The sequence below is a fragment of the Carcharhinus amblyrhynchos genome, unplaced genomic scaffold (assembly GCF_965287045.1).
Source record: "Carcharhinus amblyrhynchos unplaced genomic scaffold, sCarAmb.v2.hapA chromosome_322, whole genome shotgun sequence".
Classification (NCBI taxonomy): Eukaryota; Metazoa; Chordata; class Chondrichthyes; order Carcharhiniformes; family Carcharhinidae; genus Carcharhinus; species Carcharhinus amblyrhynchos.
The window spans coordinates 79,019-184,383 of record NW_027650062.1 but is presented as its reverse complement, the minus strand read 5'-3'; the positions used below and the strand labels follow the sequence as shown (position 1 = coordinate 184,383).

At 49.7% G+C, this 105,365-nt stretch overlaps 1 protein-coding gene and 1 pseudogene across 3 annotated transcripts; one reads left to right on the top strand and one right to left on the bottom strand.

The window, feature by feature from the left end:
* Nucleotides 1-2,497: 2,497 nt before the first annotated feature.
* Nucleotides 2,498-2,870, top strand: LOC145339091 (large ribosomal subunit protein eL36 pseudogene; annotated as a pseudogene).
* An 8,687-nt stretch (nucleotides 2,871-11,557) lies between these two features.
* adar (adenosine deaminase RNA specific) lies at nucleotides 11,558-81,201 on the bottom strand. Of its 3 annotated transcripts, none has more exons than XM_080183521.1 (15): nucleotides 81,023-81,201; nucleotides 42,262-43,869; nucleotides 37,686-37,866; nucleotides 34,120-34,286; nucleotides 31,339-31,474; nucleotides 28,477-28,691; nucleotides 26,859-27,012; nucleotides 25,462-25,633; nucleotides 22,345-22,438; nucleotides 19,333-19,452; nucleotides 17,962-18,095; nucleotides 16,086-16,268; nucleotides 13,417-13,529; nucleotides 12,801-12,928; nucleotides 11,558-11,802 (listed from the first exon to the last, which is right to left on the bottom strand). In XM_080183521.1, exons 2-15 carry the CDS (start codon nucleotides 43,764-43,766, stop codon nucleotides 11,562-11,564), a joined length of 3,543 nt encoding a protein of 1,180 aa, XP_080039647.1. In that variant the 5' UTR covers nucleotides 43,767-43,869; nucleotides 81,023-81,201; the 3' UTR covers nucleotides 11,558-11,561. The 3 variants fall into 3 exon arrangements, with proteins under 3 accessions (XP_080039647.1, XP_080039649.1, XP_080039648.1); XM_080183523.1 differs by lacking the exon at nucleotides 81,023-81,201 and adding an exon at nucleotides 56,068-56,108; XM_080183522.1 differs by lacking the exon at nucleotides 81,023-81,201 and adding an exon at nucleotides 50,556-51,275.
* Nucleotides 81,202-105,365: the final 24,164 nt, after the last annotated feature.

The window sequence follows — 105,365 nt, the reverse complement described above, 5'->3', positions numbered from 1 at the left end:
ATTGAGCCAACAATTCATAGAATCCCTACAGTCCATTCAGCCCATCTAACATCCCAACCTAACCCCATTCCCTTATCCCCACTTATTTGCCCTTCTTGTACCCCTGACACTAAGGGCCAATCCACCCTAACCTACACATCTTTGGACTGTGGGAGAAAACCGGAGCACCCGGAGGAAACCCACGCAGACATGAGGAGAATGTGCAAACTCCCAATAGTGACCTAAGCCAGGAATTGAATGCGGGGCCCTAGCGCTGTGAGGCAGTAGTGCTAACCCACTGTGCCATGCAGAGAGCACATGTGGGGCTGGGAGGTGGATGGGGTTCTGGGGAACTGGAGAGATGTTTGCCCCAGCTGTCTGCTGCCTGCCACATATTAACCAGAGTGGCAGGCCTAGATACTTCACAGCGCTGGTTCATGTGTCTTTTTTGTGTGTTAAATAAAGTATTGTTTGTAAAACGGAACAAGATTGGTTTAAACATTTCTTTCACTCGTTAACCACAGTCTGCAATCATAGAACACACAATGTCCCTGTCCTGGGAGTGTTTGATGGGGGGACAGTGTAGAGGGAGCTTTACTCTGTATCTAACCCCGTGCTGTACCTGTCCTGGGAGTGTTTGATGGGGGACAGTGTAGAGGGAGCTTTACTCTGTATCTAACCCCGTGCTGTACCTGTCCTGGGAGTGTTTGATGGGGGGGACAGTGTAGAGGGAGCTCTACTCTGTATCTAACCCCTGCTGTACCTGTCCTGGGAGTGTTTGATGGGGGGACAGTGTAGAGGGAGCTCTACTCTGTATCTAACCCCTGCTGTACCTGTCCTGGGAGTGTTTGATGGGGGGACAGTGTGTAGAGGGAGCTTTACTTCTGTATCTAACCCTGTGCTGTACCTGTCCTGGGAGTGTTTGATGGGGACAGTGTCGAGGGCGCTTTACTCTGTATCTAACCCCGTGCTGTACCTGCCCTGGGAGTGTTTGATGGGGGGACAGTGTAGAGGGAGCTTTACTCTGTATCTAACCCCGTGCTGTACCTGTCCTGGGAGTGTTTGACGGGGGGGACAGTGTAGAGGGAGCTTTACTCTGTATCTAACCCCGTGCTGTACCTGTCCTGGGAGTGTTTGACGGGGGGGACAGTGTAGAGGGAGCTTTACTCTGTATCTAACCCCGTGCTGTACCTGTCCTGGGAGTGTTTGACGGGGGGGACAGTGTCGAGGGAGCTTTACTCTGTATCTAACCCCGTGCTGTACCTGTCCTGGGAGTGTTTGATGGGGGGGGGACAGTGCAGAGGGAGCTTTACTCTGTATCTAACCCCGTGCTGTACCTGTCCTGGGAGTGTTTGATGGGGGACAGTGTAGAGGGAGCTTTACTCTGTATCTAACCCCGTGCTGTACCTGTCCTGGGAGTGTTTGATGGGGGACAGTGTAGAGGGAGCTTTACTCTGTATCTAACCCCGTGCTGTACCTGTCCTGGGAGTGTTTGATGGGGGACAGTGTAGAGGGAGCTTTACTCTGTATCTAACCCTGTGCTGTACCTGTCCTGGGAGTGTTTGATGGGGGGGACAGTGTAGAGGGAGCTTTACTCTGTATCTAACCCCGTACTGTACCTGTCCTGGGAGTGTTTGATGGGGGACAGTGTAGAGGGAGCTTTACTCTGTATCTAACCCCGTGCTGTACCTGTCCTGGGAGTGTTTGATGGGGGACAGTGTAGAGGGAGCTTTACTCTGTATCTAACCCCGTGCTGAATGTGAACACTGGGTACCAGTCAGTGAGGAGTTGAATTCCCCAGTATAAATGCCTCGTTCTTCAATGGCTGCACATAAAATCTCAAGTGAATAATACTTGTTTAAGATACATGAAGTGGAGCAAAGCTTCCGAAACCAATTTGGAAGGGTACATCACACAGCTATCCAAAATCTGTATCACAGTCCTGGGACAAGGAAGCTCCAATCAATGGACCGGGTTGAACAAATCCATCAACTGATTTCCCCCCGTGTCCACAGTACCCCGGGACTGCAGACCCCCCCCCCCCCCCCCCCCCATATCCACAGTACCCCGGGACTGCAGACCCCCCCCCCCCCCCCCCATATCCACAGCACCCCGGGACTGCAGACCCCCCCCCCCCCATATCCACAGTACCCCGGGACTGCAGACCCCCCCCCCCGTGTCCACAGTACCCCGGGACTGCAGACCCCCCCCCCCCCCCCCCCGTGTCCACAGCACCCCGGGACTGCAGACCAAAGCTTACCCACTGAAGATCTGTCAGAAACATATAAAATTCCAGCAGGGTTAGTTTGACAGGGTAGATTGAGACACAATGTTCCCGATGGTGGGGAGGGGTGCCCAGGACTAGGGGTTCACAGTTAGAAGTCTCACAACAGCAGGTTAAAGTCCAACAGGTTTATTTGGAAGCACGAGATTTTGGAGAGCTCCTCAGGTGAGCGGAGAGTTGGATTCACAAACACAGCACACATAATCTTTCTGTGCCGTGTTCGTATAACCTCAGTTATGGTGGCCTGCGATGGCTATGTCCACCTATTACTTTGGAATGTTTAATCATCAGTCCTCATGCAGAAGTGGTGATCAGGTCTTCCACGGCGGTTGGCCTTCAGAAAGGTTACCCATTCACCAAGAATGAAACTGGCCCAAGGCAGCGCTGTTGAAGGGGGCGTCTAACCCAAGTTTGTCAGAGATCTGATCCATCAGATCTGTGGTTTTGCTCCCGCTGACAGGCATGCAATGGAATTATTCTAGGTTTCTAGAGACAAGCGTGCACTCAAGTTTATCAAAGAGAGACTCAAATCCGTGCCAAGAGGAAGAGTGAAGAACTCAGCAGTGTGCTGGCAGCAATGGGAAAGGTGGCTGCAAAGAAAAATTAATCTGCGCAAAGTTCCTTCAGTCACAGTTCCTAGTATTAAAATTCAAAACTTTAAAAAAAAAGCTCATCTCTCACAATCACCTTGCGAAAAAGTTTGATTTTTACCTTGGGAGAACGGGATGAGCGACTTGTTCAGTGGTGGCACGGTGGGTTAGCACTGCTGCTTCACAACTCCAGGGACCCGGGTTCGATTCCCGGCTTGGGTCACTGTCTGCACGTTCTCCTCGTGTCTGCGTGGGTTTCCTCTGGGTGCTCCGGTTTCCTCCCACAGTCCAAAGATGCGCAGGTTAGGGTGCATTGGCCAAGCTTAAATTGCCCCTTAGTGTCCTGAGATGTGTAGGTTAGAGGGATTAGTGGATAAAATATGTCGGGATATGGGGGTAGGGCCTGGGTGGGATTGCGGTCAGTACAGACTTGATGGGCCAAATGGCCTCTTCCTGTACTGTAAGGTGTCTATGATTCTATGAGTGAAAAATCCCCCCCAATTCTGCCTGTTACTTGTCTGAAACTGACTGATAGAAAATATCTCTGCTGGAAAGAGGCAAGTTCCTCGTTCATAAACGCAAATTGGTGTGGCTGTGAGAATTTGATTTAATTTATTACTGTTACATGTATTAGTATACACAGTGAAAAGTATTGCTTCTTGTGCGCTGTACAGGCAAACTCTCCGCTCACCTGAGGAGCGCTCCGAAAGCTCGTGATTCCAAATAAACCTGTTGGACTTTAACCTGGTATTGTGAGACTTCTTACTGTGTGTGCCCACCCCAGTTCAACACCGGCACCTCCACATTAGGGGTTATAGTTGGAGGACAAAGGCTAAACCTTTTAGGACTGAGGTGAGGAGAAATTTCTTCACCCAGAGAGTGGTGAATGTGTGGAATTCACTCCCACAGAAAGGCCAAAACTTCCACTTTGGAATTATCTATGGCACAGCGGGTTAGTGCTGCTGCCTCACAGCGCCAGGGACCCGGTGTTCGATTGCCGGCTCGGGTCACTGTCTGTGCGGAGTCTGCACATTCTCCCCCTGTGTCTGCGTGGGTTTCCTCCGGGTGCTCCGGTTTCCTCCCACAGTCTGAAAGATGTGCAGGTTAGGGTGGATTGGCTGTGCTAAATTCTCCCTCAATGTACCCGAACAGGCGCCAGAGAATGGCGACTTGGGGACTGTAACAGTAACTTGATTGCGGTGTTAATGTAAGCCGACTTGTGACACTAATAAACAAACTTAAAACTTTGGTACAAGTCTTGGGGCTAAAGGGATATGGCAGGGGTGGGGAAGGAAGGGGGAATCAGGGTATCGAATTGGATGATCAGCCATGATCACAATGAATGGTGGAGCAGGCTTGAAGGGCCAAATGGCCTCCTCCTGCTCCCCACACCCACCCCAAGCCACAATAGTGAAAAGAAAGGTTCTGCACCAGCTCTCTGAAAAGACAAACATTCAATTTATTCTAGAGGATTAAATGGGTGAAAACAAAGACACTTACTAGCTGTTACAAAAAAATATAACCCTGTAAAAACGGAGCATATACACACGCACACAGAAAAAGGTAAGACATTCTCCCACCCCGTCCCTAATAAAACCCCCCAAAGCGTACTAACAAGCAGTGGGAACATGCAACGTGCTGCCCTCAAAACAACCTCCAGCCTCACACACATACAACCCAGTGAGACACAGGCCATTCAGCCCATCGAGTCCAATCCACACCATTCAGTCATGGTGGATAAGATTCTCAACCTCATTCTCCCCGTAACCCTCGATCCCCGTATTGATCAAGGACCCATCTTAAAAGACACTCAGCCACGTCCACCGTGGCACCCGGATTCACCACCCTCCGGCTGAAGAAATTCCTACGTGTCTCGGTTTTAAAGGAGCATCATCTTCACTCTTGGGGTTGTGCCCTCCGGGTTCTAGTCTCTCCCAGTAAGTGGAAACATCCTCTCCACGTTCACTCTATCCAGGTCACTCAGTACTCTTGTCAGTTTCAATTCAATCCCATATCACCCCCCACCACCTCCCCCCCCCCATCCTTCTGAACTCCCAGTATCAGGGAGTTGTGTTTTAAATTGCCTCTTCTAAATGCTTCCTTCCTGAGGAGGGGGCGGGGGGGGGGGGGGAGAGAGGATGAGGTGGGTGTGGGGGGTGGGTAGAGAGGAGGTGGGTGCGGGGGGTGGGTAGAGAGGAGGTGGGTGCGGGGGGTGGGTGCGGGGCATGGGTAGAGAGGAGGTGGGTGCAGGGGGTGGGTAGAGAGGAGGTGGGTGCGGGGCGTGGGTAGAGAGGAGGTGGGTGCGGGGGGTGGGTAGAGAGGAGGTGGGTGCGGGGGGTGGGTAGAGAGGAGGTGGGTGCGGGGGGTGGGTAGAGAGGAGGTGGGTGCGGGGGGTGGGTAGAGAGGAGGTGGGTGCGGGGGGTGGGTAGAGAGGAGGTGGGTGCTGGGGGTGGGTAGAGAGGAGGTGGGTGCGGGGGGTGGGTAGAGAGGAGGTGGGTGTGGGAGATGGGTAGAGAGGAGGTGGGTGTGGGGGGTGGGAGAGAGGAGGTGGGTGTGGGTAGAGAGGAGGTGGGTGCGGGGGGTGGGAGAGAGGAGGTGGGTGTGGGGGGTGGGTAGAGAGGAGGTGGGTGCGGGGGGTGGGTAGAGAGGAGGTGGGTGCGGGGGGTGGGTAGAGAGGAGGTGGGTGCGGGGGGTGGGTAGAGAGGAGGTGGGTGCGGGGGGTGGGTAGAGAGGAGGTGGGTGCGGGGGGTGGGTAGAGAGGAGGTGGGTGCTGGGGGTGGGTAGAGAGGAGGTGGGTGCGGGGGGTGGGTAGAGAGGAGGTGGGTGCGGGGGGTGGGTAGAGAGGAGGTGGGTGCGGGGGGTGGGTAGAGAGGAGGTGGGTGCGGGGGGTGGGTAGAGAGGAGGTGGGTGCTGGGGGTGGGTAGAGAGGAGGTGGGTGCGGGGGGTGGGTAGAGAGGAGGTGGGTGCGGGGGGTGGGAGAGAGGAGGTGGGTGTGGGTAGAGAGGAGGTGGGTGCGGGGGGTGGGAGAGAGGAGGTGGGTGTGGGGGGTGGGTAGAGAGGAGGTGGGTGCGGGGGGTGGGTAGAGAGGAGGTGGGTGTGGGGGGTGGGAGAGAGGAGGTGGGTGTGGGTAGAGAGGAGGTGGGTGCGGGGGGTGGGAGAGAGGAGGTGGGTGTGGGGGGTGGGTAGAGAGGAGGTGGGTGCGGGGGGTGGGTAGAGAGGAGGTGGGTGCGGGGGGTGGGTAGAGAGGAGGTGGGTGCGGGGGGTGGGTAGAGAGGAGGTGGGTGCGGGGGGTGGGTAGAGAGGAGGTGGGTGCGGGGGGTGGGTAGAGGAGGTGGGTGCGGGGGGTGGGTAGAGAGGAGGTGGGTGCGGGGGGTGGGTAGAGAGGAGGTGGGTGTGGGAGATGGGTAGAGAGGAGGTGGGTGTGGGGGGTGGGAGAGAGGAGGTGGGTGTGGGTAGAGAGGAGGTGGGTGCGGGGGGTGGGAGAGAGGAGGTGGGTGTGGGGGGTGGGTAGAGAGGAGGTGGGTGCGGGGGGTGGGTAGAGAGGAGGTGGGTGCGGGGGGTGGGTAGAGGAGGTGGGTGCAGGGGGTGGGGGAAGAGAGGAGGTGGGTGCGGGGGGTGGGTAGAGAGGAGGTGGGTGCGGGGGGGGAAGAGAGAGGAAGGGGGGGCAGGGAGAGAGAGGAAGGGGGGAGGCTGTGCCCCCCCCAACGTCTCTCCTCAGGAAGAATTGAGGGGGGGGGGGGGCACAGCACAGATTTATCCCCAAGATTGAGAGAGTGACGCAACATCTTCCACCCTCTCCTCTCCCAGGAACGCTGTGGATCTGAGCCTCAGAACCCGCGGCCCAGCCGCCTTGTGCTGTCCCGGGGGGCGGTGGTGGTGGTGGTGCTGATTTCCCTTCGCACACAGGGACCACCACCCCACCCCCCGCCACACACATAGTGGGACGGGCAAAGCGTGCCAGTATGTAGGAGTGAACCCCACCACTGCCTTTATAAGGGGGGGGGGGAAGAGGAATCAAAACTGACTGGGGGACACAGTTCCAAAAGGGCTCAGGTGGAGGTTCACTAGCCAGTAGGCTGGGGAGACTCGAAGACAGAGAGAGAAAATAATCGCTAGCAACTCTCTCCACACCCCAGTTTCTGTTGGCTCTGCATCCCCTCCCCTCTGTCGACTAAAGGTTTTCATTCAGAAATCCACTAACGTTTGGACCATTAACAACTGTGAACGGGATGATACAGGAGGCCACTGGATTGGTCCTTGGGAAACACGCGCTCAAAGAGGGCGGGAGGTTTACATCCGTGGAATGGAACAGATTCAACATCTGCCTGGGGACTTCCGGAGGAGGGGGGTAGGGTCCCCCAGCAACAAGGGGTTTACCCATTCCGATCATCGTCACGGATGGTTGAAGCAAGATTCACCCAATCCCCCCCCACTTCACCTCACCAATGATCTCTGAAACAACTTGGCCAGACACTCTGAAGAGTGCCACTCCAGCCTTTGCGAAGTGCTGGTCTCTCATCGGGAACTGGGGTGGGGGAGCACGAGCCGGGTCTGAATCAAAGAAACCTTACAGTCAGAAGGAGGCCCATCGAGTCTGCATCCCACCCCCAGGCTCTAATCCCTACGGTGTAGGTTACCCCGCTAACCTACACAGCCCGGGACACTGAGAGGCAATTTCAGCACGGCCAATCCACCCTAACCAGCACTGAGAGGGGGAACCGGAACACCTGGAGGAAACCCATGCAGGCACAGGGAGAACGTGCAGACTCCACACAGACGGTGACCCAAGGTGGGAATCGAACCCAGGTCCCTGGCACTGTGAGGCAGCAGTGCTAACACACTGTGCCGCCCAGGCAGGGTCCTATCCCTAAATCCTACCCCATCTCAGAGGACACACCAACGCTGTTCCCTCCTCAGGTGCACACCTGTTTCCAGAGAGTGATATGGCTGGACTGACACTGCACAAGGGTTTGGGGTGGGGTGGTGAGAAGGGGGATAAGATGGGAATGTTAAACCCAGCCAGAGACAAATGCCAACCTGTGGACGACTGCTGGCTTTAGATACAACTGACCATTGCCCACTCAACGTGAGACCCAATTGGCACCACTGCCTCACAGAGGCAAGAGTGGCCCCAATCACACACCGGTGCGGACTAAACGGAGGGGGGGGGGTTTAAAAAAAAAGACAATTTACTTCGCCGCCCAGACGACAAACAGTGTTGGATATCTGAACAAGGTTTCCTTGCTGTCTGATATCTCCAACACTAACACCTGTGATTGGGGAGGGGCGCGGGGAAACTGGCTGTCTAAGACTCACACCGATCTGCAAACCCAGACTGGTAATAACAGCAACAACAAAACACACACCTGGGAGAACGCGAGCTTCAATCCTGCTTCTGTCTGCAGAACATTTAACGGGAACTAAAACCGGATACACCAACGGGGCAGGCTTTCCAAAACTGTGATATGCCAGAGAGCGATTAAACTAAAAAACAAGTAGTTTGGCAAGTGACTTCACCATTGCTGAGGGAAAGCGCAGCGCTCGATAAGTGCTCCCTCCTCTGTCAAGTAACGCTGACTGCTCTCCCCTTCTCTTACAAATAGAAACTTGCACATGGATGAGGGGTGGGTGCACACTTAGGGGTTTTCAACTTGATTGGTCACCAACTGCAAGGTTCTCTGTGATGGCTGCAAATACAACCAGAAACCTTTGGTTCTTCATTCTACAACCACACTGTCAGCCCCGTGATCCACTCACCCAGAGACAAAAAAAATGAAATTACCCATTGTCTGTACATAACTCACTATCACAAACTGAATCCTCTGCTGCTCGCTCCATCAAACAACCACCAGTACTGTACCCCAGTGTTATACAGCGACAGACCCGTCCCCACCAGTACTGTACCCCAGTGTTATACAGCGACAGACCCGTCCCCACCAGTGCTGTACCCCAGTGTTATACAGCGACAGACCCGTCCCCACCAGTACTGTACCCCAGTGTTATACAGCGACAGACCCGTCCCCACCAGTGCTGTACCCCAGTGTTATACAGCGACAGACCCGTCCCCACCAGTACTGTACCCCAGTGTTATACAGCGACAGACCCGTCCCCACCAGTGCTGTACCCCAGTGTTATACAGCGACAGACCCGTCCCCACCAGTACTGTACCCCAGTGTTATACAGCGACAGACCCGTCCCCACCAGTGCTGTACCCCAGTGTTATACAGCGACAGACCCGTCCCCACCAGTACTGTACCCCAGTGTTATACAGCGACAGACCCGTCCCCACCAATACTGTACCCCAGTGTTATACAGCGACAGACCCGTCCCCACCAGTACTGTACCCCAGTGTTATACAGCGACAGACCCGTCCCCACCAGTACTGTACCCCAGTGTTAAACAGCTGGGTGATATAACTGCATATGCTGATTTCAGTGCTGGATTCAAGGCAGGTCCCCAGAGGTGAGGAATGCAAGAGTGCTCTGATCCACTGTGCGGAGTCCATTTCTCCACCCTCCCTGTGCCAACCTCCTTCCCCGTGGCCTCTGGGCTAACCGCGAACCCTCAGGTGCCCAAAAGGCTTGGGGGATGGGAGGCAGGTAGCTGCAATGGCCTCGAGTCAGGCTAAGATCTTGGCACAAATGCTGGAAAGAAGTACACACCAGTGTCTGTCTGCTTAAGGTGGATGACAAGGTTTAACAGCTCTGCATCACTGTTAGAGCTTGGGGGGTGGGGTTGGGGGGGTGAGGGGGAGTTCCTCTTCAAAGTTCCACACAGTTTCTTGGTCAGTCTTTTAATAGTGAATCTTTAAAAAAAAAGAAAATGATAAAACATGCGACACCAACAGTACCACAGTGATTTCACTCGGGCACACGTTAAGTAAGGGAGGCCTTTTTGAACCCATCTGACACGTGGCTCCGTACATAGCTGGAGTTCCTGTCACTAGCCCCAGCCCTGCACTTTACCTCACACCGCACCCCCACCCCCCCCCCCCACCCCCGAACTACTGCCCAACCTGACCCCTGGCGGACATCACGCACGGTCAGGATATCAAAGTATGTTGGGCGTCTGCGACTAACTGGAAGCTGGTCCAAATGATGAGACTCTACCTTCTAACACAGCACCAACAAGTCAGTTGGCTTTCGACCATGTTGCCATCCTGTTTTGACAGCCACTTCTCCCAAATCTAAAATCTCACCTCCCTCCCTCATACTCAAGTCTCAACAGGGGGTAACGGTGAAGAGGAGGAGGAGGAGGGGGGAGGTGGGAGCGAGGGTGTGTCAGGCAGGCAAGGAGAGGCAAGTGAGGCAATTTCAAACCTGAATCTCTTGCGTGCACACACACCCTTGTGCCACTGACTGGGGGAACCACGGTCACACGTCGATTCCTCTGAGCTAATCCCTCGGGCTCTCGATGAACACTGGGCCAAGGGACTGGAAACCGATCCCAGAGTGTTTCTGACCACACGGAGCCAAGACTCAGGTAGAACCTTCAGAACACGTGGATCACTCTCCGAAACGGGTGACCAGAGGACAGCGAGGTTTCTCCCCCGGTGTTATCTATATCTTTTCTCAATTTAAAATATTTGCAACAGTTGTGTCAGAACTCAGAAACCGGACAGTACAGGAGGAAGCCATTCGGCCCACCCAGTCTGCACCGACAACAGGCCCTATCTCCGTAACCCTGGGTATTTACCCTGCTAATCCCCCTAACCTATACATCTTTGGACACTAAGGGACAATTTAGTATGGCCGATCCCCCGAACCTGCACATCTTGGGACACTAATGAGCAATTTAGCATGGTCAATGGTGTGCGCATTAACACCGTAATGAAGTTACTGTGAAAATCCCCCCCGCCCCACACTCCAATGCCTGATAGGGTCCAATGAGGGGCAATTTAGCATGACCAATGCACCTACCCCGTACATCTCTGGGACTGTGGGAGGAAACCGGAGCACCCGGAGGAAACCCACGCAGACACGGTGGGGTGGGGGAACTAATTGAACCCGGGTCCCTGGCGCTGTGAGGCAGCAGTACTAACCCACTGCGCCATGCTGCCGCAAGCAGGAGGAATGTAACCAGAGCACCTTTGAAGCTATGAAGCAGGCAAGCAGGGGCTTGGGGAGGGTGGGGATGGGGATAGGCAGTGAAGCCCTAAGCGCTATCGGCACATATAATCACCCCGCGTTGTGCCCTTGCATTTTCTCTCTCTCTCTCCTTCCTCACTCTGGTCCTCTCTCACAATCATGCAGCTGGTCCAATACAGGACAAGAATTACAGTGTCTCTCTCTCTCTCTGTGTGTCTGAGCCTCCCCACTTTGACCCGCTCCTTCCCACAAACACCCGACCCCCGACGGCGTGGAAGCCTGTGTGTGTGTGAAAGAGGTCACCACCCCGCCCCCCCCACCCCGCCGTCCCTCCTGGTCCTCAATCCCTCCCGACTCTTGGCTAGAATGGTTCTCCTCTTCAAATCAGGCCCTACATCACGAACTGTTTTGTTTTTTTTTGAAAGCTACATTCGATTATAAACATATGAGAGATTTATAAAGGAATGTCAGGAATTGTGTAGTCATTTAAAAAAAAGTTGTCTGGGGATTTTTTTTTAAATTCTCTACAACCTCTGTACAGGATTATCCCCTCCCCCCCTCACCAAAACCACCCCCCCTCCCCCAAACCCATTTCCACCTCCCCCCCCCCACCCCTCCACACTACGCGTCACTGTTCATGAAACTCTTCTCCTCCAGGGGTTTCTGGATCCAGTTGCCATAGTTCATCTGCTCCAGGGCTTTGAAGAACAGGGTGCGGGCGTTCTGGAAGTCCGCAGCTGCGGCCTTGGCGTCGGAGTAGGAGGCCAGGGCCAGCAGGTCCTGCCGGTCGTTCTTGATGCAGAGCCGCCGAAAGAGGTTGTACAGGTTGATCTTGGAGACCCGGGAGACGTCCAGCTGAGGCCTGAAGGGGGTGGGGGGGGAGAGAGAGTTGAGAGGGGGTTGAGGGGAGGGGGCAGAAGCACGAACAAAAATCAAGAGCTCTGATTTCTGTCAGTTTTTCAAAATTGTCTGCTTGCTTATTTATCAGTGTCACAAGTAAGGCTTACATTAACACTGCAATGAAGTTACTGTGAAATCCCCCCGTCGCCACACTCCTGTTCAGGTTACACTGAGGGAGAATTTAGCACGGCCAATCCACCCTCACCAGCACGTCTTTCAGACGGTGGGAGGAAACCGGAGCACCCGGAGGAAACCCACGCAGACACGGGGAGAATGTGCAGTCTCCACACAGACAGTGACCCGAGGCCGGGAATCGAACCCGGGTCTCCGGCGCTGTGAGGAAGCAGCACTAACCACTGTGTCACTGTGCCGCCCTTCGTGTGTGAAGGTCAGACACCCAGCCGCGCCTTCCTCCAGAATTCCCTTTGATCGCCATTTGCAGTTTCAGTAATACTGGGTCAGTTTTGGCCTCCCCTCAGTGGGCAGTATCCGTTCACCTTCGAGTCAGGAGCTTTGAGATTTCAGAGCCACACAAGGAACTGTGTGCCGAGGGAGCGCCGCACTGCGGGAGGGTCGGTGCCGAGGGAGCGCCGCACTGCGGGAGGGTCGGTGCCGAGGGAGCGCCGCACTGCGGGAGGGTCGGTGCCGAGGGAGCGCCGCACTGCGGGAGGGTCGGTGCCGAGGGAGCGCCGCACTGTGGGAGGGTCGGTGCCGAGGGAGCGCCGCACTGCGGGAGGGTCGGTGCCGAGGGAGCGCCGCACTGCGGGAGGGTCGGTGCCGAGGGAGCGCCGCACTGCGGGAGGGTCGGTGCCGAGGGAGCGCCGCACTGCGGGAGGGTCGGTGCCGAGGGAGCGCCGCACTGCGGGAGGGTCGGTGCCGAGGGAGCGCCGCACTGCGGGAGGGGTGCACTGTGGGAGGGTCAGAACACACAAAACGGACCAGCTGATTTGTCTCTCTTACCCATCGAGTTTTCCTTTCGTTCCATCAAGAACCTCGATCTCTGTTCCATCCGCCAGGGACCAGTTTACACTGGACTCCTTTGTTTTCCCAGTCTGCCGCGTTGAGTCGTAGACACTGACTCTGCCAATCTGCAAGCAGGGAGCAATCATTAATCCTTAACTCAGCAGGGGACAGAGGGGGAAAAGAGGGCGGGCGAGCCGGAAATGGGGATGACTAATTGGTCAAACAGGACGCGGGGGAGCGTCACGCACCGTCCCCAACAGGGACGCGGGGGAGCGTCACACACCGTCCCCGACAGGGACGCGGGGGAGCGTCACACACCGTCCCCGATAGGGACGCGGGGGAGCGTCACACACCGTCCCCGACAGGGACGCGGGGGAGCGTCACACACCGTCCCCGACAGGGACGCGGGGGAGCGTCACACACCGTCCCCGACAGGGATGCGGGGGAGCGTCACACACCAAAATTGGGCACCATCGGAGGTGGACATGCATTGGCCTGTACAATATTCATTCAGCTGAATGTTCTCAGCCTGTTCTGACTGCCGCACCTACGGACAAGTGTCTGTCGTACAGTGGCTGGAAGGGGCTGTGTCCAAGCTTGTTGATGTGCTTACCTGGGGGTGATTCAGTGTGTAAGGATAAGGCAGGCCTGCTTGAAACTCCTCACCATCCCTGGACATGCGGCAGCAGACAGCTCGGGCCAGATGTCCGTGGCTGTACAGGTAACCTGCGGGTTTGAGGGAAGAGACAGTTTTTATTCCTTTCCTACAGGCTGTGGCAGAGCCAGAGAATAACTTCTCTCTCCACCCTCACGAGCAAAAGCACGGTTATCACCTACTTCCTCAGAAATAAGACCGACCTCGCAAAAAGTTGATCTTTCTCTACACCCTAGCTATGACTGTAACACTACATTCTGCACCCATTCTTTTCCTTCTCTATGAACGGTGAGCTTTGTCTGCATAGTTCACAAGGGCTTCACTGTATCCCAATACATGTGACAATAATAAATCAATCTAATTCCAATGCAGGCAGCAGCGCCAGGCTCCGGGAGGCCCCAGGGCAGCAGCGCCAGGCTCCGGGAGGCCCCAGGGCAGCAGCGCCAGGCTCCGGGAGGCCCCAGGGCAGCAGCGCCAGGCTCCGGGAGGCCCCAGGGCAGCAGCGCCAGGCTCCGGGAGGCCCCAGGGCAGCAGCGCCAGGCTCCGGGAGGCTCCAATCGCTCAGATGTTTGTCTGAGACCCGGGGTCCCTCCCTCTCAGCTGGATGTAAAAGACCCCATGGTACTATTGTGAAAAAGAGCAGGAGCGTTATCCCCAGCACACTGGTCGATCTTTGATCATTATCACAGAACGGTGTTGGGGCTTGCTGTGCACAAATTGGCTGCCGCATTTCCTGCGTCACAACAGTGACGAGAACCTTCAAGTGGCTCTTTGGGGCTTTCTGAGTCACACAAGGACTGCAAACTCTCAGTTCCTCAGCTGCCTTTGACCCCGGTTGACAACACGATCCTCCTTCCAACATCTTGCCCTCCTTCATAGTTCCCACTCTTAATTCCTAGGAAATGGGTGTTGCTGGCTGGGCCAGCATTTATTGCCCGTCCCCAGTTGCCCTTGGAGGAGCAGTTAGGAGTCAACCACATTGCTGTGGCTCTGGAGTCACGTGTAGGCCAGACCGGGGTAAGGAGGCAGATTTCCTTCCCTAAAGGGAACCAGATGGGTTTTTCTGACAATTGACAATGGATCATCAGTAGATCCTTAATTCCAGATATTTTTTATTGAATTCACAGAATCAGAGTGCAGAAAGAGGCGATTTGGCTCATCGAGTCTGCACCCACGACAATCCCACCCACTAATCCCTCGAACCTACACATCTCAGGACACTAAAGGGCAATTTAGCATGGCCAATCAACCTAACCCGCACATCTCTGGGCCGTGGGAGGAAAACCACGCAGACACCAGGAGAACATGCAAACTCCACATAGATAGTGACCCAAGCCGGGAATCGAACCCAGGTCCCCAGAACATCAGCTGAGTTTCTGGATTAATAGTCTGGCAATAATACCATTAGGCCATCACCTCCACCCTGAACATTTACACAGAATATCTCTGGCAGGGGCTTTCTTACCCTGCACCATTACAATTCCTGTGCAATTCCAAATTTATCTCGATAAACAGTGACTAGACTTTCGAAGTGATGAATTGGATATTACAGATACCTCTCACACTCCTCATTGCCAACTCCTGACCCAAATCCCTGTGATCTCAGAGGTTTACTGCACTGAATCAGGTCCTTCGGCCCAACTTGTCCATGCCACCCATTTTATTTTAACCCTTCAGCTAGTCCCAATTGCCCGCATTTGGCCCACATCCCTCTATACCCATCTTACCCATGTAACTGTCCAAATGCTTTTTGAAAGATAAAATTGTACCTGCCTCTACTACTACCTCTGGCAGCTCGTTCCAGACACTCACCACCCTCTCTGTGAAAAAATTGCCCCTCTGGACCCTTTTGTATCTCTCCCCTCTCACCTTAAACCCATGCCCTCTAGTTTTAGACTCCCCTACCTTTGGGAAAAGATATTGACTATCTAGCTGATCTGTGCCCCTCATTATTTGATAGACCTCTATAAGATCACCCCTCAGCCTCCCAAGCTCCAGAGAAAAAAGTCCCAGTCTATCCAGCCTCTCCTTATAACTCAAACCATTAAGTCCCAGTAGCATCCTAGTAAATCTTTTCTGCACTCTTTCTAGTTTAACAATATCCTTTCTATAACAGGATAACCAGGACTGTACACAGTATTCCAAGTGTGGCCTTACCAATGTCTTGTACAACTTCAACAAGACATCCCAACTCCTGTATTCAATGTTCTGACCGATGAAACCAAGCATGCCGAATGCCTTCTTCACCACTCTGTCCACCTGTGACTCCACTTTCAAGGAGCTATGAATCTGTACCCCTAGATCTCTTTGTTCTGTAACTCTCCCCAATGCCCTATCATTAACTGAGTAAGTCCTGCCCTGGTTCAATTGATCAAAATGCATCACCTCGCATTTATCTAAATTAAACTCCATCTGCCATTCGTCAGCCCACTGGCCCAGTTGATCAAGATCCTGTTGCAGTTGGAGATAACTTTCTTCATTGTCCACACTACCACTAATCTTGGTGTCATCTGCAAACTTACCAACCATACCTCCTATATTCTCATCCAAATCATTAATATAAATGACAAATAAGAGTGTTTTAACCCTTGGCTGGAAGAGGCCAAGGAGGGAGGCTGGCAGCTTACCCAAAGTGACAGAGCTCAGATAGACGGGGTGGATGAAGTGGGACAGCAGAGCTCCCTGAAGTCCCAACACGTTCCAACGCAGGATCTTGTCACTACAGGACATGGTGCGGAGTCGCTCCCCATGTTGAATCCCATCCCACGTTGGGACAATGTCACTCGACTCCACTGGGATGGTGCCTTCACCTGCAGGTCAGACATTGACCAATTATTTGTCACGCTCTTAAAAAGAAATGCGTTTTACTCATGTTTCTCTGCAGTTTTTTTCCCTAAGTTCATTTATTCGTGTCACAAGTCAGCTTACATTAACACTGCAATGAAGTTACTGTCAAAAATCCCCTAGTTGCCACACCTGTTTGGGTACACTGAGGGAGAATTTAGCACAGCCAATGCACCCTAACCACGTCTTTCGGACTGTGGGAAAGCAGAAAGGTAAAGCACGTGGGAGGAAACCAGAGCATCTGGAGGAAACCCACACAGACATGGGGAGAATATGCAAAAAAAGGGTAAAAGTGCAAAATCTAATATCTAGGCTGCCTTTATAACACATGAGATGCCAGCATTGGGACTGGGGTGAGCACAGTAAGCAGTGTGACAACACCAGTTTAATGTCCAACAGGTTTATTTGGTAGCACAAGCTTTTGGAGCTCCTTCCTCAGGCTCACCTGAGGAAGTGACACTCCGAAAGCTCGCAAATAAACCTACTGGACATGAACCTTGTGTTGTGAGACTTCTTACTGTTTGTAACACATGGTCAGAGCTCTGACGAAGGGTCACCTATCCTTCAAGCATTGACTCTATTCTCTCTCCACAGATGCGGTCAAGACCTGCTGAGAATTTCCAGCATTTTTGTTTTTGTTTCCGATTCCAGCACCGACAGTATTTTGCGTTCATACTACAGTTTGCAGCATTGTCTAAGTGCGGAAGGTGGCTCTCTGATCTAAAGCACACTTCCTGAGATTTTCACTCCCCTTGAAGGCACAAACACCACCAACACTTTCTGACCACTGGTGTTCTGGCTGAAGTTACATCAGTTGATTAAAGTTTGTAAGTTTGTTCAGGAAACTCTCCGTGAACCAAGTTCAGTTTGAGTAAACTTGCTGTTCAGGGACTGAGAGGTGCCACTGCCACGGAAACCCTGTGTATCAGTTTAGCCGCTGAGCATCAGTAACAAATGCAATAGTGTCATGGATCAGATAGAGTAGTTCAACACTGCAGCATCAAACACTCCCAGGACAGGGGCAGCACGGGGTTAGATATAGAGTAAAGTTCCCTCTACACTGTCCCCCATCAAACACTCCCAGGACAGGTACAGCACAGGGTTTGATACACAATAAAGCTCCCTCTACACTGTCCCCCCATCAAACACTCCCAGGACAGGTACAGCACGGGGTTAGATACAGAGTAAAGCTCCCTCTACACTGTCCCCCCATCAAACACTCCCAGGACAGGTACAGCACGGGGTTAGATACAGAGTAAAGCTCCCTCTACACTGTCCCCCCATCAAACACTCCCAGGACAGGTACAGCACGGGGTTAGATACAGAGTAAAGCTCCCTCTACACTGTCCCCCATCAAACACTCCCAGGACAGGTACAGCACGGGGTTAGATACAGAGTAAAGCTCCCCTTTTCTCCGAGATAATAATGTCACACACTGAAACCTTGCTTGATCCGCAGCAGACATTTCCCCGTCTTGAGGGGAATATTTTATCTCCCAGTTTGGTCTGGGTTAAAAGTGAGATTACAGAGTTTAATGTATCCTGATTCCCATAGTTGACAGGTGAGGCACTGAGCTGCTTGTGACGCCAGTAGATTGAGTCACATTCGGAACAAGCCTGCAGTGCTCACTCTCTCTCTCCTCACAGGTTGCGGACTCACCGTTCTCGACCTTGGTGCGTAGCTTGCCCTGTTTCATGTTCTCGAACAGTGGGTGGTGCGACTCATCTCCCTCTTTTGTGGGGGGTTCACTGCACGACTTGTCAAACAGGGCTCCGTCACCACAGGGGGCAGTGCTGGGGAAGGGAGGCACAGCAAAGCAGAAAGGTAAAGCACGATAGTTAAGTTTATATTTTTATTTTTTAGTCATAAGTAAGGCTTACATTAACACTGCAATGAAGTTACTGTGAGATTCCACGAGTCGCCACACTCCAGTGCCTATTCGCACATTTAGCCCGGCCAGTGCACCTAACCAACACGTCTTTGAACACTAAGGGGCATTTAGCACGGCCAACCCACCTAATCTGCCGATCTCCAGACACCAAGGGGCAATTTAGCATGGCCAATCCATCCTATCCTACATATCCTTCCTCAGATAAGGAGACCAAAACTGCACACAATACTTCAGGTGTGGCTTCACCAACGCCCTGTACAGCTGCAGCAAAACATCCCTAACCCTACACTCAAATCTTCTCTCTCTGGAGGCCAAAATACCATTTGCCTTCTTTACTGCCTGCTGTACCTGCAAAGCAAGTCTTACAGGACTCCAGGCACCTACATATCTTTGGACAAGGGGCAATTTAGCATGGCCAATCCACCCTAACCTATATATCTTTGGACAAGGGGCAATTTAGCATGGCCAATCCCTCTAACCTGCACATCTTTGGACACTAAGGGGCAATTTAGCATGGCCAATCCACCATAACCTGCACATCTTTGGACACTAAGGGGCAATTTAGCATGGCCAATCCACCTAACCCACACATTAGGACTGTGGGAGGAAACCCACGCAGACACAAGGGGAATGTGCAAACTCCGCACAGACAGTGACCCAAGCCGCAAATTGAACCTAGGTCCCTGGTGCTTTGAGGCACAGCGCTAACCACTGTGCCAGCGTGCTGCTCCTCCACACAAGCAGGCTGCTGTGTTTTCCACAGTATGAAGTCTCACAGCACCAGGTTGAAGTCCAACAGGTTTATTTGGCAGCACAAGCTTTTGGAGTCTTGGGCTCCTTGTTCAGGTGAGACTCAGCCTGAGATGCCGAAAGCCTGTGCTGCCAAATAAACTGTTGGACTTGAGAGACTTCTTACTGTGCTTATCGCAGTCCAACACCAGCATCTCCACATCATGCTTTCGCCACATTGCAGCAGGGGGTGTAAATCGCTTTGGGACGTGCTGAGGTAACAGAAGACAAATCTATCTGACTCATTCTAACTTGGAGCCTCCATCTAGGCAAGTCCATGACCACAATGAAGACTCCTGGGTGACCACCCACAGAGTGGTCGGTGGGTGGCTGGCAGGTTTTATACTAACCTGATGTAGAGGTGAAACGTTATTCCTGGTTTGATCTGTAACCTGTTGTCCTGAGCGGGAGTAAAAAGGCTGTCGGCCGGAGATGCAGAGTCGTATTTCAACAGTTCGCTGTACAGGAACCTGCAGAGGAAGCAGCAATCTGATTAGAAAGTAAAGGTGTAGAGGTATGAAATATCACAACACTGGGAAGGTATGATAGATTCCCTCCTCGTAACCCGAACCGGATTGTTCTCATCACAGATGCGGTTCTGAAAGGATTTTCCTGCTCATCATCTTACAAATCACAGAATCCCCACAGTGCAGAAGATCATTCGGCCCATCGAGTCTGCACCAATCCCACCCAGGCCCTACTCCCGTAACCCCACATGTTTACCCTGCTAATCCCAACACTAAGCGACAATTTAGCATGGCCAATCCCCCTAACCTGCACATCTTTGGACATTAAGGGGCAGTTGAGCATGGCCAATCCACCCTAACCCACATATGTTTGTACACCAAGAGGCAATCCCCCTAACCTGCTCATCTTTGGACTGTGGGAGGAAACCGAAGCCCCTGGGGGAAACCCACGCAGACATGGGGAGAACGTGCAGACTCCACACAGACAGTGACCCGAGACCGGAATCGAACCCGGGTCATTGGCGCTGCGAGGCAGCAGCGCTAACCACTGTGCCAACGTTCCACCCCCTTGCCGCTGGGAGAAAAGGTACTGAAAGGACAGGCGTGGGTGCCGGGATTTGCAGAAAAATGATGCATTAAAGCAAAGAGAAGCAAGCAGGTGAGATAAAACACTGAGTTGGATGACCATTCCTGTACAGGCTGCGGCACTCACAGGGGATTACACAAACAATGGTGAAGTGAGCTGTTAAGATAGTCAGTAGGCTCATCTTCATTGGAGGGTTTACTCTGTCTCATGCATTTTCTTCACTAATTCTGCACACCAGTGGCGGACAACCTGTCTCTGCTACAACCCACCTTATTAAATCCTGCTACTGAAAGGTCCCTGTTAAAGCTGTCATAAGTAGCCCAGTGTGATGTTGCTCCTATCCACGATGCAGCAACTGGTTTGTTAACGTTGAACCGTCTGTTCCACAGGGATGCTTGCCTGTTCCCTGACACCAACCTCCCTCCTTCCCTCTCTCTCCCCACCCCCCCCAAGGATTGTAAACCCAGTGCAGAGAACAGTAACCTGTGAACGTTGCTCTCTTAAGTCCCTGAATTCAATTCAGTTATTTGGAGGTGGCAGGGGGACACTACACACACGACGAGACAAGCCCACACTTAAGAGAGCTCGTGAAGGAGCCTCAAGGTTAACTGTGCCACAGATGCGGGGCGGGGGGGGGATTTAAACACTGCAGGGTCCTGCTGGCAGAATCAAAGAATCAGGATCTGCAGGGATTAGGACAGCGCAGACGTTGCTGTGATGAGGCCAGCTTTAATTACACACTGCGGAGGGGGGGAAAAAAAAAATCGAGAAACAGAATCGCCCTCAGTCCCCGAGCCAGCCAAACGCGACACAGCTAACGGGTGGCAGTGCGCATTTCGCTAAGAAGCCCAGGGTCAGCCAGGAATCTCTCGGCTACATCCTGCGTGTCTGGTCGAAATATTTGTGGCACTGTTACTTGTCGACATTATTTTCCAGCCTGTGCTCAAACCCACATGGGCAGGTGATGGCCTGGTGGTCTTATCACTGGAGTATTCATCCAGAAACTCAGCTAATGTTCTGGAGGACCTGGGTTCGAATCCCACCACGGCAGATGGTGGAATTTGAATTCAATTAAAAAAATCTGGGATTGAAGATTTACTGATGACCCATTGTCGGAAAAATCCATCTGGTTCCCTTTAGAATCCCTAAAATGCAAAAGGAACCATTTGTCCCATCGAGTCTGCACCAACCACAATCCCACCCAGACCCTATCTTGTGAACCACCCCCCCCAAACTCCCTCTGACACTAAAGAGGAATTTAGCATGGCCAATCCACCTAACCTGCACATCTTTGGAGTGTGGGGGGAAATCAGAGCACCCGGAGGAAACCCATGCAGGGAGAATGTGCAAACTCCACATAGGTTCCCCTCCTCGACACGAGGCTGGAACTGAACCCTGGCCCCTGGCGCTGTGAGGCAGCAGTGCTAACCACTGTGCCACCCACAAATGATAAAGAGACTGTCCTTTAAAACAGATGAGGAGGAATTTCTTCAGCCAGAGAGTGGGGAATCTGTGGAACTCCTGGGTTTCCTGAAGACGTGCTGGTTAGGGGTCACTGGCCATGCTAAATTCTCCCTCAGTGTACCCGATTTTTAAGGAGCGTCCTAACAAATACATCAATAGGATGGGAATAGAGGGATACGGTTCCCAGAAGGCTGGGGGTTTTAGTTCAGACGGGGCAGCATGGTCGGTGCAGGCTTGGAAGGGCTGAAAGGCCTGTTCCTGTGCTGTAATTTTCTTGGTTCTTTGTTCATTCTCCCCACCCCACCTGAACACCAGTGTTCCTTCTTTTGCTTGGTTGCCATCTCAGCACAGTTCTGCACACGAGGATGGCCTCAACCGGGACCTTGGGTTCACGATCCACTATCTGTGACCCCCACAACTTGCCTGGGCTTGCAAAATCTCACTAACTGTCCTGGCTGGAGACAATACACATCTCTTTAACTTATGCTTAACCCTCTCTCTGCTCACTTTGTCTGTACCTCGAAGGCTTGATTACCTATAAAGTCTTGCATTCCAGCAATTATCTTGTAAATTGAGTCTGAATCTACATCTGCCCTGTTTGTGAACACAACTCCTCACTCACCTGAAGGAGAAGCGACACTCCGAAAGCTCGTGCTACCAAATAAACCTGTTGGACTCTAACCTGGTCTTGTGAGGCTACTTACTATCTCAGCATAGACCAGGAATCAGGACTGGGATCTTCCTCTTGTAATGTGGCGCCACATAAACGGGGAAGCCCGTTAACCCAGCCGCGTTAAACCTCTCGGTCCTTACCCCGCTCCCCCCATCCCCGAGGAAGTCTTTACCTTATGAAACCCCTCCGTGAGATGATTTCAGCATGACAGTCGTTAACCGTTTCCCCCTTCAGACTTAGCTCTTCCCCCTTAACACATCGGTTACCTGCAAGGAAGAGACAGAGAGCGCATCAGCACCGTTTACCAGCAGACAAACAGTGAAGCCCAACATTTCTAACAGTCAAACTGATACCCATGGAATCGTGAGTGCACGTCCGTGGAATCCCCGCAGTGTAGGAGGAAGCCATTCAGCCCATCAATTCTGCACCCATCCTCCCAAAGAGTACTCTACCTAGACCCATTCCCCCACACTACCCATTTGGGTAACAAGGGCTATCACTCTCAGTTTTAAAATTGATTAAAATACTATTTGCAGAAGAGAATTAAAAACTTGTACCACATTTGGGCTGGAGTTAACAGGGGACTGGGCAGTGATCAGGAGCAGGAACCCTGGCTGGTGTCCCCCCTCTCTCTCTAACCCAGGGATCACTGGACAGTGATCAGGAGCAGGAACCCTGGCTGATTTCCCCTCTCTCTCTCTAACCCAGGGATCACTGGACAGTGATCAGGAGCAGGAACCCTGGCTGATTTCCTCTCCCTCTCTCTCTAACCCAGGGATCACTGGACAGTGATCAGGAGCAGGAACCCTGGCTGATTTCCCCTCTCTCTGTCTCTAACCCAGGGATCACTGGACAGTGATCAGGAGCAGGAACCCTGGCTGATTTCTCCTCCCTCTCTCTAACCCAGGGATCACTGGACAGTGATCAGGAGCAGGAACCCTGGCTGATTTCCCCACTCTCTCTCTAACCCAGGGATCACTGGACAGTGATCAGGAGCAGGAACCCTGGCTGATTTCTCCTCCCTCTCTCTAACCCAGGGATCACTGGACAGTGATCAGGAGCAGGAACCCTGGCTGATTTCCCCACTCTCTCTCTAACCCAGGGATCACTGGACAGTGATCAGGAGCAGGAACCCTGGCTGATTTCCCCTCTCTCTGTCTCTAACCCAGGGATCACTGGACAGTGATCAGGAGCAGGAACCCTGGCTGATTTCTCCTCCCTCTTTCTAACCCAGGGATCACTGGACAGTGATCAGGAGCAGGAGCCCTGGCTGATTTCCCCTCTCTCTCTAACCCAGGGGTCACTGGACAGTGATCAGGAGCAGGAACCCTGGCTGATTTCTCCTCCCTCTCTCTAACCCAGGGATCACTGGACAGTGATCAGGAGCAGGAACCCTGGCTGATTTCCCCTCTCTCTCTAACCCAGGGATCACTGGACAGTGATCAGGAGCAGGAACCCTGGCTGATTTCCCCTCTCTCTCTAACCCAGGGATCACTGGACAGTGATCAGGAGCAGGAACCCTGGCTGATTTCCCCTCTCTCTCTCTCTAACCCAGGGATCACTGGACAGTGATCAGGAGCAGGAACCCTGGCTGATTTCCCCTCTCTCTCTCTCTAACCCAGGGATCACTGGACAGTGATCAGGAGCAGGAACCCTGGCTGATTTCTCCTCCCTCTCTCTAACCCAGGGATCACTGGACAGTGATCAGGAGCAGGAACCCTGGCTGATTTCTCCTCCCTCTCTCTAACCCAGGGATCACTGGACAGTGATCAGGAGCAGGAACCCTGGCTGATTTCCCCTCTCTCTGTCTCTAACCCATGGGTTTCTGGATAGTGATCAGTGCCTTGCTGGGATCAGTTTAGTTGGTACAAACTGGAGGGGCGATCTTAGTCACCTGATGGAACACACTCGCTTGGTTTTCACCCACTGTCGAAGACCGCCCCAGCCCAATCAAGCTGGGAGCGCTGCTTCACAGTCTATTTATTCAACCCAATAAGTGGAGACCAATTGAAGAGAGCTGGGCTTGGTAAGTCTCCTCAAGAGACTGTTTCAGCACAAACTCATTGCAAATCAAAGTGCAGCTCAGAGAGCGATTAGAGGAAATAAGAGCAAAAACTAAAAGCCTCAAGGAATAGCCTTGGGATTTGCAATTGAATAAATCCTAACTTCTCATGCACAGATGGCAATCTAATACTGAGCAGGCCTGAGCGGGTCTGCTGAATGAACTGCCCTGGCTGGCGATGCCAGAGCTTAAGATTAACAGTAAAACAAATCCATTTTACATCAAAGATCTATTTACATTGGACAGAAATAAAAAGCTGAAATTAAAAATTGAGCGTTTCTGTACAAGAAGTGTGCTTAAAGGGCGTGAGAGTATTTACATTTCCTTTCAGTTTTGCTAACACTGCTCCTCCGACAGCACGTGGGCGCTAAAACTCTGCTTCTTCCTTCTCCCTTCCTGTCCAGGGTCAGGCTGGAAGATGCCAGGAGGAAGATGAGGAGTTCGAATCACAGAATCCCGACAGTGCAGGAGGAGGCCATTCCGCCCATCGAGCCTGCACTGACCACAAACCCACCCAAACTTTATCCCCGTTACGCCCTTTGATTACTCTGCCAGTCTCCCTAACATTAAGGGGCAGTTTAGCATGGCCAATCCCTCTAATCAGCATATCTTTGGTCAATAAGGGTGAACTTAGCATGGCCAATCCAGTTAACCCGCACACCTTTGGACACTAAGGGGCAATTTAGCACGGCCAATCCAGTTAACCCGCACATCTTTGGACACTAAGGGGCAATTTAGCATGGCCAATCCAGTTAACCCGCACATCTTTGGACACTAAGGGGCAATTTAGCACGGCCAATCCATCTAACCTACACATCTTTGGACACTAAGGGGCAATTTAGCACGGCCAATCCAGTTAACCTGCACATCTTTGGACACTAAGGGGCAACTTAGCATGGCCAATCCAGTTAACCTGCACATCTTTGGATACTAAGGGGCAATTTAGCACGGCCAATCCACCTAACCTACACACCTTTGGTCAATAAGGGTGAACTTAGCATGGCCAATCCATCTAACTGCACATCTTTGGATACTAAGGGGCAATTTAGCATGGCCAATCCACCTAACCTGTACATCTTTGGACTGTGGATGGAAACTGGAGGAAACCCACGCAGACACGGGGAGAACACGCACACTCCACACAGACAGTGACCCGAGCTGGGAATGGAAGCCGGACGCTCTGAGGCAGCAGTGCTAAGCACTGTGCCTTCCACCCTGTATGTGTACCTGTGCCTAGGCTGACTGTGGTTCCCAGGTCATCATCTCCTTTCTTCATGATGATGGCGGCCAGAATCTTGCGGCCTAGCAGGCTGTGCTGGATCCGGGCAGTCAAGTTGTTGAAGCACTGGTGGCTGAGCATGGCAATCTGATCGTGCATTGTACCCCCAGACACTGGTAACTGCAGGGAGAGAGAGAGAGGGTATTACTCATGTGAGGAGGAGTACACTCTGCCTCCAGCAAATCCTTCACAGGTGGTTTAACCTTCAGTTATATCATCAGCCAGCACCCTCGTTCTTTTATTGCTCACCCCGTTGCAAGCTGGAGCGGTTTCCACCGCTGGATCCACACTGCTCTCGGTTGCCGCGGCAACAAGTGCCTACTCCGCTCTGCAAAAACAACACGCTCGGCAGCCAAGTGTCATTTTGCAGCTCGCACACAATCCGAAGCCTTCCACCCACCGTAGCTCTCCCCCACCCCAGCTGAACAGTGCTGACTCAGGCCCGAGAGCCGCCTTCATCTAAAGCTCACTCTCAAACGGGACGTCTCCCGAGATGGGAGCTGCAAACGCCACCTCCGTCAACAGCCGCAGCCCCTAGCAGAGGTACGCACTCCCACGGCGATGGGGTGTTGACGCTACGGCGATAAAAGAATAGGCTGTGTGTCTCTCCCACTCCGGGGGCGGGGTGATGTGTGCAGCTTTGGGAGGGGAACCTGGAGCTGGTGCTTGGGAGGTGCAGAGGGTGCCCGCTCTCAACTTTACCCAGGTGTTACATTCATCATGTCTGAAGCTGTTGTGAATACCGTGGGATAACAAGTGTCCACACGCACACGCTCTGACACGCACCCCGACCCACACAGCCAACACACACGCACCCGGCCCGGCAATATGCACCCCCCCCCCCCCAACCAACAACAACACACGCACCCCTGCTGCCCCCCCAGACAACGCACACACCTCCACCCCCCCCCCCCCCCCCCCCCCCAGACAACACACATGCAGACAGGCGCACATGCACCCGGCCCGACAACATGCACACACCCCCGCCTTCCCCAGACAACACACACACACACACACCCCTGCCGCCCCCTCCCAGACAGCGCACACGTACCCTCGCCTCCACCCCCCTGCCCCGACAACACACGCACCCCCACCCCTCCTGACAACACACACCCCTCCAATCTCCACACGCAGGCGCACACACACGCAGGCACGCACACACACACACACACACACACTACTGTGTTTCCTGATTCTGGTCAGGAGTGGGTACACTATTTGAGTTTCCCCCTCTCTGACCCTGCGGTTAAATATATCGAATCACCAGCTGCAGCTACACTGGCTGCCGCCACTCATGAGACTTTGCCCGAGAAGCCGTGTATGTTTTTTTGTTTGAGACACCCACCTCCGAGGGAAACTCTCCAGTCCGTGCCGCCTTCTCGCCCTCACCAATCAGGACACGGAGAGCAGCGTCTGCTGCCTCCTGCTTCGCCTGCTTCTTGCTGCTTGAACTCACTGGAGGGAACCACCGGCCTCCCACCTTCGCCTGGTAGGTAAACCTGTGGCAAGAGGCAAAATAAGCCCATATTTCGCCTGTCACCATGGCGTAACAACAAACAATGTGACACAACATAAAAGTTTACTTATTATAGAGTCTTAGGAGGTTTAAGCATGGAAACAGGCCCAACTTGTCCATGCTGCCTTTTTTTTAAACCCCTAAGCTAGTCCCAATTGCCCGCGTTTGGCCCATATCCCTCTATACCCATCTTACCCATGTAACTGTCTAAATGCTTTTTAAAAGACAAAATCGTACCCACCTCTACTACTATTCTGGTACCTCATTCCAGACACTCACCACCCTCTGTGTGAAAAAATTGCCCCTCTGGATACTTTTGTATCTCTGCCCTCTCACCTTAAACCTCTGCCCTCTAGTTTTAGACTCCCCTAACTTTGGGAAAAGATATTGACTATCTAGCTGATCTGTGCCCCTCATTATTTTATAGACCTCTATAAGATGACACCTCAGCCTCCTACGCTCCAGAGAAAAAAGTCCCAGTCTATCTAGCCTCTCCTTATAACTCAATCCATCAAGTCCTGGTAGCATCCTAGTAAATCTCTTCTGCACTCTTTCTCGTTTAATAATGTGCTTTCTATAATAGGGTGACTAGAATTGTACACAGTATTCCAAGTGTGGCCTCATCAATGTCTTGTACAACAATGTCTGAGTGTCACAAGTCGGCTTACATTAACACTGCAATGAAGTTACTGTGAAAATCCCCCAGTCACCACACTCTGGTGCCTGTTCAGACACACTGAGGGAGAATTTAGCCAATGCATCCTAACCAGCACGTCTTTTGGACTGTGGGAGGAAACTGGAGCACCCGGAGGAAACCCACGCAGATGGAGAAAATGCGGACTCCACACAGACAGTGACCCAAGCTGGAAATCAACCCCAGTTCCCCGGTGCTGTGAGGCAGCAGCGCTAACCACTGTGCACCGCACCGTTCCCCAAGGTTCTCAGCTTCCAGCTGATGAAAACTCGAAAGGGTGGAAGTGTTCCATCTAGCCTGCCATGGAAAGCGTAGCAAGCGGAGTGGGGGGGAATCTCAATGGCGCGAATGGCCTCCTGTCCCATCGAGACTGCCCCAACAACAATCCCACCCAGGCCCTATCCCCGTAATCCCACATACTTACTCCGCTAATGCACCTAACCCCCACATCTTTGGGCAGTAAGGGGCAATTTAACATGGCCAATTCGCCTAAGCTGCACATCTTTGGACACAAAGGGGCAATTTAGCATGGCCAATCCACCTAAGCTTCACATCTTTGGAGGAAACCGGAGCATCCGGAAGAATCCCGTGCAGATACCTCCCTTCAAAATTCCCACTGACCACCACTCACAGCTTTCGTAACACCCAGTCAGCAAAAGCTGGGAATCAAACCTGGATCCCTGGCGCTGTGAGACAGCAGTGCTAACCACCATGACGTCCTGGACCCGGAAAGAAAGGAGGGAAAACACCAACCTGGGATCGTGTGGCGGCCCCGATTGGTCTATCATCTTCAGCTCCGCTGCGAATCCCTTTGAGCGCGCGTATTCCAAGAGGCCTCCAATGGGATTCTTGTTCAGGTAGGCGATGAGCTCTCCCAAGCCTGCTGCCTGGGCAGCTTCCAGGTCCACCGCCGACAGGGACGGAATGGAGGTTTGTGCCACAGAATTCTCCATGTTGACATCCGAGGGCTGGCGGGAGAGAGGGAGGGAGGGAGGGAGAGGAAAAGGAGAGATTTAGTTACCAGTGGGACCAAAGGTACAAGGAGGCGGAGGGCAGGAGGAGTCTAAACGATAAATGTGAATACGGGACAGCATTTCTGATGGCCTGTGCTATGCGAATTGTGAAGGATACGGATTTTAGCTGTTTTCTTTTTGAGACGGGAAGGCAATCTTAAAAAAAATGCCATTGAATAGATTGGTGGGGCCTCGTTTTAACTAGGTTATCAGCCTAATTACGCCCGCACTGCAGCTCAAACATGCAACCCCTCGGAGAGGCGGAAGTGCTATTGATTCAGACAAACTGACCCATTTGTGCCTGTATTATCACACAGAAAGAAGAAAGCATTCCCTGACCACACACAGGGCTCTATGGCGGAACGTGCCTGCTGCCTCCCCAACAAAGGATTAGCGCAGAGGGCCCATGGTCAGGGATTCTCACTGGCACAACACAGAAGCAGGAGGCCATTCGGTCCTGCTCCACCATTCATCTTGTGAATGGACCTACCTCGCATTAAGTTGATCTTTCTCTACACCCTCGCTGTGACTGTAACACTACATTCTGCACTCTCTCCTTCTCTATGAACAGTATGCTTTGTCTGTACAGCGTGCAAGAAACAATACTTTTCACTGTATCCCGATACGTGTGACAATAATAAATCAAATCAAAAGATACCTGTCACAGTAACGGAGACCATATTTTATTAATCGAATTTAAATTCCCACCAGCTCCTCGAGGGGGAATTTCAATCCGTGTCTCTCCTGCCACCAATGCGCTAACAATATCACTAGAATCTCCCCATGTTGCAAATTTCCAATCATCGAAATGTAGACAGTCGAAGTAGGAGGCCCTTCGAGCCTGCTCCGCCATTCATTTTGATCATGGCTGGTCATCAAATTCAATATCCTGATTCTCCCCACTCCCCCACCATATCTCTCGACCCCTTTAGCCCCAAGAGCGAAATCTAATTCCTTCTTGAAATCACACAACGTTTTGGCCTCAATTGCTTTCTGTGAGAGCGAATCCCACACATTCACCACCCTCTGGGTGAAGGACTCTCTCCTCACCTCAACTCAAAAAGGTTTACCCCTTATCCTCAAACTGTGACCCCCGAGTTCTGGACAGGTGACAGCTGCCACCCTTGTGAAACGCTAGGGATGGTCACAGAGGTTGGGGGGGTGGGGGGGTGGGGGGGGGGGGGGGTGGTGGTGGTGGTGGTGGTGCTGTGTGTGTGTGAAATGGGGCATTGAAGATTATTATTTTATTATCATTATTTTAAAATGCTGCCCCATTTGTTACGATCTGGAACACGCTGCCAATGCACCTTAACCAGCACGTCTTTCGGACTGTGGGAGGAAACCGGAACACCCGAAGGAAACCCACACAGACACAGGGAGAACATGCAGACTGTGCACAAACAGTGACCCAAGTCGGGTCACTGGCACTGTGAGGCAGCAGTGCTAACCACTGTGTCGTCCCACCATTTGGCCCATCAAGTCTGCACCAAGCGCAATCCTACCCAGGCCTCACCCCATAACCCCTTGCATCTACCCCATCGCTACCCTTGACAGTAAGGGGCAATTTTAGCATGGCCAACCCACCTAACCTGCACATCTTTGGACTGTGGGAGGAAACGGGGGCACCTGGAGGAAACCCACACAGACACAGGAAGGATGTGCAGGCTCCACACAGACAGTGACCCAAGGCCGGGAATCGAGAATGCAGCTGTATAGGGCATTGGTGAGGCCGCAGCTGGAGTACTGTGTGCAGTTTTGGGCGCCGCACCTGCGCAAGGATATTTTGGCCTTGGAGGGAGTGCAGAGGAGGTTTACTAGGCTGATACTGGAGTTGAGGGGGTTGAGCTATGAGGAGAGGCTGAATAAACTAGGCTTGTACTCGTTAGAGTTTAGAAGAATGAGGGGAGATCTCATTGAGACGTATAAGATGATGAATGGGATGGATAGGATAGAGGTGGAAAGACTCTTCCCGCTCAAAAAAGACAGTAGGACTAGGGGGCACAGCCTCAAGATAAAGGGGGGGCAGTTCAGAACGGAGTTGAGGAGGAACTTCTTCACTCAAAGGGTGGTGAATCTCTGGAATTCTCTGCCCGTTGAAGTGGTGGAGGCTGCCTCGCTAAATATTTTTAAGAAGCGGGTTGATGGGTTTTTGATAAGAGAGGGGATTAAGGGTTATGGGGAGAGGGCGGGAAAGTGGAACTGAGCCACGACAGATCAGCCATGATCTTATTGAATGGCGGGGCAGGCTCGAAGGGCCAGATGGCCTACTCCTGCTCCTATTTCTTATGTTCTTATGTTCTTATGAACCCAGGTACCTGGGGCTGTGAAGCAGCAGTGCTAAACACTGTGCTACTGTGCCAAGGCAAAGCACGGTAAGGGAAAGGGACCAGGATTCACCACGCTGGCACAAGGCAAGGAATCACATCCCTCAAGTCTGGTGCCTTAGAGCTCTCGGCCTCCCTGACAACATGGAACCGGGCAACTTTACACCCATCAACGCCACATCCCGCTGCCTTTCCGACTCTCCGCCTTGCAAACCCCATCATAACCATCGGGTTGAGAGCAGTCGACAGCGCTGCCGCTGTGTGGGTCCGCAGCTTACCTTGGAGGAAAAGGGAGGAGAATTTCCCAGGAGGATGACCACAGCTGCCTGGGCCGCCAGCATCTTGGCCAGCTTCTTGCTGTTTGCCGTGGCGGTCGGGAAGGTATCGTTGCCCAGTTTAACCATGATGGTGAATCTGCAGGGAGGAATTTCAGGGAAAAAAGAAAACACACACACGTGAAACCACAAAACCTGGGTGTGGAGCACAGCATGTTGAGGCTGACCATAAATAAGCCCGAGGCTTATGTTTAAATGCATCACTAAATATCTCCACGGCATCCTTAATCGGAGGGGAGCCAAATATTCCACCTTGGTTCGGTACAAGAAATGAACCTTGGCAGATCATTGCAGTTCAGCCCTGTAACATTTTATATTGAATAGCATCATAGAATCCCCACAGTGCAGGAGGCCATTTGGCCCATTCAGTCTGCACCAACCACAATCCCACCCAGACCCTATTCCCATAACCCCACGTATTTACCCGAGTTCATCCCCCGACACTAAGGGGCAATTTTGCCAAATTTGGCCAATCCACCTAACTTGCACATCTTTGGACACTAAGGGTACAATTTAGCATGGCCAATCCACCTAACCTGCACATCTTTGGACACTAAGGGGCAATTTAGTATAGCCAATCCACCTAATCTGCATAGCTTTCGGACTGAGGGGGGAAACTGGAGCACCCGGAGGAAAACCACGCAGACACAGGGGAGAACGTGCAGACTCCACAGACAGTTACCCCTGGCTGGAATTGAACTGGAGTCCCTGAGAGACAACAGTGCTAACCCACTGTGCCACCGCTATGGAAAATAATGCAGCAGGTCAGAGAGGGTTTACTGGGCCAATAGCTGGAATGGGAGGATTATCTGAGGAGGACAGATTGGACAAGCTAAGCTTGAATGTTCAAAGATGTGTGGGCTGGGGGGGATTGGCCACGCTAAATTGAACCTCGTGTTGGGGGATTAGCAGGGTAAATATGTGGGTTATGGGGATGGGGACTGGGTGGGATGTGGTTGGCGCAGACTCGATGGGCCGACTGGCCTCCTTCTGTATGGTGGGGTCCATTTCTAGGATCCGCTGGAGTGTAGAAGCGTATGAAGCGACTCGTTTGATCCTGAGGGCTATTGATAGGGTGGCTGTGGAGTGGTGTTCCTACAACACTCAATATTAACAACATAAAGAGCACACAAGTTGGGAGCAGGTGTAAGCCCCTCGAAACTGCTCCACCCCTCAAAAGGATTCTGACTGATCAGACTGCAGCCTCAACCTCACATCCTGATAAACTTTAAAAGCGGGGTGAAAGCTTATTTATTAGTCACAAGTAAGGCTTGCATTAACACTGCAATGAAGTTACTGTGAAAATCCCCTAGTTGCCACACTCCGGCACCTGTTCGGGTACACTGAGGGAGAACTTAGTACGGTCCATCCCCTCCGAACCAGCACGTCTTTCGGACTGTGGGAGGAAACCCACACGAACATGGGGAGGATGTGCAGACTCTACACAGACAGTGGCCCGAGGCTGGGAATCAAACCCGGGTCCCTGGCACCGTGAGGCAGCAGCGGTAACCCACTGTGCCAGCCGTGCCGCAACAAGAAGCAATAATAATCCTGGAGTACCCCAGGGGTCGGTGCTGGGACCTCAGCTATTCACCATTTATATAGATGATCTGGAGGAGGGAACCGAGTGTATGGTGTCGAAATCTGCTGATGACACCAAGATTGGTGGAACGGCAAATTGTGCGGAGGGTGTGGAGAGTCTGCAGAAGGATCTAGATAGGCTGGGCGAATGGGCCAGGAACTGGCAAATGGAATTTAATTTTGGCAAGTGTGAAGTTGTCCACTTTGGTAGGAATAATGGTAGGAAGGACTATTACTTACATGGCGAAAAACTGCAGCAGGCGACGGTGCAGAGGGACCTCGGGGTCCTTGTGCATGAGTCGCAAAAACCCAGCCTGCAGGTGCAGCAGGTGGTCAGGAGGGCGAACGGGACGCTGGCCTTCATAGCGAGGGGGATTGAATATAAAAGTAGGGAGGTCTTGCTGCAACTGTACAGGGCACTGGTGAGGCCCCAGCTGGAGTACTGTGTGCAGTTTTGGTCGCCGCACCTGCGCAAAGATATTTTGGCCTTGGAGGGAGTGCAGAGGAGGTTTACTAGGCTGATACCAGAATTGAGGGGGTTGAACTATGAGGAGAGGCTGAATAAACTGGGCTTGTACTCATTAGAGTTTAGAAGAATGAGGGGAGATCTCATTGAGACGTATAAGATGATGAATGGGATGGATAGGATAGAGGTGGAGAGGCTCTTCCTGCTCAGAAAGGACAGTAGGACTAGGGGGCACAGCCTCAAGATAAAGGGGGGGCAGTTTAGAACAGAGTTGAGGAGGAACTTCTTCACTCAAAGGGTGGTGAATCTCTGGAATTCTCTGCCCGTTGAAGGGGTGGAGGCTGCCTCGCTAAATATATTTAAGACGCGGGTTGATAGGTTTTTGATAGGCAAGGGGATTAAGGGTTATGGGGAGAGGGCGGGGATGTGGAACTGAGACACGACAGATCAGCCATGATCTTATTGAATGGCGGGGCAGGCTCGAGGGGCTGGATGGCCTCCTCCTGCTCCTATTTCTTATTTCTTATGTAATTGAGGATCTAACAGTGCCTTAAAAATATTCAAAGGCTCCCTGCTTCCACCGCATTTTGAGGATGAGTGTTCTGGACCCACTGAGAGAAAAAAAAAACCCAGAATGTTTTCCTGCGTTCAGAGATTCTGCGTCGGAATCCACCTACCTGGGGTCATGGGGAGGCCCACTCTGAGACACCAGTTGAAATTCACAGGCGTTGCCCGATTTCTGGGCGTACTCCATTAACATGCAGACTGGGTTTTTCCCTGCAGGCTGTGTGGGTTGAGACACAGAACCTGTTTCAGCCTTCACTTCACTTGGCAGACCTGCACACTGGCGTGGGGGTGGAGGAGGGGGGAAGAGACGACATTTTAACATGTTTTGGAAAAGCACAGATGACCGCACATTAACACCTCGCGCAGCAGAGTTACAGTCTGTCCGGTCAAGATGGTCCGTGCCAATCTCTGTGATCACACACAAGCTTCCACTCGCCCCGTCACCCTGCCTTTCCGTGGACTAATCAAACACTGAAGAAACCAACATTCCCATTTCTCAGGCGGGTGTGCGCGAGGTTCGGAGAACAAAGTCCCCTTCATGGAATCATGGTATCCCAACAGTGCAAAAGAAAGCCATTCAGCCCATCACGCCTGCAACAATCCCACCCAGGCCCTCTCCCCATAACCCCACATATTTACGCTGATAATATCAGGGGGATTAAGGGGCAATTTAGCATGGCCAATCCACCTAACCTACACATCTTTGGACACTAAGGGGCAATTTAGAATGGCCAATCCACCTAACCTGTACATCTTTGGACACTAAGGGGCAATTTAGCATGGCCAATCCACCCTAACCTGCACATCTTTGGACACTAAGGGGCAATTTAGCATGGCCAATCCACCTAACCTGCACATCTTTGGACACCAAGGAACAATTTAGCATGGCCAATCCACCCTAACCTACACATCCTTGGACACTAAGGAACAATTTAGCGTGGCGAATGCCCCTAACCTACACATCTTTGGAAACTAAGGAACAACTTAGCCTGGCCAATCCATCTAACCCACATATCTTTGGACACTAAGAAGCAATTTAGCATGACTAGTCCACGTCTTTGGACTGTGGGAGGAAACTGGAACACCCGGAGGAAACATGGAGAGAACGTGCAAACTCCACATGGACAGTGACCCGAGGCCAGAATTGAACCTGGGTCCCTGGTGCCGTGAGGCAGCAGTGCTAACCCACTGTGCCACCGCGTCCTCAGTAGATTCAGTGCCCTTGCGTTGGCTTGCTTGGCGATGGGGCATTCATTGATGGGTAAAAGCACAACCCCTTGAAATGCAAACTGTGCGACAGAAAATGAGGGGATGGGGGTGGTGTGTCTATCCAAGTAACCCCCCCCCCCCCTGCTGAGGAACATTTAGGATTTCCTAAGGATAGAACAGGATAGAGAAAGAGCCCGCTTTAGTGCAATGCCCATGCACTATTTACACTTGAGCAGCACAGGTTTATGGATGAGAACTGTAAAACAATGAAAGGGCTGTGTAATGTCCCTGTTGATGGATTACTCCAGTTTAACACACTGACGAGGATCAGGGGACACGGGGTTAAGCTGCAAGAGTAGGAACCAGGACTGATGTCGGCTCATTAATCATTTCCCAGAGAGTTGTGAGTATACGGCTGGCTAGTGGAGTGGCTGCTGCCCCTCTGTTTACTTGAAGAGGGGAGTCCGTCCAGCTCTTAACTTCTGTGACCGTGACAACTATCTTTTGATATCTGTGACTCTATATGAGTTCTGGTCACCCTATTACAGAAAGGATATTATTAAACTAGAAAGAGTGCAGGAGGTGCTCCAGGGACTTGATGGATTGAGTTATAAGGAGAGGCTGGATAGACTGGGACTTTTCCCTCTGGAGCGTAGGAGGCTGAGGGGTGATCTTATTGAGGTCTATAAAATAATGGAGGGGCACAGATCAGCGAGATAGTCAATATCTTTTCCCAAAGATAGGGGAGTCTAAAACTAGAGGGCAAAGGTTTAAGGTGCGAGGGGAGATTGACAAAAGGATCCAGAGGGGCATTTTATTCACATAGAAGGTGATGAGTGTCTGGAACGAGCTGCCAGAGGTAGTAGAAGAGGTGGGTACAATTTTGTCTTTTAAAAAGCATTTAGATAGTTACATGGGTAAGATGGGTATAGAAGGATATGGACCAAATGCGGGCAATTGGGATTAGCTTAGGGGTTTTAAACAAAAAAAAGGGCAGTATGGACAAGTTGGGCCAAAGAGCCTGTTTCCATGCTGTAAGCCTCTGTGACTCTATAACACTCAATCTATGCAGTCTACTGGGCTGGGTTCCATTGTCTGACCGAGTTGGAGAGCAGTATTCAGTGTACAATTTCCCCTCAATGCAAGAACCACCCCCCTCCGAAAGAACGGCAGGAAGGAGTATTTAGCTAATGACAATTGAACCTGGGTCCCTGGCGCTGCAGGCTACAATTGATGGGCCAGCTAGTCAGTTCCTGCCCATCACTTCCATACATTTCACAAGCATTCAAAACCTTATTGTCCTACGTGGAATAATGTAGAGATGCCAGCGTTGGACTGGGGTAGGCACGGTAAGAAGTCTCACAACACCAGATTCAAGTCCAACAGGTTTATTTGGAACCAAGAGCTTTGGGAACACTGCTGCTTCATCAGGTGAGTTCTTACCATGTAGAATAAGACAGACGTGACTAAGGTATTCTTTTTCCTGGGACACCGTTTTCCGATGTCAATGCACCACTAGCACTGAATTTAAAAATGGTGGTTAGCACTGCTGCCTCACAGCTCCAAGGACCTGGGTTCAATTCCTGAGTGTCTGTGTAGAGTTTGCACTTTCTCCCCATGTCTGCTTGGGTTTCTTTCGGGTGCTCCGGTTTCCTCCCACAGTCCAAAGCTTGTGCTGCCAAATAAACCTGTTGGACTTTAACCTGGTGTCGTGAGACTTCATACTGTGGAAAACACAGCAGCCTGCTTGTGCGGAGGAGCAGCACGCTGGCACAGTGGTTAGCGCTGTGCCTCAAAGCGCCAGGGACCTCGGTTCAATTTCCAGCTTGGGTTATTGTCTGTGCAGAGTTTGCACATTCTCCTTGTGTCTGCATGGGTTTCCTCCCACAGTCCTAACATGTGGGTTAAGTGGATTGGCCATGCTAAATTGTCCCTTAGTGTCCAAAGATGTGCAGGTTAGGGTGAATTGGCCATGCTAAATTGCCCCTTAGTGTCCAAAGATGTGCAGGTTAGGGTGGATTGGCCATGCTAAATTGTCCCTTAGTGTCCAAAGATGTGCAGGTTAGGGTGGATTGGCCATGCTAAATGTATGAGGGTACAAGAGAGCATGAACACAGGCAAGATGCTCTTTTGGAGAATCACTGCAAACTCAATGGGCTGGGATTGTTATTTAGGGGCCAAATGGCCTCCCTCTGCACTGTATGGATTGTAAAGCACTCAATGGCTTTGTGTGTGTGTGTTTGCAGTGGGTGGGGAGGAGGAGGAGGAGGGAGGGAGGGAGGGAGGGAGGGAGGGAGGGAGGAGAAGAGGGAGAGAGAAAGAAAATCACCCTTGGGGAATGGGAGAAAGATGGCTAAGATTTAACACAAAACATTGTCCCACTGGTTCCCAGACACGAAAGCACTGCGACATCATCAGCAGTCTGTCAAAGCCTTTCAGGAGGGAGCAGCCTGGGCTGAGTCCATACCTCCATGCTAACCGGTGGCTCGGGATGGGGCGAGGAAGGGGGAATCTCCACGTCTTCGCCCAGAATCTCTTTCAACAGAACCTTCAGGGCGTTGGTGGCCGCGTCCTTCTTGGCCGTTTTCTTACTGTTGGCTTCAGCCGGAGGGAATCTCCGGCCGCCTATCGCGGCCTGCATCCTGAACCTGACGTCACGAGGAGAGAGAGAGAGAGAGACAGTGAGGCGTGGGTCAGTGAAAGAAAACTCACTTTTACACAGCACTTTCCCCCAACTTTACAAGTCACCCCGAAAAGCCCCAAGGCCAATTACGCACTTGAGAAGCATCCTTCCTCGCTGTCGTAACGCAGAACGAGGTGCGTCAGGCAGTCTTGCAGGGCGTACACACGACCGTTCCCTAAGAGGACTCGCAGATAGCCAGAGGGTGCACTCTCCCCTAAGTGCTGCCAGATGCAGAGACAGAAGCTCTTGGGCTAGTGAAATACTGTGTTATTTTTGGGGAACTCCAGGGCATACTGCAACTCTGAAATAAGCCTATGGTGAAGCTTGAGTACTTTTTTACAGTTTGGCAGGGTTATTTTTTACCAGAATGGGGGTAGAAAGTGGCTTATTTACTGAATCATATTTCAATCTGTGGTCTGATGCCTTCCTTTCATGAACACAGGTTCTGAACTAGAAGAATGAGGGGAGGATCTTATAGAAACATAAGATAGAAGCAGGGAAGTTGTTTCCACTGGCGGATGAGACTCGAACTAGGGGGCATGGCCTCAAAGGGGGAGCAGATTTAGGACTGAGTTGAGGAGGAACTTCTTCACACAAAGGGTTGTGAATCTGTGGAATTCCCTGCCCGGTTGAGGCTCCCTCATTGAATGTTTTTAAGGCAAGGATAGTTAGATTCTTGAACAGTAAAGGGTTATGGTGAGCGGGCGGGTAAGTGGAGCTAAGTCCACAAAAACATCAGCCGTGATCTTACTGAACGGCGAAGCAGGCTCGAGGGGCTGAATGGCCTACTCCTGCCCCTAGTTCTTATGAACCTGGATTCATGAACCGGCTCCGACAGAAACATACGTAGATTATAGAAGGTGTAGGCTAAAAGCAAAACACTGCAAATGATGGAATCAAACAAAAACAGAAAATGCTGGAAAATCTCAACAGGTCTGACAGCATCTGTGGAGACAGAGTAGAGCCAACGTTTCGAGGCTAGATGACCCTTCGTCAGAGCTGACAAAAGGTCTGACAAAGTGTCATCCAGACTTGGACATCTATCGTCAGATAAGGAGACCAAAACTGCACACAATACTCCAGGTGTGGCCTCACCAACGCTCTGTACAATTGCAGCAAAACATCCCTCTACCTATGCGCGAATCCTCTCTCTATGAACGCCAACATACCATTTGCCTTCTTTACTGTCTCCTGTACCTGTGCACTTTTCAGTGACTGATGCAGGAGGATACCAAGATTCTCGCTGAGTATCCACCTCTCTCACTTTACAACCATTCAAACAGTAATCTGTCTTCCGAACTGGATAACTTTCGGGCAAGGCAAGTCATAGAATACCTACGGTGCAGTAGGAGGCCATTTGGCCCATTGAGCTCGCATAGATAACAATCCCACCCAGGCCCTATCCCTATGACCACACATATTTACCCTGCTAACCCCCCTAACACTAATGGCCAATCAACCTAACCTGCAAGTCTTTGGAGTGTGGGAGGAAACCCACACCGACACGGAGGGGATGTGCAAACTGCACACAGACAGCTGCCCGAGGATTCAAAGCAAGGCTCACCTAGGTCACAAGCAGGGTGCCGGCTAATTGAGTACTGTGTGCAGTTGTGGTTGCCACATTACCAGAAGGATGTGGAAGCTTTGGAGAGAGCGCAAAGAAGGCTCACCAGGGCGTTGCCTGGTCTCGAGAGATTGTTTTCACCAGAAAGACAGAGGCTGAGGGGAGACCTCGGCTACAAAATGATGAGAGGCATCGACAGGGTGGATAGTCTGAGGCTTCCCCCCCTAGGGCAGAAGCGTCAATTACACAGGGGGAGGGCACAGGGTCAAAGTGAGGGGGGGTGGGGGGTGGTGGTGCAGTTTAAGGGAGATGTGCGGGGTAAGTTTTTCACGCAGGGTGTGCCTGGACCACGCTCGCCAGAGGAACTGATGGAAGCAGGCACATTCGCAACATTTAAGAGGCATCCAGATGGGTTCATGAATAGGGAGGGAATAGAGGGATACGAACTGAGCAATGGCAGAGGGTTTTCTTTTAAGTTTTAGTTAAGGCATCATGATCGGCAAGGGTTGGTGGGCCGAAGGGCCTGTTCTTGTGCTGAACTTTTCTTCTGATGCTTCATAATTAGAAAAGAGGTGGATCTCCCGATTGATGAATAGGATTCAATTCTGAGTCCTATTCGCCCTCTGGTGATCCCTACCTCACCGTGGAGGGACAGATGTGGGAAGGGCGATGCAAGTATCTGGAGGCTGGCAGGGTGTTTGGCACAATGGGACTGTGACAGAAGGCGAAAGGAGAGGAACAGTCTGCAGCAGGCAAGATACCTGGGCATTCTGAATCCCCCTTGGCATCATACAAAAGCAGCTGATGTTTCTTAGCATATGCTGAGTTGTACAATGTGACCGTACCAGAAGCAAGGTCAATCAATTAGGAACTTGTGACGGGAAATGTGCACGCACGCAGAATCAGCTAGTAGCTCCATCCTGAGGGGGTGACCTTATAGAGGTGTATAAAATCATTAGGGGGTGTAGATCAGGTGAATCGCCAGGGTCTTTGCCCCCCCCCCAGGGTCCGGGGGGTGGGGGGGGGGAGTCCAAAACTAGAGGGCAGAGGTTTAAGGCGAGAGGGAAAAGATTTAAATGAGACCTGAAGGGACAACTTTTTCATACAGACGATGATGTGTTTCTATGGCATGAGCTGCCAGAGGAGGTGGTAGAGGCAGGTACAAGTTAAAGTTAAGTTTATTTATTTGTAAGGCTTACATTAACACTGCAATGAAGTTACTGTGACATTCCCCTAGTCGCCACACTCCGGTGCCTGTTCGGGTCAATACACCCTAACCAGCACATCTTTCAGATCGTGGGAGGAAACCCACGCAGACACAGCGAGAACGTGCAGACTCCACACAGGCAGTGGCCCGAGCCAAAAATTGAATCCGGGTCCCTGGTGCTGTGAGGCAGCAGTGCTAATCACTGTGTTAGCGTACTGCCCCTGAGGCAATATTTAAAAGACATTTGGACAGGTTCATGGATGGGAAAGGTTTAGAGAGATACAGGACCAAACTTAGAGTCTGTATTTGTTGGAGTTTAGAAGGATGGGGGGGGGGGGATCTTATTGAAACTTACAGGATACTGCGAGGCCCTGGATAGAGTGGACGTGGAGAGGATGTTTCCACTAGTAGGAAAAACTAGAACCAGAGAGGGCACAACCTCAGGCTAAAGGGACGATCCTTTAAAACAGAGATGAGGAGGAATTTCTTCAGCCAGAGAGTGGGGAATCTGTGGAACTCTTTGCCGCAGAGGAGGCCGGGTCACTGAGTGTCTTTAAGACAGAGATAGATAGGTTCCTGATTAATAAGGGGATCGGGGGTTATGGGGAAAAGGCAGGAGAATGGGGGATGAGAAAAATATCAGCCATGATTGAATGGGGGAGCAGACTCGATGGGCCGAGTGGCCTCATTCTGCTCCTATGTCCTAGGATCATAGAGGCCCTTCGGCCCATCGAGTCTGCACCAACCACAATCCCACCCAGGCCTTACCCCCATATCCCTATGTATTTTACCCACTAATCCCTCGAACCTATGCATCTCAGGGCACTAAGGGGCAATTTTAACACAGCCAATCAAACCTAACCTGCACATCTTTGGATTGTGGGAGGAAACCGGAGCACCCGGAGGAAACCCATGCAGACACGAGGAGAACGTGCAAACTCCACATAGACAGTGACCCGAGCAGGGAATCTAACCCAGATCCCTGGCGCCGTGAAGCAGCAGTGCTAACCACTGTGCTACCGTGCCGCCTATTTTATAATCTAAATGGAACTAGTTCAGTTTAGGAAGCAGGCTCGATGGGCCAACCAGTCTCCTCCCGCTTCCTACGTCCTATGATTCTATCTGCATGGAGGAGTTGGGCTGAAGGGCCTGTTTCTGTGCTGTATATTTCTATGAGGGGCGACCAAAAAGAGGTGTATAAAATTATGAAGGGTGTAAATAGGGTGAACAATGGGAAATTTTTTCCCAGGTCGGAGGTGACAAACACAAGGGTCACAGGTTCAAGGTGAGGGGGGCGAGATTTAACACAGATGTCAGAGGGATGTACTTTATACAGAGGGTGGTGGGGCCTGGAATGGACTGCCAAGCAAGGTGGTAGAGGCGGACACTCTGGGATCGTTTAAGACTTATCTGGATAACCACATGAAAAGACTGGGAATGGAGGGATACTAACAAATGGTCTAGTTGGGCGCATGAGCGGCGCAGGCTTGGAGGGCCGAAGGGCCTGTTCCTGTGCTGTATTGTTCTTTGTTCTAACTGAGTCAGCCCGCCAGCAGAGATTTTAAAAAAAGATAGGAGAGTTCTCTTACCTGGGGTCGTGGGACGGGCCAGTCTGGGCCAGGAGAATGAATTCACACTGCAGCGCCGAACCCTGAGAGTATTCCATGAGGCCACTGACGGGGTTCTTTGTTAAGCAGGCCCGCAGCCTGTCTGTTGGTGAAAGGGCGGGGTGTTGGTCGGCGCTGGGCTTGCCAGGTAACACACCCTGCGGTAAGCCGACCGTCTCGCCAGCCTCACTCACGCGGTTGATGATGTTCAGGTCATCGGGGATGTCATCGGAGGCCCACTGGCCGTTCCCCGTGGTGCTGTCGTAGTAGCTCGCCTCGGCGTGGTTGGCCCTGTTGCCCTCCTCCTTGACGTTGAGCAGCAGCGGGACGGAAGCGGACAGGGGCCGCACGTCATTCGCCTCTCCTGGGAGGCCAACCGCTTGGCCATTCCCAATGCCTCCCTCTTCCTTGACCGCCACCCCTTGGCGAGAAACGTTGCCCTGCTCCTCCGACACGGCCATGGGCATTGCCTCCACTGCCCCGATTCTGGGCTCGCCCAACTCATGCACCTTCCTCTTCCTCAGCAGCACTTCCTTCTTGCGGTCGGAGAGGCTCCAGGTGGGCGGGAAGGCCGACTCTTTGTACAGGTCACCTTGGTTCTCAAACAGGTGCAGGGTGGGGTTGACTTGCCGGGCCGATTTCAGGCCGATGTTTTTGGCAATCTCCAGGGCGGTGGCCTTCTCCTTCTCCAGCAGGAAGGACAGGATCTTGTCCTTCTGGCTCTCGCCGTCCCCGACACCCGACTGGTCCGCCATGCTGCCTTCTGAGCTATCGTCGTCTTCAGATACCGGCTCCTCGACCTCGGGGGGCTGGGGCGGAGCTGTGCCCTCGGGCAACGGTTGTGGGCTTTCGGGGTTTGCGGCGTCCTGCCTGGCTCCGGTTGGGCCCACGAGGCACCAGAGAGGGGGCAAAGTGTCTTCCTTTCTCACCCGGTTTGCTCTCAGCAGACCATACAGGATCTGGTTGACTACTTTCTTCTGAACGCACAGCTGCTTGGCAAGCTTGCGCGCCGGGACCAGCTCCCCTGGTCTGAGCCTCCCCAAGATGGACACAACCTCCTGCTGGTTGTTGCCACCCAGCGAGATGTTCTGAAACCTGGAGAAGAGCTGATCGAGCTCCTTGTCAGCCCTGACGTTCTTGCTCCCTCTCTGGGCAGGGGCAACCGGGGGCCGAGGGGATCTAACCGGCTGCTGGCACAGGTGGCCGCTCCAGTTCTTGGCCGCGGGACGGTAATCTCGCTGCTTCTGGTGGTGCGACGCCTGGTTCCTGTAGTGAGACTGAAACACAAATGCAGGGGCCTGTGAGATCTGCCCGGTCAGAAAGCGAATCTGCTGGCTTCGAAAGTGATCTACTCCCGCTCCTTGATTCAGGGGGTGGAAAGTCGGAGTACTGTAGCCGTACAGATCGTGGTGGAGCTGGTTATTCTGGTGAAAGCTTTTGGATTTACCTCTGTGTGTTCTTCTATCACCGCCTCCACCTCTGCTCATAGCTCTGTGATAAGAGCAGTAGGGTTTGCCTCTGTCAGCACACAAACGGGCATGCAGGTGGGACTGGAACCGTGCTCCAATCGATCAGATCATCCGAGTAGACCTGATTAAGACAAACAACAGAAAGTTACGGACGTGCAATAGGTTCCGACAGCAGGAAACAAACCTAAGGGTTCCCAGTCCAGATGAGTGTCCGGCAACTCCTGCTGGGGAGTAAGTGCCAGGTCTTTGGAGTGGCCAAAGAATGGGCTCTTCACAGGCTGGGATGGTCAGGCAGAAGAAAGGTGGCACAGTGGGTTAGCACTGCCACCTCACAGCGCCAGGGACCAGGGTTCGATTTCCAGCTTGGGGCACTGTCTGTGCCGAGTCTGCACGTTCTCCCCGTGTCTGCGTGGGTTTCCTCCAAATGGCCATCTCCTCCAAACGGCCATGGACACACTCCCCTTCCGATTTATTCCTTTACAGTGACACAGTGGGTTAGCACTGCTGCCTCACAGCGCCAGGGACCCGGGTTCGATTCCCGGCTCGGGTCACTATCTGTGCGGAGGCTGCACGTTCCCCCGTGTCTGCGTGGGTTTCCTCTGGGTGCTCTGGTTTCCTCCCAGAGTCCGAAAGATGTGCTGGTTAGGGTGCATTGCCTGTGCTAAATTCTCCCTCAGTGTACCTGAACTGGAGTGTGGCGACTGGGGGATTTTCACAGTGACTTCATTGCAGTGTTAATGTAAGGCTTACTTGTGACACGAATAAGTAAACTTTCGACTTTTTAAAAGAGCCGCCTGGGTTAATTGGCAGAGGGCTGCTGAATCCAGTGAGACAGCACCATAGCAACGCTCAGAACCTTTGAGTGGAAGGAAATTGTTTACAAAGAAAGCCTCCTCAGCAGCAATTTTAGTTTCAGCATGCAGTCCATGAGGTGATGTGCAATTGCACCTGATCGCAGTGTGAGGGGATCCGCCCACACCTCTCAGTGCCATCCAAATCTAGAGTGCTACTGGACCCCAGGAATTCGTCATCTTAACTTAGAATCCCCACAGCACAGGAGGCCATTCGGCCCACGGAGTCTGCGCTGACCACAATCCCACCCAGGCCCCATCCCCATAACGCCATGCATTTACCCAGCATGTCCCTCTAACCTACACATCTTTGGACACTAAGGGGCAATTTAGCATGGCCAATCCACCCTAAACTGCACATCTTTCAGACCGTGGGAGGAAACCAGGGCACCCGGAGGAAACCCACGCAGTCACGGGGGAGAACGTGCCGACTCCACACAGACAGTGACCAGAGGTGGGAGGTGGTGGTGGTGGTGCACACAATGACATGGACTGCCTAGGCCAAGGGGCTGGCTTTCTAAGTAAGTCCATATCTGCAGCTTCTGGCCGCAATAAGCTGTTGAATGTCTCCCTGACATGTCCTCCAAACCTCTGCCTTGTGCAAATGAATTGGTGCAACCTGCTGGCACGCTGTGGCATCCTCACAGCCATACTGTGTGTGCACACAGAATTTTACAACCTTTTGGTCCAATAGGCTTACATATACAAACATATCAACACATAAACTCGAATACAGGAGCAGGGATGGATTTCTGAGGCTGTATAAGGCTCTGGTCAGACTCTATTTGGAGAATTGTGAGCAGTTTTGGGCCCTGTATCTAAGGAAGGATGTGCCGGCTTTGGAAAGGGTCCAGAGGAGGTTCACAATAATGATCCCTGGAACGAAGAGCTTGTCATATGAGGAACGGTTGAGGACTCTGGGTCTGTACTCGTTGGAGTTTAGAAGGATGGGGGGGGGGATCTTATTGAAACTTACAGGATACTGCGAGGCCCTGGATAGAGTGGACGTGGAGAGGATGTTTCCACTAGTAGGAAAAACTAGAACCAGAGGCACAACCTCAGGCTAAAGGGACGACCCTTTAAAACACAGAAGAGGAGGAATTTCTTCAGCCAGAGAGCGGGGAATCTGTGGAACTCTTTGTCACAGAGGGCTGTGAAGGCCAGGTCATTGAGTGTCTTTAAGACAGAGATAGATAGGTTCTTGATTAATAAGGGGATTAGGGGTTATGGGGAAAAGGCAGGAGAATGGGGGAAAAATATCAGCCATGATTGAATGATGGAACAGACTCGATGGGCCCAGTGGCCTAATTCTGCTCCTTTGTCTTATGGTCTATACCCTCTGAATACTTTCACCCTCATGACCATAGAAAGCATTCTTTCTGGTTGTATCACAGCTTGGTATGGGCTCCTGCTCTGCCCAATACTGCAAGGGTTGTGTATGTAGCCCAATCCATCACACAAACCAGCCTCCCATCCACTGACTCTGTCTACACTTCCCGCTGCCTCGGGGAAAAGCAGCCGGCATAATCAAGGACCCCGTGCAGCCCGGACATTCTCTCTTCCACTTTCGTCGGGAAAAGGATACAAAAGTCTGAGGTCACGTACCAAACAGCTTCTTCCCTGCTGCTGTCAGACTTTTGAATGGACCTACCTCGCATTAAGTTGATCCTTCTCTACACCCTAGCTGTGACTGCAACACTACATTCTGCACTCTCTCTTTCCTTCTCTATGAACGGTATGCTTTGTCTGTATAGCACACAAGAAACAATACTTTTCACTGTATCAAAATACATGACAATAATAAAGCTACGTACTCTATGAACAGTATGTTTTGTCTGATGCACAAGAAACAGTACTTTTCACTGTATGGTAATACATGTGTCAATAACAAAAGTCTTTAAGACAGAGATAGATAGGTTCTTGATTAATAAGGGGATCAGGGGTTATGGGGAAAAGGCAGGAGAATGGGGGATGAGAAAAATATCAGCCATGATTGAATGGCAGAGCAGGCTCGATGGGCTGAGTGGCCTTATACCCTCTGAATACTTTCACCCTGATGCGGATACTGGAGCGGCCCCTGAAGTACATCCGTGCCGATCAATGTGGGAGCAAGTTCCACATTCTAACCACTCTCAGCCCAAGAGGCAGTGAAAGGAGAGAGTCAGGCAGGGCCAGGAGACTGCAGAGAACAAGAACCTCCCCCCGCAAGTCGCCTGTTGCTCGACTGTATTTTAATTAAGAAAATGTATTGAAACCTACAAGCCTCAATTATTCGTCTCCGTATCCCTCTCGAGATCAAAACAATTAAAATTCTGGAAACTGCGCCACGGACAGCAGCACAAGGCGGCCCAGCCTCCGCTGACAGTGCCAGGATCCATATCCCCCCCCCCCCAGGTCAGGTAACCCAGGAGCAGTGGTGATGGAGGGGAAGGAAGGAGGGTCTAGTTTCACCTGGGCAGGCACTTGTACCTCAGTCCCACCAGTCTGTGCACAGCACAAGTACTGACGCTGCTGGATTCCTACAGGACGTCACGGGAATTAAGAACTAGGAAAGGAAATTCGTCCTGTAATTAAACATTTTTTTTAAAATGTAAAAATGGTTTTGTTAAATGCTACCCTATATTTCCTGGGTCAGACGCTTCTGAACCAGCCAGCGGGCAATGAGTTATTCCATTAAGCATTTCTAAATTTATCCACAGGATCGGTGGGGAGGGGGTAGTGTGTGTGTGTGTCACTGGCAAGTCCGGCGTTCACTGTTAAATGCCCTCAAGAAGGTAGAGAACCACCCTCTAAATAATCAAATGGGGGGCGGCACAGTGGGTTAGCGTTGCTGCATCAGAGCGCCAGAGATCCGGGTTTGATTCTCGGCTTGGGTCACTGTCTGTGTGGAGGCGGCATGTTCTCCCCGTGTCTGCGTGGGTTTCCTCCCACAGTCCGAAAGACGTGCTGGCCGCACTAAATTCTCCCTCAGTGTAACCCGACCAGGCACCGGAGTGTGGCAACTAGGGGAACGTCACAGTAACTTCATTGCAGTGTTGATGTAAGCTGACTTGTGACACTAATAAATAAACTTTACTTGAATGGGCTGCTCAGTCCTTCCAGGGGGCAGCTAAGAATCCCTGCAGGTCTGAACATAGAACAGTACAGCACAGTCCAGACCCTTCGGCCCTGGATGTTGTGCCGAGATCAAGCTATCCCATTCCTATCATTCTGGTGTGCTCCATGTGCCTATCCAATAACCACTTGAAAGTTCCTAAATGTTTGACTCCACTATCACAGCAGGCAGTGTATTCCACACCCCAACTACCCTCTGAGCAAAGAATCTACCTCGGACATCCCTCCTATATCTCCCACCTTATAGTTATGCCCCCTAGTAACAGCTACATCCACCCAAGGAAATAATCTCTGCACGTCCACTCTATCTATCCCCCTCATCATCATATAAACTTCTATTCAGTCGCTTCTCATCCTCCTCTGCTCTAAAGAGAAAAGCTCCAGCTCCCTCAACCTTTCCTCATAAGACCTACCCTCCAAACCAGGCAGCATCCTGGTAAGTCTCCTCTGCATTCTCTCCAACGCTTCCACATCCTTCTTATAGTGAGGTGACCAGAACTGAACACAATATTCCGAATGTGGTCTCACCAAGGTCCTGTATAGGATCCACATATCAGCAAGGCCAGGTAAGGATGGCAGATTTCCTTTTCAGGAGGCTGATGGCAAGGGGGTTGGGGGGGGGTGTATGTAAATTCAGTAATTAAATCAACGTCATTATCTTTTTCAACCCTCCCCCCTCGACACATTTTACTTCCCAGATGTAACAAACTCCCTGGATCATGAGTTTAGGTCTTTGGATTATTAATGTAGTTACGTAACCACTACGCCACTGATCCCGTGCAGTGTAGAATCACAAAATTAAATGGAGAAAGGCTACAGAATGCTACAGCACAAAGGGATGGGGGGGGGGGGAGGTCCTTGTGCATAAATCACAAGCTAGCGTGCAGGTAATGGGGAAGGATGTTGGCCTTTATTTCAAAGGGAATGGAGTATAAACGGGGAGGTGGTGGCCCAGTGGTATTATCGCTCGACTATTAATCCAGGAACTCAGTTAATGTTCTGGGGGACCCAGGTTCGAATCCCGCCCCGGCAGGTGGTGGAATTTGAATTCAATAAAAAATATCTGGAATTAAGAATCTACTGATGACCCATTGTCGGAAAAACCCACCCTTCCTTAGGGAAGGAAATCTGCCGCCCTTACCCTGGTCTGGCCTATACGTGACTCCAGAGCCACAGCAAAGTGGTTGACACACAGAAGGAAAGGAGCTGGTGCAGAATGTATTGTTACAGTCATTTGATTTGATTTATTATTGTCACATAGAGTCACAGACGTTTACAGCATGCAAACAGGCCCTTCGGCCCAACTTGTCCATGCCATCCAGTTTTTATCATTAAGCCAGTCACAATTGACTGCATTTGGCCCATTTCCCACATGTATACAAACACAGTGAAAAGTATTGTCCCTTGCGCGCTAAACAGACAAAGAATACCATTCATAGAGAAGGAAAGGAGAGGGTGCAGAATGTAGTGTTACAGTCATAGCGAGGATATAGAGAAAGATCAACTTAACGCGAGACAGGTCCATTCAAATAACTCCTTGAAAGTGGAGTCACAGGTGGACAGACTGGTGAAGAAGGTATTCGGCATGCTTGGTTTCATTAGTCAGAACACTGAATATAGGAGTTGGGACGTCTTGTTGAAGTTGTGCAAGACATTGGTAAGGCCACACTTGGAATACTGTGTACAGTTCTGGTCACCCTATTATAGAAAGGATATTATTAAACTGGAAAGAGCGCAGCAAAGATTTACTAGGATGCTACCGGGACTTGATGGTTCGAGTTATAAAGAGAGGCTGGATAAATTGGGGCTTTTTTCTCTGGAGCGTAGGAGGCTGAGGGGTGATCTTATAGAGGTCTATAAAATAATGAGGGGCACAGATCAGCTAGATAGTCAATATCTTTTCCCAAAGGTAGGCGTCTAAAACTAGAGGGCATAGGTTGAGGTGAGAGGGGAGAGATACAAAAGGGTCCAGAGGGGCAAATTTTTCATCCAGAGGGGAGTGAGTGTCTGGAACAAGTTGCCAGAGGTAGTAGTAGAGGCGGGTACAATTCTGTCTTTTAAGAAGCATTCAGATAATTACAAGGGTATGACGGGTAGAGGGAAATGGGCCAAACGTGGGCAATAGGGATTAGCTTAGGGGTTGAAAAAAAGAAAAGGTGGCATGGACAAGTTGGTCCGAAGGGCCTGTTTCCATGCTGTAAAGCTCTATGACTCTAAAAGTCCGACAGCAGCAGGGAAGAGGCTGTTGAGTGCTGGTTGTTGTGTGACCTCAGGCTACTTTCCTAGCTCAGCTCCAAATTCCTTTTGTTTTCTTGCACACCAATAAATCCCATGGGGAAATCAAGAACAAGCTCTCTTTTCTTTCAAGGTTTGCGAGAAAGTGAAACTGGAGGTTGAGAAGAACAGGGATGATGTGTTTAAGAGGGAGGGAGAAAGGAACAGAAAGCTTTGCAGGCTGGCCGAATGAGGTGAAGTGGCTGCTTTAACACCGGCTGCACCAGGTGTGCTGCAAGTTCTGTGCAAGTCTTGAAGGCCAACAGACCTAGTTAAAATAGACACTCGGGCCTCCCGTTCCGGCATATTTATTTTTCTATCACTGGCTGCGGTGTGCCAGGAGCCCACACAACCGTATACATATATATAAAAAAAAGCTTGTGTTATTGGTACCAACAACACACACACACACAGACACACACACACACACACACACCAGCGAGCAAGCGCAGTGAATTAGATTATCAGATACTTAGCAAAAACAAACCCTGGGACAAACTGCTCCACAGAAACTGAATGAAACACTTAAAAGTCACGGCACAAATTAACAAGCTTCATTATAAAATACCTGTGGTTAGAACACGACTCTGGAACAGCACAACCTTTAACATAGAGGAGGAAAGCCCTCACGGTGCAGGAGGAGAGTCTGTGGTTTGGAGTAGCAGCTTCAGCCTCTAGTCGTTCCCCTACCCCCTGCTGTTGCCCCCGTTTACTGGAAATGCACTGATTTGAAGCTTCCTGGGTCAGTGGAAGTTAGGCAGATTCCCTACCCGAAAATCTTTGGGGCGCGTGCGAATTGGGGGGGGGGTCTAAAAACTGAGCCAATCGCTTCCGCACAGAAATAAAAAACCCAGGATTGAGTGATCCCCAAGAAAAGGGCTCTCGCTGCTGGAACCCCCCACTCACTCTACACAAGAACAGGTCACTTACAGGCAAATGCCCTGAAGAGTTACTTATCAGTTTACAGATGAATCACAAAGGATTAAATGGGTGGGTTTGAGCTACGAGAGTCCTACTTGATCTTAAGCAGAGTTTAGCTGCACTTGCTTGGTCCCTGACACTGCCTTCAACACTGCCTTTTAACAAGGCCCCAGTTTCAGTTTTGATTCTGCTCCGTACTGCTTGGTAATGGGGAGTGACTTGTTATTCTGAATGGTTACAGGGCCTGATACACACACAGGGAGCTCCACCTCTTTCAAGCTCACCAAGTTACTTTGATCAGGAGTTTCACTTTCGCTTCCTCAAAAAAAAGGAACAAGTCTCTGCACCACCTGCCCTCAGCAGTTAGTCACTTCCACACAACTTGCAGCACCTACCCCCGGGTCCTTCACTGTGTTAGCAGCGGCGAAGGGCAGTGCCAGTTGCTCAGTTTGCTGGGTTCCCTTGAAGTGTGCAAAGCACCCAGACGCACAGGCAGACATTGCGAGAGAGACAATGACAGACATAAAGAGAGAGAAAGAGACACTCTTCCCCCTACTCGCAGGCACTCCCACACACACACACACTCACACTCGCAGGCACTCCCACACACACACACACTCACACTCGCAGGCACTCCCACACACACACACACTCACACTCGCAGGCACTCCCACACACACACACACACACACTCGCAGGCACTCCCACACACACACACACACACACTCGCAGGCACTCCCACACACACACACACACACTCACAGGCACTCCCACACACACACACTCGCAGGCACTCCCACACACACACTCACACTCGCAGGCACTCCCACACACACACTCACACTCGCAGGCACTCCCACACACACACTCACAGGCACTCCCACACACACACTCACACTCGCAGGCACTCCCACACACACACTCACACTCGCAGGCACTCCCACACACACACTCACAGGCACTCCCACACACACACTCACACTCGCAGGCACTCCCACACACACACTCACACTCGCAGGCACTCCCACACACACACTCACACTCGCAGGCACTCCCACACACACACTCGCAGGCACTCCCACACACACACTCACACTCGCAGGCACTCCCACACACACACACTCGCAGGCACTCCCACACACACACACTCGCAGGCACTCCCACACACACTCACACTCGCAGGCACTCCCACACACACTCACACTCGCAGGCACTCCCACACACACACACTCGCAGGCACTCCCACACACACACACTCGCAGGCACTCCCACACACACACACTCGCAGGCACTCCCACACACACACACTCGCAGGCACTCCCACACACACACACACTCGCAGGCACTCCCACACACACACACACTCGCAGGCACTCCCACACACACACACTCGCAGGCACTCCCACACACACACACTCGCAGGCACTCCCACACACACACACTCGCAGGCACTCCCACACACACACACTCGCAGGCACTCCCACACACACACACTCATACTCGCAGGCACTCCCACACACACACACTCGCAGGCACTCCCACACACACACACTCGCAGGCACTCCCACACACACACACTCGCAGGCACTCCCACACACACACACTCGCAGGCACTCCCACACACACACACTCGCAGGCACTCCCACACACACACACTCGCAGGCACTCCCACACACACACACTCATACTCGCAGGCACTCCCACACACACACACTCATACTTGCAGGCACTCCCACACACACACACACACACACTCGCAGGCACTCCCACACACACACACTCATACTCGCAGGCACTCCCACACACACACACTCATACTCGCAGGCACTCCCACACACACACACTCATACTCGCAGGCACTCCCACACACACACACTCATACTCGCAGGCACTCCCACACACACACACTCACAGGCACTCCCACACACACACACTCACAGGCACTCCCACACACACACACTCTCACTCGCAGGCACTCCCACACACGCACACTCACACTCGCAGGCACTCCCACACACACACACTCACACTCGCAGGCACTCCCACACACACACTCACAGGCACTCCCACACACACACTCACAGGCACTCCCACACACACACACACTCGCAGGCACTCCCACACACACACTCACACTCGCAGGCACTCCCACACACACACAACTTTTCAAACTAAAGTTTATTTATTAGAGTCATTAGTAAGGCTTACATAAACACTGCAATGAAGTTACTATGAAAATCCCCTCGTCGCCACACTCCGGTGCTTGTTTAGGTACACTGAAGGAGAATTTAGCGTTGCCAACGCACCCTAACCAGCATGTCTTTTGGACTGTGGGAGGAAACCAGAGCACCCTGCGGAAACCCATGCAGATACTGGGAGAACATGCCAACTCCACACAGACAGTGACCCAAGCTGGGAATCGAAACCGGGTCCCTGGCGCTGTGAGGTAGCAGTGCTAACCCACTGTGCTGCTCTTAAATGCAGCAAGGCCCCAGTGAGACTGAGGTGAGGAGAAATTTCTTTATCAGACAGTGGTGAGTGTGTGGAATTCACTCCCACAGAAAGTAGCTGAGGCCAAAACGTTGTGTGATTTCAGGAAGAAAATTAGATGTCGCTCTTGGGGTTAAAGAGTAATGGGGGTGGGGGTGGGGAAGGACAGGATATTAAATGCGATGATCAAAATAAGAACATAAGAAATAGGAGCAGGAGTAAGCCATCTAGCCCTTCGAGCCTGCCCCGCCATGGCTGATCTGAAGTGGATCAGTTCCACTTTCCCGCTTTCTCTCCCTAACCCTTAATTCCCCTGTCTATCAGAAACCTATCTACCTGTGACTTAAATATATTTAGCGAGGTAGCCTCCACCACTTCAATGGGCAGAGAATTCCAGAAATTCACCACCCTTTGAGTGAAGAAGTTCCTCCTCAACTCCATTCTAAACTGCACCCCCCCCCTCTTACTTTGAGGCTGTGCCCTCTAGTTCTGCTACCCTTTCTAAGCAGGAAGTATCTCTCTACCTCTACCCTATCTAGCCCTTTCATTATCTTATATGTCTCTATAAGATCCCCCCTCAGCCTTCTAAACTCCCAACGAGTACAGACCCAGTCTATTCAATCTCTCCTTATAAGCTAACCCCCTCATCTCCGGTATCAGCCTGGTGAACCTTTTCTGCACTCCCTCCAAGGTCAATATATCCTTTCGCAAATGCGGTGACCAAAACTGCACACAGTACTCCGAAATGAACTGCAGCGCAGGCTCGAAGGGCTGAATGGCCTACTCCTGCTTCTAGTTTCTATGTTACCAGGCTTGTTTGGTGCTTTGGCACGATATCCACTCAGCCAGGCACAGTGGGATAGATGTCCAAAGATGTGCTGGTTAGGGTGCATTGGCCGTGCTAAATTCTCCCTCGCTGTGCCCGGACAGCGTGGCGACTAGGGGATTTTCACAGTAACTTCATTGCAGTGTGAGTGTAAGCCTGACTTTGTGACCAATAAATGAAACGTACATGTAAATTTCTCAACTGATTTTTGCACATTAAACTGTTCAGTAAAAGCTTCCAATGAAAATGGCCAGCAACTGCTAAACCTTGGCATGCAGGGTAAGGAAGGGATAAGGGTTACATATTCCTCTCCCCCCACCTCTCCAGCTCCCGAATCCACAGCATTGCGACGATGTGCCTTTACCGCGTACATCAGCAGAAATTAGAGACTCAAATCTAAAACTATGCTGCTGTATAGGACACGGTGGCCTTGGGGGCACGGAGAAAAAGAGAGAAAGTGTGTGAATCAAATCAATGATTCCGCATCAAATTGTACATACGAGCAGAGCTCTTTAACAATAAAACAACCTGATTAAAATGGTCCCATTGAAAGCTCACTGTCAAATGAAAGGCGCCTGAAGTCAACCTGGAACATGGCGATAAAAAGAGAAACAGAATTGTCAAAGCTTTTCATCCTGCACGCATCAGGATAAAGCCAAGAATTCCAAAGTTCAAATGATCATAATTTATACTATGGAGGAAAATGTGCAGGTTAGGGCGGTATTGGCTATGCTAAATTGCCCTAGTATCCAAAGATGTGCATGTTTGGGTGGATTGGCCATGGTAAATTGCCCCTTAGTATCCAAAGATGTGCAGGTTAGGTGGATTGGCCTTGCTAAATTGTCCCTTAGTGTCAGGGAGACTAGCTAGGATAAATACATGGGGTTATGGGGATCGTGCCTTGGATGGGATTGGTTTGTTGCAGAATCATTGGGCCAAATAGTCTCCTTCCGTACTGTAGGATTTTATGAAATCATAGCACCCTTGCAGTGCAGAAGGAGGCCATTCAGCCCATCGTGTCCCCGCACTGGCAACAATCTCAGCCACATCCTATCCCTTTAACCCCACGTATTTACGGGGCTAAACCCCTGACAGGGAGGGGCAATTTAGCACGGCCAATCCACCTAACCCGCACATCTTTCGGACTGTGGGAGGAACTGGAGCACCCGGAAGAGACGGACGCAGACACGGGGAAAATGTGCAGACTCCATAGAGACAGTGATCCGAGCCGGGAATCGAACCCAGGTCCCTGGCGCTGTGAGGCAGCAGTGCTAACCCACTGTGTGACTCCTAGCATGTTTAAGCCTACGAGCATTTTTGACCAGGGAGCACATAGGTCCCTAGTGCTTTCTCCATGACAACGTCTTGCCGACCAGTCAGATCGTTTTGCTCCTGTGATGTAAACTGTTGTGATCATTTGAAGTTAGGGTGGCACAGTGGGTTAGCACTGCTGCCTCACAGCACCAGGGACCCAGGTTCGATTCCCAGCCCGGGTCACTGTCTACGTGGAGTCTGCATAGGTTTCCTCCGGGTGCTCCGGTTTCGTCCCACAGTCTGAAAGATGTGCAGGTTAGGTGGATTGGCTGTGCTAAATTGCCCCTTAGTGTCCAAAGACATGCTGGTTAGGTGGATTGGCTATGCTAAACTCTCCCTCAGTGTACCCAAACAGGCACCAGAGTGTGGCGACTTGGAGATTTTCACAATAACTTCATTGCTGTGTTAATGTAAAACTACTTGTGAGTAATAAATAAATAAAATTTTGTATTCTTGCATTTGCCCTGATGGACGCAAGGCAAAAAGCTTCAGCAGCATGCGTCTTTTTAGCAATATTCAAGTTCCGTACCACAATTAGTTGGACGTCAAAGCTTCACCAGATATCTCCTGGTTTAGAATACAGCAAAACCAGGGGGGGGGGGGGGGGGGGGGGGGGGGGGGAAGAAGAAGAAGAAGAAGAAGAAGAAGAAGAAGAGATAAACTATTCTGTCCATTTCCTGATAGACAAGAGAATTCCTCAGTTCAGCTGTTTTGTTTTGCCAGTTTTATTTCCGACTTCTCAAGCTGAGCTATATTTAGATCCTGGGTTTTCCCTTTGCACACAGCACCCCCCACCTTCCGCACCCCCTTTCAGAGCAAGCCACCCAATTCACCACCCTGTGTACAGATGCACACCCTGCTAAACGTTTCACCAAGTGTCTTTACACTTGACTAAGAGCGCAGATCAAATCGGAAGCCCGGTCGCACAGAAACGGTGCCTTTTGAGAGCAGCGGCTGGTGTGTGAAAGATGTTCCGAGGATGCGCTGAAATGACAGCCGGCGTGACAGAGTGATAAAGACAAGTTGCAGGCCATTTCCCGTTTGGATTGGGAGGAAAAGAAAAAGAGAGACTTGCAAGCATCCTGGTTTCCCTATTCAAAGCTCCAAATAACTTTCCCAAACTTGCTGCAGTTTACGTGGTGCAAAACAGATGGTTGCTTATTTTAGAAGCCGTTAAGGCATTTTGCCCCCTGCCAGACCGTACTGACTTCCGAACATGCTGGAACAGAAGGGAAGAAGCAAAGGCCCCTTGCCTAGGTTCCAGCCTTGGGTCACTGTCTGTATGGAGACTGCATGTTCTCCCCGTGTCTGAGTGGGCTTCTTCTGGTTTCACAGAAGCCCTACAGAAGGAGGCCATTTGGCCCATTGAATCTGTACCGACCACAATCCCACCCAGGCCCTATTCCCATAACCTCTCATATTTACCCTAGCTAATCCCCTAATACTAGAGTCAACTAACCAGCACGTCTTTCAGACTGTGGGTGGAAACCGGAGCACCTGGAGGAAACCCATGCAGACATGGGGAAAACGTGCAGACTTTGCACAGTCAGTGACCCAATCCCGCAATCTCTACTGCCTCGAAGGACAAGTGCAACACCACTGCCTGCAAGCTCCCCTCTGAGCTACATGCCATCCTGACATACCGCTATTCCTTCAGAGTTAAAATCCTGGAACTCCCTCCCATACAGCATTCTGGGTGTTCCTACACTGCACGGACTGCAGCAGCTCACCTCCATCTTCTCAAAGGGGGGGGATTAACGATGGGTAATAAATGCTGGCCCAGCCAGCAACATCCCGTAAAAGAATAATAAATAAACCTCCATGCTCGGCCTTGGCGAAGGCAAGCCACTTAGAGTTTGGTGAAGTTACTGCCTGTTAAATACCAAACAATTAAATCATAGAATCCCTTACAGTGCAGAAGGCAGCCATTCGGCCCATTGAGTCTGCACCAGTCACAATCGAACCCAAGCCTTATCTCCATAACCCCACATATTTCCCCTGCAATTCCTCTAACCTACGCATCCTGGGACACCAACAGGCAATTTAGCACAGCCAATCCACCTAACCCTTTGGAATAGGGGAGGAAACCCACGCAGACATGGGGAGAACGTGCAAACTGCATACAGACAGTGATCCGAGCTGGGAATCGAGCCCAGGTCCCTGGAGCTGTGAAGCAGCAATGCTAACCCACTGTGCCGCCCTCTGATTGATTACTGTACGGGTGGTCTACCTGGGTTCCTCAGTTGAAGGAAGAGCTCAGCGACCAGAATTTTAAAATCCAGCCTCACAACTTATTAAGCACAAGACTGTAAGACATAGAAGCAGAACTGGGCCATTTGGCCCATTGAGTCTGTTCCGCCATTCGATAATGACTGATAAGTTTCTCAATCCCATTCTCCTGCCTTTCTCCCCGTAAATCTGATCCGCTGACCAATCAAGAAGCTATCTCCATTAAAAAAAACTTTTATTTATGTTTATTTATTAGTCACAAGTAGGCTTACATTAACACTGCTATGAAGTTATTGTTAAAATCCCCTGAGTTGCCACACTCTGGCACCTGGTTGGATACACTGAGGGAGAATTTAGCACGGCCAATGCACCCCAACCAGCACGTCTTTCAGGCTGTGGGAGGAAACTGGAGCACCCGGAGGAAACCCGTGCAGACACAGGGAGAACATGCAGACTCCGCACAGACAGTGACCCAAGCTGGGAATTGAACCCGAATCCCTGGTGCCGTAAAACAGCAGTGCTAACCACTGTGCCAACTGTGCTTGTGGAAGGTGGGCAGCTAGATAGATAGTCAATATCTTTTCCCAAAGGTCGGGGAGTCTAAAACTAGAGGGCATAGGTTAAGGTGAGAGGGGAGAGATACAAAAGGGTCCAAAGGGGCAGTTGTTTCACACAGAGGGTGATGAGTGTCTGGAACGAGCTGCCAGAGGCAGTTATCGAGGCGGGTACAATTTTGTTTTTTAAAAAGCATTTAGATAGTTACATGGCTAAGATGGGTAAAGAGGGATATGGGCCAAATGTGGGCAACTGGGATTATCTTAGAGGTTTAAAAAAAAGGGTGGCGTGGACAAGTTGGGCCCAAGGGCCTGTTTCCATGCTGTAAGCCTCTATGACTTTATCTATGACTATGTGCAGTGTGGTGGTCAGCATGGCCGAGGTGGTGTAGGGGGGCTTCAGGAGACAGATCAGGAAGATCCCGATGCTGACAACCCATCCCACTCTCTTTGGTGTGGAACACTCCCATTTTCAGATTTTTAGGGGGAGTGATCTTCACAAAAAAATTCTAAGGTTTGAAGTAATGATGGTCAGGGAATCAAACTGGAGGGGCTGTTATTACTCAGATATATGCAATTGAGGGAGTTAACCTAACATTACTGTTCACCTTACTCTCTGAATGCAGACTTGTGGTGACTCAGTCGCTGTCAAAGTGCCTTCATTGGTGTTTTACTATCTTGGTCTACAGCTGATTGCCCTCTAGTTTTACATCTGGATTCATAAGTTTAAGGTGAGAAGGGAGAGATATAAAAGGCTCCAGAAGGGCAATTTTTTCAGGGAGGCTGGTGAGTGTCTGGAACGAGCTGCCAGTGGTAGTAGTAGAGGCGGGTACAATTTTGTCTTTTAAAAAAGTGTTTAGACAGTTACACGGATAAAATCTATTTATTAGTGTCACAAGTTGGTTTACATTAACACTGCAATGAAGTTACTGTGAAAATCCCCCTAGTCACCACACTCCAGCGCCTGTGTGGGGTACACTGAGGGAGAATTTAGCACGGCCAATGCACACTACGAGAGGACACAGGTTTAAGGTGCTGGGGAGCAGGTACAGGGGAGATGTCAGGGGTAAGTTTTTCACTCAGAGGGTGGTGGGTGAGTGGAATCGGCTGTCATCAGTGGTGGAGGAGGCGAACTCGTTGGGGTCTTTTAAGAGACTTCTGGATGATTACATGAGATTTAATGGGATTGAGGGTTATAGATAGACCTGGTGGGTAGGGATATGATTGGTGCAACTTGTGGGCCGAAGGGCCTGTTTGTGCTGTGGTGTTCTATGTTCTCACCTGTACATCTTTGGACTGCGGGAGGAAAACCCACACAGACATGGAGGTGCAGACTCCACACAGATAGTGACCCAAGATGCGAACTGAACCCGGGTCCTTGACGCTGTGAGGCTAATCACCTGTGCCACCGTGCCGCTCACTTGGTAAGATGGATATAGAGGGATATGGGCCAAACGCAGGCAATTGGGGCATGCTTGATGATTAAAAACCAGACTGGCACAGACAAGTTGGGTCGAAGGACTTGTTTCCATGCTGTAAACCTGTGACTCTCTACAAGCTACCTCATCCTATGTTATTATTAATTGTAACTGAAGTTTATGCGTTCGTCTGTCCTCATCCCACCTCAAGTGGCAGAACTGTCTGGTTTGCGGTTGGAGCTGGTTGTGCAGTACCGAGAGGCTGGGTTTTAAAGGAGCAAACGACCCTGCCCTTGCCGCGGGAGCTTGACAGGGATGAGACACATTTACAGTCTGCTGAATTTGCCGGGGAGGTGGGGGCAGGATATGGAATCCATTGCCAGCCAGAGCTGTCGTCAGCTTGTGTTTTGATATTACCCAGCAGTGCTGCGGTTCAGCGAGCCAGTTTCACTGGAATTTCTAACTCTAGATAAGCGGCGAGGTTCACTGGCAGTAAGTGAGCAATGACCTTGGCATTTATGCACGGTGTGACGATGCCTGTGAACCCAGATCACACAGCCATCTGCGGACTGGTGACTAGTTGAGATAATCCAGTAAATCTGACATCCTGTGTGTCTGACGAAGAGCAACACAGACTCGAAACATTAACCCTGTTTCTCTCTCCACAGATGCTGCCTTATCTGCTGGGTATTTCTAGCATTTTATGTTTTTAAAATGGGGCGGCACACGGTGGTTAGCACTGCTGCCTCACAGCACCAGGGATCGGGGTTCGATTCCCGGCTTGGGTCACTGTCTGTGCGGAGTCTGCACGTTCTCCCCACGTCTGCGTGGGTTTCCTCCCACAGTCCAAAGATGTGCAGGTTAGGTGGATTGGCCATGCTAAATTGCCCCTTAGTGTCAGGGGGATGAGCTACGGTAAATGCATAGGGTTGTGGGGGATAGGGCCTGGGTGGGATTGTGTTTGGTGCAGACTTGATGGACCTCCTTCTGCACTGTAGGTATTCAATGATTTTATGAAGCTGGGTACTCCATGGAGTTCAGAAGGATGGGGGGTGGTGCTGGTGTGTAGGAGGGAGATCTTATGGAAACATCTTCCCCACGTCCACTCGATCCAGGCCTTTTGGTTTTCTCTAAGTTTGGATAAGTCGGAGAGACCTAAGATCTGAAGGTACAGCTTCAGACTAAAAGGGACGACTGTTTAGAACAGAGCTAAAGAGGAATTTCTTCAGCCAAGAACGTGGTGAATCTGCGGAACTCATTGGCACAGAGGAGGCCAGGTCATTGAGTGCTGGTTAGGGTGCACTAACCATGCTAACTTCTCCCTCAGGGTAATGCAAACGGGCACCAGAGTGTGGCGACTCAGGGATTTTCACAGGAACTTAATTGCAGCGTTAAGGTAAGCCTTACTTGTAATCCCACCCCCCTCACCTTGGGCGTGGAGACCAGTTCTGGCTTGTGCTAATGTGACAACTCCACTGGAGATGGGGGAAGATTCCAGGAGATGGAAAATGTCACACAGGAGCAGGTAAATTGTCTTATTTTTGTGTAAGCCAGATCTCGCTGGTAAAAACAGGCCTGGGAGGATAACAAACGGTTGTGAATTGGTTCTTATATCCTTGTCCGTGATCTTCCCGGATCGCCACGCTGATCGGTCAGCTCGGTAAAATTGCGCCCTAGGTGTGGATTGGCCCACCGTCAAATTAAATCTCTTGCATTTGATAGGCAGGCCTTACTTCCTGAAGTTCAAATGCAGAAAAGAAATAAAAGAGTATCTATCAAAAACAGGAACAATTTCAAACCAAGGTACAGGGCACCACGGATCATCCACTGAATTATTTGGTGTCTCGACTTAGCTGGATTCTCCCTCTCTGGCTGCAGTCCATGGATCTAATCTGACCTTGCTCCAGGCTTGATCTGGCGCTGCTGGCTTGGACTGGGGTAAACACAGTAAGAGGTTTCACACCAGGTTAAAGTCCAACAGATTTATTTGGTAACAAACGCCTCTAGCTTTCGGGGCTTTGCCCCTTCGCAAAGGGGTGGCGAAGGAGCAGCACTCCGAAAGCTTGTGGCGTTTGCTACCAAATAAACCTGTTGGACTTTAACCTGGCGTTGTGAGACTTCTTACTGTGCTGGCTCCAGGCTGCCAGACTCTCCACGATCACCCAAGTTTTCACTCACTTTCCATCGTTTCTGTCTCTCGTTGCCAGACAGCCACACGCCGCAACCTCCCAGCCAATTCCATTCTCACCAAATCCAATCAACCTCCTGCAACAATCCCAATGCTGTTTGCGTCAAGATCTGGCCCGGTTGTTCTCTGGCACAAGGACAAAGACCTGCAACCCCCCCACTCCACTCCCCAGACCACGCAAGCAGACTTCGTCTGCTCAGAAGAACGGTGGCTGACATTGAGCTCTGATAAAAATACAATATGCAACAAAGCCTCTGTTCTTCTTAATGGAGGTACTGGATTTAAAAAAAAATTGACCTGAGTTTCGCACGTCATCCGAAAGACAGCAGCTCCAACAGGGCACTACTCCCTAACTACTGCACTGGAGCATCAGTCTAAACTGCTGCTCTTACATCCTAAAGTGGGATTTGTACCCACATCTTTATTTATTTGTGTCACAAGTCAGCTAACATTAACACTGCAATGAAGTTACTGTGAAAATCCCCTAGTCGCCACACTCTGGCGCCTGTTCGGGTTACACTGAGGGAGAATTTAGCACGGCCGATCCACCCTAACTAACGAGCACGTTTTCCAGACTGTGGGAGGAAACCCACGCAGGCATGGGTGAGAATGTGCAGACTCCACACAGACAGTGACCCAAGCCAGGAATCGAACCCAGGTCCCTGTAGCTGTGAGGCAGCGGTGCTAACCCCCTGTGCCACCGTGCTGCCCCACGGTCTCGTGCGTCGCACAGAGGCTCACTCTGTCCAGGGGTCTGACACGTTTGGTGGGGAGGGGAGATGTCGTTAACCTCCTATATGCAGGCCGCAGACCGGAATGGATAAGTACAACACCCACTGTCCTTTGTCGATGAGTCTCCAGTAGTTCTTCTTCTTTCCGTCACACTACAGGTAATTCCACACTAGATAATTGATCCTTTAAGTTGTAAAGAAGCAGGATAGCAATCCAAACAGGTCTCTGCCATCTGGCACCACAATGACTTAACAAAAATAAACTTCATCAATTTAGTCCACAGCAACTGTGCTCAAAGCCTTTCTCGCTCACCTGGATAGCCCGTTGCTCAGACTATTTATTTGGGGTCCTCAGACAAGATTTGGTAACTGATACGGCCACTGCTTAAATTATTAAACGGCAAGGTATCAGGCTGAGGAAGCTGCATGCACGCGCATCAGTTCACATCGACCCACAGATGGAATGTGGGCACCATGTGGACAAATTAAGTTTATTTATTCATGTGATAAAGTCAGCTTACGTTAACGCTGCAATGAAGTTATTGTGAAAGTCCCCCTAGTTGCCCCACTTTGGTGCCTGTTTGGGTTACACCGAGGGAGAACTTAACATGGCGGATCCACCCTAACCAGCACGTCTTTCACACTGTGGGAGGATACTGGAGCACCCAGAGGAAACCCACGCGGACACCTGGGGGGGGGGAGAGGAATGTGCAGACTCCACATAGACTTTGGTTCCTGGCTTGGAGCCAAACATGGTTAGAACTGCTTTGAGGCAGCAGTGTTAATCACTGTGCCATCATGTTAACTCCTTGTCAGTGATGCCCACATCCCATGAAAGAACAAAAAAAAATGCAGCCATATGGGTACAGATAGCCATGGGACAAGAGATAAAGGGGTGAGTGTAGAGGGTGATCTGGCTGATTGTGAGACATGGAGAGGGGAGATCTTCAAGAAACATAAGATTATGAAGGAAATAGATAAGGTAGAAGCAGGGAAGTTGTTTCCACAGGCGGGTGAAACTAGAACTAGGGGGCATAGCCTCAAAATAAGGGGGAGCAGAGTTGAGGAGGAACTTCTTCACACAAAGGGTTGTGATCTGTGAAATTCCCTGCCCAATGAAGCAGTTGAGGTTACCACACTGAATGTTTTTAAGGCAAGGACAGATGGATTTTTGAACAGTAAAGGAATTAAGGGAAGCGGGCGGGTAAGTGGAGCTGAATCCACGAAAAGAACAGCCATGATCTTACTGAATGGCGGAGCAGGCTCGAGGGGCCAGATGGCCAACTCCTGCTCACAGTTCTTATGTTCTCAGAGAGAATGTGCAAACTGCACACAGACAGTGACCCAAGCTGGGAATCGAACCCGGGTCCCTGGTGCTGTGAGGCAGCAGTGCTAACCTCAGTGCCAACCCATGATTGTGACATATATTGGGATACAATGAAAAGTACTGTTTCGAGGGCATCTTCTCACAGAGGTCATATGCTGGCGTCCCAGCTAGCCAATGCACCGACGTATCTGACTCGACGCTGGGAATGGTACTCTAACACTCTGAAGGCAACATCAGAATGAGTTGCGCCGGACATTACAGCACGCAGAGGAGTGGAACTATCTCCCAAGGTGATGGATTGTATGCGGCAGACAGAATGAACCGTCACCCCAAATCGGCCCCTAAGGCACAGGTCTCCACACTGCAGCACCACTCTCACGACTGCCCAACACTTACATACATTCCACCCCCCCCGCCCCCCACACAGTGACTGAAAAACAAACCCCTCAAGGAGAAGTGACAAGCACCTCCGCACATTTGCTTTGAAAAGGAAGCAGTGTAGCAACCAGCCTGACTCAGACCCAACATAATTAGATTTCACCGAATCCAAATTATACTTTTGAGTGTCAGTATCTGTGCATCATTAGTACCACTTGCTGCATTGCCAAAAACCGTTTGGTAGCAGGCAAAGCTGTTCTGTTACAGAGGCTAGGAGGGCATCGTAAAAAAAAAATCAGAGCTCCAAAATTGCCCAGTTTACGAAGTCAATTAGCCCTATCGGTTACCGCCATTTAGAGGTTTACAGCAGGGAAACAGGCCCTTCGGCCCAACTTGTCCATGCCGCCCTTGTTTTTTAAACCCCAAAGCTAATCCCAATTGTCCAGGTTTGGCTCATATTCCTATATACCCATTTTACCCATGTAACTATCTAAATGCTTTTTAAAAGGCAAAATTGCACCCGCCTCTACTACTGCCTCTGGCAGCTTGTTTCAGACACTCACCATCCTCTGTGTGAAAAAACTGCCCCTCTGAACCCTTTTGTATCTCTCCCCTTAAACCTATGCCCTCTAGTTTTAGACTCCCCTACCTTTGGGCAAAGATATTGAACCTCTAGCTGATCTGTGCCCCTCATTATTTTACAAGCCTCTATAAGGTCACCCCTTGGCCTCCAACGCTCCAGAGAAAAAAAGTCTACCCAGCCTCTCTTTATAACTCAATCCATCAAGTCCCGGTAGCATCCTAGTAAATATGTTCTGCACTCTTCCTAGTTTAATAATATCCTTTCTATAATAGGGTGACCAGAATTGATAATGTCATGCCTGTTATCTTCCTCTAACCTTCTGTAAAAACAAATGGTGGTAACGGAAGTGTCTTAAGCACTGAGTTATGAAAAAAAAAATCACCAATGCCTCAGTGCACTAGCAGAAATTAACAGCAAATTCCTTTATTCAACTGCCATGGAATCAGAGAGCGCAGAAGAGGCCCTTCAGCCCATCAGGTCTGCACCAACATGTGAGAAACACCTGACCTGCCCACTGAATCCCACTTGCCAGCACTTGGCCCGTAGCCCTAAATGTTACGATGTGCCAAGTGCCCATCCAGGTACATTTTAAAGGACGTGAGGCATCCCGCCTCCATCACCTTCCCAGGCAGCACTTTCCAGACCCTCACCACCCTCTGGGTAAAAAAGCTTTTCCTTACATCGTGCCCCCCCTCCCCCAAACCTCCTGCCCCTCACCTTGAGCCTCTGTCACCTCATGACTGACCCTTCAACTCAAGAGGAACAGCTGCTCCTTATCCACTCTAGGGGATTTTCTCAGTAACTTCATTGCGGTGTTAATCTAAGTCTTACTTGTGACGCGAATATATAAACTCGAAAAAAGTCTTTAAAACTCTGCCCAGGTCCCTCATAATCTTGAGCACCTCAATCAGGTTGCCCCTTCAGTCTTTTCTGCTCCAGAGAAAACAAAGATGCAGAGATGTGGGCGTTAGACTGGGATAAACACAGTAAGAAGTCTCACAACACCAGGTTAAAGTCCAACAGGTTTGTTTGGTAGTAAAGGCCACCAGCCCTCGGAGCGCTGCCCCCCCATCAGGCGAGTGGGGAGCTCCGATCACAAACAGGGCATATAAAGGCACACACAGTAAACTGAGTGTGTGCCTTCATATGCCCTGCCTGCGATCAGAACTCCCCACCCACCCAACAGAGGAGCAGCGCCCTGAAAGCCAGTGGCGTCCACCACCAAACAAACCCACTGGACCTTAACCCAGCCTCGAGAGAATAGGCCTGGCAGGTGAGCAGGCCTGGCGAGAGTAGAAAACAATCCAAGCCTATCTAAACTCTCTCCATAAATGTTCTACCCAGACAGCATCCTGGTGAATCTTCCCTGCACTCCCTCAAGTGCAATCACAGCCTTCCTATAACATGGCGACCAGAACTGCACACAGTACTCCAGCTATGCATTTTTGAACGCAATGCACACGGCAAGGGATCTATGCTGCCCTCCCCTCACAGACAGTTCTTGATAAGGGGAAAGGACAGGTGGAGGAGGGTGAGAAAAATATCAGCCATGATTGAATGACAGAGCAGACCCAATGGGCCGAGTGGCCTAATTCTGCTCTTATGACTGCCCGATAAAGGGTTACTGAGGCCACGGCTGTTATTCTGACCAGCCATCTATTCACATGGATCCAATCGCACCTGGTAGGCACAAGAGACATCCTGACCCAACATTTCCAAAAACAATTAATTTGCTTTCCCTTCCATCACCTGCCTAATTTTACATTCCTCCTCTTCTGAAAATACATAATAACAGCGTACGGCTTTAGTCATCATCACCTCTCTAACACCCCACATCATGTGGAAATCTAGACAGTCAACGTCAACAGACTGACAGCGGAGAAAGCCAATTTGAACAGGGCCCTCGGCAGTTCTCTGCACGCTTGGTACTTTTCCAGTAAGCTCGCCTAGTGAGAGGGCAACGCTGAGAGGACAGAGAAAATCATGGGCAAAAACAAACCTGGATTTGATTTGGTATTGTCACGTGTATTGGAACACGGTGAAAAGTACTGTTTCTTGCTTGCTGTACCAAGCATACCGTTCACAGGGGAGAAGGACAGAAGGGCGCAGATGTTACAGTCATAGCTAGGGTGTAGAGAAAGATCGACTTAATATAAGGTAGGTCCATTCAAGAGTCTGATAAGTTTATTGATTAGTGTCACAAGTAGGCTTATATAAGCACTGTAATGAAGTTACTGTGAAAATTCCCCCTAGTCACCACACTCCAGCACCAGCTCGGACACAGAGAATTTAGCACAGCCAACACACCCGAACCATCACGTCTTTCGGGCTGTGGGAGGAAACTGGAGCGCCCACGCACAAGCACAGGGGAGAAGGTGCAGACTCTGCACAGAATAGTGACCCAGGCCGGGAATCGAACCCAGGTCCCGGGCACCGTGAGTGAGCTGTGCTAACCCACTGTGCGCCCTATGGCAGCAGGGAGGAAATTGTTCTCGAGTCATCACAAATCCGGATAGACGTACTTTACCAAGCAGGTCACTGAACTGGGAGCAGCAAGTTGGGTTATATTTTACCCTCTCCAGGCTACCTTTTGCCAAGACCACAATTCAGCCACAACGTGGGGCACCTGTGTCTGTCCGCCTCAGCTCCAGCCAAGAGAATATCGTCAAGCCTTGAGCACGCAGGAGGATGGGAACCTACAGTCTTCCACCTTTCTTGGTAATTATTAGGATATCTTTATACAATTAATGGCATCTTTCTCCTCCCATTGCCCTCACGAAGAAAGCAATTTTCAATCTGTGCATAACTCAACTTTGAGAAAATCCAACAAAGAATGACATTTACAAAACTTCATTGATGCTGTACATCAAGCATTGAGGGGGAGGCAATGGCCTACTGGTATTATCGCTAGACTATTCATCCAGAAACTCAGCTAATGTTCTGGAGAAAAAAGCAAATTACTGTGGACGCCGGAATCGGAAACCAAAAGTGAAAATGCTGGAAAATCTCAGCAGGTCTGGCAGCATCTGTAAGGAGAGAAAACAGCTGACGTTGAGCCCAGATGACCCCTGGTTAAAGTTTTAACAAACCTTCACTTTATCTCACCCTGTGCTGTTCCTGTCCTGGGAGTGTTTGATGGGGGGACAGTGTAGAGGGAGCTTTACTCTGTATCTAACCCTGTGCTGTTCCTGTCCTGGGAGTGTTTGATGGGGGACAGTGTAGAGGAAGCTTTACTCTGTATCTAACCCTGTGCTGTACCTGTCCTGGGAGTGTTTGATGGGGGGACAGTGTAGAGGGAGCTTTACTCTGTATCTAACACCGTGCTGTACCTGTCCTGGGTGTGTTTGATGGGGGGAAAGTGTAGAGGAAACTTTACTCTGTATCTAACCCTGTGCTGCACGTGAAAAGATCCACAAACAGAAAGAGGGCAAGTGTATCATTTTCTTGGCAGTGATGTTTGAAGGAGGAATGTTGATAAGGATAATGAGAAACCCTCTTGTCTGTTGGCAGGGGCAGGACAGTCAATGCCCATCTTGGATTCCCTCTGAATATGGTGAATTGGAAAGCATGTCCCACTGTTCACTTGCAAGCCCCAGCTCAACTAAATGGCCTTCTCTTCCACTTCTGATGCTTGTTGATGTCAATATTGCAATAGCAAAGTCAGAGTCTGCAACTGGGACATTGTGCAGAGGCACAGTGTATTCAAACCAAATATTTCACTCAGGGCTAAGGTTGCAACTTTCCCAGTTAGGTACAGCACGGATTAGATACAAAAGCACAGCTTCCATGCAGATGGCTTCATAATCGGACTGAACACTGTGCAATCATCAGCCAATATCCCACGTCCAAGATTAAAGTTTATTTATTAGTGTCGGAAGTAGGCTTACATTAACACCGGAATTAAGAATCCACTGACAAACATGGAACCATTGTCGATTGTTGGAAAAACCCATTTGTTTCACTAACTTTTGTTCACTTAGTGTGAAAATCCCCTAGTCGCCTGGTACACTGATGGAGAATTTAGCACAGCCAATGCACCCTAACCAGCACGTCTTTCGGACTGTGGGAGGAAACTGGAGCACCCGGAGAACATGCAGACTCCACACAGACTGTGACCTGAGCTGGGAATGGAACCCGGGTCCCTGGCACCGCAAGGCAGGCCTAATGACGGGAGGCATCACTGCTGATGAAGCAGCCAAGGTGGTTGGACCTGGGGCACAACCCTGTGGAACTTGTGCAGCAATGCGATGCGACTGAACATCCACCTTCCTACGTGCCAGATATAACACTAAAATGGTGCAGAAATTCTTCAGCTCCCACCATCCACCCAAGAGTTTGGCTTTGGCACGAGGTGATCCAAAACTGAGCATCAAAGAGGTTATTGCTATACAAGCTCTGCTTGATAACACTGTCAACATCTTCCATCACTTCTAGGAGGACTTGTGGCAAGTGACTGGGTTGGATTTGTTGTGAAAAACCACATCAACCTTCTCAGAAGACAAACAAGAGATACGGCAGACAGAATACACTTTGTTGTCCTGTATTTCACCACAGCAAAGAAGTTACGACATCTTCTCCGGAGCCTTCAACATGTCATTCATGAAGACGAACATCTCGCCAAGGCCATCCCCACTTCTTGCTTCCAAACAACCGCACAGCCTCAAAACAGACCACTGTCCACAGCAAACTACTCAGCCTTCAGGAGAACAGTGACCACGACACCACACAACCCTGCCACAGCAACCTCTGCGAGACGTGCCGGATCATCAATGTGGATGCCATCATCTCATGCGAGAGCACCATCCACCAGGTACATGGTACATACTCTTGCAACTCGGCCAACGTTGTCCACCTGATACGCTGCAGGAAAGGGTGTCCCGAGGCATGGTACACTGGGGACCATGCAACGAAGAACGAACACCGCTCGACAATCACCAGGCAGGAGTGGCCTCTTCCTGTTGGTGAACACTTCAGTGGTCACGGGCATTCAGCCTCTGATCTTTGGGTAAGCATTCTCCAAGGCAGCCTTCACAACACACAATGCAGAATCGCTGAGCAGATACTGATAGCCAAGTTCCGCATGAGGACGGCCTCAACTGGGATTTTGGGTTCACGTCACACTATCTGTAACCCCCATGACTTGCCTAGGCTTGCAAAATCTCACTACCTCTTCCTGTCTGGAGACAATACACATCTCTTTAACTAGTGCTTAACCCTCTCCCCACTCACACTGTCTGTACCAAGACTTGATTACCTGTAAAGTCTCGCACTCCAACCACTATTTTGCAAATTGAGTCTGCATCTTACATATGACCTGTTTGTGAACACAACTCCTCACTCACCGGGAGGAGAAGTCCGAGACTCCGAAAGCTCGTGCTACCAAATAAGCCTGTTGGACTTTAACCTGGTGTTGAGAGACTTCTTGTTGGGTACAGGACATGCCTGGGCAAATTTTCCACATTGCTGGACAGATGCCAGTGTTGTGGGTGCACTAAAGCCGCTCTGTTTGTGATGCAGCGAGAACACAAGTCTTCAGCACTATTGCTGTCAGGGCCCATTGCCTTTGCAGTATTCAGTGCCTCTGCAGGAAGCCGAGATGCATCATCCACTCAGCGCTTCTGGCTGAAGGTAATTGCAAATGCTTTAGCCCTGCCTTTTGCACCGATGTGCTGGGCTCTCCCAGGACACGGATTTTTATGGAGCCTCCTCCTCCAATTAGTTGTTTTATCATCCGTGACAGGATATGGCAGGACTGCAGATTTTGGATCCGATCTGTTTGGTGTGTGATCACTTAGACATGTCTATCACACAGCGTAAATATCCCTGTACACTGTACTGTCCCTTCAAACACTCCCAGGACAGGTACAGCACGGGGTTAGATACAGAGTAAAGCTCCCGCTACACTATCCCCCATCAAACACTCCCAGGACAGGTACAGCACAGGATTAGATACAGAGTAAAGCTCCTTCTACACCATCCCCCATCAAACACTCCCAAGACAGGCACAGCACAGGGTTAGATACAGAAGAACTAGAAGCAGGAGTGGCCACCAGCCCTTAAAGCCTACCCTGCCATTCAGTCAATAATGGTTGATGTATGGCAGCCTCCAGTCTTTTCCTGTGCCAATTTCCCATCTATTTCTCGATGGGTCAAACACCCACCTCCATTTTGAATATATCTAACGATCCAGAGATTCACATCACACCTCAGTTTTAAATGACCGGCCCTTTTAGCTTGTAAATGATATTCCCTTGTTCGAGATTCTCCTCCCACTAGTGAAAACATTTCACCATCTACCCTGTCAAACCCCCTCAGGATCTTAAGACCATAACATGTAGGAGCAGAATTAGGCCATTCGGCCCATCGAGTCTGCTCAGCCATTCAATCATAGCTGATATTTTTCTCATCCCCATAACCCCGGATCCCCTTATTAATCAAGAACCTATCTATCTCTGTCTTAAAGACACTTAATGACCCAGCCTCCTCTGAGGCAAAAAGTTCCACAGATTTGCCACTCTCTGGCTGAAGAAATTCCTCTTTACCCCTGTTTTTGATCTTATTGTATTTGAATAAGGTCATCCCCTCATTCTTTTGAACGCTAAGGAACTCTGACCCAGGCTATTTAGCCTCTCTTGATAGGACAATATACTTGACATGAAACATGAACTCTCTTTCTCTCTCCACAGAAACTGCCGGACATTTCCCAGCATTTTCTGTTTTCAAGTTAGGGATCCAACACCCACAGTATTTTTGACTTATTTATTACTGTCACATGTATTAACATAGCGAGAAGTATTGTTTCTTGTGCTCTACACAGACAAAGCATACCGTTTATAGAGAAGGAAAGGAGAGAGTGCTGAATGTAGTGTTACAGCCATAGCTGGGGTGTAGAGAAAGATCAACTTAATGCGAGGTAGGTCCATTCAAAAGTCTGATGGCGGCAGGGGAGAAGCTGCTCAAGCTGGCTGGTACATGACCTCAGACTTTTGTATGGTGGAAGAGGGAATGTCCGGAGTGTGTGGGGTCCTTGATTATGCTGGCTGCTTTTCCATAGGCAGTGGGAAGTGTAGACGGAGTCGATGAATGGGAGGGTGGTTTGCGAAATGGACTGAGCTACATCCACGATCTTTTGTAGTTCCTTGCAGTCTTGGGCAGAGCAGGAGCCCATACCAAGCTGCGATACAACCAGAAAGAATACTTTCTATGGTGTGTCTGTAAAAGTTGGAGGGAGTCGGAGTGGACATGCCAAATTTCCTTTGTCTCCTGAGAAAGTAGAGGCGTTGGTGGGGTTTTCTTAACTGGAGTGTTGGCATGGGGTTTGGAATTATTACGGAAAAGTAACAAGAGGAACAATTTCCAAAGCATCAGCTCAACTGCCCGTTTCTCTCAATCCATGTTTCAGGAATCTTACTGCCCTGCAAATGGCTTTTCTTAAAAAAATTGCCCATAAAACAATAGCTACACAGTTAAATTCATAGTTCAGAAGGTGCTTTGGGAGGGTGGGTGCAGATGATGAGGATCTGCAAACTTTTTGACAACTTAACTTCATAAGCTTTTTGCTTTTCTCCCTTCTGCCTCGTGATGTTACCTAGGTCAAATTCTGGAGAGCAGGACACACTCCAATATCAAAGCCAAGTGACCACACCTGAGGGTTGATTAAGGAGAGTGGGGCTGGCAGAAATGTCGGGCACGCTGTTACACCAGACGCTAATTCTTCCTGCAGTCAGTGCCCCTGCACTTACCCACTCATCGCTGCACCTGCCTGATTCTCTCTTCCACGTTTCGAAGGAACAAGGGGTCACCAACAGCCTGTTGCTCCAGCTCACAGACACTACATGTCGTTGAATCGTTCTCAAACGGTACCAGTCAGCAAGTATCCTGTACAGTGAGAACATGGGACAGCTATGAAAGGCATGGGCAGAGTGGATAGTCAGAAGCTTTTTCCCAGGGTGGAAGAGTCAATTACTAGGGTCACAGGTTTAAGATGCAAAGGGCAAGGTTTAAAGGAGATGGACGAGGCAGTTTTTGTTTAAAACAGAGTAGTGGGTGCCTGGAACTCGTTACCGGGGGAGGAAGCGGAGGCGGATATGACATACTTTTAAGGGGCATCTTGACAAATACATGAATAGGATGGAAAGAGAGGGATATAGTCCCCGGAAAAATGAGGGGTTTTAGTTAACAACGTGGTTGGTGCAGACGTGGAGGGCCGAAGGGCCTGTTCCTGTGCTGTAATTTTCTGTGTTCTTTATCCTCTCCCTAATCCTAGCCGCCGCACTGAAGTACAGAACTAAACCGACCACTGGATGATCTAAAAAAGAAATCAATCCAATATCATTCAGGGAAGGGATCTCCACTTAGGCTGGCGAGTTTACTTTATCAGTGTCACAAATAGGCTTACATTAACACTGCAATTAAGTTACTGTGAAAATCGCCTAGTCGCCACACTCCGGGGCCTGTTCAGGGTACACTGAGGGAGAATTTAGCACAGCTTATGCACCCTAACCCGCATGTCTTTCAGCTTGTGGGAGGAAACTGGAGCACCCAGAGGAAACCCATGCACAGACACAGGGTGGGTGAGGGGAGAACGTGCAGACTCCACACAGACAGCCACACACATATTTACCTTGCTAATCCCCCAAAGGGACAATCTACCACGGCCAATGCACCTAACCTGCACGTCTTTCAACCTTGTGGGAAGAAACTGCAGCACCTGGAGGAAACCCACGCAGACACAGGGAGAATGTGCAAACTCCGCACAGACAGTGACCCATGGCGGGAATCGAACCTGGAACTCTGGCGTCATGAAGCAGCAATGCTAACCACTTGTGCCACCGTGCCATCCTCCTCACAATGTCAGTGTGACTCCTACCTAAATGTTCTCTGAGAAAATGCAGATAAGCAATTAGTAATTCTCCTTGGCAGTGTCACCTGCTGCCCAGAAATACTTTAACCATCAGAATAAAAACCCAGCATACAACGTTCTGAGTCCAGAACTCTGAAAAATAAATGGAAGTCACTTGTGAATCCAGAACTGTATAAAGCATCTGAAATAAATGGAAGATTTCAACAATGATTCCTTTTCAAAGTAGCGCACGTGATTTTGGACCCAGACGACAAATATTAACACGCGGTTTATAGAAAAAAAGAAGCAAAAGAAAACTACACAACACAAGCAAGGGACTGCAAGGCCCGTGATCCACACCTGAAAACATTCAAAAATTAGCTCACACAATTTTAAAATGGATAAAAACATTTGCTGCTGCTGGGGTGTGACATCTAAAACTGCAAATAGTCGGAAATAAATAGCCGCACAAACGTGATTAAAATTAATTAAACCAAGCAAATATACACAAACGAGAGAGAGGGAGCTGGAGGTACAAGCCTTAAATTAGAACTTAACACTATTTGAATATATCTACAGCACGCGTTATGCACCCGCACGTTGTTACATGCATTAACAAAATCTCAATAAAAAAGGGATGCAGGAAGAGTCTGCTATTTCTTGCATTCAAAGATTTTCAGGAATTCAGAATAATTAGCACTGATTCGTAATGGCTCATTTTCAACAAGATTCAGAATTACAAACGGTGTTCTCTGCAGCCACGGGTTTTGTAAACACCACATGCACCTCAACATACTCAAAGACCCATGCGACAAAGGCACTTGTAAAAGGAGTCACCCATTTGCAAAACTTTCACGCAATGCAAATCATCCTCCGAAATTGAGGGGCTGAAGTCTTTTGTCCAGCCACCTCTTGAATACATTGTGTTTGGGCCTCAACTGCTTCCTGTGGCAATGAGTTCCACAGGCCCGCCACTCTTCGGGTGAAGAAATGTCTCCTCACCTCCGTCCTAAATAGAATCTTAATACATGTCTGCAAGATTATAAGGGGCATGGACAGAGTGGATAGTCAGAAGCTTTCCCCCCCAGGATGGAACAGTCAATTACTAGGGGGCACAGGTTTTAAGGTGTGAGGGGCAAGGTTTAAACGAGATGGGCGATGGGGCGGCACGGGAGTACAGTGGTTAGCACTGTTGCTTCACAGCTCCAGGGTTCGACTCCCGGCTTGGGTCACTGTGTGGAGTTTGCACATTCTCCGCGTATCTGCGTGGGTTTCCTCCAGGTACTCCGGTTTCCTCCCACATTCCAAACATGTGCAGGTTAGGTTGATTGGCCATGCTAAGAAATTGCCCCTTAGTGTCCAGGGATGCGCAGGTTAGAGGGATATGGGGGTAGGGCCTGGGTGGGATTGTGTTCGGTGCAGACTCCATGGGCTGAAGGGCCTCTTTCTGCACTGTAGGATTCTATGATACAAGGTAAGTTTTTTTTTCCCCACAGAGGGTGATGGGTGCCTGGAACTTGCTGCCAGGGGAGGTAGTGGAAGCAGATACAGTTTTAAAGGTGGCGTCTTGACAAATACGTGAATAGGATGGGAATAGAGGGATATGGTCCCCGGAAGGGTAGGGGGTTTTAGTTCAGTTGGGCAGCATGGTCTGTGCAGGCTTGGAGGGCCGAAGGGCCTGTTCCTGTGCTGCAGTTTTCTTTGACACCTGAATACATCTCCCGCCTAGCACCGGCAGAGTAGTGCTGTGCTACAACACAGGTGCTGCACAGAGAAACAGCAGTTCCATCATATTCGTCGCAGAACAATACACAGGACTGTAACACAAGACTGTGCCACAACACTGCTCAACCTGAGTGGCATAATAGCACACTGTGCCATATCAGTACTCCACCCTAACTGCAGAACAGTACACTCTGCCACAACATAGCACTACCTCAGCAGAAGAATCTTTCTCAGAAGAGTAAAGAAATTTGGCATGTCCACTACAACTCTCATCAACTTTTACAGATGCACCATAGAAAGCATTCTTTCTGGTTGTATCACAGCTTGGTATGGGCTCCTGCTCTGCCCAAGGCTGCAAGGAACTACAAAAGGCCGTGAACGTAACCCAATCCATCACACAAACCAGTCTCCCATCCACTGACCCTGTCTACACTTCCCACTGCTCAGGAAAAGCAGTAATCAAGGACCACACGCACCCCGGACATTCTCTCTTCCACCGGGAAAAAGATACAAAAGTCTGCGGTAACATACAGACCGACTCAGTAACAGCTTCTTCCCTGCTGCCGTCAGACTTTTGAATCACAGAATACCTACAGTACAGTGGAGGCCATTCAGCCCATCGAGTCTGCATCGACAACAATCCCACCCCAGGCCATCCCCATAACCCCACAAATTTACCCCGCTATTCCCTATGCATCCCGGGACACTAATGGGCAATTTAGCACGACCAATCACCCTAACCTGCACATCTTTGCCCACGCTAGATTGCCCTTAGTGACCAAAGATGTGCAGGTTAGGTTGATTGGACCCTGAGGGGCAATTTAGCATGACCAATCTAACCCACACATCGTTCAACCTGTTTTGCATTAATCTGATCTTTCTCCACACCTTAGCTATGACTGTAGCACTACAATCTGCACTTGCTCTTCTCCTTCTCTATGAACGGTATGCTTTGTATAGTGCACAAGAAACTTTTTACTGTATTCTAACACACATGACAAGAATAAATCAAAATCAAAGAAATAACATGGTGCGTGGCGTAATACAGCTTCACCTTAGCAGCAGAACAATGTGACTATACTCAATGGAATTTAGAAAAATGGGGGGGATCTTATAGAAACAATATTAATATACCTTTCAGTATGTACTGTTTGTTAATGACATGAATAGCTCATTAATAAAGCGACTTTTATTATCGTTATAGGCATGTGCCCAAACTGTGGGCATGGTGGCACAGTGGTTAGCACTGCTGCCTCAGCACCAGGGACCCGGGTTCGATCACTGTCTGTGGGGACTTTGCACATTCCCCCCGTGTCTGTGTGGGTTTCCTCCAGGTGCCCCGGTTTCCTCCCATATTCCAAAGGTGTGCGGGTTAGGTGGATTGACCATGCTAAATTGCTCCTTAGTGTCAGGGGGACTAACTAGGGTAAATGCATGGGCTTGGGTGGGTTTGTGGTTGGTGCAGACTCGATTGGCTGAATGTCTTCCTTCTGCACTGCAGGATTCTATACAAGATTATGAAGGGAATAGATAAGATAGACAGGGAAGTTGTTTCCAATGGCGGGTGAAACTAGAACGAGGGGGCAATGTCCCAAAATAAGGGGGAGAGATTTTGGACTGAATTGAGGAGGAATTCCCTGCCCAGTGAACAGTTGAGGCTACCTCATTGAATGTTTTTAAAGGCAAGGATAGATAAATTTTTGAACAGTAAAGGAATTAAGGGTTATGGTAAGTGGGTGGTTAAGTGGAGCTGAGTCTACAAAAAGATCAGCCGTGATCTTACTGAATGGCAGAGCAGGCTCAATGGGGCCAAATAGCTTACCCCTGATGTTCTTATACTGGCCCAACACAACGTCACAGCAGCGACAGTACAATACCGTCCCCAAGACGGCAGCGACAGTACAATGCCGTCCCCAAGACGGCATCAAGTAATCCAGATAAAACCCAAAAATTGTGGCCCCTCTACCACGGCTACGTTCGCAGCCAAGTGTCCCTGGAGAGGGAGCATGCGGTGTCCGCGGGCGCAGTTGATGCCTTCCGCGCTTGTTGGGCACCGCAGGGGCTGGGGTGCATTATTGACCCTCATAATCACATTTTAATTTGACGTTTTTAAGTTTCCTTTGTACTTGATGATTTTGTTCGGGCTGTTCCCCTTCCTTTTGGGAATCTGCCCCTTTTACTTTGTCCTAATTTGAGTTTGTTTATTTGGTTTGACCTTAAGAGGCCCAAAAGCTGTGGATGCTGGAAACTGAAAGATAGAAAAATGCGGGAAAATCTCACAATCTGTGGGAGGAGAAAGAGAACAGTGCCAACGTTTGTACAAAAGGTTGTGAATGTAGCCAAATCCCATCACGCAAACCCATCCATTGACTCAGTCTACACTTCCCGCTGCCTCGGGGAAGAACTGCCGGCATAATCAAGGACCCCACGCACCCCAGACATTCTCTCTTCCACCTTCTTCCGTCAGGAAAAAGGTACAAAAGTCTGAAGTCACATACCGACTGATTCAACAGCTTCAAGTCTAGATGACCCTCTTTGGTGCTGGCCAGCACCAAATAATCCCAAGGAGGTGGCAATGTGGCAAGCATTTTCTCCTTGTCTGTGTGTGAAGTTCCTCCGGGTGCTCTGGTTTCCTTCCAGAGTCCGAAAGATGTGCTCGTTAGGTGGATTAGCCGTGCTAAATTTTCCCTTAGTATCAGGGTGACTAGCTAGGGTAAATGTATAAGGTTATGGGGAGAGGGCCTGAGTGGATGGTACAGACTCGATGGGGCGAAGGGCCTCTTTCTGTACTGTAGGGATTCTATGAATCCAGCCTGCTACCAAATGACATGCTGCCATCAAGACCATCGACTTCAGGAAGCATAATGGAGAACATGCCCCTCATAACATCAATGGAATGAAGTAGAAAGTGTCAAGAGTAGGAAATTTTCATGTCATCTATGACTCTCACTAACTTTTGCAGATGCACCATAGAAAACATTCTTTCTGGATGTATCACAGCTTGGTATGACTCCTGCTCGGCCCAAGACCACAAGAAACTACAAAAGGTCGTGAATGTAGCCCAATCCATCACGCAAATCAGCCTCCCATCCATTGACTCTGTCTACACTTCCTGCTGCCTCAGGGAAGAGCAGCCAACATAATTAAGGACCCACCATGCAACACCAGACATTCTCTCTTCCACCTTCTTCCGTCGGGAAAAAGGTACAACAAAGTCTGAGGTCACGTACCGACTGACTCAAGAACAGCTTCTTCCCTGCTGCTGTCAGACTTCTGAATAGACCTACCTCACACAAAGTTGATCTTTTTCTACACCCGAGTTATGACTGTAACACTATATTCTGCACCCTCTCCTTTCCTTCTCTATGAACAGTATGCTTTGTGTGTGTAGCGCGCAAGGAACCATACTTTTCACTGTCTCCCAATACATGTGACAATAACAAATCAAATCTATTTACTCTATGAATGGTATGCTGTTTGTATAGCACACAAACAATACTTTTCATTGTATCCCGTACGTGACAATAATAAATCAAATCTATGTACTCTATGAATGGTATGCTTTGTGTGTACAGTGCGCAAGAAACAATACTTTTCACTGTATTCCAATACATGTGACAATAATAAATTGAATCAAATCAAGAATTAGGAGCAGGGTTAGGCAATTCAGTCTGTTTGGGGGCATTTGGCAAATAAAGATGATTAAACACCAGCTTACTAAAAGAAAAATATAAAAATCAGGAGACACATTACATTGAAAACTTTTGCCCCCTTTCTCTCACTCCCACCACAAAAATTAAACACAGATTTTCTTTGCAGGACAACCAATGCAGCATAAAGAAAACAGAGGGTTAGAAAATAAATCATTAAACACCACATGTACATTAATAATGTGCTAAAAGGCGTTAAAACGTGCTGGCCACAACACGCGGCCTACCCTGTGCTGCTGCTGCAGCCAGCCGGTCCCAGAGAGGCGGGAGACCGAGTGCGCCTGCGCGCCGGCAGCATGCTTCGCCCCGCCCCCACCTCCTTCAGCTCCGCCCCATTTCCCCCGCAGGGGCAGCTCAATACCGCCGTCCCCGCCCCCTCCCCTCCTCTGGGCACCTCCCCCCACCTCACACACACAGGGAGCAACTCAATACCGCCACCCCCCCCCCGCACCGATTGATTTCCCCCCACTCACACACACAAGAGGCATCTCAATAACGCCGACCCCCCCCCCAACTGATCCCCATCCCACTCACACACACAGGGAGCAACTCAATACCGCCACCCCCCCCCCCCCCCCCGGGCACACACAGGGGCAGCTCAATACCACCATCCCCTCTATGGGCACCAATTGCCCCCCCCACACACACAGGGAAACTCAATACCGCCACCCCCCTCTGGGCACCAATTGCTCCCCCCTCACACACAGGGTCAACATCACCACCCCCCCACACACACACACACACACCGGGCAATTCAATACTGCCACCCCCCCTCTGGGCACCAATTGCTCCCCCCTCACACACACAGCGGGCAATTCAATACTGCCACCCCCCCCCCCCCGCCTCTGGGCACCAATTGCTCCCCCCTCACACACAGGGTCAACATCCCCACCCCCACAGCGGGCAATTCAATACTGCCACCCCCCCCCCCCTCTGGGCACCAACTGCTCCCCCCTCACAGACAGGGTCAATATCCCCAGCCCCCCTCTGGGCACCAATTGCTCCAATCCCACACACAAAGGGTCGATATCCCGCCCCCCTAGGACCAATTCATCCCCCCCTCACACACAGGGTCAATATCCTCACACACCCCCTCTGGGCACCAATTGCTCCACCCCCACACACAGGGTCAATATCCCCAATCCCCCTCTGGGCACCAATTGTTCCTTCCCTCACACACAGGGTCAATATCCCGGCACCAATTGCCCCCTTCCTCACACACAGAGGGTCAATACCCCCATCCCCCCGGCACCAACTGCTCCCACCTCAGAGGTCAATACCCCCATCCCTCCCTCTGGGCACCAATTGCTCCCCCTCACACACACAGGGTCAATACCCCCACCCCCCCCCCCCCCCCGGGCACCAATTCATCCCCCCCTTACGCACAGGGTAAATATACCCACCCTTCCTTTGGGCACCAATTGCTCCCTCCCTTCACACAGGGTCAATATGCCGACCCCCCCCCCACCCCCCGGCACCAATTACCCCCCCTCACACACAGAGGGTCAATATCCTCGCGCCCCCCCCCCATAGGCACCAATTACTCCCCCCTCCTCTCACACACACACACACACGCACAGGGTCAATATCCCTACCCCCCCTCTGGGCACCAATTGCCCCCTCGCGCCCGCCGACACCGCGTTCCATTCGAGGACGGTTGGCCGGCCGGCCGGCGGCTGCAGCAGCCTCTCCTCCTCCTCCTCAGGTAAGACCATCAAAAACATCTTTTAATTTCTCCCCCCTCCCTTCTCCCGGGGGGGGAACCATGTAAAGTGGGGATGGAGGAAGTTCATATTTACATCGAAGCGGCGAGCTCCATCACTCCTTAGGCCCCGAGCGCCGGTGCTGCTTTCTCCTCAGGTTAGGCTCCGCATCGCGGGAAGGGGAAAGGGGGTGGTTGGTATGTATGTGTGTGTGGGATGGGTGCTTTATTCCTGTTCCCTTTTATATATAAATATCTAAATATATGTTCATTTCTCCCCCCCCCTTTTTTAAAAAAAACAAACCCCCCCCCACACACACACACACCCGTTCCTATTGTATCCCGGCTCCAAGTGACAACAACCCCCCCCTCCCCCACACACCGCCCCCTTTCCCGCTCGCTCTCCCGCCCCTCCCCCTGTCCTGGCAACCGGAAATTGCGTCTCGGCACGTGGAGGCGCCTGCGCACCACGGCGCTGAAGCCGTTTCCGGGGTGTGAGAGACCGCGCGAGGTCGGCCATCTTTTATCAAGGGGAGGGAAGGTCGGCCGATAAGGCCGACCAGCCATGTTTGATCAAGGCAAATTTCCTCCACCATCCCCACCAGCGTGGTTCCTGCTCACCTTTGTAAGCGTTTACGGTTTGGGCAATGTTAAATGTTTCAGGTTTATTTGAGAGAGTGTCACAGGTAATAAAGCCACTACGCTAAAAGCAAATTACTTGCGGCTGCTGGAATCTGTAACCAGAAGAGAGAATGCTGGAAAATCATAGGACCTTCAAACTGAATGGCTGACTTTTACCTAGTTTAAAGTTTTATATATTAATTTCAAAGGCAGGCTTACATTAACACTGCAATGAAGTTACTGTGAAAATCCCCCCGTTGCCACACTCTGGCCAGCACCTGTTTGGCTACACTTGCAGGTGGTGGATGGACTTTGGGAGTCACTCAGAACTCTGACCTGTTCTTGCAACTATAGTATTTATATGGCTGGGTCTAGTTCAGTTTCTAGTCAATGGTAAATACCGCCCTCCCCCCACCCAAGGATGTTGATAGTGGGGGATTCAACAATGGTGTCTCCCCCTCTCATCCACCACCAAGGTGACCCAGCTGTTCAGGTACACAGGCAGCAGCAATGCTTGCCACTGTGCTGCCTTCAGTGCAAAGAGACCCAGGTTTGATTCCTGGCTTTGGATCACTGTCTGTGCAGAGTCTGCATGTTCTGCCCTTGACTGTGTGCGAGTTTCCTCCCACAATTCAAAGATGTGTGGGTTAGGTGGATTGGCTATGCTAAATTGCCCCTTCATGTTGGGGACACTAGCTACAGCAAGTGCATGGGGTTGCAGGCCAATCCACCCTAACCAGCACATCTTTGGAATGAGGGTGGAAACTGGAGTACCTGGCAGAAACCCACACAGACACAAGAACATGAGCAGTCACCAAGGGCCAGAATCAAATCCAGGTCCCTGGTGCTGAGAGGCTAGGATCACAGGTTCATGGTGATAAATGGTTTCATTCTCACAAGGAAAATGCAGCAAGTTTGGGGAGCCAATACCATACTATTGTTACTGGACCAGTCAGCTAGAGCCAGGGTAATGCTCTGGGGACCCAAAGTTCAAATCCCACCACAACAGATGTCAATATGTGAACTAAAAAATCTGGAGTTAAAAGTCAAATGACCACCATGAAACCCATCAGTTGCTGTTTAAAAAAAAAACCCATTTGGTTCACAAAGTCCTTTAAGGAAGGAAATCTGCCATCCTTACCTGGTCTGGCTTGCATGCAACTCCACATCCATAGTAACATGGTTGACACAATTACCCTCTGAAAGTGGCCTAGCTAGTCACTCAAGGACAATTAAGAATGGGCTACAAATGCTAGCCTTGCCAGCAATGCCCACATCCCATGAACAAAAAAAACTTCTTCCCCAGCACTGTTATCCCCATGTGAATCAAGCCCCTACTGTACAGGAGACCATTCAGCCCTTCAAACCTGCACCAACAATCCTACCCAGGCCCTAGCCCCATTCACATTTACCCTCCTAATTTCCTTGACACTAAAGGGGCAATTTAGCATGTCAAATCAACCTAACCCACACATCTTTAGACTGATTTGATTTATCATCAAAATGTATTAACATCATGAGAAGTATAGTTTCTTGCAAACACAAAGCATACCATTCAGAGAAGGAAAGGAGGGTGCAGAATGTAGTGTTAGTCATGCTAGGGTGCACAGAAAGATCAACTAAATGTGAGGTAGATCCATTCAAAAGTCTGACAGCAGCAGGGAAGCTGTTCTTGAGTCGGTTGGTACATGAGCTCAGACTTTTGTATCTTCTTCCCCCCGACAGAAGGGGGAAGATAGAATGTCTGGGGTGCGTGGGGTCCTTGATTATGCTGCCTGCTTTGCCAAGGCAAAGGAAGTGTAGACAGAATCAGTGGACAGGAGGCTGGTTTGTGTGATGGATTGGACTACATTTCAGAACCTTTTGTAGTTCCTTGCAGTCTTGGGCAGAGCAGGAGCCCATACCAAGCTGTGATACAACCAGAAAGAATGCTTTCTGTGAGGGAGAAAACCAGAGCAAACCCACACAGACAATACATAAAGTCCACACAAGACAGTCACCAGTGGCCAGAATCAAACCCAGGTCCCCAACACTGAGGCAGCAGTGTTAACCAATGAAGGAACACAAACCTTAGAATTGAAGAGCTGAAGGAGGTAACAGATAAAATGAAACAAGATCCTAGGAGAACAGAGGTATTGTCAGGCTAGTAACAGGGGCAATGAGAAAATAAGATGTGACACAATTAAGGATATAGTAAATGTTTTAGATAGAAGGTGGGCTAGGAGAGAATCAAAATAATTAAATCTATGAGGATACAAGGGCCTGATCATTTACAGTTCCACATTACTTCACCAATAAAGCCTCCATCATGGCCAACAATCCACATTCTCTCCAACACCAATTTCATGGAGACACCTTACAGATAGGAACAGCCCCCCACCAAATATAAAAATACACAAATCCACACTGATAACCAGCTTGTCTCTTCCAGAGCCCAACACCAACCCAGCTAAAACTGCCTATTATAGCCCCCTCCCTGCTTCACATGTTTATACTTAACTAACAAGATGACAACATGGTTAGACAGGATTAAAACACAACAAGCCAATCAGCTGCCCAACATTAGATGCTTCCCAGCTGAAATTCTCAAGATTATTACCGCCCTGCAATTTAATACTTTGTCAATTACAACCAGCCAATAGAACGGCACTGAGATAAAGACCTAATGCCACAAAGGCAAGAAAAACATGTTCGTAAAATCAGAGCCTGATCCGGCACGGAAGGAGGGTCATTTGGTCCATCACATCTGTGCTGAACAATCCAACTCCTCCATAACTTCATAAGATAGACAAGCAGAATTAGACCATTCGGCCCATCGAGTCCGCTTCACCATTCGATCATGCTCCTCATCCCCATTTTCCTCATAACCGTTCACCCTGTTACCAGTTAAAAATCTATCCAACTCTACCTTAAGTTGACTCACTGTCCCAGTATCCACTGCACTTTGGGGCAGCGAATTCCACAGATTCACAACTCTTTGGGAGTAGTCTCCCCTCCCCTCTGTTTTAAATTTGCTGTCCCTTATCGTATGATCTCTCGTCCTAGAATGTCCCACAAAAGGAAGCATCTGCTTCATGTCTACTTTATCCAAACCTTTTATAACCGTGTATACCTCAATTTGATCTCCCCTCATTCTTCTGAATTCCAGAGAGTATCGGCCTAAACTGTTCAATCTCTCTTCATACAACAAACTCCTCATCTCTGGAATCAATCTAGTGAACCTCCTCTGAGCTGCCTCCAATGTCACTATATCTTTCCTCAAATACGGGGACCAAAACTGTGCACAATACTCCAGGTGTGGCCTCGCCAATGCCTTGTGTAGTTGCAACAATACTTCCTTGCCTTTATATTCTATTCCTTTGGCTCTAAATGCATCATTCCATTCGCTTTCTCTATTATCTGCTGTACCTGCATGCTAGTTTTCTGTGACTCATGAACGTGGACACTCAGATCCCTCTGCACCGGTGCACCCTGAAGTCTCTCCCCACTTAGATAATAAGTTGCCTTCCCAATTTTCCAACCAAAATGCATGACCACACACTTATCCACATTAAACTCCATCTGCCACATTTTGGCCCAATCTCCTAACCTATCCATATCCGTTTGTAAGTATCTCTCTCTAATTAAAATCATAGAGGTTTACAGCATAGAAACAGGCCCTTCAGCCCAACTTGTCCACACTGCCCCTTTTTTTTAAAACCCCTAAGCTAATCGCAATTGCCCACGTTTGGCCCATATCCTTCTATACCCATCGTACCCATGTAACTGCCTAAATACATTTTAAAAGATAAAATTGTACCTGCCTCTACTACTACCTCTGGCAGCTCATTCCAGACACTCACCACCCTCTGTGTGAAAAAATTGCCCCTCTGGAACCTTCTGTATCTCTCCCCTCTTATCTTAAACCTATGCCCTCTAGTTTTAGGCTCCCCTACCTTTGGGAAAAGATATTGACTATCTCGCTGATCTGTGCCCCTCATTATTTTATAGACCTCTATAAGATCACCCCTCAGCCTCCTACGCTGCAGAGTAAAAAGTTCCAGCCTATCCAGCCTCTCCTTATAATTCAAACCATCAAGTTCTGATAGCAACATAGTAAATCTTTTCTGCACTCTTTCTAGTTTAATAATATCCTTTCTATAATAGGGTGACCAGAATTGCACACGGTATTCTAAGTGCGGCCTTACCAATGTCTTGTACAACTTCAACAAGACATCCCAACTCCTGTATTCAATGTTCTGACTGATGAAACCAAGCATGCCGAATGCCTCCTTCACCACTCTGTCCACCTGTGGCTCCACTTTCAAGGGGCTATGAACCTGTACCCCTAGATCTCTTTGTTCCAGAACTCTCCCTAATGCCTTATCATTAACTGAGTAAGTCCTGCCGTGGTTCGATCGACCAAAATGTATCACCTCGCATTTATCTAAATTAACCTCCATCTGCCATTCTTCAGCCCACTGGCCCAATTGATCAAGATCCCGTTGCAATCCTAGATAACCTTCTTCACTGTCCACCATGCCATCAATGTTGGTGTCATCTGCAAACTTACTAACCATACCTCCTATATTCTCATCCAAATCATTAGTATAAATTACAAATAACAGTGGGCCCAGCACTGATCCCTGAGGCAGACCACTGGTCACAGGCCTCCAGTTTGAAAAACAATCCTCTACAACCATCCTCTGGCTTCTGTCATCAACTTTTCGGAGTCTTGCTCCTTCATCAGGTGAGTGAGCGAGACTCCAAAAGCCTGTGCTGCCAAATAAACCTGTTGGACTTTAACCTGGTGTTGTGAGACTTCTTACTGAGCTTATCCCAGTCCAATGCCAGCATCTCCACATCCTGTCATCAAGCCAATTTTGTATCCATTTAGCTATCTCATCCTGGATCCTGTGAGATTTAACTTTATGCAACAACCTACCATGCAGTACCTTGTCAAAGGTCTTGCTAAAGTCCATGTAGACAACATCAACTGCAATGGTCTCATCTACCTTCTTGGTTACTTCTTCAAAAAACTCAATCAAATTTGTGAGACATGATTTTCCACTCACAAAGCCATGCTGACTGTCCCTAATTAGTCTTTGCATCTCTAAATGCTTGTAAATCCTGTCTGTCAAAATACCTTCTAACAATGTACCCACTACAGATGTGAAGCTCACCAGCCTGTAGTTCCCAGGCTTTTCCCTGCAGCCCTTTTTAAACAAAGGCACAGCGTTTGCCGCCCTCCAATCATCAAGCATCTTATCTTGTGACTCTCGATGATTCAAATATCTCGGCAAGGGGAGCCTCAATTTCCTCCCTAGCCTCCCACAACGTCCTGGGATACATTTCACCAGGTCCCAGGGATTTATCTACCTTGATGCACTTTAAGACTTCCAGCACTTCCTTCTCTGTTCTATGTACACTCCTCAAGACATCACTATTTATTTCCCCAAGTCCCTGACATCCATGCTTTTCTTGACAGTAAATATTGATGAGAAATATTCATTTAGGATCTCACCCATCTCTTGTGGATCCACACATAATGACCTTGTTGATCCTTAAGAGGCCCTACTCTGTCCCTAATTATCTTTTGCCCTTTCTGTATTTGTGGAAGCTCTTTAAGTTCTTTGCCTTATCTGCCAAAACAATCTTGTGTCCCCTTTTTTCCCTCCTGATTTCTTTCTTAACTCTATTCCTACACCCTCTAGACTCTTCAAGGGATCCACTTGATCCCAGTTGCCTATGCATGTCATGTGCCTCCTCCTTCTTCTTGACCAGGGCCTCAATATCCCAAGTCATCCAGGGTTCCCTATTTCTCCCAGCCTTGCCCTTCACTTTAAGAGGAATGTGCTTACCCTGAACCCTGGTTAACACACTTCTGAAAGCATCCCAGTTACCAAACGTCCTTTTACCTTCCCATTGACCCCCCCCCAACAGTTAATGGTTGAAAATTCCTGCCTGATACCATCAAAATTGGCATTGCCCCAATCTAGAATTTTAACTTTTGGGACAGACCTATCATTCTCCGTAGCTATCTTAAAACTAATAAAATTATGGTCACTGATCCCAAAGTGATCCCTCGCTAACAGTTGCTCTTCCCTATTTCCCAAGAGGAGATCAAGTTTTGCCCCCTTTCTAGTTGGGCCATCCACATACTGAATGAGAAATCCTCCTGAATACACTCAACAAATTTCTCTCCATCCAACCCTCTAACACTATGGCTGTCCCAGTCAATGTTGGGAAGTTAAAATCTCCTATTACCATCCTATTTTTCTTGGAGCTATCTGTAATTTCCTTACATATTTGCTCCTCAATTTCCTGCTGACTATTTGGGGGCCTATAATACAACCCTATTATAGACTCAGTGGGTGAACCCTCAGATATATCCCCTCTCAGCACTGTGATGTTTTCCTGAATCAAAAGTGCAACTCCCCCTCCTCTTTTACCTCCTGTTCTATCTTTCCTATAGCATCTGTACTCTGAACAATGAACTGCCTATTCTGTCCCTCCCTAAGCCATGTTTTAGTAATTGCTATAATATCTTATCCATGCCCTGAGTTCATCTGCCTTGCCCATCAGGCCTCTTGCATTGAAATAAATGCAGTTCAATCTGGACTTCCCTTGCTCTCTATCTTGCTTTTGCCTAATTTGTCTGGTAGTAAGATTACTGTCACTGCCTTTACTATTTAATGTGCTCTCTTTAACTTCTGTGTTGTCCTCGACCTTCTGTTCTGTCTCCCGACTGCTTTGGGTCCTATCCTCCCGCCAAAGGTTCTTATTTCCTCATTGCAACTAACTGAGCTTTTATTTTCCACAATAACCGGTGCAGCAACAATAATCTCTCCCTCAATGTCAACAAAACAAAGGATATTGTCATCACCTTCAGGAAGTGTAGAGGAGAACATACCCCTGTCTAAATCAAGCCCACCAATGCCTCTACTTTCTCAGAAGACTGAGAAAATTTGGCATGTCAGCTACGACTCTCACCAACTTTTACAGATGCACCATAGAAAGCATTCTTTCTGGATGTATCACGGCTTGGTCTGGCTCCTGCTCTGCCCAAGATGCAAGAAACTACAAAAGATCGTGAATGAAGCCCAATCCATCACACAAATCAGCCTCCCATCCATTGACTCTGTCTACACTTCCCGCTGCCTCAGGAAAAGCAGCCAACATAATTAAGGATCCCCACGCACCCCAGACATTCTCTCTCCCACCTTCTTCTGTCAGGAAAAAGATAAAAAGTTTGAGGTCACGTATCAACCAACTCAAGAACAGCTTCTTCCCTGCTGCCATCAGACTTTTGAATGGACCTATCTTATATTAAGCTGATCTTTCTCTACACCCTAGCGATGACTGTAACACTACATTCTGCAGTCTCTCCTTTCCTTCTCTATGAAGGGTATGCTTTGTGTGTGTAGTGCGCAAGAAACAATACTTTTCACTGTATCCCAATACATGTGACAATAATAAATCAAATCTATGTGCTCTATGAAGGGTATGCCTTGTCTGTGTAGCGCAAGAAACAATACTTTTCACTGTATACTAATACGTGACAATAATAAATCAATCTAAGTACTCTATGAATGGTATGCTTTGTCTGTATAGTGCACAAGAAACAATACTTTTCACTGTATACTAATACGTGACAATAATAAATCAAATCAAAATCTTTGATGTGGCACCTCATCAAATGCCCTCTGGAAATTGTAGCTACAGTGTGCTGGTGGTGGAGAAGGATTTTAAATCTCACGGCATGGTGGCAATCAGTTAAATTGACCGAATCTCATGGTGAAGATCTTCCAGAGGCCACCACCCTTTTTATTATCATTAATTTAACAGGATGTGGTTTACTAGGCCATATCAGAAGGCAGTTAGATAGGCTGAGACAAAGTAAAGAGAGGAAGAGAGGGAGGCTTGTGTCGAGCGTAACATCGACAAAGACCAGTTGGGCTGAATGGCCTGTTTCTGTGTCGTACATCAGTTTTGACACCACGTTGGTGTAGGAATTGGAGTCACATATAAACCCAGAGCTGGTAGGGGCAGCAGGTACATATAGATCCAGAGCTGGTATGGACAACAGGTACATATAGACCCAGAGCTGGTAGGGACAGCAGGTACATATAGATCCAGAGCTGGTAGGGACAGCAGGTACATATAGATCCAGAGCTGGTAGGGACAGCAGGTACATATAGATCCAGAGCTGGTATGGACAACAGGTACATATAGACCCAGAGCTGGTAGGGACAGCAGGTACATATAGACCCAGAGCTGGTAGGGACAACAGGTACATATAGACCCAGAGCTGGTAGGGACAGCAGGTACATATAGATCCAGAGCTGGTAGGGACAGCAGGTACATATAGATCCAGAGCTGGTAGGGACAACAGGTACACATAGACGCAGAGCTGGTAGGGACAGCAGGTACATATAGATCCAGAGCTGGTATGGACAACAGGTACATATAGACCGAGAGCTGGTAGGGCCAACAGGTACATATAGATCCAGAGCTGGTAGGGACAGCAGGTACATATAGACCCAGAGCTGGTAGGGACAGCAGGTACATATAGATCCAGAACTGGTAGGGACAGCAGGTACATATAGACCGAGAGCTGGTAGGGACAACAGGTACATATAGATCCAGAGCTGGTAGGGACAGCAGGTACACATAGACCCAGAGCTGGTAGGGACAACAGGTACATATAGATCCAGAGCTGGTAGGGACAGCAGGTACATATAGATCCAGAGCTGGTAGGGGCAGCAGGTACATATAGACCCAGAGCTGGTGGGGACAACAGGTACATATAGATCCAGAGCTGGTGGGGACAACAGGTACATATAGACCCAGAGCTGGTGGGGACAACAGGTACATATAGACCCAGAGCTGGTAGGGACAGCAGTTATGTATAGACCCAGAGCTGGTAGGGACAACAGGTACATATAGACCCAGAGCTGGTAGGGACAGCAGGTACATATAGATCCAGAACTGTTAGGGACGGCAGGTGCTCCGGTTTCCTCCCAAAGTCCGAAAGACGTGCTGGTTAGGGTGGGTCAGCTGTGCTAAATTCTCCCTCAGTGTACCCAAACAGATGCTGGTGTGTGGCGACTAGGAGATTCTCACAGTAACTTCATTGCAGTGTGAATGTAAGCCTTACTTGTGACACTGATAAATAAACAAAGAACGGTCCCTGTTGCAGTGTCGGGAATTTATGATTCCGACAGTTTTATGTTTACTCTTATTGAGTCGAGGTTTCTATTTCTTAAATTTATTTCTGTGATGTGGGCGTCATTGGTTTGGCGCAGCATTTATTGCCCTTTGCTAATTGACGCTTGAGAAGGTGGTGGTGAGCTGCCTTCTTGAACCACTGCAGCTTCAATGGTATCGGTACACCCACGGTGCTATTGTCAGAGTTTAAAACAAATCTGAATTTAAATCTTCAAATCGCCATGGTGGAGTTTAAACTCATGTTTACTGTTTTTAATTTTGGTAGCTCAGGGTGTGACGGGATGTAAAACAAAGGTGGGGAAATGGAGTTTAGATACAGTTTTTCCTTTCAGAATCTGGGCGGTGGTGGGGGTGTCCAGATTTCCACCATAACCAATATAGGAAAGTGATTCCTGATTTCACTGCTGGCTGGCTTAGCTTTCATTTTAGTATTATATAGAACAGAATCCCTACTGTGCAGATTGAAGCCACTTGGCCCATCGATTCTGCATTTAGGTGCAGACTAATCACCAGGCAGGAGTGCTCTCTTCCTGTCGGGGAACACTTCAGCAGTCACGGGCATTCAGCCTCTGATCTTTGGGTAAGCGTTCTCCAAGGCAGCCTTTATGACACACGACAACGCGGAATCGCTGAGCAGAAACTGATAGCCAAGTTCCACACACATGAGGACGGCCTCAAACGGGATCTTGGGTTCATGTCGCAATATCTGTAACTCACATAACTTACCTGGGCTTGCAAAATCTCACTAACTGTCCTGGCTGGAGACAATACCCATCTCTTTAACCTGTGCTTAACCCTCTCCCCATTCACATTATCTGTACCTCTAAGACTTGATTACCTGTAAAGACTTGCATTCCAACCATTATCTTGTAAATTGGGTTTGTGTCTTTATATGCCCTGTTTGTGAACACAACTCCTCACTCACCTGATGAATGAGCAACAAGTGCTCCGAAAGTGCTGCCAAAGTCCAATGTTGGACTTTAACCTGGTGTTTGTGTCAACTCTCCAACAGAGCACTTTTTTCTAGACTTCCTCCCCACTCCACCCTATTCCTACAACCCAATGCATTTAGTCCACTAATCCCCCTAATCTGCACATCTTTGGATAGAACATAGAACAGTACAGCACGGTACAGGTCCTTCGGCCCTCAACGTTGTGCCGAGCTATGTCCGAACCCAAGATCAAGCTATCCCACTCCCTACCATTCTGGTGTGCTCCATGTGCCTATCCAATAACCGCTTGGAAGTTCCTAAAAGTGTCCGACTCCACTATCCACACCCCAACCACTCTCTGAGTAAAGAATCTACCTCAGACATCCCTCCTATATCTCCTACCATGAACCTTATAGTTTTGCCCACATCACTATTACTATTTGGGGGCCTATAGAAAACTCATAACAACGTGACTGTCCCTTTCCTATTTCTAACTTCAGCCCATATAACCTCAGTATGCAGACCCCCCTCGAAATGCCTTTGAGCAGCTGTTAAACTATATCCCGGAGCTGTGAACAACCATTCCTGTCCCTGTTCTAACCTTGTCTCCGTAATGGCTACAATTTCATAGTCCCAAGTACCAATCCACGCTCCAAGTTCACCTATCCTATTCCAGATGCTCCTTGCATTGAAGTAAATACACTTCAACCCACCACCCTTTCTGCCTGTACACTCTTGCGACATTGGTACCTTGCTCAGTACCTCACTGAGCTGTAGTCCAGAAGCCAGCTTCAACACTGGTTTTTGGACTACAGCTCGTTTTCCCATCCGCCTACAAATTAGTTTAAACCCCCTCCGAAGAGCCATAGCGAATTTTCCTCCCAGGATATTGGTGCCCCTCTGGTTCAGGTGTAAACCGTCCTGTTTGTACAGGTCCCACCTTCCCCAGAATGTGCTCCAATTATCCATGTAAATGACACCCTCTCTCCTACAGCATCCCTGCAGCCACATGTTAATCTGCACTCTCTCCCTGTTCCTCAACTCACTAGCACGTGGCACCGGTAACAAACCAGAGATGACAACATGCTTTGTCCTGGCTCTCAGCTTCCATCCTAGCTCCCTAAATTCCTGTTTTAAATCCCCATCCCTCCTCCTACCTATGTTGTTGGGACCGATGTGTACCACGAACTGCGACTGATACCCCTCCCCCTTAAGGATCCTGAAAACACAGTCCGAGACGTCACGGACCCTGGCACCAGGGAGGCAGCATACCATCCGTGAGTCTCTTTTGCTGCCGCAGAACCTCCTATCTGTCCCTCTATCCATTGTGTCCCCAATAACTATTGCTGTCCTGCTCTACTCCCTTCCCTTCTGAGGCACAGGGATGGACTCAGTGCTGGAGATCTGGTCACCTTGGCTTACCACTGGTAGGTCATCCCCCTCAACAGTATCCAACGTGGTATACTTGTTGCCGAGGGGAACGACCACGGGGGATCCCTGCACTGGCTGCTTCCTCCAGCCCCTCTCACCGTCACCCATCTATCTTCATTCTTCGGAGTATCTAAATCCCTGAAGCTTTTATCGGTGACCACCTCTGCCTCCCGAATGATCCAAAGTTCATCCAGCTCCAGCACCAGTTCCCTATCACAGTTTACGAGGAACTGGAGATGGGTGCACTTCCCACAGGTGAAATCAGCAGGGACACTGACGGTATCCCTCACCTCAATCCACCCTAACCTGCACATATTTGGACTGTGGGAGGAAACCAGAGCACCCGGAGGAAACCCGCGCAGAGACGGGGAGAACATACAGACTCCACACAGACAGTGACCCAAACCGGGAATCGAACCCAGGTCCCTGGCGCTGTGAGACAACAGTGCTAACTACTGTGCCACCTGGTCAGAGCATAAAGGTTAAATCATAAGGAGAGGTTCCAAAAGCTATTCCCTTAAGTTTAGGAGTTGGAAGGATGTTTAACATAATACCAGATCTGGTTTAATTTCCCCCTACTGCTTGCAGCCACTAGAGGACGATCACAAAGTGAAATGTAGTTCTTTCTCATGGGTAAAGGGCGTCCCTACAGCTGACAACAAGGGCCCTCTGCCTCCCCCTGCTGTATAGACCCCATCAGTGTCTGTTCTACAGACCCTATCAGTTAACAGCTTGCATTTATCGAATCATACAGTGCAGAAAGAGGCATTTGGCCCATCAAGTCTGTGCCGACCACGATCAAACCGAGGCCCAATCCCCATAACCCCATGCATTTACCCCAGTTAGTCCCCATGACACTAAGGGGCAATTTAGCATTGGCAGTCCACCTAACCTGCACATCTTTGGATACTGAGAGGCAATTTAGAATGGCCAATCCAACTAACCTGCACATCTTTGTACACTAAGGGACAATTTAGCATGGCCTATCCACCCAACCCAGATATCTTTGGACTGTGGGAGGAAACCGGAGCACCTGGAGGAAACCCACGCAGACACGGGGGAGAACGTGCAGACTCTGCACAGACAATGACCCAAGCTGGGAATCGAACGCGGGTCCCTGGCACTGTGAGGCAGCAGTGCTAACCCACTGTGCCACCATGCCGCTCTTATAGCATCTTTACGTAGTAAAGCCTCCTTGAGGCACTTTGTGGGAGCGTAACCAAGCAGTCTTTGACACTGAGTCACAAAAGGAGATGTTAGGACGGCTGGAGCGGTGAGAGGTGTAGAGCCAAGGCAGCTGAAGACATGGATGGTGAAGAGACCGCAACTGGAAGAGCACAGAGATCACACTGTTTTTTTGAAATTTTATTCTTTTGTGGGCAGTGGATGTCGCTGATTGCCCTTGAACTGAATGGATGCTAGGCCATTTCAGAGGGCGATCGTGTTTCTGTGCCACGTAGGAGGCCAGAAGAGTTTCTTCCCTAGAGGGGTCAAATGGGTTTATGATTATTGATGATGGCAGCTTCATGGCCACTATTACTGGCACCAGCTTTATATTCCGGATTTAATTGAGGTTCACTCTTAACATGCAGGTTCAGTCAGCAGTTAGGAAGGCAAATGCAGTGTTAGCATTCATGTGGAGAGGGCTAGAATACAAGATCAAGGATGGACTTCTGAGGCTGTATAAGGCTCTGGTCAGACCCCATTTGGAGTATTGTGAGCAGCCGCACAAGAGGTTATTACAGAAGGTTAGGGGGCATGGAGTTGGGGGTAGGGTGTTAGCGTGGATAGGGGATTGACTGTCAAATAGGAGGCAGAGAGTGGGGGTCAATGGGTGCTATTCGGATTGGCAGTTGGTGACTAGTGGAGCGCCCCAGGGGTCGGTGCTGGGGCCTCAGCTATTTACCATTTATATAGATGATCTGGAGGAGGGAACCAAGTGTATGGTGTCAAAATTTGCTGATGTCACCAAGATTGGTGGAACGGCAAATTGTGCGGAGGGTGTGGAAAGTCTGCAGAAGGATCTAGATAGGCTGGGCGAATGGGCCAGGAACTGAAAAATGGAATTTAATGTTGGCATGTGTGAAGTTGTCCACTTTGGTAGGAATAATGGTAGGAAGGATTATTACTTACATGGCAAAAAACTGCAGCATGCGACGGTGCAGAGGGACCTTGGGGTCCTTGTGCATGAGTCGCAAAAACCCAGCCTGCAGGTGCAGCAGGTGGTCAGGAAGGCGAATGGGATGCTGGCCTTCATAGCGAGGGGGATTGAATATAAAAGTAGGGAGGTCTTGCTGCAGCTGTACAGGGCACTGGTGAGGCCGCAGCTGGAGTACTGTGTACAGTTTTGGTCGCCGCACTTACGCGAGGATATTTTGGCCTTGGAGGGAGTGCAGAGGAGGTTTACTAGGCTGATACCGGAGTTGAGGGTGTTGAACTATGAGGAGAGGCTGAATAAACTAGGCTTGTACTCATTAGAGTTTAGAAGAATGAGGGGAGATCTCATTGAGACATATAAGATGATGAATGGGATGGATTGGATAGAGGTGGAGAGGCTCTTCCTGCTCAGAAAGGACAGTAGGACTAGAGGGCACAGCCTCAAGATAAAGGGGGGGCGGTTTAGAACGGAGTTGAGGAGGAACTTCTTCACTCAAAGGGTGGTGAATCTCTGGAATTCTCTGCCCATTGAAGTGGTGGAGGCTGCCTCGCTAAATATATTTAAGACGCGGGTTGATAGATTTTTGATAGGCAAGGGGATTAAGGGTTATGGGGAGAGGGCGGGAAAGTGGAACTGAGCCATGACAGATCAGCCATGGTCTTATTGAATGGCGGGGCAGGCTCGAAGGGCTAGATGGCCTACTCCTGCTCCTATTTCTTATGTTCTTATTATGTTCTTAGTTTGGGCCCCATATCTAAGGAAGGATGTGCCAGCCTTGGAAAGGGTCCAGAGGAGGTTCACATGAATGATCCCTGGAATGAAGAGCTTGTCGTATGAGGAACGGGTTGAGGACTCTGGGTCTGTACTCGTTGGAGTTTAGAAGGATGGGGGGGGATCTTATTGAAACTTACAGGATACTGCGAGGCCCTGGATAGAGTGGACGTGGAGAGGATGTTTCCACTAGTAGGAAAAACTAGAACCAGAGGGCACAACCTCAGGCTAAAGGGACGATCCTTTAAAACAGAGATGAGGGGAAATTTCTTTAGCCAGAGAGTGGGGAATCTGTGGAACACTCTGCCGCAGAGGAGGCCGGGTCACTGAGTGTCTTTAAGACAGAGATAGATAGGTTCTTGATTAATAAGGGGATCAGGAGTTATGGGGAAAAGGCAGGAGAATGGGAATGAGAAAAATATCAGCCATGATTGAATGGTGGAACAGGCTTGATGGGCCAAGTGGCCTAATTCTGCTCCTATGTCTTAAGGTCTTCTCTGCTTTGTCTGTATGGCGCACAAGAAACAATACTTTTCACTGTGTCCCAATACATGTGACAATAATAAATCAAATCAAATCGAAGCTCCATTTATTCTTCTTCATATATCCCGTCTCCTTGAGTTATAACAGCTTAAAGTTCCTAGGAGGGAATAAATGACCAAAGACTCGGCTGGTTAGGTTCTAAAGCCTTTAATGAATATCCTTTGATATGATGACCCCTTAGCTTGAAGTCCAAGGCACTTTGTACAGTGAACAGGTTTAAACCATTGATTAGACCGTGTCTGATTGTTGGCTGCAATCACACTGCACACATGACCAAAACAAAGCCAAGAACCAGATGGAGATGGAAAGTGGGTGACCAAGCAACATATTGGATGTTTGCAATCAATGTCCACAGGTCTCACTTGTCCCTGTGTGGTCACTGCTCGTTAGGTGGTGGGACTAAAAAGCCAAGAGGTTGGCGGGGCTGAGGGAAATAAAATATTTCCAACCCAGCAACATCTCTGCAACCACCTTCCCGCACACTTGTATGACCTACTGTACTTGACCGGTAGTCATTTATAGTGTACAACACGGGGTACCGTTATTCCAAACTGGCAGCCATTTACAGTGTACAAATCATTTCATTACATTGACCCCAAATTTATAGCCCATTGTGCTACTGAAAGTAGGAATGGCCCAGTTTCAATCCTTAAGCCTGTAATGAGTTAGTTGAGCCGAGCAGGGTGTGGCAATAGGACACGACCAATGTTCTTGTTACCTCTGAGTGTTACCTCTGAGTCTGAAAGCCTCCTGGTTAGGGTGCATTGGCTGTGCTAAATTCTCCCTTAGTGTACCAGATAGGCACCAGAGTGTGGAGACGAGGGGATTTTCACAGTAACTTCATTGCAGTGTTAATGTAAGCCTCCTTATTACATTAATAAATAAATATACTTTGGACTTTACGAGCCCCTCCAACGTAGAGAACTGAAGCAGGGTTTCCCCTTGCTGAGCACTATCCAGTAATTCCTGCTCCAACAAGTTGGGATGAAGTCTCATCATAGACCCAGTTTCCTCATGGTTGGGTTGGAACCCATGATGTGATTCTGGGGCAAGAATTAGCATCTTCAGGGGGGAATGTCAGTAGTAAAACATCCACATCCATGACGCAAGCAAAATATTCTCAAGAAGGATGGTGTAAAATAAGTAAAGTTTATTTATTAGTGTCACAAACCGGCTTACATTAACACTGCAGTGAAGTTACTGTGAAATTCCCCTAGTCGCCACACTCCAGCGTCTGTTCGGGTTCTCTCTGGGAGAATTTAGCACGGCCAATGCACCCTAACCAGCACGTCTTCCGGAATGTGGGAGGAAACTGAAGCACTGGAACAGACACGGGGAGAATGTGCAAACTCCACACAGACACAGACCCAAGCTGTGAATCAAACCTGGGTCCCTGGTGCTGTGAAGCAGCAGTGCTGACCACTGCGTCATCGTGCCACCCATCAGTAGGGTCCTGATGCCCTGATGCTGACAACCCATCCCACCCTTCCTGGTGTGGAACACTTCCATTTTCAGACTTTTGGGCCACTTCGCCGGAGTGGTCATCACAAAGAAAATGTTACGGTTTGAAGTAATGATGGTCAGGGAATCTAGCTTAACAGGTTGTTATTACTCAGATATATGTAGTTGAGGGAGTTAACCTAAAGTTCACCTTACTCTCGCTGGATGCAGACTTGAGGTGACTCAGTTGCTGTCAAAGTGCCTTCATTGTGTTTTGCTCTCTTGATCTACAGCTGAATGAATCCAGATGAAAACGAGAGGGTATAGATTTGAGGGGAGAGATACAAAACAGTCCAGAGGGGCAATTTTTTCACACAGAGGGTGGTGAGTGTCTGGAACGAGCTGCCAGAGGCAGTAATAGAGGCGGGTACAATTTTGTCTTTTAAAAGGCATTTAGACAGTTACATGGGTAAGATGGGTATAGAGGGACTTGGGCCAATGCGGGACTAGCTTAGGGGTTTAAAAAAGGGCAGCACAGACAAGTTGGGCCTGTTTCCAAGCTGTAAACCTCTGTGACTCTATATAATTTACCATGGACACTGAAAGAGCATTTCCGTTAGGGTGGCAAACATTAAAATAAAACCTAATCCATTTTATGAGGGGACAGATCCGCTCCCAGACACTTAGCGGGAACAGGATTATAAATCAGGAGTGCCCTGATCACACACACAAGATCAATGAAACTCATGGTCTATTCAGGACAGGATAGTGTGGGTGCTTTGTGGAACTAAACAGTCCGCTGCCTGGAGAGGCTCAGTAAATACTGAGGGCCATGGCTTTCATTATCCCAAAATGTAATCTCGTCATGGGATTCAGAAATATAAAATCTGATTTTCATCCACTCTCTCCCTAATGTCACAGAATCATGTTCTATGGTTCTAATCCCTACATAGAAACATAGAACATTACAGCACAGTACAGGCCCTTCAGCCCTCAATGTTGTGCCGAGCTATGTCCAATCCCAAGATCAAGCTATCCCCTCCCTATAATTCTGGAGTGCTCCATGTGCCTATCTAATAATTGCTTGAAAGTACAGTACAGCATTTGAAGAACAAAGAAAATTCCAGCACAGGAACAGGCCCTTCGGCCCCTCCAAGCCTGCACCGACCATGCTGCCCAACTGAACTAAAACCCCCTACCCTTCCGGGGACCATATCCCTCTATTCCCATCCTGTTCATGTATTTGTCAAGACGCCCCTTAAAAGTCCCTGCCATATCTGCTTCCACTCCCTCCCCCGGCAACAAGTTCCAGGCACCCAACACCCTCCGTGTGAAAAAACTTGCCTCGGCCCATCAAGTCTGCAGCGACCACAATCCCACCCAGGCCCTTTTCCCATAACCCCACACATTTACCCTTATAATTCCCCTGACACAGGGTCAATTTAGCATGGCCAATCAACCTAACCCGCAAATCTTTGGACTGTGGGAGAAAACCAAAGAACCCAGAGGAGTGGAGAAGGGCGTCAAGAAGGCATACAGCATGCTTGCCTTCATCAGCCGGGGCATTGAGTTAAAAATTGGCAAGTCATGTTGCAGCTTTATAGAACCTTACTTAAGCTTCACTTGGAACATAGTGTTCAATTCTGCTCGCCACGCTACCAGAAGGATGTGGAGGCTTTGGAGAGAGTACAGAAAAGATTTACTAGGATGTTGCCTGGTATGGAGGGCATTAGCTATGAGGAGAGGTTGGAGAAACTTGGTTTGTTTTCACTGGAACGATGGAGGTTGAGGGGAGACCTGATAGAAGTCTACAAGATTATGAGAGGCATTGAAGAGTGGATAGTCAGAAGCTTTATCCCAGGATGGAAGAGTCAATTACTAGAGGGCACAGGTTTAAGGTGTGAGGGGAAAGGTTTAAAGGAGATGTATGAGGCAGGTTTTTTACACAGTGAGTGGTGGGTACCTGGAACCCGTTGCCGAGGGAGATAGTGGAAGCAGATACGACAGTGAGTTTTGAGGGGTGTCTTGCCAATACATGAATAGGATGGAAATAGAGGGGTATGGTTCCCCGAAGGCTAGAGGGTTTTAGTTCAGTCAGGCAGCATGGTTGGTGCAGGCTTGGAGGGCCAAAGGGCCTGTTCCTGTGCTGTAATTTTCTTTGTTCTTCAAAACCCACGCAGACATGGGGAGAACATGCAGACTCTGCACAGACAGTGACCCAAGGCCGGGAATCGAACCCAGATCCCTGGCGCCACGAGGCAGCAGTGTACTAACCAGTCTGCCACTGTGCTGCACCAGACTGTCCCTGGAGTTCTTTGCTTGGGCTGGCGCCCAGCCCCTGCACCTTCACCCCAGTGACCGATCTCCACGCACTAGCCTAGATGGCGAGTGGCAGCAGGGGGGTGTTCAACCGTGATAGCCTCACCAACTGAACCCAACCACTTGATGGCCTCACCTACCCACAGTCCACTGTCACCGGGTAGTAATCTAAAGCGTATGGGTGGGAGTGGGGGGAAGGCGAACACTGGGTGTTAATCTAATGCGGGTGGTGGGGGAGGGATTGAGGGGAAAGGGGAAACCTGGTTGTTTAAGCCCCTCCTCAGCCTCAGGGCCCTGAGGCTAATCGTAACACCTTTGCCACTGCTCCACCTAAAAGTAAGCTAACTCATTACAGACAGGGATGGAATCTGGGTCCACTCTGCTTGGCTCAGTATCACACTGGGCAGGGTGTGTATGCATTCAGGCGTCAGGAGATATTTGTACCTCGCTTTTACCCTGATATAAATGAGTGACATATATATATATGAAATATATATCATTGCCAGTCAGAATACCAGGAAGCAACTTATACAGACACGCTTAATAATCCACAGGAAGTAGGTTCAAATCAAATCGTCTCCCAGATAACAGAAGAATGGCATTTTTATCTCATAAAAGCAAAACACCGCGGACGCTGGAAATCGGAAATAGAAAGTGCTGGAAAAATTCAGCAGGTCTGGCAGTATCTGTGGAGAGAGGAACAGAGTTAACGTTCAGAGTCCAAGATGATTCTCCTTCAGAATGGCATTATCATTCCACTTGTAAATCATTTGGACTGAGATAGGGATTGATCCCGAACTTTGGCTGAACCACTTTTTAAAATACTTTTGCCGTACGATAAAAAAATAAAAAAGAAATCTCTAAGAGTCTGGCCAAGGTTCGGGTACTCGAATATTGCAAACAGTTATCCAGGCGGTTAATAGAAGGATAATTCTAGTTTTGTTTTTAAGCCGTGCGGTGCATATCTAAACAAGCCATCGTTATATAGTCCGCTATGGACTGCATTACCGGATTTCCTCTGTGCTGTTCGTCAGGCTTTGGCACTGCCTTTATATCCTCATTTTTTTTTAAATCCTCATTCACTCCACACCCTTGTCCTTCTGCTGTGTCGCTCATTCACTCGGGATAAAATCAAACAAAATGGAGTGGAGGGGAGGGAAAGAAAGGAGATGGTAGCTTAGTGGTATTATCATCAAGCTAGCAATACAGAGATCCAGTTTCCAATCTCACCATGGCAGATGGTGAAATCTTAATTCCTCGAGATTCTGCAACTGATAAAACGCAGGCATCCATTGTACCGCACACTGAACAGCCACTTCGGCTGCAGTCACTGGTACTGTGCGGAATATCTTCAGCACCCCTCCTTATACAGCTGGTACCTCCATCCTCTCACTCAGATGGAACCCAGCCACATCACACCATTCCCTATGACTCAACGTTTCTATCCATTTTCATCACTTCCCTGTCTCCCACCTCCCTGCTCACACAGACTCTTAATGTGGAGATGCTGGTGTTGGAGTGGGGTAAACACAGTAAGAAGTCTCTCAACATCAGGTTAAAGTCCAACAGGTTTATTTGGTAGCACAAGCCGCTTGCTTTCGGAGCGCTGCCCCTTCATCAGTTGAGTGGGATTTCAGTTCACAAACAGGGCATCATATAAAGATACACACTCAATTTACCAAATATTGGCCCGAGTGCGAGCCAAGTCCCGCACACGTGAGGACGGCCTCAATCGGGATCTTGGGTGAATGTCACACTATGTGTTATCCCCATGTCTTGCCTGGGGCTTGCAAAATCTCACTAACTGTCCTGTCTGGAGACAATACACATCTCTTTAACCTGTGCTTAACCCTCTCTCCACTTACATTGTCTGCATCTTTAAAACTTGATTACCTATAAAGACTCGCATTCCAACCATTATTCAGGCACTCAACTGAGGAAGGAGCAGCGCTTCAAAAGCTCGTGCTACATCATAAACCTGTTGGACTTTAACCTGGTGTTGTGAGACTACTTACTGATTGTAACACAATGCAATATGAATGGGCTTTCAGTGGGTTAAAAATCATACCCACCTTTCTGTCACAACGCTTCTCTCCATATATCAACCTGATCAGGTCAGTGCTTGTCTAAACTCTCCCTCATAAACTATTCCCAACCTTGCAGGGCCTTCCTTCTCCTCACGACAGTGTTCGAGCGCACCATTCCCAAGCTTTATTCATTCCTCCCCAGGGGAGGCTGGATACACTGGGACTTTTTTTACCCTGGAGCGTACGAGGCTTCGGGGTCCATAAAATAATGAGAGGCACAGATCAGCTAGACAGTTAACATCTTTTCCCAAAGGTAGGGGAGTCTAAAACTAGAGGGCACAGGCTTAAGGTGAAAGGGGAGAGATACAAAAGGGTCCAGAGGGGCATGTTTTCACACAGAGGGTGGTGAGTGTCTGGAACAAGCTGCCAGAGGTAGTAGTAGAGGTGGGTACAATTTTGCCTTTTAAAAAGCATTTAGAGAGTTACATGAGTAAGATGGGTATAGAGGGATATGAGCCAAATGGGGGCAATTGGGACTAGCTTGGTGGTTGAAAAAAAAGGGCAGCATGGACAAATTGGGCCAAAGGGCCTGTTTCCATGCTGTAAACCTCTATGACTCTATGCGTGGATCTCCATCTTTCCCTCCCCCCAACCCCGGGCATTCATAAAGCTACTCCTGTGCTACAGTCTTCATTCTTGATGGGGGTCCTTGCACTGTGAGCCTTTTGCCATGTCGGCTGTACCAGTGCTCTGCGCTTAAACCCGTACCGTCTCTGTCTGAGAGGCAAAGCACAGAGTGACCAACTCAAGTGCCCAAGCACTCAGAGCAGTCAATCCAGAGCTGTCGCTAGTATCTCCATCTGTGAATACTGAGTCTCACAAGCTGCTGGCAAGATGGGCAAGGGAGCATTGCAAGGGACCACCCCATAACCGGACAGCACGGGCTTGTAGGACTAGAGGGCCTGTTCCAGTGCTGTATTGTTCTTTGTATAGCCAGCAATGGTTTCAGGAAGGTGATAGGTATATTTCTGATTAAATAATGGGTTAAGGGGCTATGGGGAACAGGTGAGGAGGTGGATTTGAGCCCAGGGAGAGATCAGCCATGATCTGATTGAATGGCGGAACAGGCTCGAAGGGCTGAATTGCCTATGGCTGCTCCAAATTCCGATGAAAAAGAGTCCATTCGTCCCGTCGCCCCTGCGCTGGATCCCTCGAAAGACCAATTGGGGTCTCACCAATTTCGCCTCAGCTCCAAACTGTGTCCCATTAGCCACCCAATGGGACCAAAGGGAATGCTGGTGAAGGTTAAGAAAGGAGGTTGGGGGTGGGAAGTCAGTAGGTGTCGGGCCGAAGGGCCTCTCCGGTGCTATATGACTCTATAAGCCAATGGAAAATCTGCTTGAAAAGTAATGTCTTATCTTTGGCCGCGGAGAAGGAGTGAGGCGGAGGAAGGGTTAAACCAGTTGGCTTTTGCTTTGTCTTTTCCACTGCCTAGTCAGTGAATCAGTCTGGAAGGTGAGATACAGGTAGTGAGTGTCTGGAACGAGCTGCCAGAGGTAGTAGTAGAGGCGGGCACAATTTTGTCTTTTAAAAAGCATTTAGACAGTTACATGGGTAAGATGGATATAGAGGGATATGGGCCAAACGCGGGCAATTGGGACTAGCTTAGTGGTTTAAAAAAAAAGCAGCATGGACAAGTTGGGCCAAAGGGCCTGTTTCCATGCTGTAAACCTCTATGACTCTAAATAAATAAATAAAGGACAGATTTGGCTGCAGGGTCTTCCTAGGAGCGAATGTCTGTTTGTCTCTCACTATCTGGACTCACACATGAAGAATAGGGGATTGTTGTGAATGGGGGAGGGGGGACGAATGGAATGAGGCTATGCCCTTCGATCATAGCATCATAGAATCCCTACAGTGCAGAAGGAGACCATTTGGCCCTTCAAGTCTCCGCCAATTTTCCAACAGAGCATTTTACGAAGGAATCTGATACATTTACCCCACTAGTTCTGCTAGCTCACACATCTTTGGACACTTAAGGGGCAATTTAGCATGGCCAATCCCCCTAACCTGCACATCTTTGGACACTAAGGGACAATTTAGCATGGCCAATCCCCCTAACCTACACATCTTTGGACACTAAGGGACAATTTAGCATGGCCAATCCCCCTAACCTACACATCTTTGGACACTAAGGGACAATTTAGCATGGCCAATCCCCCTAACCTGCACATCTTTGGACACTAAGGGACAATTTAGCATGGCCAATCCATCGAACCTACACATCTTTGGACACTAAGGGACAATTTAGTATGACCAATCCCCTGCTCCTACACATCTTTGGCCACTAAGGGGCAATTTACCATGGCTAATCCACCTAATCCACACGTGTTTGGACACTAAGGGGCAATTTAGCATGGCCAATCCACCCTAACCTACACATCTTTCGGACTGTGCGAGGAAACCGGAGCACCCGGAGGAAACCCACGCAAACACGGGGGTGAAGGTGCAGACTCTGCACAGACAGTGACCCAAGCTGGGAATCGAACGCCGGTCCCCGACGCTGTGAGGCAGAAGTTGCTGACCACAGTGCCATTGTGCTGCTCTCTACTGAATCGCCTGTCATTCACCCCCTCAACACAACCCCCCCTCCCCCCACACGATGTGACAGCGTCAGAAAAGGAAATGGGGCAAAAGGGGAGAGCGTGGTGGGAGGAGGGGGGGGGGAACCACACTGTCATCCACTCTGGTCCATGCTAATTTTTCACACTCAATGCGTTGAGAGCCTATCGCCAGCCCGGGGCAGTTTAACAGCTGTAACACACTGAAGCAATCCATTACACTGATATAGAATGAATACAAATACTGATAAATAGTCCCTTTGGGTTTGCAACATTCTTCCTCTAGGTTAACCTTCCACGTTGCGGTTTTACTAAAAGAATGAGGCATTGCTGAGGCAAGGTGCGACCACGCTTGGCCTGTTTCTGT

What these genes read in the sequence shown, in the direction of transcription:
- adar (XM_080183521.1), bottom strand. Translation starts at nt 43,766, where the DNA reads ATGAGCAGAGGTGGAGGCGGTGATAGAAGAACACACAGAGGTAAATCC. An exon ending in AGCCACCGGTTAGCATGGAG is followed by an intron (nt 34,287 to 37,685) that starts GTATGGACTCAG and finishes CCCCCACGCCAG; the next exon opens with TGTGCAGGTCTGCCAAGTGA. An exon ending in ACGAAAGGAAAACTCGATGG is followed by an intron (nt 11,803 to 12,800) that starts GTAAGAGAGACA and finishes CACCCCCTTCAG; the next exon opens with GCCTCAGCTGGACGTCTCCC.